The 126,533-nt window shown below is 47.7% G+C and overlaps 5 protein-coding genes and 1 pseudogene across 18 annotated transcripts; 2 read left to right on the forward strand and 4 right to left on the reverse strand.

The window, feature by feature from the left end:
* Window positions 1-1,164: 1,164 nt before the first annotated feature.
* On the forward strand, window positions 1,165-20,619 carry LOC103558257 (zinc finger and SCAN domain-containing protein 1-like). The gene is made up of 8 exons (XM_070632442.1): window positions 1,165-1,288; window positions 2,240-2,332; window positions 11,418-11,506; window positions 16,442-16,550; window positions 17,374-17,516; window positions 18,688-18,740; window positions 19,046-19,137; window positions 19,602-20,619. Exons 1-7 carry the CDS (start codon window positions 1,165-1,167, stop codon window positions 19,110-19,112), a joined length of 678 nt encoding a protein of 225 aa, XP_070488543.1. The 3' UTR covers window positions 19,113-19,137; window positions 19,602-20,619.
* A 2,485-nt stretch (window positions 20,620-23,104) lies between these two features.
* Window positions 23,105-37,567, forward strand: ZNF135 (zinc finger protein 135). 11 transcript variants are annotated; one of them, XM_070558813.1, is made up of 6 exons: window positions 23,544-23,595; window positions 25,247-25,319; window positions 30,711-30,837; window positions 31,145-31,217; window positions 31,552-31,635; window positions 33,812-37,567. In XM_070558813.1, exons 4-6 carry the CDS (start codon window positions 31,145-31,147, stop codon window positions 35,533-35,535), a joined length of 1,881 nt encoding a protein of 626 aa, XP_070414914.1. In that variant the 5' UTR covers window positions 23,544-23,595; window positions 25,247-25,319; window positions 30,711-30,837; the 3' UTR covers window positions 35,536-37,567. The 11 variants fall into 11 exon arrangements, with proteins under 11 accessions (XP_070414917.1, XP_008529376.1, XP_008529377.1 ...); XM_070558816.1 differs by lacking the exons at window positions 23,544-23,595; window positions 31,145-31,217 and adding an exon at window positions 23,105-23,363 and having other exon boundaries at window positions 30,711-30,880; XM_008531154.2 differs by lacking the exons at window positions 23,544-23,595; window positions 31,145-31,217 and adding an exon at window positions 23,105-23,363.
* Window positions 37,568-45,901: 8,334 nt separating this feature from the next.
* On the reverse strand, window positions 45,902-49,319 carry ZSCAN18 (zinc finger and SCAN domain containing 18). Its single transcript, XM_070632443.1, is given in 3 exon segments — window positions 45,902-46,897; window positions 48,124-48,216; window positions 48,955-49,319. Coding segments are annotated over 3 exon segments (1,176 nt in total). The 5' UTR covers window positions 49,175-49,319; the 3' UTR covers window positions 45,902-46,034.
* On the reverse strand, window positions 48,530-58,016 carry LOC103558261 (zinc finger and SCAN domain-containing protein 18-like). The gene is made up of 4 exons (XM_008531160.2): window positions 57,919-58,016; window positions 52,086-52,624; window positions 50,806-50,937; window positions 48,530-49,054 (listed from the first exon to the last, which is right to left on the reverse strand). Exons 2-3 carry the CDS (start codon window positions 52,411-52,413, stop codon window positions 50,813-50,815), a joined length of 453 nt encoding a protein of 150 aa, XP_008529382.2. The 5' UTR covers window positions 52,414-52,624; window positions 57,919-58,016; the 3' UTR covers window positions 48,530-49,054; window positions 50,806-50,812.
* An 8,782-nt stretch (window positions 58,017-66,798) lies between these two features.
* Window positions 66,799-92,355, reverse strand: LOC103558268 (zinc finger protein 329-like; annotated as a pseudogene).
* A 4,946-nt stretch (window positions 92,356-97,301) lies between these two features.
* ZNF329 (zinc finger protein 329) lies at window positions 97,302-115,942 on the reverse strand. 4 transcript variants are annotated; one of them, XR_011522489.1, is made up of 5 exons: window positions 115,865-115,942; window positions 114,162-114,318; window positions 110,649-111,062; window positions 108,561-108,690; window positions 97,302-99,955 (listed from the first exon to the last, which is right to left on the reverse strand). XR_011522489.1 is itself a non-coding variant. In XM_008531161.2 (2 exons), exon 2 carries the CDS (start codon window positions 99,933-99,935, stop codon window positions 98,319-98,321), a length of 1,617 nt encoding a protein of 538 aa, XP_008529383.1. In that variant the 5' UTR covers window positions 99,936-99,955; window positions 108,561-108,694; the 3' UTR covers window positions 97,302-98,318. The 4 variants fall into 4 exon arrangements, 1 of the variants encoding a protein (XP_008529383.1); XR_011522490.1 differs by lacking the exons at window positions 114,162-114,318; window positions 115,865-115,942 and having other exon boundaries at window positions 110,649-111,085; XR_011522491.1 differs by lacking the exons at window positions 114,162-114,318; window positions 115,865-115,942 and having other exon boundaries at window positions 110,442-110,691.
* Between the last annotated feature and the right edge of the window lie 10,591 nt (window positions 115,943-126,533).

Below are 126,533 nucleotides of genomic sequence, written 5' to 3' on the forward strand. Positions count from 1 at the left end.
CCTCCGCTGCCCCAAAGGGCCAGGCCAATTTCAGCTACCGAGAAAATAAACCGGGGGACTCATGTCCTTACAGGTGCCTCATTTATAGGAGAATAATAAGCCCTCAGCATTCTCATTTTATTTTCCCATCTGTGGCTTTTGCACACAGCAAGCACCTGCTTGAATACAATACTCTGGGGACCAGCAGCCAGCGGGAGATGAGACAGAGGCACAGCCCTGACCACCCAGCTAAGTAGCCCCTCCTGCCACTCCCGGGACTTTCTATTTCTGAGCCTGGTTTTATTTTCTCAAGTGTGCTTATACTATGGCAAGCATCTATTTTATTTGTTCACTGGTGTGTGAACCTCGGGCCCCCTGAGGCCAAAGCCTTAGCAGTCCTGCTCACTGATGTACTGCCCACCCTCAGTGCCTAGAACAGCACCTGGTAGGCACTCAATAAACGGTTGTCCAGGGGATGAATGGCACTCAGTCCTAGGCTCCTGGAGGTGGGGTCCCCATCTCCTTTGTTAGGTCCCTACCCACACCCATACCCTCCTGCTTCCCCATCTCAGCACTGGGCAGCTCCAGCCATCCAGAACTCAGTCCCAGAGCTGCGGAGCCTCTTTGAATCACTATCTTACCCCTAATCTGAATTTCAGATAAACAATGAATAGTTTTTTTACTATAAGTACATCCCAGATATACTATTATACTACGTATACTGTATATATGTGTGTGTATATATACTATACTATATAAACTAACACTAAAAAACATTCATTGTCATCGGAAATTCAAATCTAACTGGGCCTCGTATTTTTTATTTGCTAAATCTGGTAATCCTAATTCGGGGGACTTTTATAGTAAACAGACATATTGAAAAAAATTTTTTAACATACTAAATATGAGACACACATAGCAAAAACAAAAACGTTCGTTGTTCAACTGGAATTCTTGCATTTCGTCTGGCAGCCGCCTTGCAAAAGGAGAGTCCAACCACGTCGCTGGGGCCGTCCTGCAGACGCTGCCCGGCCTCCGCTCCATCCCTGCAGGGCTCCCCGGGAGGCGTGCACCGTTGCCACGGCGACCAAATCCCGGTCCCGGATAACTCCCGGCACGACGGGGGCGGGGGAACCTATCCCAGGCGGCTTCCGATTGGTCCACGTGTCCCCGTCCTCCAGGCCAATGGCGGCCGCCTGCGGCGCGCAGGGTTCTGGGAGTTGTAGTCCGTGCGGCGGCGGCCCGGCTGGCTCGCAGCAGAGGCGGCGCTACGACGGAGCGGCTCTTGCAGGAGCTGAGCGCGCGCGCAGTGAGTCGGCCGCAACCTGTGCGGCAGTCCCGTCGCCCGTCCCACGTCCGTCAGCGACTGCCGGCTGGCCGGCCCCGGGAGGAGCCGCGGGCTGGCCGAGGGCGCCAGAGTCGGTGGAGCTGGCCGGGGTCGCGCCTGAGGAAGACGGGCTCGGGCAGGGGCCGCAGCCGAGGCCGGCGGCGGGCCGACCAGAGTCAGGGAGCCGGCGAGGGGTCCCGAGGTCCCCGGGGGTGAGGGAGGCGGGCTGTTCTGGAGCCCCGCGGGGTCCTGAGGCCCTAGGGGGCGGGAGTCGACGTTGGGGAGCTGGACGCCCCTTCCTGCCAAGCCTCGGCCCGGTCGCGTCCCCCTCAGGTTGGGGCAGAGAGCCCCTCAGCCTCCGCTGTCCACCCCACACCCTCTCGGCCCGGCCCAGGACCCGGCCCAGCTCTTCGGGGTCCCCCCAGCCCCTCATCTGTTGTCACTCAGTTACCGAGCATCCAGCCCGGCCGCCCCATCTCCGACACATCCACGTGTTCATTCGAGAATCTGTCATCTGCTGAGTGTCCAGGGTCGGCGCCGGAGCCTCCAGTCCCCCACGCCTTAGCACGTGGGCCTTGGCTGCAGATCCCAGGGCCCACCCCAGCTGAACCCGGCCCCTCCACTTGGCTTTGAGCCCTACAAGTGACAGAGACCCTCCAACATCCGTCCCGGGTATCCCCCAATGTGGATCTCTGGGACCCCAGGACCACCACAGCAACCACCTTGTGGACCTCAGATGCTCCTGTCTACATAGACTTCAGGCTCCCCACATCATCCCAGGACTCCCTCATCAGCCTGGGACCCCCACATTGGCCCAAGACCCCCACGTGAGGATGTCAGCCCCCACACGGACTGCTGACCCTCACCCCTAGGCTTTCAGCCAGGAGCCCACTTGACCTAGTTCCCCCATAAACTCAGTTTCTTCTCACATAGACTCCATCCCAGGACCTGGAGAGTGTGGAGGGGCTACAGTTCTCCATCCTGGACTCTGCCTAGGGCCTGCTTCCCTGAGAACTGGAGAGAAGGGTAAGGTCCAAGACCCCAGAGCAGAGGGACTTCTTGAACCCGTGGAGCTGCAAATGGTGCCTTTTCCCTTTCACAAAAATACATACATATATGGGGGCCACCTGAGGGCCTAGTGGTTAAGTTCATGTGCTCCACTTCAGCGGCCCCGGGATCCCAGGCGTGGACCTACAACACTCATCAAGCCACACTGTGGCAGTGCCACACATACAAAATAGAGCAAGATTGGCAAAGATGTTAGCACAGCCCTCCTGCCACTGTCCACCTGCTTTCTCCCTGATTGTCATCACTTGAACATGAAAAATGCACCAGGGGATCCGGAAGGAACAATCACTTGGAATACCCATCCACGTTTCACTTGCCGTATCATAAGCATTTTCCCATGTCATTAAAACTCCTGCCTGAATATTTTTGTTCTTTTTAAATTTTTTTCCACAATGAGGGTCAAACATGATCACAATACCATTTGGGGGAGACTCAGAAACATGAAGAACATGAAGCACCTGGCTGGCCACCCTTGGGCCTCTTTCCTGGTGACCCTTTCCAGGCCCCTCATTCATCATTTTGCATCCCACTCTCCCCTGCACCTCCTACCATCCAAAGGTCATGTCCATGCTTCCCTTGAGCATATTACGGTGTTACCGTGTATTTTGCACAGTTAAAACTCCACCATGTGATGGAAGAGTAATTGATCCCACCAAGCTGGACTGTTGGGCACTTTTGTTGTGAGTCTTGGTGCCCAAATCTTTCTTGGAGTCTCAGATAAATTCCAGAGTATGCAAACTCCTGGAATGTTCTTTATATACAAGCTGCCACAGTGCTTTCCAGAAAGGTCGTGCCAGTTTGTAGTTTCACCAGCAGATCAGAGTACAATTGTTTTCTGTTTAAAAAAAAAAAATGTCCCTGCTCATTTTTGTTTTTACAACTTTCTACAGTTTCTTTGGTTTAGATATTCACTGTGGGAAGCTTGGGAAATGCTTCAAAGTCTATTTTTTCATTGCCATTCCCATGTTCCCTTCACTTCTGAAGTCTCCCCCATTGCCCCCTGCCCTCCTCACTGCCTCCTCCCCAGCTGACCTGGCAGAAAAGGCAAGAACAGCAGGAGGCTGCCCCTGCACTACCAGTTAGCATATCTGGTTGTTTCCATTTAAAGGAAATTTAAATTTAAAATCCAGTTCCTAATTTCAAGTGCTCAGGAGCCACCTGTGGCTAGGGGCTACCGTGTTGGACAGCACAGATGGAGGATATTTCTGTCCTTGTGGGGAGTTCTGTTGGACAGCGCTGGCCACCCCCTCAGAGCAGGAACTCCTGCTTCCCCAGCTCCTCAGCAAACCATGTGAAGGACTTAATGAAGAAGGCAGATAGACACTCAACTACATAAGGAAATGAGATGTTTCAGGGATGAATAGGGTTGTGAGGATAGCACAGTGAGGATAAGGAGACAACTTGAACCAGAGCATCCAGGAAGCCCTCCCTGCTGTGGTGACATCTGAGCTGGGATGAACATCAGGGGGGAGTTTGGGCAGGACAGCCATGAAGGCTCTGGGATGACCAGTGCCTCAGAAGGAGGTTGGGTTGGAAGAGATAGGGAGGGGTCAGGTCAGTTCCTTGGGGCGCTGGAGGTCAGGATACGTTGGTAGGGAGCCAAGGGAGGTCCTGAGCAGGGAGGGCCACCGTCTGATGTGGCTGCTTTGCGCCTGCCCCTCTCTGCAGGCCCCTGACTGCTGACCGTATCCGCCTGCTGCCACCTACATGTGTCTGGAGCCACTGGGACTGTCCTGGGATCCAGCCCACTCACCCCCTGAGGCCAGATAGATGCTCCCACTGGCCAAAGCCTTTGCTTCCCCCAGGAACCCCCAGACCCAGGCCCCTAGTGAGCAGGACAAGGCCCCCCACCTGGCCAGCCCTGGGGACGCAGAGGCCTGGCGCTTGTGCTTCCAGCAGTTTCAGTACTACATGGCAGGCGGGCCACACCAAGCACTGGGCCAGCTCTGGATGCTGTGCCGACAGTGTCTGCGGCCCAAAGTCCACTCCAAGGAGGAGCTGCTGGAGCTGCTAGTGCTAGAGCAGTTCCTGGGTGCCCCGCCCAGCAAGATGAGGACCTGGGTGCAGTCACAGGCACCCCGCACCTGCAGGGAGGCTGCTAGCCACACAGATGTCTCAGGAGGAAGGTGAGGGGACGGGCCGCTCCTTGAGACGGAGACTGAGTGGATGTGGCAGGGAGCAGGTGCTGGGTCTGGGTTCTGGCTGACTTCTCTGTGGCCCGGCACCCAAGGATCGGCTTCTTTTTCCTTTTAGACTCAGAGTGTCTTATCCACCTAGCACTGCTCCACCCACCCCCTAGCCACTCCTGTCACCATCCCCCTCCTGACCTGCAGTGCCCCAGGCGTAGAGCAAACCCTCTCCCTGCCGGTGTCAGTCCAACGCTCATTATCATTCTGCACACCTGTGTTAATTTTCTTTTACATAAATGTCTTTGTGCTGCGGCCTCTGCTCACTTTTCTTACTTGGTTGATACTTGAAGATCCCTCCATTCTAGTGCGTGTCCATCTGGCCTGTGGCTTTGCATCTGTCTGCTCTCCCTCAGAAGGACACCTGGTCCCTCAGCCCACGCATGGTGCTGTGGACCCTGCTGCCCCAGGTCCTGTCCCAGAATCCTGCAGATCACTGGTCCCTCCCCTGTGCCCTGGCTGTGGGGCGCAGACCCAGTCCCAGAGACCCACTGGATGGTTGTGTAGATCGACACCCAGGGTGTCTGCGGAAGCTCAGCAGACAGAGGGGACTCAGGTAGCTGCGGGGTCTGCAGATGACTCTCTGATCCTGCTTCTCCCTCTCAGCTCCCTTTTCACCTGTAGGGACTCTGTCCTCATGCTGTCTTGCCCCTCTGACCCCATGTCAAGCTTCCATCCTCCCAGGGCATGGTCCCACGGAATGGGCTCTGTCTTTCCTGGTAATGTCAATGAAAGTGCAGGAGTTGGATGCCGGGAGGCCCAAATAAGTAGGTGTGGATGGCAAGAGCCAGCCGCTGCAGGCAGTGTGGGCTGGGAGGACTCCCCTGTTTCCCGCAGAGCTTGGGGGAGGAGTGTCAGTAAGTGTACGGGGGAGGAGTGTCAGTAAGTGTACGGGAGAGGGAAGGGAATGCCAGGTGGATGGCATGGAGGAGCAAAGACCAGGGGGGAGGTGGCCATTTCGTGCGCAGGTGGCACCCCCACTATCTGTTGCCAATGAGTCCATGGGGTCCAAGGTGAGACTTTTTATCCATCGCTCCTGTGGTCATTCGTCCCATGCCACCTGCTGTCTGGTGGGTCGCACCCCAACACTGGAGGAGGTCAGTTCCTCAGGACCCACTTGGGTGCTGTGATCAGGGCGTCTCCAGGCCTGTGGTTCAGAAAAGCCTTGCAGTTCACAGAAAACAGGGTTCCGGGTCTCCCCGCTGCTGCCCTGGGAAGCTGGCTGATGTGCTCGGGAAGGCGCTGCATGTCCTGCTTTGCAGAGGCCAGCGTAGTCCACATTGGCGGGCGTTGAATGGTGTCTCACCCCTGGGCTCCTGTGGCATCAGGAAGACATGCCAGGCAGATAAAGTGGCCCTTGGAACTTGCTGTTCCTGGGGCAGAGGGGCCAAAGGGCATTTGCTTCTGGTCCTTGGGGGACCCGTGCAGCCCGCAGGGCCTCGAGCTCAGGAGAACCCAGGCGGGCTTCAATGCTTCACTATGGCAAAGTTCTCCATCATTTTCAGCAAGGGGCCTGTGTTTGCATTTTGCGCAGGGTGACCTTGCGGTCCTGCGGGCAGTGACGTAGCTGGCGTGGAAGATAGCTGAGCCTGGTATGGCTTCTTCACCCGCTACAGGAACACGTGGAAGTCAGGGACACGGGCAGGTGGCATCTGCACACTGCTGCCTCAAGCTTGGGTTTCATCCCTTGGGAAGGGAGGCTCCTGGAGGGTGTTGAGTGGGAAGGGGTAGGATGAGATAGGCACTGAGGGAAGGGGGCTGTGGAAAGGGTGCCCAATGCCCAGCTAGAATCCAAAGGGATCCTGCTTTCATCTTTCCTGTGGGTGATCCTCTCCCACTGCCTGGTGCAAGGGAGGGGGAACACAGACGGAATATTTCCACTGGAAGTCCCTGACAGCTGGTGATTGGAGAAATAACTGTGAACAGAACAGGCCTCTCCTGTTCAGTCCATAGCATGTACCTCCCTCTGGCTCAGCCAGGAACCTGGATGCCTCGAAGTGTTGTGTCCACTGACTGCGATGCTCTCGGTCACAGAGAAATAACAAAGCAAGAACAAGAGAGCCAGGAGACAGAGAGAAAGAGAGAAAGAGGATCAGGGGTAGCCAGTTCATCACCCAGGCCTGCCTCAGACACCTCTCGGAGAGGCCACCACACAGAACCCCACTCATGTTCTCCGGGGTGCCCACCCCTCTGTGATGTTTATGGGGTTTACCCTTCCCTGCATGTCTGCTGTCTGTCCCGGTTTATGTGAGCTGCGTGAGAGCAAGAGCTTTGCATTTGCCTTCAGGTGGTTCTTGGGCCATGGGCAGTGCCAAACACCAGTGGTTCACAGTGGAGAGTGTACAGCCAGTAGCTGAGGGGGAAAGGGTGGGTAAACAGGAACAGCAGAAGAACCAGCATGTGATGCACATTTGGTGAGCACCAGGCATTGTCAGGTATATCGTATGAGGAAAAGGTCCAACTTCATTCTTCTGCATGTAGATTACCAATTGTCCCAGCACTGTCGTTGGAGACTCTTCTTTCCCCCACTGAATGGTCTTGGCACGCTTGTGGAAAATCAGTTGTCCATAGATGTATGGGCTTAGTTCTGAACTCTCAATTGCATTTCATTCCGTATGTCTATCATTATGCGAGGACTTTAGCTTTGTAGTAAGTTTTGAAGTAAAAAAATATGAGTCCTTCAACTTTGTTCTTTTATTTCAGGATTATTTTGGCTTTCTGGATCCCATGCAATTCCATATGAATTTTGGGATCAACTTTTCCTTTCTGCAAAAAGAGAAGAAAACAAGCTGTTGGGGTTTTGATAGGGATTGCATTGGACCTGTAGGTCACTTTGGGTTGTGTTGTTATCTTAACAACGTTAAATCTTCCAATCTATGAACACAGAATGTCTTTCCATTTATTTAGGTTTTATTTAATTCCTTTCAACAATATTTTCAGTGCACATGTCTTATACCACCCCAGATAAATTTATTCCTCAGTATTTTATTCTTTTTGCTTCTATAAGTGGAATTGATTCTTTTTATTATAAATGGAATTTTCTTAGTTTCCTTTTGGGGTTGTTCATTGCTATTGTATAGAAATACAACAGACGTTTATGTGTTGATATTGGGTCCTGCAACTTTGCTGAATTTGTTTATTAGCTCATGTCATCTGTGAATAGAGAGTTTTTCTTCTTCCTTTCCAATTTGGATGCCTTTTATTTCTTTTTCTTGTCTTATTGCTCTGGCTAGAATTTCCAGTACAATGTTGGATGGAAGTGGTGAAAGTTAACATCCTTGCTTTGTTTCTTTAGAGAGCAAACTTTTAGTCCTTCATGGTTACGATGTTCACTATAGTTTTTTCAATAATTACCCTTATTGTGTTGAGGAAGTTCCCTTTTATTTCTAGTTTACTGAGTGTTTTTATCATGAAAGGGTGTTGGATTATGTCAAATGCTTTTTCTGCGTCAGTTGAGAAGATCATGTGGTCTGTTAACGTGGTGCATTACATAGCTTGATATTCATGTGTTGAACCACGTGACAGTTTGATTGTAGTGTGTCTCAGTGTGGATTTCTTTGAGTTTATTCTGCTTGAAGTTTGCTTAGCTTCTTGAATGTGCAGATTCACGTATTTCATTTATTTTAGGAAGTTTCCAACCATTATTTTTTTCAAATATTTTCTGCCCCTCTTTCTGTCCTCTCCTTCTGGGATTCCCATCATGTATCTGTTAGTATGCTTTTCATTTGTTTGTTTTTTTGTGTTTTTGTGAGGAAGATTGGCCCTGAGCTAACGTCTGTTGCCAATCTTTCTCTTTTTGCTTGAGGGAGATTGTCACTAAGTTAACATCTGTGCCAATCTTCCTCTACTTTATGTGGGATGCCACTACAGTGTGGCTTGACGAGCGGTGCTAGGTCCATGCCCAGGATCCGAACCTGTGAGCCCCAGGCCACTGAAATGGAGCATGCAAACCTAACCACTACACCACTGGCCAGCCCCTGTTGGTATGTTTTATGGTGTCCCATCGGTCCCTTAGGCTCTGTTCACTTTTCTTCCTTTTTCTTTCTGCACCCCAGACTGTATAATTTTAATTGACCTGTCTTCAAGTTTACCAGTCCTTTCCTTTGCCTGCTTAAATCTGCTGTTGAATCACTTTAGTGAATTTTTCATTTTAGTTATTGGACTTATCTGCTCCAGAATTTCTATTTGGTTCTTTTAAATAATTTCTATCTCTTTATTGATATCCTCTATCTGTTGGAGAGCATTGTTCTCCTGATTTCCTTCAGCTCTTTGTTCATGAATTCTGTTTGCTTTTTGAGTATATTTAAGACAGTTGATGTAAAGCCTCACCTAGTAAGACTAACGTCTGAGCTTCCTTATTTTTTCCTGTGATTGAGTCATACTTTCTTGTGTCTTTGCATGCCTCTTAATTTGTTGATGGAAACTGGACATTTTGAATATTTGGTAATATAATGTGGTAACTCTGGAGATCGGGTTCTCTCCCCTCCTCAGGGTTGTTTATGCTGCTTTTTGTGGGTTGTAATTGTTTGTTTTAGTGACTTTTCTAAACCATTTTTGTGAAGACAACATTCTTTGTTGTATATGATCACTAAAGTTTCCGATTCATTAATTTAGTGGTCAGCTAGTGATTTGGCAGAGATTTCCTTAAATGCCTGGAGCCAAAAAAAATAATAATACTCTCCTGGTTTTTGTAGGTTGGCTCTGAGTTGAGGTGCTCCTTCAATGCTTAGCTACGCCATTTACAACTCTGAGCCTTCACTTCCTGCTTATGTGGAGCCTAAGGATCAGTCAGAGATGAAAGCCTACGGTCTTCTCATGTTTCCTACGATGCAACTAGCCCTGGGCATGTGCATGGCCACTAGACCCCCAGTAGACCCCTGTGTATCTCTTTCCCCCAGCCTCTTCCTTCCTGGGCTCTTAGGCCTCTCTGCTGCTGCTCCAGCACTTGTCCCTTGCTTCAGGTGACTGTGGCTAGCATATGCCTGTAAATGCTTTTGACAAATGCTGCCCAGGAGGCCACTCCAGTCCTGAGAGTTCTGAGGGTGCATAACACAGGCAAACCCCTGAACCAACCTTTCAGGGAGTCACCAGCCATGTCAAAACACACAATCACAGTTCTTTAAGAACAAGATATGTGTTGCTCCCTGTGGCTTCAGCAAGCCACACCAGGAACATGGACTGCCATCCCCACAGCCACCATCTAGCTGTAGAATGGGGTTGGTAGGCAGGTAAGCTAAAATGCCACAGCCTTTTCTCGCAGCTTCTTTCTTTCACTCCCCTCGTTGTAAGTTTTGTATTAGATTGAAGTTCCAAAAAAGTGAGCTTGGAAAGTCTTGCCGCTTAGTTGTTGCTTCAGTGGACAGATGGATTTGGGGAGCTCCCTACTCTGCCATTTTTAGTGATGTTGCTCTTGTGTTTTCTTTTTAAAAAATAATAGCATTATTGAAACATAATTCCCATACCATATAATTTACCTATTTAAAATGTACAATTCAGTGGTTCACAGAGTTGTGCAACCATCACTACTCTCTAATCCAAGAACGTTTTCTTCACCCCAGAAGGAAACCTCACACCATCATCAGTCACTCCCCGTTCCCCCTCCCCACCCCACCCCTGGCAACCACTCATCTACTTTCTGTCTTTATGGATTTGCCTATTCTTGACATTTTATAGAAATGGAATCATACAACTCATGACTTTTTGTGCCTGGCTTCTTGCACTTGGCATAAGGTTTTCAGGGTTCATACATGTTGCAACCTGTATCAGTACTTCATTCTTTTTTATGGCTGAATAATATTCCATTGTGTGGCTAGACCACCACAGTTTGTTTATTCATTCATCAGTTGATAGACATTTGGGTTGTTTCCACCTTTGTGCTGTTGTGAATAATGCTGCTGTGAACATTTGTGTGCCAGTATTTGTGTGGACACATGTTTTCATTTGTGTTGGGTCTATACCTAGGAGTAGAATTGCTGGGTCATATGGCAACTTTAGCTTTTTGAAGAACTGCCAAACTGTCTTCCAAAGCAACTATTTGCTTTTTATATGACATATTTTGAGCCTACTAAACTATAGAGAAAGTATTATAATGAATACCCATGTACCTGCCATGCAGCCATTGCAGAGCCCAGCCTCCTGGCTTTGGGCTGTTTTTGAAGAAATAACACACCATGGAGTTCGTTGGGTCCCCAGCGCACATCTCCACTTCCTGTTGCCCCTCCCTGCTCCCCCCGAAGAGGGGAACAAGGTCTTGATTCTTCTTTTCACGTGTGTGTTTCTACTTTTTCCTCTTATTTTGGGTCCATAACAGTATATGGCTCTGTCGCCCATGTCCTAAACCTTCCATAAATGGTGTCCTTCTGTAGCTCTTATTCTGCCCTGGCTTTTCTCCCGCTACATTATGTTTTTTGGTAGATCCTGCTTCAACCATCTTTGCTGCTTGACAGCATTCCACCTCAGGAATATTCCAGCATGCCTTTAGATGCTTCCTGGATGTGGGATGAGGGCTTGGGTCCAGGCTTTCCTTGTTAGTGGGCACTGCAGTGAAGGTCCTTCTGGGTCCCTCAGGGGCGCTCCTGGGCATGGAGTGTTGGGTGAGAAGACCCAGGAGTCACCACAGGCTCATGCCTGAGTCATCATGGGCATAAGCCATGGAGAGTCTGGGGCAAGGGGGTGGGGCTGCATTTAGAAGCTTGTTGGAAGGATGGAAGTGGTGGCCCCTCATTGCTCTTGCCTCGGCCTCACTGGGGGTCTTGAGAGATGCTCCTGGGACATGTTGCCCTCCCTGTGAAGGGTATGTGGGGAGTTGGGGGCTCGGATTGCACAGGTCTCTCTCACCATCCCTTTCTCCCACCCAGTTCTGGTATCTCTCACCCACCACCAGGATGGGAGCATTGGCGAGGAGGAAGATGAGAAGAGCCTGAGGTCCCAAAGAGACCCATCCCAGGTGAGCCCAGGGCCCCTGGTTCCAAGCTCCTGTATTCCCGGAGCATCACAAACACCACTCCTGTGACAGGCTCAAGGACATTCCATCCAACCACTGTGCAAGGCTGTTTCTACACACCTAGGAGGCCTGAGCTCCAGATCTCTCACCCATCCCACAAATCCCAAAACACAGTACAGAATGTGGGTGCCTCTAGAGGCTGAGAAAAGGCCAGGAAACAGAATCTTCCCTGGAGCTTCCAGAAGGAAGGAGCCCTGGCCGACACTATGACTTTAGCCCAGTGACCACAGGACTCCTGGCCTCCAGAGCTGTGAGAGAGAAATTTGTGTTGTTTTCAGCCTCTAAGCTTGTCATAATTTGCCACAGCAGTCACAGGAAACTAACACACACTCCATACACCAAAGAAGCAAGAATAGAGTCATTAAACAGGGTTGCAGCTGGACTTTTGTGGGCCCCAAGTATTTCTGCCCTGTAAACATAATACCAAAAATTGTATTCATGTGGGGCCGGCACCATGGCTGAGTGGTTAATTTCACGCGCTCCACTTCGGCGGCCCAGGGTTTCCCCAGTTTGGATCCTGGGTGTGGACCTAGCACTGCTCATCAGGCCATGCTGAGGCAGCATGCCACATAGCAGAGCCAGAAGGACCTACAACTAGAACATGCAACTATGTACTGGGGGGCTTTGGGGAGAAGAAGAAGAAAGAAAAAAAAAAGATTGGCAACAGATGTTAGCTCAGGTGCCAATCTTTTAAAAAAAATTATGTTCATGAGCCTCCACAAAGTAATATTAAAAGTCATTTTTTATTACCACGTCGGTATAAAGATGAATATATTCCAGGCTGGAATAGTCACTATGTTCATTTTTTTCCATCTGATTTTAAAAGAAATTAAAACATTATCATGAGAAACCCCCTCCTCCAAAAAAAGTTTCACGGGCCCTGGGCACTATGTTTCCAGCGCTTGTTGGAGAAGGTGGCCCTGGGTGGACCACAGGCGCCTGACACACAGCCAGCCGTGTGGATGGGAGCCTCCTCTCCGTCCTGGACTCTCCCCCTACGGAACCACAGACATGCTGGCACACCATCTCCATGTGCTGTAGGGTGGGCCTGGGTGCAAGGATGCTTTCTTTTCCTCTCTTTTTTTTTTTTTTTTACCTGTATCTGTAATATTTTATTTTTAATTTTTTAAATTTTTTCATTTTTATTGAGATATAATTGACATACAACATTATAGTAGTTTCAGGTGTACAACATAATGATTCGATGTTTGTACATATTGTAAAATGATCACCACACTAAGTGTAGTTAACAGCAGTCACCACACATAGTTACAAACTTTTTCTTCTTGTTCTGAGAACTTTTAAGATCTATTCTCTCAGCAACTTTCAAATATACTGTGGGGGCCTGGAATTGGCCACCCCAAGATATGTCTCTTTGGCATGAGGATTATTTGGGGCTGGTTGTTTTTAATAAACTGCAGATGGGAAGGAGGCTCTGAGGAGTGGAACTTGCTTGCCCTTTGTTAGGAGACATTTACATTGTAAAGGAAATCTCCATCTGTAAAGGTGTCTCCCTCTCTGTACCAGGAAGAAGGGGGGGATGACTTTATCTCTAGAAACTCTTAATCAATGCCAAAGGCAAAGACTTAAATCTGCATTTGTTTACTGTACTTGTGTGGTGATCTCCCAAGATTGACTCCCCCTCCACCCCCAACATCCTCCTTTGTCGTTAGCTGAAGATGATATTTAAGGTGGGGGCTCCAGCCATTTTGGCGAGTTGCTTAGCTTGCCTAACATGTATACATGTTATAAAGCTTTGTTTAATTTTCTCCTGTTATTCTGTTTCATGTGAATTTAATTCGTTCTCTGGCCAGAAGAACCCACATTGGGTAGAGGAAATGTCTTCCTCCCCTACAATACCATACAGTATTATTATTATTTCTTTTTTTAAAGATTGGCACCTGAGCTAACAACTGTTGCCAATCTTTTTCTTCTTCTTATTTTTCTCCCCAAAGCCTCCCAGTACATAGTTGTGTATTCTAGTTGTGAGTGTCTCTGGTTGTGCTATGTGGCACGCTGCCTCAGCAGGACCTAATGAGTAGTGCCATGTCCTCGCCCAGGATCCGAACCAGCGAAACCCTGGGCTGCCAAAGCAGAGCACACAAACTTAACCACTCAGTCACGGGGCTGGCCACCAGTATTATTAATTATAGTCACCATGCTGTACATTACAGCCCCAGGACTCATTGATTTTACAGCTGGAAGTTTGTACCTTTTGACCCCCTTCACCCATTTCAGCCCTCCCACCCCCACCCCTGTGCCTCTGGCAACCACCAAGACTTTGTTTTTCAAACATAAACCCAGCACTGTTGCCTCAATAAAACCATTAACAGTAATCCCTCAACAGCAGTAAATAGTTGGTTGGCATTCACATTTCTCCTTTATTCTTGTTTTCTTTTTCTTGGTTGGTTAGACAACACCTCTGGGTCCGCGCCCCACTCACTGTCCCTGGAATGATGAGAGCCCAGGTTGGTGGGATCTGGAAACATTTCTTGCATTTGGAGGTAGAGACAGAGCCCAGGGGCCTTGGTTTCCGTGCTGGCCTAAGTGTGTGTGTCTCCACCCTCAGGCGGCTCTGGATGGCAGCCATGCTTCCAAATCAGGAGGACTAAACACGCCCACCGTGACACACACACACACACACACACAGGGCTTCTCTCTCACTCAGCAACCACCTCCATCCTTAGTCACGTCCTGGCCCTGAGGAGGCCGCACTCGCTCCTGCTGAGGGTCCCTGGCGGGCAGATACCGGGAAGAGGAGCAAAAGGGAGTCCCGTCTGCCTCTGTGTGGCTGACAGCTCTCCTGGTGACTATTAGAGAATTTGGCAGATGTTTTACATTCAAAACTAGTATTTAGCAAGAAACAGAAAACCAATAATCCCACCAAACACACCATCCACGTATTCCTAACTTGAAAGCAGGAGAATCCTGGACCTTAATCTCCTCCCACCACACTCCAGCCCCGGCTGCCTCCTCCATCAATCCTCTCTCCAGAGACCCTTTCATTCCTCCCCACCCACACCCCCACGCCCCACTCCCACCCCCACCGCCTGGGCCCTGGGGTCTCAGTCCTCTGCCCCCAGGCGAGTAGGGTGAGAGCAGCAGAAAGCAGAGAGACCAGCCCAAGACTGGCCTTGCCAACGTGTGCCTGACCTCCTGCTCACCTCTCATTTTTTGTTTGTGCTAACGTACTTTCTTGAATCTTGTCAATTTGTATTGAGCAGTGTTACTGTGTTCTTCCTTTGGTCACAAACCCTGAATTATCCAGTGACCATAGCGGAAGTTTGCGAAACCCTTGTTGGGTGCCTAGCTCTGAGCGTGTTGCGCAGATATGCCCTTTAAGGCCCAGAGAAGGAAAGCTCCTTGCCCAGCGTCACACAGCAAGTGGGGCTGGAGTCTGGATGCAAAGCCAGGCCCGTCTTTCAGATTCTCCCTCATCAGCAGCAAGCTCCGAGGCAGTGGTGACTCCTCTTTGGGTGGGATTTGTGTGCCCCTTGGTGGGATAGGCGATGGGAGTGTTATATGTGATAGGTGGGACCTCAAACCCCACTGCTGCTCATCACCCTCTCAGGGGGCTTCTTCTTAGGGACCGCGCAGCTGCAGGGGACAGTTGAGAGCCCTGGCAGGTGACAGTGACCGGGGTCCTCACCCACGGCCCACGCTCTGCTTAATGCTCTGCTGTCGCTGCCATGAGATAGTCAGTGATTTTCAAACGAGGGTGTATTAGTCAGGTTTCTCCAGGGAAACAGAACCAGTTGGATTTATACAGATATAGAGAGATTTATTATAAGGAATCGGCTCACACAATTATGGAGGCCGAAGTCCTACGTGCGACCCGCTGTCTTCGGGCTGGAGACCCAGGAAAGCTGTGGGGAGTTCCATCGTGCATCTGAAGGTCTGAGCACCAGAGGAGCCAAAAGTGTAGGGCCCAGTCTGCGGCCCAAGGCCCAGGAATCGAGGAGGGGGCTGATGTCCAGGGACAGGAGAGGATGGCTGTCCCAGCCCAAGCAGAGGGAGCAAACTTGCCCTTCCCCTCCCTTTGTGTTCAACCTGGGCCGTGGAGGATTGGGCCACGCCCCTGCCCCCCCACACTGGTGAGGATGATCTTCTTGACTCAGTCTACCGATTCGAATGCTAATCTTCTCCAGAGACACCCTCACAGACACAGATATTAGGTTTTACCAGCGATCTGGGATCCCTTAGCCTGGTCACATTGACACATAAAACTACCCATCACAAAGGGGTCCTGCAGTTCCACTGTGCACGGCGGGGTGCGGGTGGGGGGCCGGCCTTGAATTATGTCGATGGTCCTAGTAACAGCCCTCTGAGAATGTGTATTTGGGTGTTTACATTAAATACAAAATGGAGACCAGACTTGAACATTCCCTGAGCAGACAAAACCGTTAAGCCACATTAGTGAAACTTAATTTAGCTTACTCTGCAAAACAAATGAAACTTAACTTGGGCCACCTCTTGCAAATGCCTCTGATAATCGTAAAAGAAATGTAAGTCATCCTCCTAAAAACAGTATAAGATAATGACTTTGAACCAATCCCTTCGCTGGCTGCCAAACCCGCATTGTAATGACCGCCATCGTAATGTTTGCACCCGCTCCTCATTTGCACCTAACATCAGGCCCTGAGCTTCACATCAGTTTTGGATTTGAAAGCTCCCCGTTCTTGAACTGTTCTTATATGCACAATAAATCCTTCCTAAATACTATGCATTGGTTTGGTGGCTTTAATTTTGCTCCTCCTGGATTTTTGGCAGAGGGCAATGCTGTGCCTCTGCTGTGCTGTGGCACCAGGAGGATAGCTCTGCTCCCAGCCCTGGTGGTACCGGGGCAGCTGCTTAGCAGAACTGTGTTTGCTTTTCCAGGCATTCCAGCTGCTCCCCCCGGAGGCCCAGTGGCTGCAGCCTGCCCGGACCCAGCAGAGTCTCCACACCAGGGTGGGGCCCCAGGCGCCCTGCACCCTCGGCTCCCTCGGTGAGTGTCGGCCCAGTGGAGATCCTGAGGCATGGGAGGGAGCTGGGGCCTGGCTGAGGATTAGGGACCCACCCCATCTGTAGACTTCGCTAATGGAAGGCTTTGGAGGGCTTCAGTGGTGAACCTCACACCTGCCCCGGAAACCTCGCACACTCACTGTGGGGACTGAGATATTGGGGCCATCTGCCACCCCACCCCCCACCCCACTGTGGGGGCCACTGAGACGCTTCCACCCCGCCACCAGGGCCTCAGCCTCCCAGCGTGAAGGGGCTGGCCAAGCTCAAGGGGGACAGACTGAGGGAGCTGGGGCATGGGGTCCTTGCAGCGGCTGGGACCAGGTGAGGAAGAGGGGGGCCCAGGGCTCCTCCTGCCCCCGACCTCACCGGCCCTTTGTCTTTTTTTTTTTTTTTTTAAGATTGGCACCTGAGCTAACAACTGTGAGCTAACTGCCAATCTTTTTTCTGCTTTACCTCCCCAAATCCCCCCTGGTACATAGTTGTATATCTTAGTTGCAAGTCGTGCTAGTTGTGGCATATGGGACGCCGCCTCAACGTGGCCTGACGAGCGGTGCCATGTCCGCGCCCAGGATCGGAACCCTGGGCCGCGGCAGCGGAGCGCGCGAACTTAACCACTCGGCCACGGGGCCGGCCCCCGGCCCTTTGTCTTAAGGAAGGATAGGCTCGAGGGCGCGGAGTCCGTGCTGACTGCGGGCCGCCGGCTGCCTGCCCTTCTCCACCTCCCTGAGTATCGGGAGATGCGGGGGGGGGGGGGGGGGGCTGGGGGCGGGGCATGGCCCCTCCCTAACGCCCCTCTCCCCGACCAGGCGCGCCCGTGCGCCTCGGAAGCCTCGTGTCTGGGACGAGCCTCCCTGCGGACCGGCCAGAGACAGAGCTCCGAGGACCTAGCCACCCCTCCCCGCACAGGCCCAGGACGCTGCCTGGCCCTCGGGGGAGCGGCGACCAGAAGGTGGCGGCCACGCTGCAGAGGGCGGGGCGCTGGGGGAGGCCGGGCGGTGGAGGGAGGCCGGGGGGCCCCGGGGAGGCCGGGGCGCGGGGGAGCCGGGGGCGCGGCCCTTCGAGTGCGCCGCGTGCGGGGCTGCCTTCGCCTGGCTCTCGACCCTCGGGCAGCACGAGCGCGGCCACCGCGGGGAGCGCCCCCCGGTCCCCGCCGCCTCGGGGCCGCCCGCAAGGAGGCCCCGCGGCTCCGAGCGGCCCTTCGCCTGCGGCGAGTGCGGCCGCGCCTTCCCCCGCGCCGCGCCGTGCAGCTCGCCGACCACCGGTGTCCACGCCCGCCCCTGAGCGCGAGGCCGAGGGCGCACGCGGTGCTCCTGGCGACTGCCCGTTCGCCCCCGGCTTCTGCCTTAGTTTCCTTTTATTCGCCTTTCCCCTCCTTCCCCCCCCCCCACCCCGTTTTCCTGGTAAAATACACATAAAATTTGCCATGTGTACCTCTTTGAGGTGCACAATTCGGGGACATTAAGGACGTGCACAGCGTTGTGCAACCATAGCCACTATCTATTCTGGAACATTTTCATCACCCTCAAAATGGGCACCTGGTACCCACTGCCTGCCACTCCCCAGCCCCAGGCACCCAATAATCTGCTTCCTGTCTCCATCGAGTGCAGGCAGGGCTTTTAGGTCTGAGGAGAACTGACCCACACGTTTTGTTTGACTCACAGAATTTTTTTTTTTTTTTTTTTTTGGAGATAGATGCCAATATTTTTTTAAACCATAGATGTCACGTAAAGATCTGGCTTTATGGTCACTCTGGATCTCCCAAGAGCTGGTGGCTGGTGCCCCACCGCACCTGCCTGGATTCAGCTTTTTTTTTTTTAGAGAGGAAGATTGGCCCTGAGCTAACATCTGTTGTCACTCTTCCTCTATTTTGTATGTAGGATGCCACCACAGCATGGCTTGATGAGAGGTGTGTAAGTTCACGCCTGGGATCCGAGCTGGCAAACCCCAGGCCACCAAAGCCGAGCACACAAACTTAACCACTAGGCCACCGCCACCGTAGTGGATTCAGCTTTTCATCTATTCCCAACCCTTCTCGCTGGGCACCACTGGCCCCTGTGCAAACGAAAGCCTTAAAAGTTTTTGTCCTTTTTTTTTTCTTTTGCCTTCACTTGGAAACACAGTGTTGGATTGACTCTGAGCCTAGTAAGCAGAGGCATTCTCGTTTAAATCATCTGTAAGTCACCTTTCAACTGGAAAAGCCTTTGGACTTGCCCACTGCTTCTTCTCGACCCAGCTGCCTCTGGCACCCCCTCGTGGCCTCTGTCCCCTGCCCCCTGGGCTGTGCAATGCTTGCCTTCTCAGACCTCTCTCTAGCTCGACCTCCAGACCTCACTGCTCAGCTCCCTCCCACATGCCCGCTTATCCTTGCAGTTCCCATTGGGAGCTTCTGGCCTCTACCCTAGGCCTTAATCTCTGCTGGGCTCCAGCTCCCCTTCTGCTGCCTTGTCATCCTAGTGATACCAGGCTTCTCCCTTGCAGCTCAGGTGGCAAGGCGAAGTTTTGGCCCGCAGTCCAACCCCTGACCCTTCAGGTACAGCGCACATGATGGAAAGGCTCATCTAAACAACAGGGTATGTGGACAGAAGGCCCATGTCCCCACTTGTTGGGGGCGGGGGGTTCATTCCACGCAGTTTTCATTACAGTCACCGTAAGCCAGAGGCCCATTCATAGGTCTGCTGGTGGAGGAGGACCGCATGAGAGCAGGGGCTGCCAGGGTGGCCGGCAGGCCCCGCAGACCCACCACTGCCAGTCCCTGTGGCCCACGGCCATCCACATGCTCACAGCTCCTGAACCCCTGGATGGGGTTCTCCAAAGATGTCTGCCTGGGCATCCTACCGACCAACTGTCCTCCAGAGACATCTGCCTGGCGTCCCTCTATTCTCCAGTCGAGCTTGTCCAAAGATCTCATCTTCCCCTTGTGCAAAAGAAAACGAACCGCCTCCCCTCAGGGGACCCCCGAGCCTGCCCTGATTTCTTTGCTCCTCTGCACTGTCCCCCAGTCTTCCTCTCCGTTCCTTCTTGTCTTCACCTCTAGACGTCTCAGCTGCCCTGAGCGAACTGTGACTCCAGCTCATTCCCCTCCAGCGCATCCCGGGCCCGCAGTAGGCAGGGTCCCTCGGAAACACAGACATTGAAATGACATCAAGCCCCGCAGACCAGCTCTTGGCGCCCCTTCCTGCTTCAACAGCCTATCCCCACCCAGACCGCCCGGCGCTGGGGTGGAAGAGGCCGCCTCCTGAGTCCGCGCCGCCTCTGCCCACTGCGGTCTCCACCCCGGGCCTCCTCACACCCTCCTCCGCCCAGAACAGTCTGCGCTGCGCCGGAGCCAGCCGCAGCCGCCCTCGGGGGAAGGGGTGGGTGCTGCTGCGCATGAATGAGGAGGTGACTGCCGCCCCTGCCGACGCCCCGTCCAGGGCTGCAGTTACCAGCCAGGGAAGCCGTCCTTGGACCTCCGAGGAGGCGGTGGCCGCGCCATGCAGGCCATCCTCACCGGTCTGTGCCTGGGCTGATGGAGGGGAGGATGTGGCTCAAGGTCCCGGGCCTGGAGAGGCGCTGCTGCGAATCCCGGCAGCTGCTCCGATTCACGGAAACCGCCAAGTTGAGTTCTCCGCCCAGCCTGCCCCGTCCCAAGATGCTGCCCAAGCCGCTGTGGGATAGAGCTGCAGCCCCTTCTCTTCTGCCCACTGCACGCAGCCTTGCCTCGCCCTCTGCCTTCCTCGGCCAGCATCCCCTGCAAGACCCCAGCTACCTCCCAGCGGGACGCTTCCCAGCCCCCTTGTCTGTCCTCCGGCCCGTCACAGAGCAGCTGCTGGGCCCGGTCCTGGGTGCTCCGGAGGACCTGAGCCACGCGGGCCACCCTCCTCCCCAGCCCAGCCAGGGCCTCTGGGGTCGGAGGAGGGCTGGGCACTGCTAGCTTTTGAGGTTCCCGAAATGATTTTTTAAAAAGGAAGAAATGTATCCAAAGGGCTGTATAAACGTTGTAGTGTATTTAATGTATATATCAAAAAAATTAACTTTAAAAATTTTATTTCTTTAAAATTTTTCTCCCCAAAGCGCCAGTACATTGTTGTGTATCCTAGTTGTAGGTCCTTCTATTTCTTCTGTGGGACACTGCCTCAGCATGGCTTGATGAGTGGTGCTAGGTCCATGCCCAGGATCCGAACCCACGAACCCCAGGCCACTGAAGCGGAGTATGTGAACTTAACCACTACACCACCGGGCCAGCCCCCAAATTAACTTTTTTAACAAAAAGGCCACGTAATGCAGTTGTGCTATTCATGATATGATTGTAGAACTCCTTGAAAACTACACTGATTTGTAATGCAGCTGCTCATGGTGGGGTCCTGTCTTGGCCACACGGAGGTGGCCTCTGTGCTTGGAGGACGCTGCACTTGGGCTGAGAAGGGCCCAGCCAGTAGTTACACCATGGTCTGGAGGGGTGAGGACAGTACAGATGTAGCCTTCAGCTCATCTTATTTGACTGGCAGAGTGTTCATTGATTGATTGATTGATTGGAGGAAGATTGGCCCTGAACTAACATCCATGCCAATCTGCCTGTATTTTGTATGTGGGAGGCCAGCACAGCATGGCTTGAGCAGTATGTAGGTCTGCACCCAGGATCCAAACCCACAAACCCTAGGCTGCCAAAGCAGAGCGCAGGAACTTAACCAGTATGCCACCAGGCTGGCCCCTGGCAGAGTGTTTTTAAAACCTTTGAATTCCCTGCAAGCTTTTAAAAGTCAAGAGATTTCAAACACAAATCCAGATCTTTGGCTTCTTTTGAGAAATCCAGACCTGGGACATGGGCTTACCTGTCCACAAGGTACCAGCTGGCTGGAGCCATTAGCTTCTACCCCTTTAGAAAGAGCCCAGCTGGGGGTCATCTCATTCAAGTATTAGAAGGCCAGAGGAAGGTAACAGAGGGAGCTGGGCAGGTGCCGTCAGGACTGGGCTGCAGCCTCCTGGGCGGCACCACCAGCAGCTCACACCCAAGACTCCACCCAGACCTTCTGGGAAAAAGCTTTCATCATGAGTAGTGCGTTCACACCATTTGATCCATTAAAAGGAAACTAGGGAGGAAAGAGCACACATTTTGTTGAAGAAGTTCGAAAAAAAAGTTAACTATTTTGTTGCCTTTGAGTTTGAGGGTGAGGGGACTGATCGTTGCCATTTTGTGTATATTTTAAAGCCTTCTTCCTGCAGCAGAGAGAAGAGCAGGTGGACTTTCAGTACAACAGTCACAAATGTGGGCCCTCCGGCCTTTTGGGTCTGGTACAGGACCCCTTTAAAGAACAGCCAGCAGGCCTGCCTTTGCTCTGTCTACAGTAGCGCGTTCCAACTGTGAGCCATCCATCTGATCGCTTCATAACCACCACGGGTTTGGGACTCGTTTAAGGGAAATTTAAAGTCTTTCACTCACGTGTGAACTAGCCAAACCTTACAAGTGTCTATGTGTGTAAAGAAAATGTAACCAGCTAGGTTTTTTCTTAACATGAGAATTCTTATTATCTTTTCTGCTGTTTTCAGAGTTGGAGTTGTTTCAAAGAAATAATTGTTTCCCCCAAAGAAAAAAATGCCCAAGTCTTGGAACTTTTTCTCAGCTTTAAAGCCAGCACGCAAGCCCTGAGTGGAATCCGCCAGTCCTTTTTTAAAAGGGCAAACGCACACGGCTCAGCCTTGGTTTTCTTAGACTCTTTGTACTCACTGCTCTATGGATGTTCCAGGACATGGGTGAAAGTGAGTCCAGCTCCAGGACACACATTCCAGGTGGTCAATGTCCACACCTCGTGCACTGCTTGCTCTGGAGCGCGGGCCTAGCGCCTGGCAGGCCTCAGTCAACGTTCAGACAACAAATTCAGTCACGGAGGGCACCTCAGTTTTGAATATTATGCTGCTATTCAAATGCACAATTTTGGCAATTACCCAGCAACATGTAAAGTAGTTTTTAAAAGTTAAAAGTGTGGTTTCTTATAAGGCTGTACTGAATCCTGGGAAGTGTCCAAAACTGGGTCAGTGTGGCAGAATGAAAACGGCTCCTGTGTTTGGAATTTTAGTGAATGCTTTTGTTTTAAATTTCTTGGTGTTTTTTGTAAATACGGGTTTGTTTTACAACAATAAAGTTGCAGTATAGTTTTCAAGATGAGAGCAGTGTGAGCTGTTCCAGAGAACTCACCTGGACGCTCACAGCATCCTCCTCACCGGCGCTGCCATGCTCCCACAACCCCAGGCCTCGCGCACCGCGCACTAGCTGTGCTGTCCTCTGTCTGGGAGGCTCTCCCCAGGATCTGCCCACCGCCATGCTCCACATCCTCCTGCACTCATGGGCGCTCTAAATTAGCTCCCCAGTCAGTCACCCGCCTTAACAGCGCGGGGGCGACGTTCGCAAGGCCTCTCAAGCAGCGGTCAGCGAATATTTACGTAAGTGACAAGTACAGGCGTCCACACTCGGACTCCGGTCCTGAATAACGGGGGCAGAGGCACACGGGAACCGCACGTGGCCCTCTGGGAGTTGTAGTTCGGCGCCCTCCGCGCAGGCGCAGTCCGGCCAGCGGCGGACGTGGCCTTCATACTCTCGTTAGACGAGGGAGTGCGGCGTGGGAGGGTTTCGGGGCGACGGGCTGGGATGACGCCGGCGGGATCTAAGGGCCGAGCTCAGATCCGAGCCTAGCAGCCTCGGACCCAGGGGAGGGCGGGGCGAGCACGGAAGCGCGCGCTGCCTTCTGGGAGATGTAGTTCGGCACGCGCAAGCGCAGCCCAGGTTGATGGCGGCCGCAGTCTTTGTGCTGCCAACTAGCAGGTGAGTGAACCTCTGATGGAGCGGGGAAGCTGAGCCAGGCGGGAGGCCGCGAGGCCACGCTCGGATTCCGACCCTTGCCGCTGCGGCTCGAGAGTCCCAGGTAGGGGCGGGGCGAGCCCCTGAATAACCGGAAGGGAGCGCGCGGCCCTCTGGGAGATGTAGTTCGACGCCTGCCTGCGCAGGCGCAGTGCTGGCTTGTGGCGGCCACGGCCTTTGTCCTGCCGTCCTGCGGGTAAGTAGGCTTGGAGCAGCCAGGCCGCGAGAGGCCGAGCGGGTGTGGCATCCGGGGTCTTCCCTGGGACCCCGGCCAGGGTGTGTACCCAGCTGCGCGCATCCGTGTCGAGTCCCCTTTGCTGCTTTAGGCCCGGCCGGGTCGCCTTGGAGGTGGTGGGGGCGGGTCCTAGTGGGCGGGGCTCGGGTTTAGGGGTTCGTAGAGTCTGAGAGGAGGGTTGGGGCGGGTTGGGGTCCTGGCTTTGGCAGAAGGGGTCAGGGTCTCCCGGCTTGGAGGCACAGTCGGAGAAACAACCAGCCAGACTCTTCAGAGACTGGAGCTAGCCTGACCTGCATCCCTCCCCTGCTTTGGTGAGATGTCCAGGGTTTGGAGGGTGGGGAAGGCCGATGCCCCACCACGGAGTCATCTCTGGAGCCTCACCTTCCTGAAGGGGGCTTCTGTCCCTAAAGGATGAAGGTGAGGAAGACCAAAAGCACAAGATTTTAATTCCAGTTCCCTAGGACCCAGAAAACAGACTCATTATATATTAAGCTTTTGTTGAGCACTGACTGCATGTCCGGCATCCAGGCTCCTTCATTAATTCAACAAACACGTATTCAGATGTTCTGGGGGCTAGGGCCTGTCTTATGCCCCAGAGCCTCTGTGGATATCCCAATATTGTGTCCGCTCCCGGAGCCCACAGGTGGGCGGGGAAATGATAAACCCATAAGTGCGTGGGCCCTGTGGCCCAGTGGTTAAGTTTGGGTGCTCCGCTTTGGCGGCCCAGGGTTTCCCTGGTTCGCATCCTGGGCACGAACATGGCACCGCTGGTCAGGCCACGCTGAGGCGGTGTCCCACATAGCACAACCAGAGGCACTCACAACTAGAATATGCAGCTATGTACTGGGGGGATTTGGGGAGAAAAAGCAGCACAAAAAAAAAAGGAAAGAAACCCATAAGCACATCGCTGAACGAGATGACTCCCAGCTGGAAACTGCAGTGAAGACAGCGGGCACAGCACGCCGGGCAGAATTGGGGATTGTGCAGGCCCCGAGACCGGGGGACCCTCCTTCCTTCGGCCTATTCGGTGGTGGGCAGCCTGCCAGGGATGTGCGTGCAGGGTGCTCCGGAGCTGCTACCGGAAGCTCAGGCTTCCCTCCCGCACAGGCGCCTCTCGGGGACGCCGCCCAGCTCCATTTGCCCTTTTCACCCTTCAGTGCCCGTCGTCTTCATGTTGGGTCACCACCCTCTTTTTATGGGAGAGAGAAACTGAGGCACACCAAACCGTGTCCAGGAACCCCAGAACTGTCTGGCTTTCTGTCATAGTCGCAGAAATAGCCCTCACTCTGGCAATCATCTGTGCAGCCACGGTTGTGCCCTTTGCCCCCTGGCTATCAGTTTCCCTCTCTGCAGAATAGGGTGGGAAAGTTTGAGATCATCCTTCAACAGTGCCTGGAATAGCATGTGGAATGGCACTGGGCAGATGCAGGCGCTTGGAAAGTGCCCCACTGAGGTTTCACTGTTGCAAGGTTTGGCGTGGGTGCTGGACTCCAGGCTGCTGGAGCCACAGCTCCTTCTCCTGCCTGCACAGGGGTTCCAGGGCAGGGGGTTCTGGTCACCACAGGTGCCTGCCCAGTCTCTCACTTCCTTTTCTCCCCACAACTTCCTGCAGAGGAGCCGGCTGTTCCTGTAACAGGCCAGAGGAGGAGGGAATGACCGCTGGGCTCCTTGCTGCCGGGGCCCGGGTGAGTATACTGCCACCCTCACACTTGGATCTCTCAGGCCCTGACCTGGGTCCCCACCAGGCTCCTTCTGGCCTTAGGGCCTTTGCCCTAAGTCTGCCCCCTGCCAGGACTGTGCTTTAGCCACTTCCACATCCTCCTCCAGCTCTCACACCTCACCTCTGAGAGGACCTCTCAGATTCCCCCAGCTGCCCCATGCTGCCCTGGCAGACATCGCTCATCCATCCACTGATGTGCCTGGCACTTGCTCCACACAGGGTTCTAGGTCAGTACTCCCAGCTCACTCTTTTTAGCCAGTCACTTGGCAGACAGGTGCTGAGCAACTGCCAGGGACCAGGCACTGCCGCAGGCACTGTGGGTGCGGAAACAGACAGCATGAGCAGAATTCGCCATCCCTGTGGGGCTCCCAGTCCCTATGAGGAAAGTAAATATTCCAAGTGTTGTGCAGGGAAATGAGGCCCAGAAGAGGGTGGGCTTGGGGATCAGGCATTGACCAGCACAGCCCGGGAGGCCTCCCTGAGACCTGCAGGAGGGGAGGGAGTGAGGTCGAGGCACAGAAAGAATGTTCTGGGCAGAGGAAACAGCATGAACAAAGGCCCGGAGGTGGGACCACGCCAGGCGCTTTCCATGAAGGGAAGGCACTTGTAGCAGAAAGACTGAGAGCAAGGCCTCCTAGTCCAGCTGGATGGGGCCGGGGCCTTGGGAAGCAGTTCTGGCCATTCTTGCTACCTGCAAAGGCCAGCACACAGTAGGTGCTCAGTGAATGGCTGGAACGATGAACGTTCCAAACCCTGTGGTCAGTGCTGGACACGTGTCACCCTCTTCAGCCCCCACATTAGCCCCATGAGGTGGGAAGGAGGTGGAAACCAAGGCACAGAGGCACTCATCCCCGAGGCCCTGGCTGGGAGTGGCTGAGCCAGGCCTGAGCTCAGGATGCCCCTGAGCTCAGACCCTCTGGCTATAGGAGGGCCCCGTGCTCAGCACACATCCTGCTGCGTCCTGGCCCTTCCGATTTCTAAATGTCCGAAAGTAAAGTCTAGGAAACAGCCCCCGGGTTCCTGCTGCCGAGACCCCTACCTGCGTCCTCACTCCTGCTCTCTCCCAGCCCCTGTTTGTGCTCAGGCACCAGGGCACAGTGTGAGCGAGCGGCCGACGCCAGCCGACATACCAGCTGAGGCGGCCCCAGCCGACGCCACCGTGACATCTAAGGGGTCCCCTGTTTGTCCAGGAGGAACCAGGTGGGGCACCGAGCTCCCCGCCTGGCCCCCAGGCCTGGAACCCTGTTCCAGCCCCGGGCCTGCTTTTCTCCCTCACTTTTCAGGGAGTTGGCCCAGCCCAGAGGACCCAGGTGGGGATCATGGCGCAGCCCTGTCCTCGGTGGCTGATTTGGGGCAACTTGCTTGACATCCCAGGGTGAACAGTGGGTAGACATGATCCCCAGGGCATGGGGATGTTAAGTGAGCAATCCATGTGTGTCTTCATGCGGTGCCGGCACGGCCCAGGCACCATCTATGTGTTTGCTCTGAGTTTGTTTTTTTAAGGTTCAGAAATTTAAAGTTCTTAATGTTGTGTCAAAAACCTGAAATTTTCTCTGGTGATTTCTAGCTTGATGAGTTGGCTGACTTACTGTTGAAGGCCACACAATACACATAGTGATGTTCTCATTATAAAAATGTCAGGTTGGGGCCCGCTCCATGGCCGAGTGGTTAAGTTCGCATGCTCTGCTGCAGCGGCCCAGGGTTCGGATCCTGGGCACTGACATGGCACCACTCGTCAGAGCACGTTGAGGCAGCGTCCCACATCCCACAACTAGAAGGACCTGCAACTAAGATATACAACTATGTACAGGGGGGGTTTGGGGAGATAAAGCAGGAAAAAAAAAAAAGATTGGCAACAGTTGTTAGCCCAGGTGCCAATCTTTAAAAAAAAAAAAAAGTCAGGCCATTCTTAGAAAGTCTCCAGGCTTCCCTCTAAAGCTGCTCCTGGTGTCACCACCATGCGCCTCATTTCCCCTCTGTTTATGTGCGTTTTTTCTGACAGATGGGAATAGAGCTTTGCTTCATTTTGTGCAGGGGATTCCCACAATTCAGGATTTCTCCGTCTGGAAGGCTGTTCCCAGCTGTGGGTCTCAGTCTACCCTGTCGTGTACTGGGTGGGTTTCTCCTGGAGGGTGAACAGGGCTAGTCTGTCTTCTCCCCTCCCGGTGGCGTCCAGCCTGCCCAGTAGGTGTAAACGATGCACAGGGGAGCCAGGTTCTTGTGGGGAGCAGGGATGGGGAGTGGAATTGCTGGAGAAACAAATGTAGGCATTTAGAAAGAACAGTCAATTGTGACAGTACTTCCTGCCTGTGTCCGCACCCCTCCTCCTCTCTGAAGGGCTGGGGTCTCTGTCCTCCTACTTGCCTTTACTTACTGGTTTGCCAGCTCTTTACAAGGCCACCAATCCTTTTCATTTATGTTGCAAATACTTAATTTGCTCTCATGGGTCCTTTAAGTGGCTTGCAATGACTTTTATCATGCAGAAGTCATGAATTCTGATGGCTCAATGTATTATTTTGCTATTGATTTTGTAACAAATCCCAACAAAGTTAGTAGCTTAAAACTACACATGTTCATTATTTTATAGTTCTTGAGGTCAGAAATCTGAAATGAGTCTCTCTGCACTGGAATCAAGGTGTCAGCAGGGCTGTGTTTCTTCTGGTGGCTCCAGGGGAGGATCCGCTTCCTTGCCTTTTCTAGCATCTAGAGGCCACTCGCGTTGCTGGGCTCCTGTCCCCCTTCCATCTTCAAAGCCAACACTGGCCAGTTGAGTCTTCCTCACATCTCATTACAGTGACACTGACTTTTCTATCTTCTTCTGCCCCTGTGATTATGTTGGGCCACCAGGATATTCCAGGATAATCTCCTTACTTTACGATCAGCTGATTAGCAACCTTAATCCCATCTTGCCATGTAATCCAGGGATTAGGACGTGAATATCTTTAGGGAGACAGTATTCTGCCTGCTACACTCATTTTTCTTCTTTGTGACTTTTAGTGTTCCATGTCTTATCTGTGAGGACTTTCTCTGTCCCAGGGTTATTAAACTAATGGCTTATACTTCTCCAATTTATTTCCTTTTTACTTTCAGCTCTTTAAGATTTCTGAAATTTATTTATATTGTGAGGTAGGGATCAATTGATTTTTTTCCCCTAAATAGACAGCCAGATGACCCAGCTTGCCCACTGATTTGAAATTCCCCCACAACCACACTGACTTGCTACTTATACGTGGGTCTTCATATGCTTAAACTTAATTTATATAGGGAACAGATTCTTAATACAATCGTGCAGAGGCAACCCTTGGACTTGCTGCCTTCTGGCTGTATAACTTTGGGCAAGACACGTAAGCTCCCCCAGCTTCGGTGAAACGGGCTCTCAGCAGCGCGGACCTCTCACAAGGTTGCTGCGGAGATTAAATGGGATGAAGTATTGTTCCAGGGCCTGGCATGGGTGACATGGGAGGTGGTTTTACTGGGTCAGTTTTTAAATCTTCTGTAACTCTTCTAGAATATATTCCAGGATATGGTAGATTTTCCCCTTGTGGCTAAAGTTTTCACCAGTCTGTTATCTGAGCAATCTTCTTCTTCCTAACTAATCTAGGCTCCTTCTTTCCTATATTAGGACTTGGTTTTAAGCTGAGCTGGTTTTTGAGCTCCTCTTTCCCTGCCCACCACATGGGTTTTTGTTATTGTCATTTTCTTGCATATATTTTTATGATTGGTGAAGCTTAGCCCCCTCTAATAATCCTTAGCTGCTGTACCCCAGTGCTTAGCCTATCAGACGTGCTCAGTACACAGCAGCCTGTACCATCTTTACTCCCAGTTGGCCAGACACAGGGGCCACCATCCCCTCCCTGCTGAATCCAGACACAAACCCAGGTGCCAGTGGAGACTGGGCAGGTCATTACAGATGAAGGAGGCACCTCCAGCGTAGGCAGCAGGTAGGAGCTTCCTTCCTTTCCCTGAGGACATGGGCTTCCTCCTGGCTCTGGTCTGCCGCTCATCATTTGATTGCTGTGGTTGGCCTCTGTCTTGTTGATTTGTAGGAGCTTTTTATGCATTAAGGAAAGAAATTAGTGCCCTAGATTCATCACATGTTGTGCATATGTTTTCCAGTTGGCCATCTGTTCTTCAGATTTGTTCATGGTGGTTTGGCAGTGCATGTGTTTTTACTAGTTGAATATCTCAACTCTTTCTTGGAGAGAAATATGGTAATCAGAATTCTAAGATGCCCCCAGATTTCCTGCTCCCCCTCAGTGTGCATGCCCTGCATAGTCCCCGGAACCTGTTAATAGGATGAGATGGCACTCCCTTGACTGTGTCATGTCATGTACACAATTGGCCTGAAGAAAGGGAGGTAGTCCGAGTGGACCTGACCTAATCACATGAGCCCTTTTAAAACAGGTTGGTTTTAAAACAGGTTGCCTGGCTGGTTGCGGGAGAGGAGGTTGGAGATACGCATTCAGCTTGTCAAGAAGAAAGCAGATATCCATGTTATAAGCTGTCATGGAGGGGGCGGCTTCTAGGAGCTCAGAATGACCTCTAACCAACAGCTTGCAGGAAAATGGGGACTGCGTCCTACAGCCTCAAGGAACTGATTTCCGTCAACAAGAATGAGTCAGGGAGCAGTTTTTCCCCAGAGCTTCCAGCCAGGAACACAGTCTGGCTGAGACTTGATTTTGGCCCCATGAGACCCGAGCAGAGGGCTCAGCTGCGCCTTGTTGGAGTTCTGACCTGCAGAACTGAGATGGTAAATGGGTGTTGCTTTAAGACACCAACTCTGGGGTAATTTGTTACGTTATCAATAGATAACTAATAGAGAAGGAGGGGAAACATCTAGGTTTCATCTCATGATTAGAAAGATCATCTATACCCCAGTATTTTTTCTTTAATCGCCTCTTTCACAAGGGCTTTGTGTTATTCATCTTTTGTCTTGGACCCATCAGGATGTTATTTCGGCCACAAGGCTGAGGCAGGGATCCAACCTGACAGTTTTCCAGGTATTCCCTGCCCCCACTGCCACTCCCAGGGACCTCTCAGGCAAGCACAGTTCCTGGTGACCCCAACATGCCCAGGACTGTCCTTCCTTTCATTGTTGACTCCTCAGCAGCATTCCTTATTTCAAGAGACTTTTCTCCAGCCAAATTGCTGGAAGACAGGGTGTGTCCTCTTACATCCTAAGATCTCCCCTTCCTCCAGAGCCCCCAGGCCCCACAGGAAAAACCTGGCCCAAATCACCAGACCCGGGAAAACCCCCTCCCATCCAGCTTGGCCGACATCCCCATTCACCAGCTTCTCCCACCAGCAGCCAGTGCCAGCTTGGCCTGGCTGAGGGCACTTGTGTGTGATGTTTCAGGAGCAAGTGACCTTTGAGGACGTGGTTGTGGACTTCACCCGGGAGGAGTGGGGGCAGCTGGAGCCCGCCCAGAGGACCCTGTACCGCGATGTGATGCTGGAGACCTTTGGGCTCCTGGTCTCCGTGGGTGAGGCCACACCCGTTCCCCTGATGGTCTGCCCCCGGCACAGGTTCTGATTCTCCTGGGGTAAAAGTGGGGGTTGGTCTAGGCCTTAAAAGCGAATATGTGGGGTGTGTCTTGGACTTCAAGGATCCATTTTAGGGAATATCAGTTAGGATGTTTTGGCTGCAAGTTATAGATCCCACCTAAAAATGCCAGAAGCAGAAACTCATGGGGTCAGAGGGATGTCCTGGGCCCGGTGACCGCAGAATCCCAGGGAGGCCTGGTCATCCATGATGCTCTCAAGAGCCCCTCCTTCTGCCTCCATTCACAGATGGCCCCTCTGCAGGTGACAGGACAGCTGCCAGGGTGCCTCTCCTGGGTCCAAGAGCAGCAGAAGAGGCAGGGTCTGTGTCCCGGGGCCCCATAAAAAGTGCCTGGGTTATCTTGTTTGACAACCAGGTCCCCTCCACGCTGGTCATTGTTGCCAGTACTTGGGGGAGGAAGCAGAGCTCTGATTGGCTGGGACTGGGCCACATATCCACCCTGGGGTCAGGGGTGGCGTCAGGGACTCAGAGTGGGGAGAGCAAGTCCCTAAGGAATGTCAGGGGCTGTTACCATAACAGATGTGGCCTCTCAGAACCCCTAGCCCTTGGGTCCTGGGAGACTGAGGGTGGAGTGGGCAGAGGGCTGGAAGGGTCCTGGACAGAAGCACTCACTCCGCGGGTCTCCCCCGAGCAGGACACTGGCTCCCGAAGCTGGACGTCATCTCCCTGCTGGAGCAGGTGACAGAGCCGTGGGCAGTGGACAAGGGCCTTCCCCAAGGTATGTGCCCAGGTGAGGTGAGGGCCTTGAGGCCGAGGAGCCCACCCAGCCCAGGTTCTCCCCGTATCTGCTCTTGGATTCTTCACAGCAAAGTGACTTTCAGTGAACACTCACCACATGCCTATCCTGCTGTGAGTGAGATGAGTGCCTGTTGTCACTGAATTTACATTCTTGGTGTGGGAAAGGGGTGCACAATACTAGCTAAAGTAATAACAGTGAACACAGCACAGATTGTGATGAAGGCTAAGAAAATGAAAGCAGGTGCTAAGGTGGAGACCAGGGTTGCGGGGACCTGAGCAGAGAGACAAGGGCTCGCCTCCCCATGGGATGACATGTGAGGTGAAGCCTGAACCCAAGAACAGTGCTGCCATGAAACCAGCCAGGAGAACAGAATTCCGGGCAGAGGAAACCAAAGTGCAAAGGCCCTGGGGTGGTGCAGCAGTCAGCTCTGGCCATGTAACAAACACTCCAGCCTCAGTGGTTTAGACCAAAGACTCACTTATGACTCATGCATCTGTGGGTTGGTGGATCCCAGCTGGGCTCTGCCCTGTGCCTGTAGGTGGGCCAGGCAGTTCTGCTCTTCATACCTCTTGTCCAGCTCCTGAGACCATAGGCAACTCTGCAGGAAGTGGGGGTCCCAGCACTCTGGCAGGCAGTTGCCCTCTGGCGTCAGGCCCTGACCCTGGTTAAGTGGCGGCCCATTGCCAGGGCCCAAGAAGGATGGTTAGTGTGTGGCAGGGGCTCCTAGGGTCTCCCCAGCCTCAAATAATAACCAGCCCTTACCCAGTATATTGGCTTGCTATTGCTGCTGTGACAAATTACCATAAACTTAGTGGCTTAAAGCAACTCGGCTCAGCTTACGGTCTTAGAGGTCAGAAGTCCATCCTGGGTCTCACTGAGCTCCAGTCACAGTGTCCGCAGGGCAATGCTCCTTCTGGAGAGTCTGGGGAGAGTCCACTTCCTTTCATTTTCCAGCTTCTGGAAGCTGCCCACATCCCTTGACTCATGGCCTTGTCCATCTTCAGAGTCAGCAATGGCTGGTCACATTGTCTCTCATGTGTCACTCTGACCCCCATGCCTCTCTCTCACATTTAGGAACACTTGTAATTATGTTAGACCCAGCCCGCTAATCCAGGGTAATCTCAGATGATTAGCTAATGTCACCTGAGTAGCAACCTTAATTCTTCCTCAGCATGTAAGGTAACAGCATGTTCATAGGATCAGGGATTAGGATGTGGGCATCTTTGGGAGCCACTATTCTGTCAACCACACCTAACTTGACCTATTTTTTCCTTCTTAACTTTTCACTAGATTGGAACATAAATGGGAAAGGCGCCCACATCACTCCCTTAGGCCAATCCAGTGTCAGGGTGCGGGTTGTGGGTCCTGAGGCGTGGCTGTGCAGAGAGGGCTGGGTACCAGGCCACAGAGGCCCTCCTGCCAGGAAGGAGGTAGAGGGAGTGTATTTGTTCGTTCATTCAGCATGTCTGCTGACCTCTCCTGGGGGCTGGGGGTACGATGGTGACCAAGGTGGACAGAAGCCCCCACCCTTGGGGAGCCCCACTTAGTGAGACAGACAAAATAAATCAGATCCAAGTCCTCTGACACCCCACAGGTCATCTATCCATCCTCCTAGTGCTGGGCATCTCAGCTGTTCTCAGGCTAGGGGAGCTGATGGGTTTCTTTAAGTCTGGGTGAAGAGGCACAGCAGTGAGAGGATGCTGAGAAGAACCTGGACCTGAGCAGGGGGAGGGCTGGCTGGGTGGTCCCTCCCCAGGTGGTGGCTTTTCCTCCCATCACCACCTGGCACTGTGGAGGTGGCTTTAGCCCAAGCCTGGCCATCGCCCTGCTCTTCCCAAGCCTGGGGCATCTGTCGACAGTTTCTCCGAATGCTCACTCTCTCCTCAGCACCCTCTCCCCACCTTCATGTTCTCTGCTCCTCTCGCAAACCCTACACCTACCCCCATACAGCTCACCCACCCCTGGTTGTTCCCTGTGCCTGCCCTCCCTCTCCTCTTCTTTCCCTGATGTGCAAAACCATGTTTTTAAATGGTCAAAGCCACTTGTGCCTCGAACCTTTCAAAACCATCAGTTTTATCCTTCCATCTGCCCACCCACCACAAACTCTTCCCCCAGAACAGGGATTAAGGGACATTCTGTTTTTTGTTTCTTTCAGACTTGGAAACTAGACCCCAAACCAAACCGTCAGTTCCAAGACAAGACATCACTGAAGAAGTACCTAACAGTGTCCTGGTAGAAAGGTTCCTGTGGGACAATCTGTGGTGCCCTGAGCAGGGAGATGCCAACGGCCACTGGGAGCGGAGTCACAGGAACCTAGATGCCCGTGTGCTACAGGTGGCCTTCACACTGGAGAAGACACTCATTCAGGAGCAGCAGGTGGGGAATGGGCTTGGGGAAAACAGAGGTCTGGGCCCTGGTCTTGGCATTCAGCCAATGACCCCTGAAAGACGAGGCCCCCACATGTGGGGGACACATGGAAAGAGGGAGAATCTGGACTCCAAGTTAAATTCCCAACAGAAAACCTATGCAAAAGAGAAACCCTACAAATGTCAGGAATGTGGAAAGGCCTTTAGTCACAGCTCAGCACTCATTGAACACCACCGAACACACACAGGAGAGAGACCTTACGAATGTCACGAGTGTGGAAAAGGTTTCCGAAACAGCTCGGCACTGACCAAACACCAGAGAATCCACACTGGCGAGAAACCTTATAAGTGCAGTCAGTGTGGGAGGACCTTCAACCAGATCGCCCCACTGATCCAGCACCAGAGGACTCATACTGGCGAGAAGCCCTACGAGTGCAGTGAATGTGGGAAATCCTTCAGTTTTAGGTCTTCCTTCAGCCAGCACGAGCGGACACACACGGGTGAGAAACCCTATGAGTGCAGTGAATGTGGGAAGGCCTTCCGGCAGAGCATCCACCTCACACAGCACCTGCGAATCCACACTGGGGAGAAGCCCTATCAGTGTGGGGAGTGTGGCAAGGCCTTCAGCCACAGCTCCTCCTTGACCAAACACCAGCGCATCCACACCGGGGAGAAGCCCTATGAGTGCCATGAGTGTGGCAAAGCCTTCACCCAGATCACACCGCTGATTCAGCATCAGAGGACGCACACAGGAGAGAAGCCCTATGAGTGCAATGAGTGTGGGAAAGCCTTCAGCCAGAGCACACTCTTGACGGAGCATCGAAGAATTCACACGGGAGAGAAACCCTATGGGTGCAATGAGTGTGGGAAGACTTTCAGTCATAGCTCGTCACTCAGCCAGCACGAGCGGACGCACACGGGCGAGAAGCCCTATGAGTGCAGTCAGTGCGGGAAGGCCTTCCGGCAGAGCACACACCTCACCCAGCACCAGAGAATCCACACTGGGGAGAAGCCCTATGAGTGTGGCGACTGTGGCAAGGCCTTCAGCCACAGCTCCTCCCTAACTAAGCACCAGCGGATCCACACCGGTGAGAAGCCCTACAAGTGTAACACCTGCAGCAGAGCCTTCAGCCAGCTCGCCCCCCTCATTCAGCATCAGAGGATCCACACAGGAGAAAAGCCCTATGAGTGTACTGAGTGTGGCAGAGCCTTCAGCCAGAGCTCCCTTCTCATAGAGCACCAGAGGATTCACACCAAGGAAAAGCCCTATGGGTGTAATGAATGTGGGAAATCCTTCAGTCACAGCTCATCACTCAGCCAGCACGAAAGGACACACACGGGGGAAAAGCCCTACGAATGTCAGGACTGTGGAAAATCCTTCCGGCAGAGCACCCACCTGACTCAGCACCGGAGGATCCACACGGGAGAGAAACCGTATGAATGCAGGGACTGTGGGAAAGCCTTCACACACAGCTCCTCCCTCACCAAGCACCAGAGAACTCACACTGGGTAGACCCATTCCACGTGTGCAGGGACACAGGAAAGCCTTAAGCCATAGCTCATTCCTTACTAGACTTGACCCGATGATACTCATGAGAAGCAACAGAAACATTTTTATACACAAGCTTTCACAGTCAACATACTCCTCAGACACCCTCAGAGTTCACAGTGAGGGAAATGACGGTGGGGATACTGAGCTCCAGGTCGTCCATCCCTGACTATCAGGTCATCCAAACAGTAGGGACATGTGCAATCAACGTGGGGAAACTTTAGCCATGAGTGCCCATGAATGCTATGTCATTGATCCTACAGAGAGAGAAATGGAGGAAATGTAGTGGATCTGGGGAATTCTGTCCAAGGATTGACCATATTCCAAACCAGAGATTTTCAGAGTGGTGAGAAACCCAACGAATGCCTTTCATATAAAAGAACCAAATGCAGCCAGAATTTATCATTATTGCACGTTACATTCTTAGCAGGGGAGAAGTGCTTATCAACGGTGCAAGCTGACTCTGATAGTCCCTACAAACAGTATGGCAGAGTGCTCCAGACACGAGCACATCCTTATGGAATCAGCATGGATACTCAGCTGTCTCAGTGCAAAGTTTCCTGATTTGTGTGTAAATTGTTTGATCAAGATACATGGCAACCAGTCTCACAGTTTTGAATTCCATGAGACAAGAGTATCCGTGTACTATAAACATTTTAAATTATCTGCGTTATTTTGCAATAAATCAACCTTTATATGCAATGGAATTGAAAAGATTTGTATAGGAAGACTTGAAATGTAAAGCCACTTCTGTGGAGTCTTCTGGATTCTGAGATGGCTTTTGCTGCTCTGCTTGCTATCAGTCTCTCTGCAGGACTCACAGGCATTAAGAACACAGATGTTGCTGTTTCACAAAAAGAGGAAGATTTTTCCCTTTGTTAAGCCACCATCTTATGAGCAATAGCACCTCCACATGGAACCTTATGTTTTGCAAGATTTCTCTCTCTTGAGAAATGTACAAGTTAATCTTCTCTTGAACATTTTTCTTCTCTTGATTCTTCATCCTGGTGTTTAATAAGCTTTTGTTAAAATCTAATTTAACTTAAAGGTCCATAGTATTTCATCGAACTCTGAGTCCACTACCAGCAGTCCCCCGACAACCACTTGCTACCCTCATTAGAACCCATATTTGAAGTGTATTGGCTGGTTTCGGTCACCAACCATCAGTTAGGGTTATATCAATTAGTCTGATTTTCCTAATCACAATGCTGGGATGTAAGTTTCCAGTTAACTTGAAATTTCTCCCTTGGGGGAACCATGTTGCAAATAGTCTTCCAATACTGTTCCTCAGTATGCCTGTGGAATGCCTCCTCTTTTTTGGAATAATTTCAGAGTCATTTAAATGCCACTTAAGAAAATCAGTAAATAGTGCCTTGCAGCTCTCTGCAATAGAAACAGTGCAAGCTGCATCAGTAAACTTAAATACTGTAACAGTCCTATTGAAAAAGGCAAGCAAAAACAGGTGAAGTTAATTCACTACTGGTCTCTATGTATCCCAAATGTTACCATTTTGACATGTTGTCAATATAAAAATCACTGAGACGTTTTCCTTTCTTTCTGTACACTATGTCTTTGAACTCCAGTGTGTATTTCACATTTGCAGCATATCTTAATTCCCTGTAGCCACATCTCAAGTGCTCATTTGCCATGTGTAGCTGGCCAGTGGCTGCACTGAAAGGGAAGCTCAGTAGCCTTGGTCCTTTGATCAGCTGTTCTGTCCTCCCTCTTTTATTGCACATGCCCCGCCCTCCATGCTTCCCCTTGTGTAGCTTCTTGTCCCCAAGGAAAGCAGATGTACTGGGAAGATCAGCTTCTTTAGGTAAATGGCATGACAGGCTCCTCCCCCTAAGTCTAGTGTAGCAAATACGCAATGCTGGTTGTGCATATTTCAGGCTCTCTAGGAATATCATTCTTATCATAGAACATTATGTTTGGAAAAAATGTTAAGACTCTTCTATTGCAATTCTGTTCAGTAAAAATGGAACCCAACCACGCACTCTTGCCATCCTGTGAAAATGCCAGATTGCTGGGAAATGGAGTTGTACAAGCTCCTGCCTGCCCTCTCTGCCCCTCCCCCTCCTTCCCCTGCAATGATAGAAAGAGGAATACAGCAGGCAGTTGGGAGCCATGGAGCACTGCCCACAGTATCGCTTCTGCCCTAAACCAGGAACGAGGTGAAAGTCCCTTCCAGAAGGGTGTCAGGAAAACTGTGGGACGAATGCACTCCTGACTCTCGAGGACCTCACAGACTTGGACAGTTGCTGATAGGTCTTAATTATTGACACTAAAAGATCAACAAGGAAAACTGAAGGGGGTGAACAGAGGTTAAGGTGAAGAATGGGGTAGAGTTCTGAGGCTAGGTCAGAAGAGGCCATGCGGTTTACACCATGCTCACTGGAACACTTATACTTGGAGCCCTGAGACGCCATGTGGGAAGTCCAGCTACCCTGAGGCCGCCCTACTGTGAGGATGCCCAAGCCACACAGGCTCTGCTTAGGGGTTCCAGTCAGCAGTCCCAGTCTCTGAGGCCCCCAGGTTCATCAGGCATGTAAGTGAACAAGTCTTCAGATGACTCCAGACCCTCAGTTTTCAACCTACCTCAGCCTTCAAGTTCCCAGCTGAGGCCTCAAACACGGTGGAGCAGAGACAAACCATCCCTGTTGTGCCCTTTCCAAATTACTGAGCCCCTGAATCTGTGAGCCAAACAAATTGTAGTGCTGTGTTCTGTGAAGTGTTGGGGTGGTTTGTTACACAGCAATAGTAACTCATGCACTCTGGGAGAGAGTCTTTTTTAATACAAATACAGTTGAGTCAGTCCTGCTTCACCCCCTCCAGTGGCTTCCTACCACTCCTCAGATGAAGAGAAAATCCTGACTCCGGCAGAGAAGGTGCTGGAAGATTGGGCATCCACCCACCTTTGGGTCTCAGTCTACCCCAGATCTCTGTGTGCCAGCCACCTAGACCTTACTTGTTTTTCTGAACTAGTGTCTCTCACAGTGGGATCCATGGCTTTTGTCAACAGAAGCACCAGGGTGCTGATTATAAATGCAGATTCCTGGGCCTTGCACCAGAACAAATGAGTCCAAATCTTTGGGGTGGGGATGATGAGGCTGACTCTTGTATCCTCTGTAGCATGAGGGTCCCAGCGCTAAATACAACGTGCCGCCCTTCTCAGGGCCTGTGGAAAGACCCTTTCTGCTGCTCTTAGGAACCACTCCCTCCCTCTGTCAATTGGTTAATGCCCACATATCCTCCCATCTCAGACCCATGAACTCTTCCTCAGGGAACCCTTTCCAAACTTTGTAATACATATGACAGTCATTATTTGTCTGCTTTTTGGCTTAAAGTCTAGCACTCTCAGCACACTCTGAGGGCAGGGAGCACCCTCTCTGACCCCCTTTCTCCCTCCCATGCAGCCGAGTGACTCAGTAAAAGTGACTCCCCATTTACCAGGTCTCCTCCTTGGGTCAAGCTAGTCACGGCAACACCATCTTTCTGGTGAATGACCGGTTCAGGGACCCAGGCTGCAGCCAATCAGAGCAAGGCTGTGGTGTCCAGGGGTGAAACTGTGGCTTATGTAGGTTCAATGAGACAAAGGGGAACGTCTCATTCTTTGCTAAGGAGAGACTCTGTCTTCCTCTGGACATGAACAAGGAAGCATATCTCTAAACTATGAGGGAAACCATCCTGAGGAAAAAGTCAACTCAAAGAAGACAGCAGAGCCGAGTCATCTGGAATTCAAGCAGAGCCCCAGTGGCCCCACCTTGGAGCTCATCTTCTGGTCTTCCTGTTATGGAAAATAAAAAGTATCCTCAAGACATCCACAATTTTGAGTTGGATTTCCAGTGACTGGCAGCCAAGAACATGCACCTTGGGTGGGAGATGCATAGAGAGTGGAGAATTAAGTCACCTCTGGTTTCCCAGTATGTTTCTAATTCTCTCAGGCAGCAACTACTTATTGAGCAACAACTAAAGGCCAGGCACAACTCCAGATGCTGGGATGATACACCAGGCAATAAAACCCATGAAACTTCCTGGCCTCAGGAGCTTACATTTGGGTGGAAGAGATGGAAAATAAAGAGAAATGAATAAGTTATAGGCACATTACACAGTAAGTGTAATGGAGAAGAAATAAAGCAAGGAAGGGAAATACCAAGTCAGCTGGGCTTCTCAGTTACACAAGCCAACGAATTCCCTTTTGGCTTAGCCTCATTGCAAGTAACAGAAAATTCAACCCCAATTAAGGAAACACAACTGATAAATTACCTGCTCCTCGGGGTGCAGTGATAATTAAATGAGCTCATGGAATACCAAAGCATGCTGCAAAGTATAAAGCGAGTGTAAAACACCCATTGTTTGCATCACTCACAAAACCATCATTCCTATTAAATGAGAAAACGAAAGAGACCCTTTTCTGAAGAGCGCCTGTGCATCCGAATACACCCGTATTTTATACTGGCACATAGTATATATTTATATAGCTTACACAGTCACAAATAGAGAAAGAGGTCAAAGCTTCTAGCTGTCTTCAGGAGAGGCCAAGAGCAGACCAGCCACCTACATGCTGTTCCCTCTCACCCACCTCTGAACCCAGCAAGTCAGATTTCTGCTCGGAGGCCTTCCTGCCTTCCCAGGCTGCTCTGCATGCCTCTGCCGCCCACTCACGCCCAAGTCATTTTTGTTTTTGGAGAGCAGGTCTTTAAGGGAAGGCTCTAGACTTTGCTGTCCAAGAGGGATTAATTTATGTATTCTCCCCTTTGAAGGATATTAAGAGCCCAAGCCAGAGTTAAACAAGCGTGAACGGCACAGAAGATGCCTCTGGCCTCATGGCTGTTTCAAGGCAGTGGGCGGGACAGGCACCCAGGTGATCAGAAGGTAAACAAGGTAAACCAGACTAGAGGAGGAGACGGGGGGACGCCAGCGTTATTGGGGAAGCAGCGGGTGTGGGGGGTGGCACCTTAAAGCCAGGGCTTCAGGGCAAGCGTCTCTGAAAAGGCGTAGGAACCGCTAGAGCACAGGCCCCCAGGCAGGAACAGCCGGAGAGACCGCTCCGGTCCCAAGGGCCCTGCCGAGAGGCCGGGAAATCTGAGGCTCATCTGTCCCAGAGCCTCACTCCGGAAGCAGAGCCGCTACCGGAAGCCGGAAGCCGGAAGCCAGAAGCTCCTGCCGCAGGAGCCCCGCCCCGCCCGCACTTCCGGAGGCCGTGCGGCCCGGGACGGGCTCCCTAACAGCTGCCCGCGTCGCGCGCGGCTGTCTCTCGGGAGCCCGGCTCTGCGGAGGTCTCTCTTGGTAGCTCGAGGCTGGGGCCAGGCAGCCGGCCGTGTCACCGGGCCTTCTGGGAACTGTGCTTTCCGTAACCCGCGTTCTCACGGCTGGGAGTCCTGGGCCGTGTGCTCTGAGGTCGGGCTTCATGGACTCGCGTGAAGTTGAAGCAGCTGAAGCTCCGCGGTCCTTCGCTCGCCCGCGCCCCTTCCAAGGCCAGGCACCTGGCTTATCTGAGCAGTTGCGAATTCTTCCTGCAGAGGGACTCCGCAGTCGTGGGAGCTTCAGGCCGTATTAGTCTGGACTGACCCCTGGTTCCACTAGCCCCGTTCTCTGGACTTCCGCAGACTCGGGAAAGACCGAGCCCAGCACTTCCGAGGGCGGTGGATCTCCGCTTCTGCTGTAAATGGAAACCACCTGAGGGTGGGGGGGTGTTAGACCCGAGATTCTCCTTTGGTCGGTCTGAGGCGGTTCCAGAGTCTACACCAAGGCCACGAGTGATTGTGGAGCAGGTGATCTGAAGGCCTCACCTTGAGGAACAGGGGCCAGGATGCGTCAAGCACGAATTGTGCTCAAGCTTCCTGAATTGGCTGCACTGCAGAATCCCACTGCTCTCAACTGTGGCCTGTCCCAGGAGCCTCACAGGGGCGAGGGAGCAGCTTGAGCCTTGACTTTTCCTTGGGCTCAGAAGGCAGAATGGAGGTCCTTTCTCCACGTCAGAAACATACCAGTCCATCTTGTTACGCCAGCTGTCTGAATGAAGAAGGTCCACAATTTCTTCCCACAACTCACTCAGTCGTTCAAATATTCATTCACTTATTCAGGATACTCACCACACACACTTACGATGAGAATGCTAACTTTACGTGCACCAAACATATACATACCAAAATCTTATACCCAGAAAAATGACTGGAAGGATATACATATACTGAGATGTCAAAAGTAAAAGTTCTCGTGAGTTGGGAACCTGGGAGATTTTCCCCCTTCAAGTCTGTGTTTTTCAAGTTTTCCATAATTGGGAGAATTCTTTTCAAAATGGTGAAAAATGAATTTTATTATAAAAGCCCTGTAAATAAAGAATTTTTAATGGAATTCAAAAACAAAAATAAATGTAGCCATAATTCCATGACCCTAATACAACTGTTTTCACCTTTACACTTTGTCTGTTATGGTTTCCCACATCCACCATGCTTTACACAGTTACAATAGAATATTTGTATTCTACTTCTTGAGCCACACCTAGAAATTATTCTCCATGGTGCTACGTAGTCATCTTAATTATCATTAATGCCTTATTATTCCTTTGAATGGCTCTACCGAAACTTAAGGCGAAGTTCCTCTGTAATCGAGAATTTAACTCCATGCAAATGGGAATCTTGTGTATATTTTGGATTTCAGCCTCTCGATATATGTAGATTTCTGCTTTGCTTTCATTAATTCTTTAAGGAAAATCACCATGCCTGAAATTGAAGGCTCAACCACCATCAATGTCATAGTGGTTCTTAATGCAAGTGGGCTGTTTGCCTTCCAAAATAGTTGCACAGGTTGACCCTGATTTACAAAACTATCCTCAACCCAGATAATGATGGTGGGTATTTATTAGTCTGCTTGGTCTGCCATAACAACATACCACAGGCTGAGTGGCTTAAACACAGTTCTGGAGGCTGGACATCCAACATCACTGTGCTGTCAGGGTTGGTTTCTGGCAAGACCTCTCTTCCTGGCTTGTAGATAGCCACCTTCTCTGTCCTTGCATGGCCTCTCCTCTGTGCACTTGCATCGGAAGAGAGCAATCTCTGCTGTCTCTTCCTCTTCATATAAGGACGCCAGTCCTGTGGAATTACAGCCCACGCTTGTAACTTCATTTAACATTAATTACCTCCCTAAAGGCCCTATCTCCAAATACAGTCACAATGGGGGTTAGGGCTTCAATGTGTGGATAGGGAGTAGGAGGTAATGACACACAATTCAGTGCACAAACAGGGTATTTAAGCATCTGCTTCCCATTGAACTTCATCCCCATCTTGCCAGGTTTCCACTTGTGTGACTTACCTTTCCCTACCCCTCTGAACACAGCTATCCTCGGAACCAGCCTGAGTGAACCAGCCATACATTCCACCCATTCTTAGTGCCAGCTCACCTGGGGCTCTCTCTTGCCCTCCAGACATCTCACGTCCTTTTGAGTCCTGGCACAATACCCCTGTATTGGTCTGTGCCTTTCCAGTCCTCCCAACTCCACTGGAAAGACCTGGGCCACCTTTTTGGGCTCCCCATTTGCTGCATCTTTCTCAATGGTCCATGTCCCTGCACCTTTGGGTGGGAGTTGAAACCCTCAGCACAGACCCAGTGCCCCTAATGCCTGAGCCAACCCAGCTTCCCCTGAGATCAACAAGTGGGAACATCTGGCTATATTTTTGTCCCTGTAAAATAAATCATCCATTTGTGTGATTTACCATGTCTTGGTGGCAGAAGGGGAACAGCAAACAAATCCTGAAATCTCTTCAGATTTGTTTCTTGTAGTGGTTTGAGAAAAGCACCTCTGAAACTATTTTAGAGGTATTTTTAGGATCCAGCAAATTAATGTTGATTTTGGGGTACCAGGATTCTCACTATTGAAGAAGGGACATAAAAAATATGAGGAGCCACAGATTGGAACTGGAGGTGTTGCTGTACACATATGTGTATATGCACACATATACTTTTGTGCGTACCTATATGTGTTTATATTTGTGCCTATGTCTCTTAGTTCAGCAGAAGACACCCTAGTAGCAATGAGCACACCTGGCACTCAGATTTGGTCTCTAATACCACCCTCCACCTAAAGGAACCAGTTCTTTGGAACTGGAGAAATGGCCGATTTCAGGGTAGAAACAAAATGACTTTGGAACATCTCATTATACTAAAAAGAAAGGAAGTGTTCAAAAAATGATGAAGGCATGTCATGGGGATGCAGGAACCTTCCTGAAGGCTCCGATGGGCCTCATCTGGTACAACTTGAGAACCAAAATAACCAAGGACACAATAAGCTATAATCCATTGAAAAGACAGGAACCCCTGAGTCCATTCTGGTAATAAAGACAAATAAAAGGAGATAAGGGAGGGTGCTGGTTTGCAGCAGAATGCCCAGGGCCAGCTGGTAAACATGGAGCGGGGGCTGGTGTTGGATAATCACTTTGCAACCACGTGGTAAAGACTGATTCAAGCATCCTCAATGGAGGCTAAACCTAGGGGGGCATTTTGGTGAGGAGCAGGATATTTAAAGTGTCTCCCTACAGACTGCTTATTAGTTAAAAGGGGGAAAATTATAACTATATGGTGGAGAAGTTAGGCAAGACTTTGGGTGAGCAAAGAAATCGTCACCAGCAGTAGGAACGTGGACTTGCTGTACCCCGAGATGTGTGTTGTGGGGGGATGCACAAACCACAGGCAAGCAGGGTGAAACATTAATGACAGGCAGGTCTGGGTGAAGGGTGTGCAGGTGATCTGTGTATTATTTTTGTGCCTTTTCTATAAGTTTGAAATTATTTTCAAATAAAAACCTTAAAAATGTAACAAAAAAGGCACAAGCATCTAGCTGTGCACTAAATGAGACATCAGATGGGAAACTGAAGAGATGGAGTGCTGGCCTTTATAATAATGAACGACTCACAAGTGGCCCTGAAAGCTGAGTGGCATGCATCCCAGGGGTAACCTCTGTGGCAGCAGGAGAGGTGAACTCATGCAATAGGTTGGGAACAAGAGTTGAGAGGGCAAGTATAGTTTTTTGGTTTTTCTTTTATCATCAGAGCTACAGCCAGCTTAGGGTTGGGAGATTGACAGGCAAGAGGGGAACTGAGCTCAGTGACTGTGGCAGAGACAGGCACCCAGGGAAACAGCTCGTGCCCCTTGCAAGTGACTGGGGCCATGAGATCATTTCTCTCCAAGGACATGTGCATGGAAGTGATATGTGTCATCTCCCGGCTGAGCAAGTGTGGCCTCCTCTATATGCTCCAAGGGTCCAGCGGGGAGCAGAGCTTCAACAGGGATGAAGCCTGGATCCTGAATCACCATGTGAAGCAGAGCTCCTCTCCCACGAACATACATGCAGCAGCAAGAACCACAAGACTACAATGTGACGGAAGAAATACTTCTTTTGTTAAGCCCCTGTGATTTGGGAATCATTACAACAGACACCATGCTCAAACACAGTGACAGAAGGAGGCACCAGTTTCTGTATCTATAGGAAGCAGTTAAGTTTATGCTCAGGCAACAGAAACAATGCTGTAATCCGAATTCAATGCAAAAATCAAAAGATCACCTTATGTAGCCCAAGGAGTTACGTTACCCTTACTCAGACAGACAGAACTCATCAACCTTTATTAGCGTTTTCAACCTGTTTTGATCATGACCTCCCCCTACTCAGTAAAAATAGATTTTACGTTGTGACCAGTTTTTATATTTAGATATATGGCTGAAAAGTTTCGCAAAACAGTATTTACCTTTACTACATGATGAATTTTGAGCTGTTTTATTCTACTCTATTGCTTTGTAATGCCGGTAGCCACCCACCAATTTGATTTAACAACTCACTAATGGGCTGAGATGCACAGTGTGAAAACACTGCATTACTAGGCTCCAAGCATTTCCATGATCTTTGTAAGTCACTCCACCCACATAAAAACATGTGAGTTCAACCGGGACACAGTTTGCTATCGAGGATTCAGAAGTGAACTTGACATCGCGTATTTATGAAAAGGCCAAAACAGCTGGCAAGATTTCTGCTTGAACAACAGCGCTGGGGAGCTCAAACAGGAGGAAGGGAGACAAGGCTGACTTCAAGGACGAGCTGGCAGATCACACACCTTAAGGCAACTCTACACTTTGAACACTGACAAATGTTCCAAAGTGTGGGTGGTGATAAAATGGCTCCAGAAGAAAGAGTCTTCTTGCACATCTGATGGCTTGTGCTCACTTGCGAGCATCTGCACGGGTGTGTTTTCAAGGAGGTGAGGGCTTCCCACGGGCCCTTCCTGGGTTCTAAGTGCTTTAGCCACATGAGCTTATCTAGAAAACAAGCACACTTGTGTGCACACAGACACTGCAGGAAGCCACGCATGGGTTCTGAAGAAGCCAGAAACACTGCTCAGGACTCCCAGGCAAGCAGAGCTGTCCTGCTCTGGGGACACTTAGAGCAAAGCGGCTCCTCTCTGTGCCTCAGACTACAGAGGGAAAACATCACCTTCTGTGCACTCCGGGAGCCCGCCAATCCTCCCACCGGCACAGGATCCATGGGTGGCAGGGTGGGTGCCCAGGGCCCTCTCCAACACATAGCTTTTCTCCTTCTCGTGGGTTTTCTGGTGCTGAGCCAGGGCCAGGCTGAAGTGGAAGGTTCTCCAGCAGTCCTGGCATGTGTAGAGCTTCCTGCCACTGTGGCTCCTGAGATGATCGATGAAATGTGAGATCCACATAAAGGTCTCCCCGCGCTAGCTGCCCATGTAGGGCTTCCCTCGGGATGCCCCAGGCTCGTCGGCTGCAGGGCAGCTCGCAGCAGAGGTCCCCCAAGCCTGCCAGGCCAGGGACCCTGTGCTGCAGCCAGCTGCAGCAGGCTCCTTCTTCACCTTGCACTGCTGGTGGTGGCTCGTGCTGGAGACACACTTGGGGCCCTGGTCACCCACATCCTCCGGGTAGGGCCTCTTTCTTCCATGGCCTTGGTGTGGGGTGGCTGGCATTACGGGCACAGTAAGGCTCTCCCCAGCTGTGCCCCTGTCCTGGGCGGGGTCCCGGATGACGGACTGCCTGTGGGCCATGGTGATAGGGCCTGGGTCCCCCTCCTGAGGATCCAGAGCCTTCTGCAGCTGTTCTTCCTCCTCCCGGGCAGTGCCCGTCAAGGGGCACACAAAACTTTCCTCACAAGCCTCTCTATCAGCTTCTTGTACGTGGAGCCTTCCTCGCACACACTCTCTGTTTTCCTGCCACCTCCTGTTGCCTGAAACAAGGTTATAATGTGAGCAGTTCCAACACCCAGGCTCAGAGAAGGAACTGCCACGTGAGGAGAACTGACAAAAGGCACAGGTCCGAGATCAACCGTGAGAATGGGCAGGGATGGCAAGCCCGAGTGAGAGGTGGGTGAGGAGACAAGAAGCACTTTACATGCACATCATTGACCAGTTCTCTCGACAAACCCAGGGGCAATGCACTAAAGTGAGACCACACAACTGCTAAGTGCAGTGATGTTGGTCACACTGGTCTCAGAAGACCACTGCCTGTCCCCAGTCTGCTTTCCCTTTCTCAACAGTCCCAGAGCTCACAGCTGCCTGGAAGAAAGACCATCACTCCCAGCCTGCCTTGCAGCTAAAGTGGCCATGTGACTAAGTTCCAGCCAATGGGACATAAGCACAAAAGCAAGGAGGGCAGAGGGGCCTCCTTCCTGCTGCTGTGCATGTGAGAGAGAGCTGGAGCAGCCATCTCGTACCCTGAGGTGACACTGGCAGTGGAGCCATGAGATGGGGGTAGCATCGGTCCATCACCAGGAAGGGCCAAATAATCCTCGTATGGTAAACTAACGTGTACACTGGTGGCCCCCAATGAAGCATATCTCCCTGGATTCATGCTTTTGGGTAGTCCCCTTCCCCCCACACGCGTGTACACACACATGTACACACACATACTGGCTTGGCCACGTAACCTACCACGGTCTGTGGGACATGAGCATGCATGGTGCATGCAAAGGCTTAATAAGCACCCACCGGATGGTGCTTACCCTCCGGAATACTCCTTCCTAGAACCCAGCAGCCACACTGTGAGGAAGCCCAAGCATCCACTTGGAGAGACAACATGAAGGAGAACCAGGTCGACGGCCTCAGTTGAGCTCCAAGTCAAGAGCCAGCGTCAACTGCCAGTCTGTGAGGCTTCCTAGGACCTTCTAGCTCTAGTCAAGCCTGGCAGATGACCATAGCTGTGTGCATCGTCCAGCAGCCATCAAATGGAGCATAACGGCCACCCAGGTGACCCCAATCAATCCACAGAATCACAATAACTAATATTGCCATTGTTTAAGTGCCTAAGTTTTGGGGTGGTTTGTTTCTCAGCAAGAGACCATTAACATAGCTGGATTCCTGCCTCCTGCTCTGATACTTGGGGAGTGGGCGTGGCGAGAGTGTGGGACAGGAGGTGGGACAACAATGAGTGAGGTCAAAGTTGAGGTCTTTGCTGAGGCCAGTGGTGCTGTGAGGGGCCTCCATTGGCCTCTGAAAGAAAGGCCCCCCCTCTACCCTGGCCCCCAACCATCACTCTCTGACTCAAGCTCACCTGGGAAGCTGCCTTCGGGTGGTTCTCCGTCAGCCAACCGAAGTTCCTCTGTCTCCAGCTTGCAGGCAGCATCAGGCTAGGCAAGCTGATACCCTGAGCGGGGTCAAAATAACAGAAAAACTAAAAGAGACACTGAAAACAGAATGGAAAGCAGCTGATGACAGGCCTCAAGCCCCACAGGCTGGCCAAGACCAGGACTGCAGCTTTGGTCCTTTTGTCTACACCAGGACACCTGCCAAAGCTGACTCCCCATCAGCGCCCTGCAGGGCTGGGGGTTCTGAGAACATGGCAAACGGATGAAGAAGAGGGTCTGTGGGGCAAGACTGAAAGGGTCAATGGGCAGGCGGGGAGTGGGGGGAATTCAAGGAAAAGCAAAGTTACAAAATAACATAAAATTAAAGCTATAAAGAGTTCACGAATCTGTATTGGGGCCTCCATACAAAGGACGGTTTCTGGGGAAAAGATGTCCACACAAGAAGGCCGGAGACCCTGTCTCTGCACCAACAAGGATGGGGAAGTCAACACTTTGGGGTCAGGATTTCTTTCTAGATTCAGAAGCTTCAGGTCCTGAAGGCAGGAGCTGCAAGCACAAAGCCCAGGGCCCTCGCAGGACTCAAACATGGAGACCAGGAACTGTGGGGACCAGGGTGGGGACGTTGGCCAATGAATTCAAGGTCAAAGTCAAATACGTTTAAAACACATTCAAGTTGAAGTACATTTAAAACACTGTGGTATCCTAACCAAAGCCCCAAGTAGAGTCAGGATGCCCCAGGCCAGCAGTTTTGGAATAGGATGGAGGACGGAGTAGAGGCCGCGGGAGGAGTGTCTCGCCCCACAAGAGCAGTTTCCGTTAGGTCTCCAGGTTCTCCTCTGCTGCGTCCAGGTGCCCCCACTCCTCCAGGTACAGAGGCACCTCTGGAAACTTCAGCTTCTGAAATAGCAGCACAGCCCCAGCTGAGGCTTCCCATCCAGAGAGAGGGTGGACCCTCGGTCCCACAACCACAGCAAGAATACTGGGGGCAGCACTGTCCTTGGGGCTCCTACCCACCATTTTGCAGGTTCTGCATGGGGACCCCAGGTTTCCCTGGACCCTGCCCCCAGGTTAACACGAGAGCAGGGTTTCTTGGCATTGGCATTGTGGACACTCTTTGTGCTGGAGCCTGTGGTGAGCACTGCAGGATGATTTCCAGTATCCGGGCCTCTTCCCTCTAGATGCCAGGAGCACTCCCCACCCCAAAGTACTGGCAACAGAAGGGGGACAAATTGCGCTCTAGTTGAGAACCACTGCTGTAGAGGTCCCCAAAGTCTCCTCCATCCCTCCACACTGCCTGGGGCTCCGGCTGGCACCCAGGGGATCACAGGACCCAGACAGCTAAGCTCACTTCCCTCAAGAGAGACAGACAGACAGATACCCCAGACAAAGGCTATGAAGGAGATAAAGTGGGAGGCCCTGTGGTGACACTGCCATGGGGCCCAGAAGGTCCAGGGGATGTGTCTCTGAAGAGGGAAGACAGCCTACAAGGCCCCGAGGGCAGCACAGCCTCAGTGCAGAAGCACAAGGAGCACGGGAGTGGGGAGGGGCTGCCACATGGGGTGGCAGGCAGAGTCCTGACTGGTGGGAGGTGGAACTTAAGGGCAGCAGATCAGCAGGAAGAGAGAGGAGGAGGGCTGTGGCTGGCAGGGCTGTGCGGGAGGGGAGGGCCGGTGCATTAGATGTGGCCAGAGGGAGGGGCTGGGAGTCACCACAAACTGGGCTTGGGGAGAGCTCACAGTAAGGAGCCACCAGGCCTGCACTCCAGGTCCCTCCCTTTGAGCGCACAGACCTCCCATACCCCGACCCTGGCCCACACCCTGGGCCAGGCTCATCACTGGGTTTCCCAGGGAGGCCGTGGCCTCGGGTGCCCAGCCCTGGAACCTGGGGCCACTCCCACTCCTCATCCCCTGGCCAGGCCCCAGCCCATTGTCCTCCCTGGGCAGTTGGCGGCATATTAACAATGTGGGGAGCGAGAGGTCTGATACACCAGGGAGGGTGCAACAGACTCTGGCCCTCAGGGCCAGGACTAGAGAGCCCTGGGCAAGGCGCCCCACCCCCACCTCTGGCTCTGCCCTTGTGGGCTTGGCCTCTTTGGTCTCCTCCCCTATGCTGCCCTGTTTCTGGAGCGGGACAGGCTGGGGAGAAGGGAAGGCAAAGTTGAGACTTGTGCTCCATGGCTGGGCACCCCCAAACCGGTCAGGGAGACCCCAATGCCTCCCCTGCACAGGCCCTAGGCAGAGCGAAGAGTTCTCAGACTCAGCAGCAGGGAGGCCCAGCATGCGCATATCACAGCAGGTCCCAGGGCCCCATGGACCCCGTATCTGTCCTTGTCCTTGACTGACAAAGCAGAGGAGGCGAAGAAGAAAGCAAAGGAAGCTCAAGCTCAGGGGCGGCCCAGAAACTCAAACTAAAGCCACAAAGAAGGGAACACTTTGCTACCCACTGCAATGGTGGAAATCTCAAAAGCAACAACGCCCAGTGCTGGTGGGATGTGGGGAAACAAGCGCCCAGGCACACTGGCACCGTGTGCGCTATAAAACTTCTGGAAAACTGTGAGAACATACCCTTTGTCCGCTGACCCTGAGGAACCCCCCATACACACACCAACAAAGCTCCCACACCCAGGCCCAAGCCTGAGGACGCCTTACCTCAGCCTCATGGGAAGAGGCAGAAACCACAACGGCCATAAATGCCAACTCCAGCACAAGGAGGGCTGTGAACCACCGGCCATGAAGGCAATGAAGAGATGGCACTGGACATCCAGCCGCCACCGGAGGGGCCTGGGTGGGTGAGGGGACAGCAGGTGTTCAGGCACAAGCACATCACCCCCAAGCAGACCGGCCACAAACCGTCCGCACAGGCCACGGGTGACAGGCCTGTGCACGCATGTGAGAGGAGTGTGCACGCGTGCGAGAGGCACAGAAAGACACCAAGGGACAGGTGCCAGGGCGCACCCTTTGATTTCATTTCAGAGTGGGGAGATTATTACTTTTTTCTTTGTTATCTCAATACTTTCCACTGTTTGAGATAAACATGATCTCTGAAAACTTATTTAATTTAAAATAATACTTTTCACATTCATCAGAGCTTAAGTAAAAAGCCAGATCTACATCTACAGAATTCCAGGCTCCAGAGCCTCCCTCTGGCTCCCCTGACACCTGCACACGTCTCCCTCCTGCCCTCTCCCACTCACAGACCCGGGCAAGGGCTGGCTGGCACTCACCGGTCTTGGGGGACACCTGGGCCTCACTGGCTTCTGGGTCTTTGCTGGCTCTCGCCAGCCCGCCTGGCAATGGCAGATGGCAAAGGTGCAGCATGCTTCCCACACACACCCTGCTCGAGGCTGTGGATGACCCCCCGGGAGAACTCAACAGCATCCCTGGTCACACCTGAGCCAAGAGTGAGCCCAAGAGGGAGAGACACTGCCAACCATCACAGTAAACCACCGGGGGGCAGACGTGGACACAGGCTTCTGTCCCTGAGCCCTCAGCTCCATGACCCCATCATCACCAGATTCACAGACCCCACCCTCAGACACGGTGGGACTCTGTCCACCCAGCCTCAGTGCTCCCCTTGGTCCTATACTGAGGGAGGGGCAGAAATGTACCCAGAACATTTACTCAATGTTTAAGGGGCTGGTTCCTCCTGCTTCCTTATATCTGGAAGGCAGATGTGAGGGTAAGAGCCCAAGCAGCCTTCCTGGCCCATGAGGCAACCCTGTGGGTAATGACACCAGGCAGGGTGGAGGTCAGATCCTCACCAGCTCAGGGCTGCTCTCCTCTGTGACTCTTACATGTTGGGGAACCAACTCTCCCAGGCAAGCCACTGGCTGGGGTTTGGGCTCTAGGCCATCTATCTCAATCCTTCCAGGGCCAGCCCCCTCCCTGTTTCCTCTAAGGCATGTTCTCCTTCAGGTTGGCGGCCTCACCTGGCTCCTCCAGGGCCTTGGTGAGGTCCTCCACCAGGGATACCGCCTTCTTACAACTCTCATGATGCTGCACCTCCACCGAGAGTAGGACTTTGTAGGCAAGGATGCTCAGGAATTGCTCCAGCACCAGCAGCTCCAGCATCTGCTCCTGGGAGTGTACCTCGGGCCGCAGCCACTGGTGGCACAGCTCGTAGAGCTGAGCCAGGGCCCAGTGGGTCCCAGCTGCCTCCTGGTAGACAAAGGTCCAGAAGGGCAGGCAGGACAACTTGAGGTCAGCAGGGGCCCTCCTGGGGATGGTCTCCTCCTGCTGGTCCCCAGCTGCCACCATGGCATGGGCAGTTCTGCGAGTGCTGGGGAGTTCCTGGGGGTGGCAAACGCCTTCTCCAAAGGCAGCATCTTTCCCAGCCTGCACTGGGAAATGTGACTGTGCTCGCCAGAGACGGGGCGCCTGTCGTGAAGGGCGAGTTCATGGAACTGCGGCTCCATGGGAGAGACAGCAGGAATGACAGGATCCTCTGGGATACGAGCCAGAGTCCAGCCTGCGGAGGACAGACAAAGAGGTGCCCACATGGTGAGAACCACACCAAAGGAGAACCAGCAGGAGACTCGGAGTTCATGGGCCCCACACCCACCACCCCGAGTCCACCCAGAACTGCTTCCAAGCAATCCGCTTGTTACATATCAGTAGAGTTTTGTGCTTGTGTAGATAAAAATTAACATAAAAAGTGGGAGACAGCAACTCATTTTGTAAGACTGGTATCACCGAGATCAGAAAATAAAATCAGTCACAGATAGGAGAAAGAAAAATTACAGGACAGTCTCACTTACAAAGGTGTAAATATCTTAAAACATTGGTAAACTCATTCCAACGATGTATGTTATATACGTGATGCATGTAACATCACACCAGATGTGGGCTTACCCCAGAAACAAGAGGTTTGTTTAACACTAAAAAACATCTTATGAGGGGCCAGCCCCGTGGCCGAGTGGTTAAGTTCGCGCACTCTGCTTTTGCGGCCCAGGATTTCGCTAGTTCGGATCCTGGGTGCGGACATGGCACCAATCGTCAGGTCACGCTGAGGTGGCGTCCCACATAGAACAACCAGAGGCACTCACACAACTAGAATATACAACTATGTACTGTGGGGGGCGGAGAGGAGGAGGAGAAGGAGGAAGAGGAGGAGGAAGAGGAGGAAGAGGAGGAGGGGGAAGAGGGGGAGGAGGGGGAGGAAGGGGAGGAGGGGGAGGAGGGGGAGGAGGGGGAGGAGGAAGATTGGCAACAGATGTTAGCTCAGGTGCCAATCTTTGGGGGAAAAAAAACTTATGAGGACTTCAGTTTCCAATACCATGGCAGGGCGAGGTGTCCGGATTGCTCCTCCTATTAGAAGAACTGAAAATCTGAAATAGGTCAGTGGACAGCCTGCACCTGTTTCTGGAAACAGCAGAGGCCTGCAGACCTGGACTGACCCACCCACAGAGGCAGGTGGGAGGTGTAAGAAGTAGACCAGAAGTGGGGTACAATGAGGGGGTAGACCGTCGTGAGTGGAGGTTCAGGTCCTGGCAGCCCTCTCCCCACCCCCAGCTGATCCTGATGTGCAGCTGCATCGTTCAAGAGAAGCCGGTTTCGGGATGTTTAGGGGAAATTATCGATTGTAACTGTTGACAAACACTGAGTATGTTAAACAACAGAACCCAGCAGGCAGTAGTGGGCCAGGCCTCCAGCCGCTGGCCATGAACACACAGGGACATGAACTCTGACTCCTCCCAGACCCTGCCAGGTCTGCTCCTCCACTGGGAGGGAGCCGGCCCAGACAAAAGCCACGGAAAACCCAGTGGGAATGCTCCCCTTGGCTGTGCCACAGAAACGAACCACGTTTTCTTCCCAACACACCCCTGAGGAATTCAAGAACATTGTGTGTGAGCACAGCTGCAGTGGGAACACTTTCTCAGCAACCCCTGCTCACAAAGCCGACTCCACAAGTGAGCGAGGTGGAACCGGGCATCGCCGACTCCTCCCAGTAACGCAGGGGAGCTCTGAGCATCACCGCCAGGGCAGGGGGCGAGGACCTCACAGCCCTGGGGGTGTGCGATTCCATTCCTATTTCTGTGAAATGTCCAGAACAGGCAAATCCGCAGTCAGGACCACGATCAGCGGTTGCCAGGAGGTGGAACAGAGTGGGGAGGAGAGTCACTGCTTAGGGGCACACTCTTTGGAGTGATAAAAACATTCTCAAATTGACTGTGGTGATGGTTGTACAACTCTGTGAATATACAAAAAATCACTGAATTCTACACTTTAAACAGGTGAACTTTATGTAAATCATATCTCAATAAAGCTGTTAAAACAAAAGAAGAAAAGAGGTCGGCCCCATGGCCGAGTGGTTAAGTTCATGTGCTCCACTTCAGTGGCCCAGGGTTTTGAGGGTTCGGATCCTGGGTGCAGACCTAGAACCACTCATCAAGCCAAGCTGAGGTGGCTTCCCACACAGCACAACCAGAAGGACCTACAACTAGAATATACAACTACATTCTGGGGGGCTTTGGGGAGGAGAAGAGGAGAAAAAAAAAAAGAAAAAAGTTGGCAGAGACTCAACTGTCGACTGCTCCCCTCTCCCCCTGGGGCCGCAGAAGACACTCCACATGAGGCTCCCTTTCCCTCCAGGAAAAAGGAGCTCTGCCACCATCATTATCACCACCAGCCCCCAACTCCCCTCACGCCCTCCTGCAGGTCACTCTCTTCTTACCTCCTACAGGGAGACCTTCCCTGCACCACCTGGTGCCCCCTCCCCTGCCTTTACTTGCCTCCTGCCTGCCTCCCCCCTGGAACGTGAACCCCAGGGGAGCAGGGGTTACTCACAGGCCAGTCCCTGGGCAGCATCTGTTGACACATAAGCGACTTTTAATGGTGCCAGTTCTATGTTAGAGGCACGCTGGCTGTGCCTGGTTTTCTTTGGCTATTACAGACCCTCACATCCCTGTATGTGGGGTCAGGCTGGTGATATATTTGGAAGGTAAATGGAGAAGTGGGACACCTAGGCCACTGAGCACACGCAGTAACCCAGCAGCCCCCAGGAGGCAACTTCAACCCCGCCACTGGCTTCAGCAGTGCCCCCTGGATGCCCCTTCCTCACGCCCTGCACTGGGGACCTTCAGACCACAGAATGTGCTCATTGCACTGCCAGTGTGCCCTCAGGATTTATTCATCTCTGTGGGTGAACCACCCACTTTTCCGTGGCATTTTCCTTACAGCTCCCTTTCTGTTACGTGGTTAGAGCGCTCTCTGTCTGGCTCTGTCGTGCTGGTGTCCCCGTCTGTGGCTTGCCTTTTCACTTCATGCTCTCCTGTGGCCACACATAGGGTTCTAATGTTTCTAACTGCCAAATCTACTTTTTTGAAAAAATAGATTTCTGACTTCAGAAACTTGATTAGAAAGAGCTTCCTTCCTGACCTCAGGCTTAGAAACACATTCTCGCATTCATTCTGCTAAAGCAGAGGTGGGAACGCAAAGGGACAGATAGAAAATATTTTAGGCTCTTAAGGCCAGTCATTCTCCGTCATGACTATCAGCTCCACCTTGTGGTGGGAAAGCAGCCAGGGACACTTGCACTCCACCGGCCTGGCTGTGTCCCTGTACAGCTTCATTACAAAACAGGCTGCCGGCCGGCCTGCAGGTCAGTTTGCTGACCCATGTTCCAGACTAATTTTTTTAACCAATTCTCTGCCTTTGACTCATCTAGAGCCACGCATGTCAGCAGGAGGACTGCCAGCTTCAGCCACTGGCACAGCTGCATTTCTCCCTATAGGCACGGGACACACAGCGCCCTACGCGGCACACGGGCAGATCTGTGGGCATGTCATTTCGATTTTCTTAGGATACCACGAGCATGTTCAGCCTGCACGGAACCCATCTCTACAAAGGTAACTGTGAACTCGCTAACGTGTGTTCATGGGGCTCATTGTCCACCAGAGCCTCACAATGCTGGTCCCAGCCCAGTCACCCTGCTGCAATGATTTCTGGGGGACCACAAGGACCCTTTCCTGTCCCCAGCTTGCTTGAGGCCATGCAGCACTGCCCAAGCTCCTCCTGGCTTGGTCACCAGGCAAGCCCCCTACCCCATCTTGGGGCCACCCAGGATTTGCCTCAGATGGGGAAAGGATTTTCCTGGAGCTGAGGCTGTAGCTGATCCCATGGGCCTCTCTCCTAGTCCTGGGCTGTAGAGGAAGCCCTCGTGGCTGAGTGGGCGGCTGAGCTGAAAGGTCCCCAAGCCTGGTGGGCCTCCTGCAGGCAAAGCCCCTTCACACTGGGCTGAGCAGAGCTCAAGCTTGGCTCCCAACTCCTCAGCTCTACCTCCAGGCCCTGCCCACTCCCCACGGACCCCCACATTCCCACCTCAAAGACAGGATATTCACAGGCTGTCCTGGCCTCACCCAAGGATCACCTACTCATTATAAAGGGGGAAAGGTGTCTTTAGAATGAAAGAACGTGGAGCAAAGGATCATCCTTAACATTTCAGCTGCCTTCTCTGGTCACCGCCAAGAAAGTAAACTCTGGATCCATACAGGACAGACAGACCCAAGCAAGAGATGTCCTGCACAACTGGTCTAGACCCCAAAAGCCTAAAGGTCAGGAATTCAAAGAAAGTCACAGACCTAAGGAGCATGCAGAGAAACAGCGACAACAGCAACATGAGGCCCGAGGCCCGGAGCAGAAAAGGAAACTTCTGCCGAAAAGAAACTTCTACAAGACGTCGTTGGAGTGACTGGGAGGATGGAGCACTAAACCCCGGTATGGAAGAGAGGATGGCGGGGACTGTGCAGCCTGGCCTCCAAGCACTCAGCCAAGGTACACGTCTGTATACGAGAGGAGAATGGGGAGAGAGGAGGGGAAGCGAGGATGTGGAGGAACGAACACGGAGAGGGGAAGAGGAGCAGGGGACACAAAACTTAGCCAGCACCAACAGGTGTGCAGACGTTCCACGCCCTCTCCCTAGAACTTTTCCATACATTCCAGACTTTTCTAAAGAACATCCTCAGTGGTCCCCACTCCCCTTGCCAGCGCCTCCGCCGGCAGCACCAGGGAGACCCGTTCTTGTCTTTCTCCCCGGGGTCCCTTGCCCACCAAGGGGTCCTAGAGCGGCGGGGGGTGGGGGGATGGGGGGGGAAGAACGACCACCGCCAGCCGAACCCGCCCCCAGGTGACGGGACAAGCGGGGCGTCCCGAGGGCCTCACCCTGGCCACACCCCAGGCGGCTTAGAACGGCCCTTGCTCCGCCACTCAGGGACCTCAGCCTCAGGCCCCGCCCCGGACCCACAACGCGGGCCCGTACAGACGCTCCTCGGGTCCCCTCCCCTCAGTCTGCGGCAGGGTGCGCCCAGCCCGTTCGCCCACCAGGCCTCAGCCCCGCCCCCCCCGCACACCCCTCCTCCGGGAGCCCCCAGCCCCTCCCCCCACGGGGTCTCAGCCCGGCCCCCAGCCCCTCCCCAACCCAGGGCCTCAGCCCCGCCCCCTCCCAGGCATACACCTCCTCCGGGAGCCCCCCAGCCCCTCCCCAACCCAGGGGCTCAGCCCCGCTCCCTCCCCGGCACACGCCCCCCCCCCCACCCCCGGGGCCCCAGCCCCGCCCTCACCTGCGGCCTCAGCACCGCCCCCACGCAGCACACCCCACTTGGGGGGCCCGAGCCCTCCCCCAGCCGGGCCTCAGCCCCGCCCCCTTCCCCCGCCCCCCACAGGACACCGCAGAACGCGGCTGCGCGGCTCATGCAGGCCGCACCGCAACGGCCCACCCAGGAAGAGCAGGTCGCGGCTCCGCGGCAGCCCGCGAGACACCCTCACCTGCGCAGCTACCCCAGGCTAGTTCGAGCCTACGGGAGCTCGGCGCGACGGCAGACAGCCAGACTGCGCGTGCGCGTCGGGCCCGCGCCGCGGACTATGACTCCCGGCATGCAGCGGGCGGTCCCCGCGCACGGGGGCGAGCGACATCACAATGGCAGTGTGGCTAGCCAGTCAGAGGCGGAGCTGCTCTCGATCACCACCCTTGCGTCTGCATCACTTTCGATGCCATGGCAACGGCGTAAACAGGCGGAGAAAAAAATAGTGCCCTGAGAACCAGAGAGCAGAGACCGGGAGAGACAGAGACATAGAGACAGGGAGATCCAGAGATGGAGACGCATACACGGCCGGAGACCCAGACACAGGGCCAAAGACAGACAGAAATGGGTAACTCAGAGCTGGAAGACGGAGAGAGACCTGAGATGAGAAGACTCTGAGATGCAGACAGAGACGGCGGGCAGCGGGGAGGCGACAGAGGTGGAGAGACCCGAGCCCGAGAAACAGAGGTGTGGACACCCAGAGACACCGATCGCTGAAAGAGGAGATGGGTTCTCGAATCCAGGGAGCGGACAGCGTGCGAAGGCTGGCCGCGCCGGGGCTTCAGGAGGCAACGGGGTGAGTGACGCGCTCAGGAGCCCAGAATAGATGTCGCCGCTCCAGCAGACAGGACAAACAGGACAAGGGCTAGGACGCTGCTTCCCATTCCAGAATGGTCTAGACAGCAGAGCTTATGAGGCTGTCATTTTGTGTGAACTGACTTTTTTAAATGTTTATCTGAACAATTTATTTATTTTATTTACATCCAACACACATTTGGGGGTATTCAGTTCTATGAATTTTAACTTATATAACCACCAACGCAATCAGAACAAAGAACAGATCCACTGCACAAAAAACTCCCTCCTGCTGCCCCTCTCCCCACCCATAAATCTTGTAACCACTGATCTGTCCCCCATGGCTGTAGTTTTGCATTTTGTTTTTTGTAGTTTTGTAGTTTTCCAGAATGTCATATAAACGGAACCATAAAGTACATGGCCTATTGAGATTGGTTTTTTTCACTGAACATGATTCCTTTGAGATCCATTCAAGTTGTGTGTATCAATAACTCATTCCTTTTTATTGCTAAGGAGTATTCAATGGTATGGACATAACACAGCATGTTCAACCTTCATCCACTGAAGACATTTGGGCTGTTTCAGTATTTGCCTATGTGGGGACCTGGAAATGGCCACCCCAAGATATGTCTCTTTGGCATCAGGATTATTTGAGGCTGATTGCTTTTGATAAACTGGGACAGGGAAGGAGGCTCTGAGGAATGGAACTTGCCCTTCCTTAGGACGCATTTACATTTGTAAGGTAAATCTCTATCTGTAAAAACTGCCTCCCTCTCTGTACCAGGAAGAAGAAAGGAGATGACCTTCTCTCTAAAAACTCTTAATCAATACCAAAGGCAACGACTTAAAATCTGCATTTTATTGTGCTAGTCTGGTAACCTCCTGTAACTGACTTCCCTCCCCCTCCCAACGTTGGCATTTCTTAAGGATTAAGCATCTTTCCTTAGGCTAGGAACTGATTGCTGCACTCACCTGTGACCGCCCAGCTCCAGCCCAGCTCCGGACATAGACTTGCCTCCGGCTACGCCCACCGAGATAGCAGACCATTACCTGCTGTGTCCATCAAGCACTGTGCCAACAGGGCAATCTTGTGACTATTGTGGGAGGGACATTTCAGTCACATGTGAAACACCCCGTTTGGGGGTATATAACCACTATGTGCACCCCACTTCTTCGGTGCCCTTTCTTCCGGAAGAAAGGCCCCGGGCCATGGTTCCTCCTAAAGCTTTGTTTAATTTTCTCTTGCTATTCTGTCTCATGTGAATTTAATTCGTTCTCCGGCCAGACGAACCCCCATTTGGGACGAGGAAATATCTTCCTCCCCTACACCTATTACAAATAAAGCCCCTGTAAACATTCACAGACAGGTTTTTGTGGGCACCCTCGTAAGTCTTCATTTCTCTGGGGTAAATGCCCAAGAGTGCAGCTGCTGGGTTATAGGGTAAACACACATTTAGTGCTCTAAGAAAGTGCAGTACTCTTTTCCAGAGTAGTTATACCATTTTACATTTCCGCCAGCAATATATGTGTGAACCAATTTCTCCACACCCTGACCAGCATTTGGTGGTGTTTTTTATTTTAGCCCTTCTGATAGATGTATGTAGTATCTCACTGTGCTTTTAATTTGCATTTCCCTAATGGTTAATAATGTTGAGCATATTTTCATGTTTGCCATCTGTATACCCTCTACCGCAAAATGTCTGTCCATGTCTTTTGGCCATATTCTAGTTTTTTACAAAAAACTTTTGAGTTTTGAGAGATCTTTATGTATTCTAGATGTCAGTCTTTTGTCAGTTACATGGTTTGCAAATGTTGTCTCCCAGTCTGTAGCTTGTCTTTTTATTCCCTTAGTAGGGCCTTTAGCAGAGCAAAGAATTTTAATTTAGATGATGTGCAGTTTATCAATTTTTCCTTTTATAGATCATGCTTTTTGTGTCAAGTTTAAAAACTCTTTGCTTAGCCCTAAGTCCCGAGGACTTTCTCCTATATTTTTTCTAAAAGTTTTTTTTTTTAAAGATTGGCACCTGAGCTAACAACTGTTGCCAATCTTTTTTTTTTTGTCTGCTTTATCTCCCCAACCCCCTCTGTACATAGTTGTATATCCTAGTTGCAGGTCCTTCTAGTTGTGGGATGTGGGACGCCGCCTCAACATGGCCTGACGAGCGATGCCATGTTCTCGCCCAGGATCCAGACCCTGGGCCGCCGCAGCAGAGTGCGCGAACTTAACCACTGGGCCACGGAGCCGGCCCCTCTAAAAGTTTTATAGTTTTACTTTTTACATTTGTCAATCATCAATTTTGAGTTAATTTCTGTATAAGATGTGAGGTTTCTGTTAAGGTTAATTTTTTCCCTATGGATGTTGGGCATCTTTTTTCTGACAGTAAATGTGTAGTTTTTTCCAGCACCAACCAGTTCTGCAACCCAACTGGGTATCCAATAATTCAATTATGAGACCACCAGAATTAGCGCAGACTCCACAGGTCAAGGGCTCAGTCCCACAAGACTTGCTCCACTTCAGATGCCAGCCATAGGCTACACACATTTCTGCTCGGTCAACTACAAATTTGCTGGTTCCCACAAAACACCCTGCCTTCAGGTTAGAGATCTCAGAAAAACACTTTACTTATGTTTACCCATTTAGCATAAAACAGCCAAATGGAAGAGATACATAGGCCAAGGTTTGGGAGGGGGCGGTGTGACTGAGCTCCGATGCCACCTCTAGGCAGGCCTCCTCTCAGCACATGGGCATCCACCAGCCCAGAAGCTCTCTGGATCTCCTTGTCCACGAGTTCTTATACCCAATCTCCGGGCCCTCCTGCCTCCCAGGAGGTCAGAGTGTGGGGCTGAAAGTTCCTGCCTTCCTTTTGATGACCACTCCCCACCCCGAAGCTATCTAGGGGCTCCACCCAAAGTCACCTTATTAGTATAAAATCAGGTGTGGTCAAAAGGGGCTCCTCATGAATAACAAGACCCTGCCATCACTCAGGAAATTCCAAGGACTTTAAGAGCTTTGTGCCAGAAATGAGGAACAAAGACCAAATATGTCTTTTTATACCACAGAGGTCCAACTGCTCCAACACCCTTTGTTGAAAAGGCTATCCTTCCTCCACTGAATAGCTTCCACACATTTGTCAAAGCCACATTCTTGATTACTGTAGCTAAATAGTAAGCCTTAACATCAGTTATTCCTCCCATTTTCCCCGCTTTTTCAAAAATTGAACGTTTTTTTCTATCCTAAGTCTACTGCTTTCCCATATAAATTTTAGAATAAGCCTGTCTTTGTCTACAAAAGATCCTGCTGGGAGTTTGATGAAAATTGCATTTTGTACACTTTTTGTGTTTTTCCTTGCCAAATGGCATTGGCTAGGACTTCCAGTGTGATTTCAACAGCAGTGAGGAGAGCAGTCATCTTCATCTGTTTCCTAAGCATCAGGGGGAGACCAGTCTTTCACCATTAACTATGATGTTGGCTACAGGTTATTGGTATATGCCCTTTTCAGATTAAGAAAGTTTTTTATTCCTAGTTTACTGTTATTATTATGAAGGATAATGAATTTTGTCAAGTGCTCTGTCTGCATCTATTTATAAGATACTGTACTTTCTGTTCTTTAGTGTGTTATTATGACAGATTACATTGACTAGTTTTCAAATATTGAACCAGCCTTGCATTTCCAGGATAAACCCCTTGGTCATACTGCATTATTATTTTTACATATTGCAGGATTTGATCTGCTGATATCTTATTGAAAATGTCTATGTTCATAATGATGCCAATTTGTATTCTTCTTGTCACTGCCTGGTTTTGGTATCCGGTTAAAAAAATCATCCTTATAAGATGAGGTGGGATGTATTTCCTCCTCTTCTATTTTCTGGAAGTGTAGAACTGGCATCATTTCTTCCTTAAATGGTGGGCAGAATTCACCAATGAAACTATCTGGGGCTGAAGTTCATTTTGAAAAGAGTAAAATTCCTCAGTAGATATTAGGCCTATTCAGTTTATTTCTTGGAGAATGAGTTTTAATAGTTTGTCTTTCAAGGAATTGGGCCATTTTACATAAATTATTCAATTTATGGGCAAGGAGTTGTTTATTATATATTCTAGTTATCCTTTCAATGTCTGTGAGATCTGTAGTGATATCTCCTTTTTTCATTCCTGATATTAGTAATTTATATCTTTTCCCTTTTTTCTTGGTCCCACCAGCTAGAGGTTTATCCATTTTATTAATCTTTTCAAAATAAAGCCTTTGGTTTCACTGACTTTTTTCCTTTTATTCTGTTTTCATTTTCATTGTGTGAAATGAAAAGTATGTACAAGTATTTGGAAATGCTGGATAACTGGAAGTAAATGCCAGGAAAACTGATGGGAAGAGTAGGATGTGGTTACCTCTGGTGAGCAGTGGTAGGGAGCGGGGAGGAAGAAGAAGGGGAGCTGCCATTTTTCCTTACACACTTTTAGCATCATGTGACTTTTTATACCAGATGCATGTTAGTTACACTTTAACAAAAATTAAACACACACGCACACACACAGACATATTGAAAGGTAGAGTGCAAAAGTTATTTTATTTAAAAATTAATGCAACCCCCCCAAACCTCATATGTATGTATACACTTGTATAAAAATATTAACAGCAGCAATTCTATAACATTCATATAGCACTTACACAGCAGTGCTAGGCACTGTTTTAAGGACTTTACATATATTAACTGATTTAATCCTTACAGCAACCTTATGAGGTAATATTATCATCCTCCTTTATTAGATGAGAAAACTGGGGCTGGCCTGGTGGTGCAGCAGTTAAGTGCGCACATTCCACTTCAGCAGCCCAGGGTTCGCTGGTTTGGATCCCAGGTACAGACATGGCACCGCTTGGCAAGCCATGCTGTGGTAGGTGTCCCATGTATAAAGTAGAGGAAGATGGGCATGGATGTTAGCTCAGGGCCAGTCTTCCTCAGCAAAAAGGGGAGGATTGGCAGCAGTTAGCTCAGGGCTAATCTTCCTCCAAAAAAAAAAAAAAAAAAAAGAGAGAGAAAATTGTCCAAGGCCCTACAACTATGAAGTGGCAGAGAGAGGATATGAGCCCAGCTGTCTGGCCCCCAAGTCCTGCTCCTGACCTCTGCACTGCAGGGCCTCTGTATGAAGGTATAAATGTATGTAACTACGTAGAGGAAATTAGGAAAAAGTCCATAGGGACTAGTAGCACCATTTAACTAAGGCAAGGACATAAGGGTAAAGGCAGAATATAATTCTTTTATTCTATGTACTTCCATATAGCTAAATAAATTCACATGTGACTTGTGTTATAAGGAGACCTTGTACATACCATAAAGCCACTGTTACAAGTACAGCTATCTGACATAGCAACAGAGAAACATAACAATTGGACAGAGTCCAGAAAAAGATTAAAATATACATTAGAATGTGGGATTCTGATAAAAGACGGAATTTCACTCCATTAGGAAAAAAACTGTTCAAAAAAATGGTGTTGGGACAAATGACTATCCAAGTGGGAAAAAAAGTTGGACCTCAACACTTCCCTATTTATATCAAAATTAATTCCAGATAGACTTAAGATTTAAATGTAAAGAATGAAACCATAACAAAGACTTACAGAAAACAGGAACACTTTGAAAGTCTTTGTATAGGTTTTTGTTTTTGCTTTAATTCACGAGATATTTTAATCCAAACACTGCAGTTTTCCATTTTCCAGGGTCCATTTATACAGAAGTGTCAAGGAGCTGGCTAAGTCTAATTGGTTGAGAATCTGTTCTGTGGGTCTCACCTTTTGTCCAGTGAGCAAAGTGAAGTTATAAAGATGAAAGAGAGAAGAGGTTATGATGATCCCAGCTCCAGTCTGTGTGAGTAATTTAATCCTCATTCCCAGGTTGGCAGAACCTGGCAGAACACTATAAAGGATATTTCCTGCTGAGAGAATGGCTGCTGTCTTGTTTAGGCATCCACACGCCCCAGCTGCCATCACCCACACCCTGGAGATTCCAGCCCCCTTGCCCTCTAGTCTTCTCCCAGCTAGCTCCTTCAACTCTGCCCCGCTCAGGACACCTCCAACCAATCACATACATCAGTTTGGGAAGCAATGCCATCTATGAACTACTGGAGATAGGTTCTCGGAGTCTAGAGAGGCTTGGGAAGGCCGCTGGTGTCCCTTCTCTTCCATCCTCTGAGTCAGAGGGAATAACACCAATATCATCATCATTAACAGCAACTACAACAAAATAATCAACAATAACAAAAACATCATTACTAACAAAAGCAGCAGTAATAATAGGAGGAGCAATAATAGCAACAACAGGGGTGGGAGCAGAAGCAGCTCATACACACAGAAGCCTCTTATGTCCCTGGCACTCTACATACATCGCTTCACTTATCCTAATGAGGTAGGCCTTATCCACATTTTTAAGTGAGGAACTAAAGCACAGAGAGGCTCAATAATTCACCTAAGGTCGCACAGCTGTTGAGATGTAAACCCATAAGAAACCCAAGTTTGACTAAAGATGTAGTCCTAACCGTGGACGCTAACACTCATGTGGTCCTGGTCCAATGTTTGCATGTAATTTCATACAATTTTTCTTTAGTTGGGGTTGTGTTTCCTGCATAGGCCTTCTGAGCAGCCAAGGACTTACCACTTAAATTAGCATCTACTGACTGTTAGACACAGTGTTGTCTTTTATAAATAAAAGGCCCAAAGTGTAGCCATGCATATACACATCCACACAATACTGAAGGTAAAGATATTTCAATATATAAGCTAGAATAGAAGCCCCCTGAGGGCAGAATGTTTTCCCTGTTTAACCAGCTTGTTAAGAGCCCATGCACACTTCTGTGTTTTACCTCCCTCCACAATGAGAATTTCCCAATCTTGCAATAAAATAAAATAATTACAGCTGATAGAGGCTACAAGAAAGAAATCAGACAACACTCGATATCTAGCAACAGCCTTTTCCTTGAAAGTTCTAGTCTCTCCTCAAATGCATGAATCTCACTAATCATTCAATTCCTCCTTCTGATATTACTATTTTATCAAATGTAAGACACAACTGATGATAACGTGCACATTTGATGTGCTACTAAGAGGAGAAAAGGCTGCCAATTAAAGTACGGCATGCCGCTGATTAACCTCATTTCTGAGATGTTAAAATATGAAAAGAACATGTATATCAGAATAAATTAAATACAGTGAGTCCTCGGGATTCTGGACTAACTCCCAGGCACACACTTTTCCTAGAAATGTGTTGAAACCCTGACTGTGGATCTGTAATGAGACAAATGTCCTATAGGAGGGTTCCCTCCAGAACTGTTTCTCTGATGCACTCGAGTTGTATTGCTCAATGAAGCAGACGCTGGACGTGCAGTTACAAAGAATCTGGAATGTAGTGAGTATTGAATGTTTATATGACAGTATTGGGGATACAGCTGGTAAAATAAAATGTTATTGACATGAATTCCATCTGTTTCTTTTTACTTTTTCTTGTGGCCACTAAAAAATTTGAAATTATATGTGTGGTACACATTATTTCTCTATCAGACACACTACTCTGGAAGATCAGATCTCCACCTGGAAGCTTCCTCACATGGGTATGTGTCTGCTGTAATGAGTTTTCTTATCACAGTAAGGTTAGTGACAACGTAGGACATTTTTCCAAATTATCACTCTATACTGGCCATTCAAAAATTCACTTTTTCACCAGGAGTTACAGCAAGAGTTCTTACTGAAACCTCAAACTCATCACATTAACCAAATCTCCTGATGCAAAGAAAGGCAAGAGTTCCAGTTTAAATGCTTTCCACATTCATTCCATCCCTCAGTTCTGATTTACAAACCACATGTGTGTCACATAATATCAGAAAGAAATGCCATTAGAAGTCAGTCTCCCCCTGACACGCTGGTCCCCTCTCTCAACCCTGTCACCATCTTTCAAAAGATTCCATTGTGATGTGTTACAGTCTCATGTCTAGTAAAGGTTAAACAATTCCTGAAGGTCTTAATATCTTTGTCCAGTTTCTAGAGTTTCTTTCCAGTAAGTTCAGCAACATGGCAGAAGAATTCTCCCAATTTCTTTTTTCTTTTTTTTTTTTCAAAGATTGGCACCTGGGCTAACAACTGTTGCCAATCTTTTTTTTTCTGCTTTATTTCCCCAACCCCCACCTGTACACAGTTGTATATCTTAGTTGCAGGTCCTTCTAGTTGTGGGATATCCCAATTTCTTATATGGACAAAATGTCAAAAGTTTCTGTTCCAAGGAGTAAAGGATGAATTGCATTATTTTCAAAGAGATGCTCTTTAATATGAAGACTCTGACAGTGAGTAAGTAAAGAGAATCAGACAGAGCCATCGTCACATTCACTGAGTCCCCACAGATGTGTCTCCAGTGTGGCAACTCTGGTGTCTGCTAAGAGCACGGTGGCTCTGGAAACCCTTCCCACATGGGACACTCTCATGCAGGGTCTCTTGAGCGTGGGTCTTCTGGTGCTTGGTCAGACAGGAGCTGTCCCTGAAAGCTTTGCCACACTGACTATACTCATAGGGCTTCTCACCAGTATGAGTCCTCTAGTGCCAGATGAGGCCAGTGATGTTCCTGAAAAGTTTCTGACACTGGTCACAGCCACAGGGCTTCTCACCAGTGTGAATTCTCTGGTGCCTGATGAGGTAAGACCTCTCAATGAAAGTTTCCCCACATTCCTTATGCTTGTAGGGTTTCTCTCCAGAATGGATTTTTTGATGCATGATGAGGTCACCGTTGTGGTTGAGGATTTTCCACAATCCACACACTTACAGGGTTTCTCTCCGGTGTGAATTCTTCCACATTTAATTAGGTATGAGCCATCGGTGAAGGCCTTTCCACATTTCGTACATACACAGGGCTTCTCTCCTGTGTGAATTCTCAGATGGACAATAAGGTGGGAGACATCAGGGAAGGATTTTTCACAATCATTACATTTGAATGGCTTTTCTCCAGTATGAGTTCTGTGATGCAAAACAAAGGAAGAGTGGTGGCTGAAGGACTTCCCACGCCGGTCACATTCATAGGGCCTCTCTCCCGTGTGGGTCCTCTCGTGCTTGATAAAGGCAGAGCCGGCACTGAAGGCTTTCCCACACTTACGGCATTTATAGGGCTTCTCTCCTGTATGGATTCTCTGATGCACAAGCAGGTTGTAGTTCTTGGAGAAGGATTTTCCACACTAGCTACAGGTATACAGTTTCGAGTCTCCAGTGTGAGTCCTCTGGTGCCCAAGGAAGTGAGATTTCCGTCTGAAGGATTGCCCACATTCCCAGCAGTCATAGCATTCATCGCCAGAGTTATTTCTCTTCTGCTCACCAGGACATGCACCCTAATCACACACCTCCTCACAGCCCTCCCCTTTATGTGGCTGCTTCTCTCTGACAGTTCTGCCCTATCCACTAATGGGTGCAGAATCACTGTAGGAACCACCACCTTCAGTACTTCTGGAGGGCTAATCTCCTGTTAGAGCTCCACCAAGGTGGCCAAGCTGACCAGCCTGGCCGATGGCTGCTCTACGGTCATCATTTTCATCAAGCATGTGACCTTCACAGCTTTCCCAACAATTACATATGTAACCAGAATGCTTAACATCTGCATCATGTTCACAGAAAGCTTTTGTTGTGGGACCTTTCTGAGATGGAGGAAGAACTGAGCAGAGACTCAAGCTTTCTCCATAATCACAATGACCAAGCCTCTCTCCAGATCCTCTGTGTTCTCCTGGGTGAATGCCATGTGCCTCAAACACTTCTCTGGGTTTTTATGGAGCATTTCTACCTGGTCCTCACATGCCCAGGTTTCTCCTAATGTATACACAGGAATCATCCCTCCAGAATCTTTCCAATTTCATGAAATTGGATGGTTTTTCCCCAACAACATCCTGAGTTGATGCTTCCATTTTGACTTGTTTCCCAGGCTAGGGGGGAAAAGGGAGAAAATATTTGAATCCTAAGATTTTGAAAAAAATTATTAAAATGATGGCATTTAAATGTTAAAATTGGCCAGGCATATTTCTACGAAAACTGATTTTATGTGCACCCTGTGACAGCAATTCCATTCGTAGGTGTACAGCCAAGAGAGATGTGTTCATGCGTTCACAGCAACAATTTGGTCCATAACAACCTGACACTGGACACTACCCAAATGTCCAAGAACTGGGCAGTGGATGAATAAATTGTGGTTTATTCACATGATGGAATACCACATATCAAAAGTGAATAAACTGCAAGTACACAAAATAACACAGGTGAATCTTTCAAGCATAACGTTGAATGAAAGAAGTCAAACCCAAAGTGCAAACTATGTTTACTTTGTGAAAATTCTGAGCTGTGCACTTGTGTATATTTTTCAGCATGTATATTACATTTCCATGGTAAGTTTTAAAAAACCATACCCCCAAATAAGAAATTAGTCAGGTGTATGTGAATTTTGTTTAGATAGGAACCTGCAGGGAGGAGAGAGACTATGAAGATGATGAAGAATGGAGCCATTTATAGAGAATAAAAATAGCTTTAGAGATTTTTTAATCTTAACAGAGGAAGAACATCTACCAAAGAGGGTGGCCTACCAGAAGGGGAAAGGGACTTTTAGTGAGAAACCTCCCCTCCCCGCTCCCTGAAGCAGTGAGTGAGCAGCATCCTGGCCCTCCCCACCATATGTCGGGAACACCAAGGCCATTTATTATGACTCCACGTGCTGCCATGTGCTCAGTTTCCCATCTGTCCCACCCACTGGCACCCAACAACCCCACATGCAGCTCAGTTTTTAATGGACTGAACATGCAGCTCGCCAACCCCCAGATCCACGCACAGACCTCAGCTGATACAGGCTTCACTGGGAGAGCGTGTAAGGCGTGAGACACAGTGCAGTTGGGCGGCCTCACGATCCGAGTTGGACCCTGGCTTCACTGCCTTGTGACAGTATTGGAGGCAGCCCCGTCACACACCACAGGTTCTCTATGACCACAGCTGTTACCGCACTCTCAAATGGGTGAACGGATTCACAGCTCCTGGAGAACATCTCACTCTCGACACCCATCCCCTCTCTCCCAGTTCTCTCTCAGGACTCCTGGCTGGTCCACATCTACATGCAGCACAACAGACAGCCATCTCTACTCCAGACCCTCCAGTCCTCACACTCACAGCCCTTATCAGGAGTCACAATCTCTCCACACCTGCCCATAAACCCATGTCCTCTTCTCACACCACAGCAGGGTCTACATCCATGACCCCAAGCTCACTCTGACCTCTGGGCTTCTTCTGCACTCCCCAGTCTTCCACTCAGGCCAAGGATGCCCAACTCCAGGGTACAATGAATCTCAGGCTGTGGAGCCTGAACTCCAAATGAGGTACTGCTTAGTTTTTTATTTTAATTGAAATTTTTATTGAAATAATTGTAGAGTCTCATGCATTTGTACAAAAGAATACAGAATGATGCCTTGTACACTTAGTCTACTTTCTCCTAATGGTGTCATTTTGCAAAATGACAGTAAAATATCACAACCAGGATTCTGACTTCCATACGACCCCCTAATCCTATCATACTGCCCCAATCGTAGCTGTGTTCATTTGTCTGTGTGTGCACTATGTTCTACACGCCTAGACATACATTAAGTTTTATCATCTATGGAGGCTCTTGTACGCACACCAGTCAACACCACGAGCGTCTCTACCACGCATGCCCTTTTACAAACACATCCACCGCCCACCCCTGCCCAGGATAACGATTCTAATGACTCCTTTGTCTCCTGAGGATCCTGATTCCTCCCAAGTGAAAATGACTTTAATAAAAGGGATTATGGGAGGACAGACACCATACTCTGGAAACTGTGGAACCCTCCCTCTCTGATGATCATGCCTGCCCCACCAGGCTCCTCCTAATGCTTCCATCTCTCATTCACCTTCCACGTTTTTTTCCTTTCTCTGTAATCAGCCCAGAGAGCAGAGGCTCTGCACCTCACCAAATACCTCTCTATGCTTCAGGGTGACTTCATTATTCTCTTATTTATGAAAAACAAAAGGTCTTCTTTTCTGAAGGAACCACGGTTCCTGACAGATGTGCTGCTTTCCACCATGTTTTGTTGCCACGTTAATTCTTAAACACCAGGTCATCACTTTAACGAAGAGGCAACCCAGCTACGACAGTAACTGCCCTTGGGCAGCCATGCTCCTCTTGGGAGACCAATCACCTCTTATAAGTCTCTGGTTTTGCATTTCCAAAATCAGACACTATATTCAGAGAAACAAACATTTCAAGATGTCTTGACCCCTTATCTACCTAATTCTATATTGGCAAAATGTCAACAATATAAATATGTTTTAGAGATTGTTCATAAGAAAGGTGGGAAGATTGTGGAGATTTTACAAGGGCCTCACTATGCAGAAGTGTCCATCCCCCTCAGAGGAAAGGTAGCTCCTACCGCCAGAAACTCCCGCACCACACCCCAACAGAGTATTTCCTCTACTCCATGCTGACATTGCTGGTTCCAGGAACAAACCACAGCCACTTCATTTTCTCAGAACATCGCCACCAGTGGTTTTAGCTTTCCTGCCTAGAGACTCTGCTAAAAGCCACAGAAGAGAAACTGGGTCTTCTAAAAGGGCAGTCTCAGAGCCTCTGTGGAAATGAGTAAACCAGGTACTACTTTTTTTTTTTTTTGGAATAAAATATAATTTATTTTAAGGACCCAGAGGAGCATCATAGAATGAAATTGTTTAAAAAAAATTACAATGGCCTTAAGAAAATGGCAAGTTGACATGTTCTATCTCTCTCTCTTCCTCCCTCTATCCTTTTTCCACCTCAAACTTCATCACTTTCAAATATTTTATCTTCTTCATCTTTCTCTCCAGACTAGTTTCTGTGTTCATTCACCCACATTTTTTTTTGAGTTAATGATAGGTTACAATCTTGTGAAATTTCAGTTGTACATTAATGTTTGTCATTCGTGTTGTAGGTGCACCACTTCACCCTTTGTGCCCACCCCCCCACCCAACCTTTCCCCTGGTATCCACTAAACTGTTCTCTTAGCCCACATTTTTAAATTCCTCATGAGTGGAGTCATACACAGATTATCCTTCTCTAGCTGGCTTATTTCACTTAACATAATTCCCTCAAGGTCCATCCATGTTATTGCAAATGGAATGATTTTGTTCTGTTTTGCAGCTGAGTAGTATTCCATTGAATATATGTATCACATCTTCTTTATCCATTCATCTGTTGATGGGCACTTAGGTTGCTTCCATGTCTTGGCTATTGTAAATAATGCTGCAATGAACATTGGGGTACATAAGACTTTTGGGATTGCAGACTTCAAGCTCTTTGGGTAAACACCCAGTAGTGGGATGGCTGGATCGTATGGTAGTTCTATTTTTAATTTTTTGAGGAATCTCCATACTGTTTTCCATAGTGGCTGCACCACTTTGCATTCCCACCAGCAGTGTATGAGGGTTCCTTTTTCTCCACAACCTCTCCAACATTTGTTACTATTAGTTTTAGAGATTTTTGTTATTCTAATGGGTGTAAGGTGATATCTTAGTGTAGTTTTGATTTGCGTTTCCCTGATGATCAGCGATGATGAGCATCTTTTCATGTGCCTATTGGCCATCCATATATCTTCTTTGGAGAAATGTCTCTTCATGTCTCCAGCCCATTTTTTGATTGGGTTGTTTGATTTTTTGTTGTTGAATTGTGAGAGTTCTTTATATATTATGGATATTAAGCCTCTGTCAGATATATGACTTGCAAATATTTTTTCCCACTTAGTGGGTTGTTTTTTGTTTCAATCCTGTTTTCATTTGCCTTGAAGAAGCTCTTTAGTCTGATGAAGTCCCATTTGTTTATTCTTTCTATTGTTTCCCTTGTCTGAGAAGACATGGTGTCTGAAAAGATCCTTTTAATACTGATGTCAAAGAATGTACTGCCTACATTTTCTTCTAGAAGCCTTATGGTTTCAGGTCTCACCTTTAGGTCTTTGATCCATTTTGAGTTTATTTTGGTGAATGGTGAAAAAGAATGGTCAATTTTCATTCTTTTACATGTGGCTTTCCAGTTTTCCCAGCACCATTTGTTGAAAAGACTTTCTTTTCTCCATTGTATGCCCTCAGCTCCTTTGTCGAAGATAAGCTGTCCATAGATGTGTGGTTTTATTTCTGGGCTTTCAATTCTGTTCCATTGATCTGTGCACCTGTTTTTGTACCAGTACCATGCTGTTTTGATTACTGTAGCTTTGTAGTATGTTTTGAAGTCAGGGATTGTGATGCCTCCCATTTTGTTCTTTTTTCTCAAGATTGCTTTAGAAATTTGGGGTCTTTTGTTGCCCCGTATGAATTTTAGGATTCTTTGTTCTAATTCTGTGAAGAATGTCATTGAGATTCTGATTGGGATGGTGTTGAATCTGTAGATTGCTTTAGGTAGAACGGACATTTTAAATATATTTATTCTTCCAATCCACGTACACAGAATGTCTTTCCATCTCCTTATGTCGTCATCCATTTCTTTCAGAAAAGCCTTGTAATTTTCATTATATAGGTCCTTCACTTCCTTAGTTAAATTTACTCCGAGGTATTTTATTCTTTTTGTTGCGATTGTGAATGGTATTGTGTTCTTGAGTTCTTTTTCTGTTAGTTCGTTATTAGAATATAGAAATGCTACTGATTTATGCAAATTGATTTTGTACCCTGCAACTTTGCTGTAGTTGTTGATTACTTCTAAGAGTTTTCCAATGGATTTTTTGGGGTTTTCTATATATAAGATCATGTCATCTGCAAACAGTGAGAGTTTCACTTCTTCCCTCCCTATTTGGATTCCTTTTATTCCTTTATCTTGCCAGATTGCTCTGGCCAGGACCTCCAGTACTATGTTAAATAAGAGTGGTGATAGAGGGCATCCTTGTGTCGTTCCTGTTCTCAGGGGGATGGCGTTCAGTTTTTGCCCATTGAATATGATGTTGGCTATGGGTTTGTCGTATATGGCCTTTATTATGTTGAGGTAGTTTCCTTCTATGCCCATTTTGTTCAGAGTTTTTATCATAAATGGCTGTTGGATATTATCAAATGCCTTCTCTGCATCTATTGAGATGATCATGTCGTTTTTATTCCTCAGTTTGTTGATGTGGTGTATCACGTTGATTCATTTGCGGATGTTGAACCATCCCTGTGTCCCTGGTCTGAATCCCACCTGATCATGATGTATGATCCTTTTGATGAATTGCTGAATTCTGGTTGCCAAAATTTTGTTTAGAATTTTTGCATCTATGTTCATCAGTGATATTGGCCTGCAGTTCTCTTTTTTCATGGTGTCCTTGTCAGGCTTTGGTATCAGCGTGATGTTGGCCTCGTAGAATGTGTTAGGAAGGGTTCCATCTTCCCTAATTTTTTGGAATAGCTTGAAAAGGATAGGTATTAAATCCTCTCTGAAAGTTTGGTAGAATTCCCCAGGAAAGCCATCTGGTCCTGGGGTTTTATTCTGTGGGATGCTTTTGATGGCTGTTTCAATCTCTTTCCTTGTGATTGGTCTGTTCAAATTGTCTGCCTCTTCTTGAGTGAGCTTTGGGAGATTGTAGGAGTCCAAGAATTTATCCATTTCCTCTAGGTTATCCATTTTGCTGGCATATAGTTTTTCGTAGTATTCTCTTATAATCCATTGTATTTCTGCAGAGTCTGTTGTGATTTCTCCTCTTTCATTTCTGATTTTGTTTATTTGAGCTTTCTCCCTTTTTTTCTTTGTAAGTCTGGCTAGGGGTTTGTCAATTTTATTTATCTTCTCAAAAAACCAGCTCTTTGTTTTGTTGATCCTTTCTACTGCCTTTTTCGTTTCAATAGTATTTATTTCTGCTCTGATTTTTATTATTTCTCTCCTTCTGCTGACTTTGGGCTTTATTTGTTCTTTTTTCTCTAGTTCAGTTAGGTGTAGTTTAAGATTGCTTATTTGGGATTTTTCTTGTTTGTTAAGATGTGCCTGTATTGTGATTAATTTTCCTCTTAATACAGCTTTTGCTGTATCCCATATGAGTTGGTATGGCATGTTATCATTTTCATTTGTTTCCAGGTATTTTTGTATTTCTTCTTTGATTTCTTCAATGATCCATTGCTTGTTCAGTAGTGTGTTGTTTAGTCTCCACATCTTTGTGCCATTCTCAGCTTTTTTCTTGTAATTAATTTCTAGCCTTATAGCATTATGATTGGAGAAGATGCTTGTTATTATTTCAATTTCTTTAAAATTTGTAGAGGCTTGCCTTGTTTCCCAACATATGGTCTATCCTTGAGAATGTTCCATGTGCACTTGAGAAGAATGTGTATTCAGCTGTTTTAGGGTGAAGTGATCTATATATGTCTATTAAGTCCAATTGTTTTAGTTTTTCATTTAGCTCCACTATTTCCTTGTTGATTTTCTGTCTGGATGATCTGTCCAGTGATGTGAGTGGGGTGTTGAGGTCCCCTACTATTATTGTGTTGTTTTTAACATCATCCTTTAGGTCTGTTAATAGTTGCTTTATGAATCTTGGTGCTCCTGTGTTGGGTGCATAGATATTTATAAGCATTACTTCTTCTTGATGAAGTGTCCCTTTGATCATTATATATTGTCCCTCTGTGTCTCTCTTTACCTGTCTTATTTTGAAATCCACTTTGTCTGATATAAGAATTGCAACACCTGCCTTTTTTTGCTTGCTATTAGCTTGAAGTATTGTCCTCCACCCCTTCACTCTGAGCCTGTGTTTGTCCTTGGGGCTGAGGTGTGTTTCCTGGAGGTAACAAATTGTTGGATCTTGTTCTTTAATCCATTTTGCCACTCTGTGTCTTTTTATTGGAGACTTAAATCCGTTTACATTGAGAGCAATTATTGATGCATGTGGACTTAATGCTGTCAATCTGTCACTCATTATCTTGTTTTCCTGCGTTTCTTTTCCTGTTTGCTTTAGCCTACCCATTTAATACTGTAATTTCTTATGCTGGGTTTCTTAGATTTTTCCTTATTTATGTTTTGTGACTCTCTTGGTTTTTACTTTAGTGGCTACCCTGATGTTTGTATTTAGAATCTCGTGTATAATATAGTCTATTCTCTGGTGGTCTCTTACTTACTTGGCCTATACTGATTTAGACCCTTTGCTCTTCCCCTCCTAAATGATTATTTTCATTTCTTACTCCAACTCGTGTTATGAATTTGTAGTTAGAGTGATAAGATCGTCCTTGCTTTGGTAGTTTCCTTACCTTTACCCTAATGCTATCGTTGAATATTTGCTATCCTGTTCTGGTTCTATCCATTGGTCTCCCTAGTCTGTGGTTTGTCACCCCTTTCTCCCTTCTTTCTTTTTTCAGGTATGCGAGCCTTCTTGAGGATTTCTTGTAGTGGAGGGCTTTTAGTTACAAATTCCCTTAACTTTTGTTTGTCTGGAAAAGATTTAATTTCTCCCTCATATCTGAAGGAAATTCTTGCTGGATAGAGTATTCTTGGCTGAAGATTTTTATCTTTTAAAGCTTTGAATATGTCACTCCATTCTCTCCTAGCTTGTAAGGTTTCTGTAGAGAAGTCCACTGAAAGTCTGATAGGAGCTCCTTTGTAGGTTATTCTCTTCTTTTTTCTTGCTTCCCTGAGTATTCTTTCTTTATCTTTCCTTCTTGCCATTTGTACTATTATGTGCCTTGCAGTAGATCTTTTTACATTGACAAATCTAGGAGATCTGAAAGCTTCCTCTACACACATTTCTCCATCAATCCCTAGATTTGGGAAGTTCTCCTCAATAATTTCATTAAGCACACTTTCTGCTCCATTTTCCTTTTCCACGTTCTCGGGAATTCCTATGATCCTTAAGTTCTTACTCCTCATTGAAACCACTATCTCTCGGAGATTTTCGTCATTTTTTAAAATTCTTATTTCTCTTTCTTCCTCTGTCTGGAACCATTCAGCCTGTCTGTCTTCAATTATGTTAATTTGCTCTTCTATGGTGTCTACACGGGCATTCAGGTAATCCGTATTCTGTTTTATCTGGTCCATTGTGTTTTTCATCTCAAGTAATTCTGTTTGATTCTTCTTTATAATTTCAATCTCTTTTGTGAAGTAACTCCAGAACTCATTGGCTTGTTTCTCTTTCTACCTCATTGAGTTTTTTGATTATAGGTGCTCTGAACTCATTATCACTTAGTTTACCTAATTCCAAGTCCTCAGGACTTAACTCTATGTTTTTATTGTTTTCCTTCTGGTCTGGGGCTTTTATAAATTGCTGCATGGTAGAGGAGTGGTTTTTTCACATGGTGGTAGAATTCGGTTGCAGTTATAGCCTGTCACCACTAGATGGGGGTCGAGAGCCGCATTCTGAGCTCTCTGCCTTCGGGCAAGATGGCTGCACCCAGCACGCTTTGCCGGGAGGGAGGGGCTGCTTTTCTCGCCTGCCGATATGGATTCGGATCAGTTCTGTTCTCTGGTCTCCCAAGGCCCTGGGTTTATGGGGTCCCCACGCACGGAAGCTCTCCCCCATCAGCGGGTCTCCACTGAACCAGCGGCAGGACTCCTGGATGATCCCCCAGTCGTGCAGCCTCTCCCCCGCTCCTTCCCAGACCCCCGCAGCAGGGATCGCAGACTCTAGGGGAGGGAGCGACATTCTCTCCTACCCGTTCCAGCGCCTCCGAGGCCGTCAGCAAGGTCTGTGTTCTCCGCCTTCTTGGTATTGTAGGTCTCTAAAGTGTTGGCATTAGATTTATTCTCTGAAATTCAGTTTTTCCAATTCTTTGTTGTATCTTGGAGGGGAGAGAATCCCGGGTCAGCTCACCCTGCCATTTTGCTCTGCCCCCAGGTACTTCTAATTACAGATACTTCATGGGTATGGGATTGCCAGTGGACATGCCCTGGACAACTGTCCTACTGAACTGAGGGAGTCACGATCTCAAGCATTACTTTTAGTCCCAAAGCAAATGACGACTTTATAAAAGTGGACTGCTGCACCAATAGCCAGTGAAATAAGAACTAATTAAGACTGAACAAATTGGTGGAGGAATTCTCATGGTGGTTATTTCTTTGGAATATTTGGTATTATTTCTACTATTTCATATTTTGAGGGCTATATGATCTATTTCCAACCATTAGCGTAGTAAAACATTGTTTGAATGGTTTCTCATTCTCATTGACTCCTCAGAATTCAGGATTAACCACTTCCCTTGAGCCACTGTATTTATAAAAGCAATGTGGTTATTTGCAGAGGTTCTAAAAGAATTTGCCCTCATTTTTTTTTCAATTTTATTTTTCCTTTTTCCCCCCATAGCCCCCCAGTACATAGCTGTATATTTTAGTTGTGGGTCCTTCTAGTTGTGGCATGTGGGACACCACCTCAGCATGGCCTGATGAGCAGTGCCATGTCCGCGCCCGGGATCCAAACAGGGGAAACCCTGGGCTGCTGAAGCAGAGCACACGAACTTAACCACTTGGCCACAGGGCTGGCCCCGGCCCTCATTTTTAACAGCATATAGCTTGACAAATCAAGCACATATCTGAAGTGTCACATTTGAGAATAAATCCTGCCATGTGACAAGGCCACTGTGTGGCATGCCTACCATGAAAGAACCAAGGTTAGACTTCCTCTGTGGCAGCAACTACAAGAAGCTCACAGGGAACTGTCTGGAATCTATTCCACAGCTTACAGCTTCGTAGAAAGAAAGGAAGCTCCTCCTGGCAAGCTAGGAAAATGAGGAGATTTGGGGAGTTCAAGGCAAGAGGAGTCAGCCCGAATGTCTAGGTAGTGCAGATGCACTCCAGGAGATCAGCTTCTTGGGTCTGGGTTTCTACACTCAGTATGAAAAAGCCAGCCAGAGTGATAATGACAGGAACCTCTGGTGTGACAGAGGCTAGTGAACACACGGTCTAGATCCTTGCTGTCCTCTAGGCTGTTGGGAGTCACTGAAGAGTCAGAGGCCCCACAGCCAACGTGGGGTCTACTTTGGTACTAACTCCCTTTGAGAAAAGCCGGGAACACACTCTAAGAAACAAGATGATCGAGAAGAACTAGCAATTGTGTGAAGAGCAAAGCTGCTGGCCTCTATACATACCTGCACATCATATGTGACTCTGTTTTCAGAGGCTTCAGAAAAGGATCTAGCCATATTTCCGACATCCCCTCATCAAGGGGACCCTTGATCTCCAACTGTCTCCAAGATGCTTCTTCGATGTCTGGTGATGCCTTGCTCTCCATATGTCCAAACAAGAGTTTTCTCCTCCTCTCCTCCTGCCTCTGCACCTCACTCTCCCAAACCAGCACAATACACTAGGCTCGTGTTATAATGCTGACTGCACCTCTCCCATCCACATGGCTCCCCTGAACCCAGGTCTGCACAGTGCACTGCCTACCCCTCGCTAACTCTCAGCTCTGCCAGGCACCACACACTGAAGAAATCAAAAGCTGGATGCCTGAGTCCCACACTGCCAGTACCCACCCAACCTGCTGCTCTTCCCTGAGGCTTTCCCCTCCCAGCAAACGGCTACTCCATTTTCCCAGTGGAGCAGGCCAGAAACCTGGACGATATCCTGCACTTTGCTCCTTTCTCAAAAGTCACTTCTAATGTGTCAGTCTTGACCTTGAATACATCCAGAATCTCACCACTTCACACCTCCTCCACCACTGCCACTGTGGTCCAAGCTACAGTCATTCATTTTTTTTACTGTAAATTGAGGTATAACTTAGATAGAATAAATCCATAGTGAGCAGTTCACTGAGTCTTTAGATGTGTCTCCATGAGTTTTCATATGTGTAGACAGCTGGGCAACCAGAGATCATGACATAAAGCATCCCCGATCTCCCAGTAGGTAACCACTGCTCTGCCCTCATGGCCAGAGACTGCCTTGTTTAGCCCTGAACTGCATGTGGGCAGGATCACAACACAAAGAAGGAAAATTACAGGCCAATATTGCTGATGAACATAGATGCAAAAATCCTCAACAAAATATTGGCAAACCCAATACATCAATACATTAAAAAGATCATACACCATGATCAAGTGGGATTCATACCAGGGACATAAGGATGGTTCAACATCTGCAAATCAGTCAATGTGATACACCACATTAACAAAATGAGGAAAAAAAACAACCACACGATAATCGCCATAGATGCAGAGAAAGAATTTGACAAGATCCAACATCTGTTCATGATAAAAACTCTCAATAAAATGAATATAGGGGCCGGCCCAGTGACACAGAGGTTAAGTGTGCACATTCTGCTTCAGTGGCCCAGGGTTCACTGGTTCGGATCCAGGGTGCAGACATGGCACCGCTTGGCAAGCCATAATGGCTTCCCATGGACATCGCACATATAAAGTCAAGGAAGATGGGCACAGATGTTACCTCAGGGCCAGTCTTCCTCAGCAAAAAGAGGAGGATTGGCAACAGTTAGCTCAGGGCTAATCTTGCTCAAAAGAAAAAAAAATGAATATAGAAGGAAAGTACCTCAACATAATAAAGGCCATATATGACAAACCCACTGCCAACATCATACTCAATGGGGAAAAACTGAAAGCCGTCCCTCTGATAACAGGAACAAGACAAGGGTGCCCACTCACATTCTTATTCAACATAGTACTGGAGGTTTTGGCGAGACCAATTAAGCTAGGAAAAGAAATAAAAGGTATCCAAAATAGGCACTGAAGAAGTGAAACTCTGGCACTGAAAAAGTGAAACTCTCGCTGTTTGGAGACAACATGATCTTATGTATAGAAAATCCTAGGGGCCGGCCCCATGGCTGAGTGGTTAAGTTTGCATGCTCCACTTTGGCAGCCCAGGGTTTCACAGGTTTGGATCCTGGGCACGCACATGGCACTGCTCATCAGGCCATGCTGAAGCGGCGTCCCACATAGCACAACTAGAGGAACTTACAACTAGAATATACAACTATGTAGTGGGGGGCTTTGGGGAGAAGAAGAAAAAAAAACAAGATTGGCAACAGATGTTAGCTCAGGTGTCAATCTTTAAAAAGAAAAAAGAAAAAAAAGAATCCATCGGAAAACTAAGAAATGATCAACAACTACAGCAGAGTTGCAGGATACAAAGTCAACTTACAAAAATCAGTAGCATTTCTATACTCTAATAACGAACCAACAGAACAAGAACGCAAGAATACAATCCCAATTACAATCGCAACAAAAAGAATAAAATATCTAGGAATAAATTTAACCAAGGAGGTGAAAGACCTATACCAGGAAAACTATAGGACATTACTGAAAGAAATTGAGAATGACCTAAAGAAATGGAAAGATATTCCATGTACATGGATTGGAAGAATAAACATAGTTAAAATGTCCATTCTACCTAAAGCAATCTACAGATTCAACACAATCCCAATCAGAATCCCAATGATATTCTTCACTGAAATAGAACAAAGAATCCTAAAATTCATATGGGGCAACAAAAGACCCCAAATAGCCAAAGCAATCCTGAGAAACAAGAACAAAGCCGGTGGCATAGCAATCCCTGACTTCAAAACATATTACAAAGCTATAGTAATCAAAACAGCATGGTACTGGTATAAAAACAGACAAACAGATCAACGAAACAGAATTAAAAGCCCAGAAAATAAAACCACACATCTACAGACAGCTAATCTTCGACAAAGGTGCCAAGAACATACAATGGAGAAAGGAAAGCCTCTTCAATAAATGGTGCTCGGAAAACTGGACAGCCACATGCAAAAGAGTGAAAGTAGACCATTATCTTTCTCCATACACAAAAATAGACTCAAAATGGATCAAAGACTTGGAAGGTAAGACCAGAAACCATAAAACTTTGGGAAGAAAACATATCACTCTTTGATATCAGTCTTAAAAGGATCTTTACAAATACAATGTCCACTCAGATAAGGGAAACAAAAGAAAAAATAAACAAGTGGGACTTCATCTGACTAAAGAGCTTCTGGAAGTCAAAGGAAACCAAGATCAAAATGAAAAAACAACCCACCAACTGGGAGAAAATACTTGCAAATCATATATCCACTAAGGGGTTAATCTCCATAATATAGAAAGAACTAACAGAACTGAACAACAAAAAAATAAACAACCCAATCAAAAATTGGGCAGAGGATATGAACAGACATTTTTTGAAAGAAGATATACAGATGACTAATAGGCACATGAAAAGATATTCGACATCACTAATCATCAGGGAGATACAAATCAAAACTACACTTAGATATCATCTTACATCCATTAGAATGGCTATAATCACCAGGACAAAAAATAATAAATGTTGGAGAGGTTTGGAGTAAAGGGAACCCTCATCCACTGCTGGTGGGAATGCAAACTGGTGCAGCCACTGTGGAAAACAGAATAGAGATTTCTCAAAAAATTAAAAATAGAATTGCCATATGACCCAGTTATCCCACCACTGGGTATTTATCCAAAGAACTTGAAATCAACAACACAAAGAGTCTTATGCACCCCTATGTTCATTGCAGCATTATTCACAATAGCCAAGACATGGAAGCAACCCAAGTGCCCAGTGACTGGTGGCTGGATAAAGAAGATGTGGTGTATATATACAATGGACTACTACTCAGCCATAAAAAAGACATAATTGTCCCATTTGCAGCCACATGGATGGACCATGAGGGCATCATGTTAAGTGAAATAAACCAGACAAAGACAAACACCATACAATTTCACTCATATGTGGAGTATAAACAAACTTACGGACAAAGAGAACAATTTAGTGGTTACCAGGGGGAAAGGGAGGAGGATGGGCATAAGGGGTACAGGGGCACATTTATATGGTGTTTGACAAATACTAATGTACAACTGAAAATCCACACTGTTATAAACTATTTAGACCACAATAAAAAATTCAAAACAAAAAACAACTCACAGCTAACATCATACTCAATGGTGGAAGATCAAAAGCTTTTCCTCTAAGATCACAAATAAGACAAAAGAAGATGTCCACTTTCACCATTTCTATTCAACACAGTGTTGGAAGTTCTAGCCAGAGCTATTTGGCAAGAAAAAGAAATAAAAGGCATCGAAATTAGAAAGGAAGAGGTAAAATTATCTCTATTTGTAGATGACATGATCTTCCACATAGAAAACACTAAAGATTACACACACCAAAAAAAAAAAAAAAAACTGGTAGAATTTAAAAATTCAGCAAAGTTGCAAAATACATAATCAACACACAAAAATCAGTTGCTTTTTTATACTAACAATGAACAATCTGAAAAGGAAATTAAGAAAACTGCCTTTAGAATAGCATCAAAAAGAATAAAATATTTAGGAACTTAGTAATTAACCAAGAAGGCAAAAGACTTATACACTCAAAACTACAAAACACTGCTGAAAGAAATTAAAGAAGACACAAGTAAGTGGAAAGATATCCTGTTTTCATGGTGGAAGACTTAACATTGTTAAGATGTCAACAATAACCCAAAGCTATCTAGAGCCAATGCAATCCCTATAAAGAAACCCAGTGATGTTTTACATAAAGAGAAAAATCCATCTTAAAATTCATATGGAATCTCAAGGAACCCCAAATAACCAAAACAATGCTGAAATAGAAGAACAAAGTTGGAGATTTCTCACTTCCTGATTTCAAAATCAGGAATTTTTATTACAAAGCTAGAGTAATGAAAACAATGTGGTACTGGCATAAAGACAGGCATACAGACCAAAAGAACAGAAAAGAGAGCTCAGAAATAAACCCTCCCATATATGGTTAAATGATTTTCAACAAGGGTGCCAAGACCATTCAACGGAAAAGGGCAGTCTTTTCAACAAATAGTGTTGGGGAAACTGGATATATATACGAAAAAATAAAGTGGACCCTTACCTTACACTATATTTAAAAATTAACTCAAAATGGATCAGGGCTTAAATGTAAAAATTAAAACTATAAAACTTGTAGAAAAAAAAGACCACTGGAGAAAATCGTTGGTACCCAAGACTAGGCAAAGAGTTCTTAGACTTGACACCAAAAGCATGATCCATAAAAGGAAAAACTAATAACTTGGATCTCCTCAAAATTAAAACCTTTGCTCTGTGGGGCTGGCCCCATGGCTGAGTGGTTAACTTCGCACGCTCTGCTGCAGGCAGCCCAGTGTTTCATTGGTTCAAATCCTGGGCAAGGACATGGTACTGCTCATCAAACCACACTGAGGTGGTGTCCCACATGCCACAACTAGAAGGACCCACAACTAAGAATATACAACTATGTACCGGGGGGGCTTTGGGGAGAAAAAAGGAAAAAGTAAAATCTTAAAAAAAAAAAAAAAAACCTTTGCTCTGCAAAAGATCCTGTTCAGAGAATGAAAAACAAATCACAGACTGGTAGAAGATATTTGCAAATCACATACCTGACAAAGGACTTGCTGGTTCCATCTAGAATATATAAAGAACTCTCAAAACTCAATATTTAAAAATAAAAAGTCCAATTAGAAAATGGGCAAAAGACATACACAGACATTTCATGGTGGAAAGGGAGATGGCAAATAAGCACAAGAAAAGATGATCAACATCATCAGCCACTAGAGAAATGCAAATTAAAACCCCAATGAGATATCACTGCATACCTATCAGAATGGCTAAAACATAGTAATAACACCAAATGTTAGCGAGAATTTATAGAAACTTAATCACTCATACACTGGTGGTGGGAATGTAAAATGGGCAGATGCTCTGGAAAGCAGTTTGGCAGTTTCTTATAAAACTAAAAATGAACCTACCATATAATCCAGTAATTGCACTCTTGGGCATATATCCCAGAGAAATGAAGATTCACACAAAAATCAGTATATTAATAATAAGCAAAAACTGGAAACTAGCCTACCATCCTTCAACAGGTAAATGATTAAAGAAACTGTGAGACCGCCATACCATGAAATACCACTCAGCATTAAAAAGGAAGGAACTACTGATACGGAAATAATGCTGAGCGAAAAAAGCCAATCTTAAAAACATACATACTTCATGACTCCATTTATACATTTGCTAAAGAAGAATCATAGAGAAGGAGAATGGACCAGTGGCTGCCAGGGTCAGGGACAGAGGGCTGCGAGCAGGGGTGGCTACAAAGGCGGAGCATGAGGGAGTCTTGCAGTGAGGTAGAGTCAAGTATCTTGATTGTGGTGGTTACAACAAGCTACACAGCCCAAAATGGCCAGAGCTACAATGCACTCAAATGAGTATGTGTACGTACAAGTGAAATTTGAACAAGCTCTGGACAGTATAATGTCAATGTCCTGGTTTGACACTGTCCTACAGTTGTGCGAGATGTTAACAAGGGGAGACGCTAGTGAAAGGTGCACAGGATCTCTCTGTACATTTCTTCACACTTCTCTGTAAATCTATAATTATTTCAAAATAAAACAAGATTAAAGAAAACAAAACAAAATCATGGGACATGACTCAAAAATAACAGCGATAAAAGGCATGAGGGACAACTTGGGAAATTTGAATAGAGATGGGTTATCAGATGATAATAGGAGATTATCACTAGTTTTCTAGGGGTGATTATAGTATTACGGTTGTACAGAAGAATGTTTTTATTCTTAGAATAAATGTCCTGAAATATTTTGGGGTGAATGTCATACCTGTACTTACTTCCAAATGGTTACCACATAAAGAAGTATACATTTATGTACACATAAGTAAATATACATGCATACATACATAAATATATTCATACACATAAATATACACTCACATATTCATATACAGAAATCAACTCATACAGCACACATGAACGTGTATGCACACCTATATACAGATATACACACATACATATACATCCACATACATATACACAAATATGTATAAATACACATATGTACATGCATATATACACACATAATGTATATCATAAACACATAATACCTGTCATATATTGAATACATATAAATCTAAGTGGTGGGTAATGGGTATTCATTACCCATTTTTTCAACTTTCCTGTTAATGTTTTCAACTTTCCTGTTAATGTTTTAGAAACCTGTCAAAACAGAAAGTAGGCAGGAAAAACATTAATGCTTCTAGGGAGAGGTACTACATCAAAGACCAGAATTCATTAACAGCTAGGTGAGAATGAATTTATAATAGTTTTCTCAAAAAGTGTTCAAGAGGTGGTTATAGGTATTCTAGGGGGAAAAACATGAACCTAGCTGGGAGCTGTAAGAAAACCATGGAACGCTCCCACTGGGAAAATGCTGACTTGTAAAATCCTTTCTGCACAATAGGTGTTTTTTTTGCTGAAGAAGTTTCGTCCTGAACATCTGTTGCCAATCTTCCTCTTTTTGCTTGAGGAAGATTCGCCCTAAGCTAACATCTGTGCCACTCTTCCTCTATTTTGTATGTGTGTTGCCATCACAGCATGGCCACTGATGAGTAGTGTACGTCCACGCCGAGGAACTGAGCCCAGGCCACCAAAGTGGAGCATGCCGAATCTAACATCTAGGCCATGGGGCCGGCCCCTGCACAGTAGGTTTCGATGCAGAAAAAAACAAGAAAGCCAGGGCTGTTTGCCTCGAAGAACTGGGGTGGAGGAAGAACTGGGGTCGAGCTGGGGCAAAGCTGTCCAAACCACCCAGTTTCCCTGGCCTTCTTGCAGCTGGCAACTGACTCCAGTTGAAAGCTATTTATTTAATTTCTTTGCTACATGAGCTCAAAATGCTTCAGAAAAGTTGCCGGTAAATGGAAGTAGGGCAAACAGAATTCCATTTTAGATTCGACAGGGGAGCATCCTATTTAAATAAAACTGGTATCAAATTCCATTTCAATATTTTACTATTAAAAGTGTCACTATACAAGCCAGCCCTGTGGCATAGCAGTTAAGTTCAGTGTGCTCTGCTTCGGCGGCCCAGGTTCATGGGTTTGGATCCCAGGCACAGACCTACATCACTCGTCAGCCATGCTGTGGCGGCAACCCACATATAAAGTGGAGGAAGACTGGCACAGATGTTGGCACATGGTGAATCTTTCTCAAGCCAAAGAAAAGAAAGAGGAGGATTGGCAACAGATGTTAGCTCAGGGCTATTCTTCCTTAGCAAAAAAGAAAAAAAAAAGAAAAAAATCACTATACACATTCATAGAAAACTTGGAAAACATAAAAGTATAAAGAAAATTAAGTCTTGGGTGCATTTATTTCCTGTTATCTTCCCAGAGAATCATTTTGACATAGTTGGAGTCAAACTGTATATACAATTTTGGGTCCTCTTTTTGTTTTTCCCCCATTAACAGTATATTATGGGTAGTTTCTACATCATTAACATGTCTTTATTAGCATAAAAAGTGGCATGGTCTCTTTGGAGAACAATTTTGGGTTGAAATCAAAATTTAAAACACAAAGCAATGCAGTGGATCAACACTGGCATTCTTTTTACAATGATGTAAATTAAAATTCAAAACTAACATAAGAGGACCTCTCACTTAGTAAGTGTTGTTTCATCAAACTTTTGCTCCAGTTACATATGTATGTGAGTTGTGACATTTTGTGTTTCTTCCAATGCTTGGCTCACAAAAGTTTGAAAACCAGGAGGCTGGAGACACCAAACCATTACTCATTTTACAAGGACACATGCTGCCGAGACCAGCTAGGCAGCCAGCCGAAGGGGTGGACGGAATTAATAGACAGAACACAATCTATATTATTTCAATGGGACAGGGGACCATCAGCCTGAAGGACTGAGGTGAGGTCCCTCGTATCGCCACATATTTATTTGCGGGTAAAGAATCACAAGCATGTACAATAGTAGGAACTCATGCCTGCAGGGACACGCAAGCCAAAGCCCAAAGGTTCTATTCTTCAGCCCCCCGAAGCACACCAACCCTAGCCAAGGCCGTTCCCTTGGGGAGTATCTTAAGAACAATCAGCAAGGTATGCAGGCGGAGTTCCTAAGCCCCTTGCCTTCATGCCCGATAACATACTCCCCTCCTGCCTTGGATTCCAAAGCACAAGCAATCTGGTACAAGCATTATGAGAGTCAGCAGATCACATATCTCCCAGTCACCCATTTGGAATTTATTTTTCCTAGGCTTAAAGCCTAGCAAGAATGCTGCTACAATCTCCTGCAGCAGACATATGCTCAAGATGCCCCTATAGCACTACTGGGAATGTTTAAAAACTGCAAACTTCCAAGATATACATCAACGGGGGGGTCGGGTAGGGGGACAAATAAATCGTGGCATCTTCAAAAGGTGGAATACTACACAGCAGTGAAAAATTAGGTGTGGAAAGCTCCATCTTGTACTGAAAGGTTGGTGAGAGAAGCACATTGCACAGGTCGACACATCAAGCATGTCAATTCCAAAAACACACAGTTTGCCAGAGGCATTAAAAAAGGGAAAACTCTAACAACAGCCTGGGGACAAGAGAGAAGAGTTTGCTGGATGAATCACACACCCCCTCTGTAATCTTGTCTCTTGTACAAGGGCCAGCTCCCTCCTGTGGTCACATGGGTATGGTAGTTTTTCATTCACTCAGCAAATGTTTACTGAACACCTACTGTGTGCCAAGCCCTGTTCTAGGCAGGGATGACTCAGGACCGGGTGAGACAGCTGAAGATACCCCACTGGTGAAGCCGGCATTCTAGTGGGGAAGACCCAGACAAAGAACAAAATGCTAAGGCTGTCACTATCAAACACTCCCAAACAAACTCAGGAGGCACACAGACCTGGGCCAGTTTTTGAGTTAGGGCTGGCGTCCCTGACTGTCCCAGTCTCTACCCACTGTCTACAACTCAGAAACCAAGCAGATTCAGGGAACACACTGCCCAAGGAAGGGGCAGGGCTCTGATTTCACTCTGAAGAAAGCTCCTTGTCACCCCAACCCAGCAGCCCCAGTTCTAGGGCTCTCGAGGATTCTGGCTGTTACTGAGCCAGGGGAGCCACGAAGGACTGCAGAGAGGGGACAGGATCTGACACAGGACCCATCAGGCTCCCACTGGCTACCAACAGGGAACAGACGGTGGGGGCAGCAGCGAGGAAGTGCCTCTTACAGGGAGAAGGGGGTAGTGAAGTGACTGAACTCTGGAAACGGGTACACGCTTGGCATTTTCGGGCAGAGATGACGATGGGGTTGGAGAAAGAGAAACATGAAGGTGAACGTTGAGGACTGTGGGCGGAAGAAAGGGCTACCAGGGGGCACCCACGGCCTGTGGTTAAGTTCCCAGGCTCCACTTCGCCCGCCCAGGGTTGAGGCGAGTCCCACATAGCAGAGCCAGAAAGACCTACAGCTAGAATATACAACTATGTACTAGGGTGCTTTGGGGAGAAGGAAACCAAAAAATATCTGCAACAGATGTCAGCTCAGGTGCCAATCTAAAAATGAAAAAAGGAGGAGGAGCCGCCATTTACAGACACAGGAAGGACTGAGTTTAAGGGAGACCAGAGGCCCAGCTGAGGACCCCAAAGTCTGAGATGTTGCCCCCGGGGGGCAGCTTCAGGGCATCCAGGGGTGGGGGACTGGGAGAAGCCTGGGAAGGAGAGTTCCCAGAGGGCAGGAGAAGAAGGAAACATTCCAGGCGCCCCAAACGCGCAGGGGGGATCGGTCTTTGGAGGAGGAAGACCAGAAGAGGGAACAGCATCCTGGGGGCGGGGGAGGGGGACACAGGAAACAGAACGGAGTGCGCAGGCCAGGAGGTCGTGAGGATGGAGGGAGGCGCGCGAGGCGGGATGCGCCCTCGGGCGCCGGCGGCGGAGGGAGCACGGAGGCGAGGAGCGTCGCGCCCACGCGGGGAGGGGTAGGGATGGGGGCCACATCCTGCCAGGACAGAGCGCGCCCCGCGGACAGGGGTCCTCACTCTGGCCCGCCCAGGACCCCAGCGGCGCCCACCCCGTCAGCCCCCTGCCCCCACAGCCAGGCCCAGGCCTTGGCTCCGCGACCTGGGGGCCAAAACCGAAGCGGAGAAGCCGCCAGGCAGAACTCACACTTCCCGCCACCGGAGAGGCCACGTCGGCGCGCCGCCCGCTGTGCGCATGTGCGTGCGCTGGATTCCCGGAGGAGCCTTCTCCGGGGGCGGGGGCGGGGGGCGGGAGAGGGGAAGGGGAGAGGGGGAGGAGAGGGGGGAGGGAAGAGAGGGAGGGGGAAGGGGAAGGGGAGAAGGGGAAAGGGAGAGGGGAGGGGAAGAGGCGAGGGGGAGGGGGAAGGGGAGGGGGGAAGGGGCGGGCGTCGCGGGGACGTTCACTAGAGGGCCTGCTGAAGTCATTTGCCAGCTTCTCCTCTGTGTTTGTTTTGTTTTTCAAAGATTGGCATCTGAGCTAATAACTGTTACCAATCCTTTTTTTTTTTCTGCTTTTTCTCCCGAAATCCCCCCAGTACATAGTTGCAGATTCTAGTTGTGTGTCCTTCTAGTTGTGGCATGTGGGATGCCACCTCAGCATGGTCTGATGAGCAGCACCATGTCCACACCCAGGATCCAAACCAGCGAAACCCTGGGCCACCAAAGCGGAGCAGCAAATGCAATCACTCAACAACGGGGAGACCCCTGCGTTTGTTTTTGAGATGCTGAGATCTTTATGTATTCTGCGTAACAGTCCTTTGTTGGGTCTGTGAGCAACAATTAACTTCTCCCACTCTGTCACTTGTCTTTTCATTTACATAATACTGCTTTCTAATGAACACAAGTTGTTAATTTTAATGTAGCCAAATTTATCAATCTTCCTTGATTTGGTTAAGAAATGTTTGCCTATACCAAGATCACAAAGATATTCTGTATTTTTCTCTGAACTCTATCTTTTTGCCTTTCACAGTAGAGCTGCAGTCCTCAGGAAGTGATTTTTGTGTACGGCAGGGGTCATCGCACTATGGGCCGCAGGTCAAAACTCAGCACTTGCTTTCGTAGCGTCCGAGAGCTAAGGATGGATTTTACATTTTTGAATGGTTGAAAAAAATCAAAAGAATAGCATTTCATGACGTGAAAATTATATGAAATTCAAATTTCAGAGTCCATAAATAAAATTTTATTGGACTACAACCATGTCCATTTGCTTACAAAATGTCTACAGCCGCTTTCACACTACAACAGTCGAGTTGAGTAGTTTTAGCAAAGACCATACAGTGTGCAAAGCCTAAAAATATTTATTATTGTGCACTTTACAGAAAAGTTTTTTGACTCCTAATATATAGTGTGGGATATGGATTTTAACTATTTTAAAATGTTTACAAAAGCATGAGATATTACTTGATACCCCCGAGGATGGCTGTAATAAAAAAGACGATAACAAATGTTGGTAAGAATGCACAGAAATCAGAATACTTACACGTTGTTGGTGGGAACATAAGATGGTACCACTGTTGTGGACAAGTCTGGCAACCCTCAAATTCTTAACCTCAATGTTAAAGAGTTACCATGTAGCCCAGCAATTCCACTCCAAGGTATCTACTCAAGAGTATTTATTTATTTACTTTTAAAAGATTGGCACCTGAACTAACAACTGTTGCCAATCTTTTTTTTTTCTTCCCAAAGCCCCCCAGTACATAGTTGTATATTCTAGTTGTGAGTGCCTCTGGTCATGCTACGTGAGACGCCTCCTCAGCATGGCCTGACAAGTGGTGCCATGTCCACGCCCAGGATGCAAACTGGTGAAACCCTGGGCTGCTGAAGCGGAGCGTGAGAACTCAACCACTCGGCCACAGGGCTGGCCCCTAGTCAAGAGTATTTAAAGCATATATCCACACTAAAACTTGTACATGAACGATCGTAGCAGCATTATTCATAATAGTCAAAAAGTGGAAACAACCCAAATGTCCTTCGATTGATGAATGGATAAACACAACGTGGTTTAGCCATACGATGAAATAACAAAGAATGAAGTCCTGACACATGCTACAACATGGATGAACCTTGACAACATTATGCTAATCAAAATAAGCTAGTCACAAAGGACCACATATTGTATGATTCCATTTACATAAAATGTCCAGGCTAGTCAAATCCGTTGAGACAGAAAGTAGGTTTACAGTTGCCAGGGGCTGTGGGAAGGAGGAAATGAGGATGACTGCCAATTGGTATTTGGTTTCTTTTGGGTGGTAATGAAATGTACTGGAATTAAAGAATGGTGATGACTGCACAACCTTGTGAAAATATTAAAAACAACTGAATTGCACATACACAAAAAATTTTTTAACTTAAAAATTGTTCAGTCTACTTTAGGAGAAATGACCACTTATTCAGTTTAATTCCTTTGGGCACTTGAAGCCTAGACATCCATATACTGATGTATTTGTTATTTTCTTCTCCTGGGACTTGGTTACACATACTCTCAGCCTGATCATCTTTTGGGGTCTTAAGTGTTGCCCTTGTAAATGTGGATTTGTTATTTGGTGAAGGCAGCCTTGCACCTCTCACCCACCGCTTCTCCAGGGAAGCCACTTCTCCCACTGTTGCCCAAGAAGGGATTCTACCTACGGCCCTATTGCCCCTCGCTGGTATTCGACACGGTGGCGGGAGTCTCTCCTCCCTAATCCCATTCTCTCTTGGTCCATAACATTGCCCACCCCTGGCTTCCTCCTCCCTCCTTGGCCATTTCTTCTTCTTCTGGCTTCCTCCTTTCCCTGTTTTTCCTGTGGTCACTTGCTTCTTGGGTCTCCATCCTGAGTGTTCGCCTCACATTATCTGAAGTCGACAAGGCTCCGTCTGCCTTGTCTGCTCCCTTCCCCTCCCACATCAGCATATGCTGTTCCCTGTGTGGGACAGTGTCCCCTCCCCACCCCTTGGTTACTCTCTTGTCCTTTCGCAGCTCTCTGCTCTGTTAGGTTCTTTTCCCTATTACGGTTCACACTGATGTTTTCATGATTGTTTGATAAATGCCCATCTTACCCTCTGGCTGGATAGCTCCATGAGGCTGAACACACTGTCTGCCATGCTCCTAATCAGACTCTATAGGGGACCAACATGCAGACATCTGAGATCCTTATCAAATGTTCGTTGATTGAATTAATGAACTGGAGGATGTTTTCCAAGGTATTAATAATGATTGCTGGTGACAGGTGAGATTCTGGATGCGATTTCTTAATTTCCTATTTTTCTGTATATTTCTTTTCTTTCAGTGAGCAAGGATTACTTTAGAAACAGAAAATAAAGATAATCACCCAAGGTGTGGCTGCTCACTGTTCACTCATGGTTCACCTCCATCTAACTCTTTTATTTATTTACTTATTTTTGAGGAAGATTAGCCCTGAGCTATCTACCGCCAATCCTCCTCTTTTTGCTGAGGAAGATTGGCCCTGAGCTAACATCCATGCCCATCTTCCTCTACTTTATATGTGGGATGCCTACCACAGCATGGCTTGATGAGCGGTGCGTAGGTCTGCACCTGGGATCGAAACCGGCAATCCCTGGGCTGCCAAAGTGGAACGTGCAAAGTTAACCACTGTGCCACGAGGCTGGCCCCATCCATCTAACTCTTCTAGTTCAATGAATGTTTACTGAGCACCTGCTGTAATATCCAAGGATATTAGATATCCTTAGATATATTCTGTATCCAGGGATACAGAAGAAAACACAAGCTGTTTACAGTCCAGCAGGGGAGATAAACAAGTACAATACACCACGTGTCAATCAGACAGTGGTCATTGCCTCCGCAAGACATAAAGCAGAGAACGAGGATGGGGAGCATGTGTGCTGGGCAGGGACACTTGCAATTCTAAATAAGAGAAGTCAGGGAAGGCCTCACTGAGAAGGTGATGTGTCATGAACTGCAGGAAGTGAGCCCAAAGGTATTGAGGGAACAGGATCTCCACAAAGGGAACAGCGACTGCAGAGGCTCTGAGATGAGAACACATCTGGTATGTTTCAGGAACAGCAGGGAGGCCACTGAGCCTGGAACAGAGTGACAGAGGGGGAGGTAGGAGAAGATGGGGCTGGGGAGGTGACAGGGGCTATCGAGTAAAACATTCTTGCCAGGCTGAAAAATTATGAAGACAGACAACTGAGATAACCTGTATTATGGCTGAAAATACTTGCTGCCTCTCCCCCAGGGAGGGTTACACATCCCTGCCCCGTGACTTCAGGCTTGGTCATGGGCTGGCTCTGGCAGTGAGAGGTGAGTGGAAGTGTGGGGTGGCACTTCTGAGAAGCGTTCAGAGCCTCTGCGTGGATCCACCCGTCCTCCTTTCCCTCTGCTGAGGCCAGCAATACCCCAGGTAGAGAGGCTGCTCCAACAGCCTGGGCCCTGGGGGTGAAAGCAAATGGAGTAGGCGGCAGCAGAGCTGCAACACACATGGCTTTGGTGTTGTGAGGGTCCAGGTTCCTGCTGCCATTCGTTACTGCAGCATAACTTACCTGAAGGTGACTGATAGAAGTATGCCACCAGAATTACTGCCTGTTGAGAGCTTAAAATTACTTTCGCAGCCTCTATCCACCTATCAAAATGACCAAAATAAAAATAAAGTTGACCTTCAAGTGCTGGCAAGGATGCAGAGCAACAGGAAGTCTCCTTTGTTGCTGGTGGGGAAGCAAAATTGTATGACCACTTTGTAAAACTTTGTGGTTTCTTACAAAGTTCAACATAGACTTACCATATGACCCAGAAATCACACTCCTGGGTGTTCCCCCAAGAAAAATGAAAACCTACATACTGTTATGGACTGAATGTTTGTGCCCTCAAATTCACGTTGAACTCCTAACTCCCAGTGTGCTCGTATTTGAAGGTGAGGCCTTTGGGAGCTGACTAGATCTGAGGGTGGAGCCCTTGTGAATGGGATTGGTGCCCTTTTATAAAAGAGATTCCAGAGAGCTCTCTCGTCCATCCACCACGTGAGGACACAGCAAGATGGCCATTTATGCACCAGGAAGCGGCTCTCACCAGACACAAATCTGCCAGCACCTTGATCTTGCACTTCCCAGCCTCCAGAACTGGGAGAAGTAAATGTCTGTTGTTTAAGCCACCCCATCTGTGGTATTTTGTTATAGCAGCCTGAATGGATTAAGACACACGGAAAATATTGAACTTTATCTGAGATCAACGTTCCTGGAGAAATTCTCTCACCCTTCTGTGTTCCCAGAACAGCTAACCATGCAAAAGACCACCTTGTTCTAACATGATCTGAGATCAGACCCAGGTAGAGAGGGGCTCTACTCTTCCTCAATTACTCCATCCTTCCTCGTGTGTCCCCTAAGAGTCATGGACAACTCCCTCCTTTTTCTCCCTCTATAAAACACCAGGCCCACTTTCTTTTCTTTGAGATGTTATGCATTAATGAATGCAAAGATGGATGTGAATTAAGAGGAACTAGGAACGTGGTGGCAACAGTTAGGAATATCCCAACTGTCCATATTGGATGAGAGAACATGTCTGGAACTTCCACACACATTCTTAGGCTCTGGACTTCTCTTAGGATGCTGAAAGCTGCCTTCCCCTCGGCTAACCAACGGGGTGGGAGGTGGGCATAGAGATAAGGCGCATCTCTTCCTTAGCTTTTCTGAGACTTCTTTTCACTAATGGCTGTTGGTTAATAGACTTAACTCTAGTCTAGTTCTAGAATTCAGGGTTGTGTAGACACCCAAAGGGCACCTGGCTGAGCACACTGTGCCTACTCTCAAAGTAGACAGAGACCACCAGAGGTTCTTTTTTTTTTTTAACATTTAAAAAAAAATTTTTGGTGAGGAAGATTGGCCCTGAGCTAACATCTGTGCCAATATTCCTCTATTTTGTATGTGGGACACCATCACAGCATGGCTTGACGAGCAGTGTGTAAGTCCGTACCCAGGATCTAAACTGGTGACCCATGGGACACCAAAGCGGAGCATGCAAACTTAACCACTACACCACCAGGCCGGCCCAGTCCTTTGTTCTTTCAAGCTGGGTTTAATAACTTGCAAGGCAAGGGAACACACACTGAGCACTTCACTGAGCAGGAGCAGGGAAGGTTAAAGATCTAAAAGAACTAAAAAGGTAGCTGTTGTAACAAATTACCAAAAACTTTGTGTCCTAAAACTGCACACGTTTATCCTCTTACAGTTCTGGAGGGCTTTAGACCAAAATCACTTTCACTGGGCTAACAATCATGGTGTTGGCAGGGCTGATTCCTTCCAGAGTCTCTAAGGGGGAATGTCTCCTTGCCTCTTCTAGCTTCTAGAAGCTGCCCCCATTTCTTGGCTTGTGGCACCTCTGAATCTTGAAAATGCATCAGTCTAACTTCTGGTTCCATCATCACATTGATACTGGCCCTGCTACGAGTTTCCCCACATTAAATCCAGCATATATGGGGTTAAAACAAAAGCACTCATTCCCTGCTTACTCCCTGGCTTCCTGGCTCCAGAATCCACTGTCCTCCATGGAGACAGACACAGCCAAGGACAAGCACCTGGATTTGTTATCTCCCCCTCCTCCTCCCCGCCAAGCCACATGCTGGTGGGAAAGCTGCTGACCAGCAAGGTCACAGGCTCCCTCTTCTCTGCAAGTCATCTCAAGGCCAAAGACAGGCTGGTGGGAAAGCTCCGACCAACAAGGCCATATGCTCCCCCTCCCCTACTTAAAACTCCAAATAAAAACCCTCCCTTTTAGCTTTTCGGGGAGTTTGGGATTTCAACGTTAGCTGCCCTTTCTTTTTGCTCAGCACTGTGCAATAATAAAGTCCTACTTTCTTCCACTACACTGTCAGAGATTGGCTTGCTTTGCCATGGGTGAGTGAACTCACATCATCAGGTTCAATATCAATCTCTTCTTCTCTGACTCTGACCCTCCTGCTTCCCTCTTATAAGGACCCTTGGGATGACACTGGAGCCACCAGATAACACAGGATAAGCTCCCCATCTCGAGATCTTTAACTTAACTACTCCTTTGAAGTCCCTCTGCCATATAAAGTAACAATCAAAGGTTCCAGGGATTAGGATGTAGACGTATTTGGGAGGCCATCATTCAGACTACCAAGGGAGTTCCTGATTGTCGTATTAGTGAAGTATTGCAACCCAGCCAGTGAGAGGACAGAGGAGGGCCTGGGTCTGGACATGAAAGGTTAAAACCAACCGGCCGTAAGTCAGGCAGCGATGCACAAGGTCTCTGATGGTCCATCAGCCTCTCCCAGCTTCAGCTGTCAGCCCTGGTGTAGATGAAGCTCAGCACCCAGTTTTAGCCAGGGCTGCTGCAAGTGGAGAGGTTTCCTTTTGCACTGCCCCAAGGGGACCTTCTTCCTCCTCTGCATGAAAACAAGGTGTGGACTGGCAGTGGCCCTGCTCGAGTCTCAGGCAGGAGCAGGCCAAGAGAATGCAGGGTGGACCAGAAGAGAGAGGGAAAGGGCAGGCGAAAATCTTCTTTAACACTTGTGTTAATTTTCTATTGTTGCTGTAATAAATTACCACTATCTAGCACCTTAACACAAATGTATTATCTCGTAGCTCAGCAGCCTTCACTCAGACTCCTTCCCCACAGGAGCAAGTCAAAACTCCAAGGGGAGCCACCCCAGGGTTTTGAGGCCATGTTAACCAGCTTACACGGTTCACTTGGGCAGCACTGCGCTGCCTCAGGAGGGTCATCCCCAGGTCATCCCAGACCTCTCTGTAGCCTCCTACTCCCCCTTCCCTGAGACCCACCCTCTCCTCCACACTAACACTCCCTCATAATCCAAATCCCAAAGAAGGAAACTATTTTTACACCCTGTGCTGTGGGGTGCCCTGATTCCAGAGAAGCTCCTGCCTGGATGCCCCTCATCCATGCTTACAGCTGCCCCGTGACCCTGGTCTAGCCCCTTCCAGTAAAAAAGGTCCAAGAAACCCAAAATTCACCTCCTTTTGGCCTCACTTTTTTATTCCTTATTAAATTACTATAGCAACAATGTATGATTTGTAATAGAGAAAAAAAATCACTCACATTTGCAGTCCCCTAATAAAACCATAAGTTTATTTCTCCATGATCAACTTTCAGTCTACATCTATATGTGCACATATCTTTACATAGCTGTAATAACAGCAAATCTTCTATGTTCTGCCTTTTTTTGTCACCTGCCCTATTACAAGCATTTCCAATATGGCAACAAAACCTTTACATTTATGGTTCAGGATGGCTACATGGAACAAATCAGAAGTGTCCTAAATGAACAACAATGGGAGTGATAATGTAAACATAACAACTCAGTATGTTTTCCTTTCAACAACTAGAGCAATGCCATCACATTCTCAGCAGCAGACCTTTCCGTCCTAGTACAAGACTGCTTCAGTCTTTTCTTAAGAGGGATGATGTCACTGTTCATTCACAAGCAACTTCCTCCTGAAGCTCTGCCTCCCAAAAGGAGTCCTCAGCATCTGGCAGGACTGTAACATGGAAATACGTTCAAACAGCAAAATCTCACTATCATTCTGTGGTTGCTGTGGGGTGGAGTGTCATGTGGGGTCTCTCACCAGGATGTCTTTACTGATACAGAAAAGACAGTAAGAGCTGCTGCTGGAAGCTTCTCTCACTGATTCCACTTGATTCTAGTAAGAGCCTGCTTTTGCACGATAAGGCAGACTCATTATTAAAGAATTCCTCATCCTGATTACTCACTGAACACACTCACAGGTTCTGTCCAGTTAAGCATTCTGATGCAGGAGTGGGTAGGTATCCCCAGGGAAGTATATTCTTGACATTCACAGGCTTTATTCCAGTGTGTGCACTATCACATTTGGGACAGGCTGAAGCCATTTCCGTATTTATCACCATCCTATATTCTCTCCAGGACTTCCCTAATGTATAGACTTAATAGTACAGCTAAGGAACATCTCACATTCATCAGTTCATTGGAGAGCTTAAAGAATTCTTTTCTATTGACATGAAAAAGTCACCCCTGAAGACATTCCTCCTTCACAGAATTTTTGAGAGCAAGTCAGGAGATGAGGGTGGCCCACATTCATTATGCTTCCATGGGTTGCTCTCCAGGGTGTGCTCTTTGATGTCGGAGGAGGGAGGAGCCCCTTCTGAACGATTTCCCACACTGAGGACACTGGCTGGGACCCTCCCTGCTATGGAGTCTCTGATGTACTGCCAGGTGAGAGTTCTGCTTGAAAGACTTTCCACATTCTGGACATTGGTATGGGGTCTCCTTAGTGTGGATTCTCTGGTGCTTGGTCAGACAGGAGCTGTCCCTGAAAGCTTTTCCACACTGATTACACTCATAGGGCTTCTCACCAGTATGAGTCCTCTGGTGCCGGATGAGGCCGGCAATGTTCCTGAAAAGTTTCTGACACTGGTCACAGCCATAGGGCTTCTCGCCAGTGTGAATTCTCTGGTGCCTGATGAGGTAAGCGCTCTCGATGAAAGTTTTCCCACACTCTTTACATTCGTAGGGTTTCTCCCCAGAATGGATTTTCTGATGCACAATCAGGTGAGAGTTACGGTTGAAGGATTTCCCGCACTCCACACATTCAAAGGGCTTCTCTCCAGTGTGAGTCCTCTCGTGCTGGGTGAGATAAGAGCCATCCCGGAAAGCCTTTCCGCATTTGCTACATTCATAGGGCTTCTCCCCAGTATGGATTCTCAGATGCACAGTGAGGTGGGAGATGTCGGTGAAAGGTTTCCCACACTCATTACATCTATAAGGTTTTTCCCCTGTATGAGTCCTTTGATGCAAAATCAAGGATGAATTTCGGTTGAAGGTTTTTCCACAGTCTAGACATTCATAAGGCTTCTCCCCAGTGTGAATTCTCTGGTGTTGTGTCAGAGCTGACCCATCACTGAAGGCTTTCCCACATTTACTGCATTTATAGGGCTTCTCTCCTGTATGGATTCTCTGATGCACAATTAGGTTGTAGTTCTTGGAGAAGGATTTTCCACACTCGTTACAGGTATAAGGTCTCTCTCCAGTGTGAGTTCGGTGATGTAAGACAAGAGAGGAGTTCCGTTTGAAGCACTTGCCACATTCAGTGCACTTGTATAGTTTCTCTCCAGGGTGACTCCTCCTGTTTTCATTCAGAGATGAACTCAGCGTAAAGATGTCTCCAAAGACCTTACCTTCATACAGCTTCTTCCCTCTTTTCATTACTTTTTGTTCACCAAGAGGGGTAAAATGGTTGAAAGATTTAACACTTTCAGGGTATTTATAAGGTTTCTCTCTTATTTGACTTCTTCCAAATTGACTAATGTCCACGGAATGGTTGAAGGCTTTTCCACAGGCATCATTGTCACCAGTTCTCTTAGCTATATAACTTTTCTGACAACTGTGTAAAGCTGGGTCACAAACAAAACTCTTAACATCTGAGTCAGGTATATGGAAACCATTTGTTGCAGGAACTCTCTGAGAAGGTGGAACATCTGAGCTTGTACTCAAATGCTCCCCAAATCCAGGATATTCACAAATTGCTTCCTGAGCCCCTAGTTTCTCCTGACTTGAAGTTGATTGCCTCACATGTCCGTCCTGGTTCCTGCAGTCCCAATTGTCACCTAGAATGGAGAAACAGGAACCCTCTCTCGTAAATCCTTCCATTTCCATGCCACAGGATTGTTCTTCCTCAGGAATTTTCTGAGCTGTCATCTTCAATCTCGTGTCCCAGGCTGAAAAGTAAAGAATGAAAAATACAGACTTAAGTACATGAAGCTATACCTGGAAGAGGAATGAAAAAGGATGCAGGCCAGGCATGTGGGTGTCATTTCTACTTGCTTTCATTTTCAAATTCACATCTGTACAAGGGGGAGATAAAGTGAGAGCCAAGAGATGGAGCCAAGAACAGGTTCAAAGACAGCCACATGGCATTTTCATCCTCCCAGAGAACAGGCAGGAAGAATGGTACTGGGGGCAAATATCACCAAAAGGATTAGCCTGAGACGTGGGAGACCTGAGACCAGTGTCAGTGCTCACACTGGAACACCATCTGAGCCACTGCGTGCTCAGCCACTGTGTGCTTGACCCATTGCTCATACCAACAATCAGTACACATTTTCAAAGGCTTAACTTCACAATGTGCTTACAACAGCACTGAAGGAGTTCTCACACCAGCTTTGTGGTCAGAGTTCTGCCTTCATGGAAGGGATGCAGCACAGGCTCAGTAACTTGAAAGTTCTAGATATACTGATGACCACCTTACAGAGTTATTATGAGAATTAGATCACATCTGAGGCTGGCTCTGAGCTGGGGAATGGACAGAGTTCTGTAACTGGTTGCCAGTGTCTTCACCATTATCAATCTTCCTCTAACCACCTTCCCACCCCTTTGACTTCATGATATCAAGAAAACTAGCTCTCCATATTATTTTCAGGTAAAATGAAATTAGATCCTTACCTCAGAAAAAATATTTTTTAAAAATTCCAGATAGATACTTTATCCCATAAAACCTCAACATAAAACCAAAGTTTAAATTATGTAGGATACCTCCACGAATGGGGCAGTCCTTGATCAACAAGGCTTAACAAGCAAAAACCATACAGACAAAGACTAACAACTTTGATATCAACATTAAAAACTTCCATACAACTAAAGACACAATAAGAGTCAAAACACAAGTGGCAGCTGGAGAGAAAATATTATAAAACATAAAAGAGACAGAGACAAAGGAATAATGGCTGAGATCTATAAAGAATTCTTATAGAACAGCACAAAAAAGAAAAAAATGGGGAGCCAGCCCTGATGGTCTAGTGGTTAAAGTTCGGTGCACACTGCTTCAGTGGCCCAGGTCCACTTCCCGGTCATGGAACCAGACCACCTGTCTGTCAGTAGCCATGCTGTGGCAGCAGCTCACACAGAAGAACTAGAACGACTTACAACTGGGGCTTTGGGGAGGGAAAAAAAAAGAAAAAAATGACTGAAAGACACAAAGAGGCACTTCACACAAAGAAAATAGAAATGTCCGGAAAACATGAATATCTGCTCATTCTCATTATCGTTCAGGCAATTACAAACTACAAGTTTAAGAACACAAAATATGCCATTTCATATTTTCATAAAAATAAAATGAGATATGACAATATAAAAATTGGGTAGGTCACGCAGGAAGACAGTTGGCAAGCATGTAAGGTGGTCAGTCCACTCTGCAGAGTAACTTGGCAGCAGCCATCAAAACATAAAATGGGGACATTCCACCACCCAGCAATTCCACTTGTAGGCATCTCAGATTCAGAAAGCATGAGTCACAAGCACAGACAGACAGCAATCTATACCTAAGGAGATGGTCTCATAGGCCAGCAGGGAGCAGACAGGCCACTGGTGAAGGAATGAAAAGCATGGTGATGGCCACGTGATAGCAAAAACAGAAACCTGAAGGTAATGGAAGGTGACTTTCAAAATGCTGAGGGAAAAACTGTCAGATACACTCTCGTTCAAGAGTGACAGCAAGATAAAGACAGCTTCAGAAAAGCAAAAGCAGAGTTTATCTCCAAGGACGCTAGCTAAAAGAATTAGAAAAGGTTGTTCTGGGAAAAATCCAGAAATGAAGCATGTGTATTTAAATCAAATCCAGCAGTGACCATATAAAATGCAGCAATGACAATGACAGGGGGTTAACAACAGGATGGACTAAAAACTAGAAGGCAGTGGCCTGTGAGATGGGAAGGGGCAAAAAAATTAAGTGTCCTGACATCCCTATATTGTTCATGATTCATGTCAGACCTGGTCAAGTCAAGAATCAAAGCACAAAAATCACGTAAAACTTTCAAACCCACAGAGTAGTAGTTTCCAATCAGGGATGGTTTTACCCTCAAAGGACCCTTGGCAATGTCTGGAGATGTTTTTCGTTGTCATGTCTGGGGGGCAGATGCTACTGGCATCTAGAGGGTAGAGGCCAGGGATGCTGCTAGACACCCCTCAATACACAGGACAGCCCCTCACAACATAGAATAATCCAGCCCCAAATGTCAATAGTGCTGAGATGGAAAAATTTCATTATAGAAGGGAAGAATAACAAAGAAAAGAAAACTAGATCAACCCAGAAGACAGTGGTAAGGGGGGAAAGCACAGAATGGACAGGTTAATAGAAAGTATGAAATAGGATGTCACCAATAACAATAAGTGTAAATGGCCTTGATGGGCCAGATAAAGACACTGTGTCAAATGGCATTAAAAATGAGTTTGTGACAGACACACCTAAAGCAAAAGGACACGGAAGACAAAAGCGAAAGTTTGGAACAGACAAACACTAACCAAACAAACATTTTATGGCTCTTTGCTAACCAACGATAAACTTCAAGTACCATAACAGGTCGATAAAACAATGGCAAAGATGTCTACATTAACAGCATACCCCAAAACACAGAGCAATGTCAGCCAGGACTGCAAGTCAAAATCAGCAAATCCAACCATCCTGGGAGGTTTTAATGAACCTCTTTGAGAAACGGAAATTCAGGGGCCAGCCTGGTGGTGTAGCAGTTCGCATGTTCGCTTCGGCAGCCCATGGTTCGCCGGTTTGGATCACCCGGTGCAGACATGGCACCGCTTGGCAAGCCATGCTGTGGTAGGCATCCCACATATAAAGCAGAGGAAGATGGGCATGGATGTTAGCTCAAGGCCAGTCTTCCTCAGCAAAAAGAGGAGGATTGGCAGGAGATGTTAGCTCAGGGCTAATCTTCCTCAAAAAAAAAGAAAAGAAAAAACAAAAACAAAACAAACAAACAAAAATGAAATGGAAATTCAGAACTAAACACAGTTAAGCAGGAGAGAACGTAATTAGCCAGCATGACCACATAGCTGGATGGAGAGCCACATACCAACACTAAGAGCCAAATGCTTTCCAAGCACAAGTAGAGCATTTGCTAACACTGGTCATAAACCAGGGCAAAGAACAAGTTCAACAAAGGCCAGACCACAGCACAACACAGACCACAGCCTCTGGACTATAAGTGTCGTTAAAGTCAAAAACTGGGAACAGAAAGAAAATCAAATACAAGAAAAACAATAAGTAAAACTATTTATCTGGAAAAATGAAAATCTATCTCTCAGTAATTCACAGATCAAAGAGAAATCTTGACAGAAATTAGAAAACACCTAGAACTGAACAATGATGGAAGTGGTACATCTGAAAATGTAACAAATGAGGATGCAGCTAACATAGCTCTTGGTGGAAGATGCTGGTCTTTAATGCTCATATTAAAAAAAGAAGAGTGAAAGTTAGTGAGCTCACTGTTCAACTTAAGACTTATGGGAAAGAACCATGGAGTAAGCCAACAGGAGCTAGAAGCAAGGTGGTAATAAAGGTAAGAGCAAAAGTCACATAAACTGAAAACAAACAGCCATGAAGATGAAAAACACCAAAAGTCTGTTTTTTAAAAAGACTAATGACACAGACATACTTTTGGCAAGAGTGATCATAAAAAAAGAGCAAGGCACACACAAGTGCTATTAATCATGAAAAGAGGATTTAACAAAGAAACAGTAAAAAGTTACCAAAATGGCAACGTTGGATTTATCTTAGGAATGCAAGGACTGCAAAACATTAGAACATCTATTGATACAATTCCTTATATTTTCAGATAAAAGTAAAAGACAGCCCCCTACACTCTATCTCAATAAATTCAGACAGTAATCTGAGGAAATCCCAGACTCATGATTAAAACACTCTCAGATTAAAGTAGCACACCCTTTTACTCTATGTCAATAAATTCAGAAAGCACTTTAAGGAAAGCTCCAACTCATGACGAAAATCCTTAACAACTAAGAACACAGGGAATTAAGGTAAACATCACAGATAATGAGGAAACATCAGAATTGTTCACTTTGAAGCCAAGACCAAGACCCCAGATGCCTGCTAAGTCCACAGCATTCAGTAGTCATGGGAGGGGCCAGCTGGTCAGGACCATGCCCTGGGTTGTCACTCCTGGACACTCCTAGTGAAAAACCCTCTTGAAGCTGCCCTGTCACCATACCACGTTTCCCATAGTGGGCCTTCTGAATAGACTGGGGCCTGCGTGGCCTGCGGTTGTCCTGTGAAAACGAGAGTTGGAGAGCACATCCCTACAGGTCTGTAGGAGAAGGATGCATGTGTGCACTTAAGAGAAATGAGATAAGTCAGACATATACAGGATGATACCATTAGGGAAATTTCTTAGACACCAAATATTCTGGAAGCAAAAATATTAAAATGTCCTGGCAAGACATCTACCAAACCTGTGATCGTGACTATCCTGGGGGTATGGAGAGGATCGGACCTCAAGGAGGAAAGAGAATGTCCATTTTACCAATAACAGATACTTTCTTTATTGAAATAAGACTTAGACACCACTAAGAAAGTGAAAAGATAACCCACCAAATGGGAGAAAATATTTAGACAGCATACATCTGATAAAAGACTTGTATATAGAAGATTAAAAAAACTCTTACAACTCAATAATAAGACAATCCAAATTTTAAAAATAGGTAAAGGATCTGAATAGACATTTCTCCAAAGAAGATATACAGATGGCCCATAAGCACATGAAAAGATGATGAACATCATTAGTCATTTAGGGAAATGCTAAAAACCACACGAGATACCATTCACACCCAACAGTGTGACCACTATCAAAAAACAGATAATAACAAGTGTGAGGATGTCGAGAAACTGGAGCCCTCACACACTGTCAGTGGGGACGTAAAATGGGTGCAGCTGCTTTGGAAAACAGTCTAACAGTTTCTCAAAAAGTTAAACATAGAGTTATATGACCCAGCAATTCCACTCCCAGGTATCTACTCAAGAAAAATGCAAACATATGTCTACACACAGACTTGTCCATGAATTATGAGTTCATAGCAGCACTATTCATAATAAACAAAAAGCAAAAACAACCTAAATAAATGTCCTTCAACTGACGAATGGATAAACAAAATGTGGAAATGCACACAATGGAATATTCTTCACCATAAGAAGGAATGAAGGACTGATACATGCCTCAACAACATAGATGAACCTCAAAAACATTATGCTCAGGGGCCAGCCCTGTGGCATAGTAGTTAAGTTTGGCATGCTCTGCTTTGGCAGCCTGGGGTTCATGGGTTCAGATCCCAGGCACAGACTTACACCACTCACCAGCCATGCTGTGGCGTTGACCCACATACAAAATAGAGGAAGACTGGCACAGATGTGAGCTCAGGGACAATGTTTCTCAAGCAAAAAGAGGAAGACTGGCAACAGATGTTAGATCAGGGGTAATCTTCCTCAGCAAAAACAAAAAAAACACATTATGCTTAGTGAAAGAACTCAGACACAAAAGACTACATAGTGTACGATCTCACTTACATGAAATATCCAGAACAGCAATTCCATACAGAATGAAAGTCGATTTGTGGTTGCCAGGGGTTTGGAGAAGGGGGAATGGGGAATGACTGCTAATGTGTACAGGTTTCTTCTTGGGCCGATAAAAATATTTTGGAATTACCTCGTAGTGATGGTTGCACAACTCTGTGAATACACTAAAAACCAGATTGTGCACTTTGAATGGATGAATCATATGGTATATAAATTATATCTCAATAAAACTGTAATAAGTAAATTTCCACCTTCAAGAACTATGCCAGTGATGCTAAGCAGAGACACACAGACATGTCCGCTTAAGGGGAGAAGTCTGCCTCAGCCTTAACTGCAGCTCTTGACCTTGGCAGTACTTGCCCTGTGGGCACCTGGAAATCTGTGAGGCTTTAGGTTGTCACAGAGATGGAGGCAGGGGAGCTGCTGGCATCTTGGGTGGGGATGCAGATTTGCTAGTGTGCCTGGGACTGCCCCACTTGATGCCTGACCAGCCTGTGGATCAAAGTCCCTGCAGGTATCCAGCTGGGGTACTTGAGAACAGAACAAGAATATGTTACAAGACATTAGGAAAAAGGTGCCTTCATTGAGGAGGAGGAGGCTGAAAGGAAATCCAGATATCGCTCCGCCTTCAGGAACTCATTCCCTACTCTTCATCTCTCTCCTTGACAAAAACTGGCTATCCCAACTATACTCTCAGTCGATGAGGACTGAGTGCCATAGTGAGGTTACTGCAAAAAGAACACATGGTCACCAGTATATAGGGGGACAGTAGGACAGACAGGCTTTGGGGAAATAGCATTACATTAGGGCATTTAATGCAGGAATCGCACTGAATTTCATTAATTAAGGTTGTTTTAAAAATGTCTCATATTATTGCCCTCATACATATTTGTATATTACTATTTTTAGCAATACCATGATACAAAATTATGCTGTAAAAAATTCATCTCGATACTGTTCATTTATTTTGGGGGTTTCCTGTTTTTCCCCTACTCTTCATCTGACCCTGTCCTCAAATGTCCACCACTCCACTTCTCTGAAGCCCCATGTTTACTAATTTTCCCCAGCCTGTCCTTCTCTTCCCCATGGTCATCGAAGAAGGTGGTCTCCACGGCTTGCTACACACTGAATGCTGCCCCAGCACCTGCTGGGACTTCAGGTCTGGAGAACAGTTTTCTGTGATAAATTGTCCTGATGCTGTTGCAGTCATAACACAGGGGGTGAATGATCCTTAGCATGTGGATAAGACCCAGCTCATCCAGACAGCCTGGGTTGCTTAACTGCCTAAGTACTTAGAACCTGCCTCCAACAAGGTACCGTCTTTCTTCTTTTCCTACTGAATACACCTGGTCTGGGTCCACTTCCGCAACACTCACTGTTCCAGCAGCATCCACCCACACCTCATCTCATTCAATTTCACTGAAGACTATGAATTCTGACTGTCTCATTTCTCTTAATCCAAACTTACAGTCTCTAGCACTGGGCTGCTTCCTACATCTTCTAGGGTAGCTGTGCCCAAGCACTTAAATATAGAAATATATGTATTTTTTAATATAAATGCCTTTCCTCTTATTGATTCTTTACATGCACATAGGACTTTAGAATTTTTTTAATTATACGGATATTTAACACTATCCATAAAATTCCTTTCAGGATGGTAAAAGGCACATTGCAAAATATTGATCATAAAGAGTGAGCATTACACAAAAATTAACTCAAAATGGATCAAAGGCCTAAATATAAGTGCTAAAACTATAAAATTCTTAAAAGAAAAACATAGGCATAAATCTTCAGAAACTTGGATACAACATCAAAAGCACAAGTCATGAAAAAAATAGATAAATCGGACTAATCAAAATTAAAACTTCTGTGCTTCAAAGAACATCACTAAGAAAGTGAAAAGACAACCCACAGAATAGGATAAAATATTTGCAAATCATGTATCTGATAAGGCACTGGTATCCAGAATAAATAAATAACTCTTATAACTCAAGAACAAAAAGATCATTAACCCATTTAATAAATGGGCAAAGGATCTGCATAGGCAGTTCTCCAAAGAAGATATACAAACGGGCCAATAAGCACAATAAAAAGATGCTCAACATCATTAACCATCAAGGAAATGCAAATCAAAACCACAGTGAGACACCACTTCACACATACTAGGATGGCTGTAATCAGTTCCACTCCAAGGTAGTTATCCAAGAGAAAGGAAAACATACGTCCACACACACACACACACACACACACACACACACACACACACACAAAATAACTTGTACAAGAATGTTTATTAAAGTATCATTCTTAATATCCAAAAAGTGGAAGTAACTCAAATGTCCATTAAGTGATGAATGGATACACAAAACGCAGTATATCCCTACAATGGAGAATTACCATACAATATTCCATATAATGGAACTTATGGAATATCACCCACAAAAACTAACGCACTGATACTTACTACAATGTAGATGAACCTTGAAAACATCATGCTGAGTGAAAGAAGCCAAAATAAAGGACTACATACCCACATAGCCATTTATATGAAATTTCTAGAACAGGGAAACGCATAAAGACAGAAAGTAGATTTGTGATTGCCTAGGGCTGGGAGGAATGAAGACGATGGGGAGTAATTGCTAATGGCACAGGTTTTCTTTTTTGAGATGACGAAAATATCCTAAAATTGATATTGGTGATGGATGCACAACCTAATGAATGTACTAAAAACCACTGAATTGTATACCTTAAGAGGGTGAATTATATATATGTGAATTACATCTCAATAAAGCTGTTTGAAAAAAACAAGCAGATCTTGAGTTTGTCAGAGTCAGAACCACTGGTCTAGACCCCAACTGGCACATTTCTGGTACCTTAAGACTTCATGAGAGAAGTAACAGTTTTATGCGGATGTGCCAAGCTTGTGTAGAATTCTATTCCGAGGCACTCACCTCTGATGGGCTTAATCCCCAGTCTCTATGACCCTTCAGAGGGATCTCCTTAGGCTGGATGCCCGGATGTTGACATCAATGGTTGCAAGACCTCAGCTGTTCGACTCCATGGGTATGGTTCCCGCCATATCTGTGGACCACACATGACGTTTACTTTACTTGTTCAAACAATGCATTCTTTAATAAATTATTTGCCACCAACATTAGCCCTGTCCTGAGAAAGTAACCCACCTAACTACCAGTTGTGATAGAGTCTGACTCCATTTCTGACGACTGACTGTGTTCAAGCCCCCACTACCACCACCTACTGCCCGTTCTCCTTCCACCCCACATCTAGACAAGCTAAGGAGAAGCCTGAGCACTTTCTCCTTGCTGTTGGCAGGAAGTTCAAACCATGCAGCCCCAACAAATGCAAGGCTACCCTGCTCCTAGGTCCTCTCTCTAATTACAATAAAAGCCCAGTCACTCTCCTTTTCCTGCTCTCTCAGGCTATTTTTGGATCACCTTGGGAAGCCTGCCCTGCTCTCCCAAGACAGTCTCATTATGTGAGTAATAAACCTTTTATCCTCTTGGTGTGTGTGTGTGTAAAACATAAAGAGAGAGAGAGAGGGAGAGGGAGAGAGAGAGAGAGAGAGGGAGTGTGTGTGTGTGTGTGTGTGTGTGTGTGTGTGTGTGTGTGCATGTGCGCATGTGTTTGAGGCAGGGAAAAAAGAAAGGTAAAGCTAATGTGGCAAAGTGTTAACTTGAGAACCTGGATGGATTTACAAGTGTTCAATGAACTATTCCTGTGACTTCTCCATAGATGTGAAACTTTTCAAAATAAAAAGTTGGGGTGGGGGAGCGGGCCTGGTGGTGTGGTGGTTAAGTTCACCACTCTGCTTCGGTGGCTTAGGGTTCAGGTTCCCATACCAGGCACAGACCTAGCGCACTCATTAAGCCACGTTGTGGCTGCATCCCATATAAAATAGAGGAAGACTGGCACATGCTAGCTCAGCAACAATCTTCCTCACAAAAAAAGAAGGTTGGGTGGGAATGGAAAGAAAGGACCTCAGGTTGGAGGCAAGTTATTTGCTGTGAGGGGAAAAAAGAAACAAAGGCTTGGTACTCAAAAACATATTTTTACAAGTCCAAGTCTCTAACAACCAAATTTTTTAAATTGGCAAAGGATAAGGGATCTTTCAGAGGTGACGGTAATTTTCATAAAGGTTTGGGTTGCATTTGTCAAAACTCATCCAGAGATGCAATGAAGTTCTGCGCATTTCACTGTACGTCAATTTTGCCTCAAAAACTTAAAAAGCAATACTGAGCTCTGATGTTAAGCATAGTGAGGTGTTTGAGGGGGAAGCGCTGTGATATCCGAAACCTACTTTCAACGTATCTCAAAAAAGATTAATGGATGGCTAAAAGGACGAACAGAGGAAAATATGCGGACACAGCAAGGACAGCACACGTTAACCGGTCGGTATAAGGTCGCACAACTTTTCCCTATGAAAACTTTCACCATAAACTACGGGAGGAGAGGAGCTAAGGAAATGGACCACTAAGCCAAAGAGGAAAGCGAAACGGCCGCTGAGCAGGAGGAAAACGCGGCCTTCGCTGGGACTGCAGCAAGACCCGGGTCTGCAGATACCAAGGGAGAAAAGAACAGGTGCTCTGACACTTGCGGGGCGCGGCGGGAAACGGCACCGGCCGCGGGCGCGACGAGGCCACCTGGGCCCGAGACCCAGCGACGCCCACATCGGCCCTCCCACACCCGGCGGTCGCCGCAGCCGCCAGGACACGACGCGGCCAGCCGCCAAACGGCCCCTGTGGAACGACGGGCTGGGTCCGAGCGCAGAACGCCTCAGCGATGTGAAGAAAGGGTCAGGGGGGCGTCCTCACCCGCCAGAAGAGGGGTCCACACCCGCCGCCGGGAGTCCTCACCCGCGAAGGCCCCTCCGAGCCGGACGCGCCCACTGACCGCGCGAAACACGCCGAAAGATGCAGCGCTCATGCCCCACCAGGACCCGGCGGACCCCCCAACACACACACATCGCCCTGTGGGGGAAACCGAGGCACCGAAAGGCCGACGGGCGCGGCGGGACTCACCTCAGGGGGGCAGGCGGCGGCGGCGGCCATGTTCGGGGCGGGTGCGCATGCGCGCGCCAGGACCCGGATGTGCGCGTCTCCGGAGGCCCCGCGGCCCCACCCCGAAGCGCACGGTGTGGAGGGCGTTCCCGACCTTTCACCTCTGCTCACGGCTGCACCCCGGGTCTAGTCCTCTCATCCTGGGGCGGGGTCTGCTGGGGGTTCCGACTCTCGTCCGCTGGACTCTTCCCCTCCAGTCCGGGTGGCTTTCAGCCCAGCCTGCGGCTTCCGCCGGGCGGCGCGCTGGTCAGCCGGGGGTGCGAGCGGAGAGATGCCCTTCCCCCCGGTTATTCACTTATTCGGTTATTTATTGATATCCATATGGACTCGCGGATATTTACTTTCTCCCATGGCTTTAATCCGATGCCATTATTACTGTAGAGCATTATTTTTATTTACTGCAGTGGTGCCAAAATAATTCTAAATCATAATTCATAATTTTTTTAGAAAAATATATTAAAATTCAGATAAGGACCCCTCATTATTCTCTGACAGTATAATTACTTAGAAATCGAAACAAGCTATGCATTTTTGAAATAATACGACAGTTAAGGATTTTAGATAGACAACAATACAAATCAATGTATGTGTTATGGAAAAATCAGTAATAAGCAGTTAGAAAATGTGCTTTGAAAAAAAGAAATGTTCTCAATTTTATGTATGTGTGTATAAAAGAAAATAATTCCAATAACAAATAATTCGGATACATACAAAAATAATAAATACCCATACTCCCACCATCCAGCATTAAAGTTGGGGGTGGATAGTGGGACCCCCAGAGAAGCCCAGGTAGGCTCCGAGGCCCAGGGTACTAAACGGGGAAGTGAAGGGTGAAGAGATGATTCTCAAAGAATCTCCCTCAATATATTTTTTAATGATAAAGAGGAAACCAGTAATTATACAGTGGAGAAACTTGGCAGGCACCACCTTAACCGTCACCTTTGTGGAATTCTAGCCAAAAGTGCACCACTCAATCTAATCATGAAAAACACCAGACAAATCCGAACTGAGAGACATTCTACAAAATAACTGAGCAGTATTCTGCAAAAGTGTCAAGGTCATGAAAGACGGGAAGACTGAGGAACTGTCACAGATTGGAGGAGACTAAGGAGACACGATAATAAATGCAATGTGGGATCCTGGAACAAAGACATTAGGGGAAAAATATAAAATGCAAATAAAGTCTGTAGTTTACTCATTAACACTGAACCGATGGTAATTTCCTAATTTTAATAAAGATATCATTGTTACATAAAACGTTAAGATTAGGGAAAGCTAGTGAAAGGTATACAGGAACTCTAGTACTTTTGCAACTTTTCTGTTAAGACTAAATTATTTCTAAAATAAAAATTCAGGAAGAAAGCTCTAGTCCTGTATGTACTCATATGAAAACAAGTTCACCATATAGCAAGCAAAAATTATACTACGGCCCAGCCCCACGGCCTAGTGCTTAAGTTCGGCACACTCCTCTTTGGTGGCCGGGGTTCAGTTCCTAGGAGCAGACACACACCACTTATCAGTGACCATGCTGTGGCAGCAAACCGCATACAAAATAGAGGAAGATTGGTACAGATATTAGCTCAGGGCAAATCTTCTTCAGCATAAATATATATATATATTAAACAGTATTGGGATTCACTTTTTGTAAAAAGAGTATAGGAAAAGAATTGGGGGGCCAGAAATGTTGTTTATGATGTGGCAAATCACAAATTAGTGAAGTTGGTTGATAATGTTGTTCAAGTCTTCTATAACTTTATTGATTGTCTACTTGTTCTACTAATTATAGAGAGGAATGTTAATGTCTCCAACTATAATTATGGATCTAGTTCTCTTTTATTTCTACCAGTTTTGCTCCATTTATTTTGGAGCTCTAGTGTTAGGTACTTACATATTTAGGATTATGTCTTCTTGATGAATTGGACTTTTTATCACTGTGTAATGTCCTTCCTTATCCCTGGTGATTTTCTCTGCTCTGAAGTCTGCTATGTTTGATAATAACATAGCCGTTCCAGCTTTCCTTTGATTAGTGTTTGCCATGTATATTTTTTCACACTTTTATCTTTAAACTACCTGTATCATTGTATTTAAGCTGAGATTCTTGTAGATACCATACAGTTGGGTCTTATTTTTGTTTTTTATCCAATGTGACAATTTCTTTTTTTTAATTGGTGTGTTTAGATCATTCACTTTAATGTAATTATTGATAAGGTTGAATTTATGCTTACCATTTTATTGTTTCCTGTTTGTCTCTTCTGATTTTTGTTCCTGTTTCCCCTTTGCTACCTTCTCTGAATTATTTGAATATTTCATAGCCTTCCACCTTAGTTTATCTATGAGCATTTTAGCTATATATCTTTGTATTATTTTTAATGCTTCCTCTAGTGATTATGATATATGTATTTAACATATATGTATTTAACTTTTCATAGTCTACTTAGAGTTAATATTTTACACTTCAAGTAAAATATAGACGCCTTACAATCACATACAGCCCTTTACCCATATGTATTATATCTATGGACATTGAAAAACCCTCAGGCAATGTTATAATTTTTGCTTTCAACATTCGTGCATATTTTAATGAGAAAGAGAGTTGTTGTGTTTACCCACAGTTACTATTTCTGTTGCTCTTCCTTCATTCCTGAAATTCCAGTGATCCTTCTGCTATCATTTCCCTTCAGCCTGAAGAACTTCCTCTGGAATCTTTATAGAGCAGGTTATGCTGGTGATGAATTCTCTTACTTTTTCTTCATCTGTGAATGCCTTTCTTTTTTCTTTTTTTTTTGAGGAAAATTATCCCTGAGCTAAGTGCTGCCAATCCTCCTCTTTTTGCAGAGAAAGACTGGCCCTGAGCTAACATGCGTGCCCATCTTCCTCTACTTTACATGTGGGATGCCTACCACAGCATGGCGTGCCAAGCAGTGCCATGTCCGCACCCTGGATCTGAACCAGCAAACCTCAGGCCGCCCAGAAGCGGAACATGCGAACTTGACTGCTGCGCCACCAGGCTGGGCCCCTGTGAATGCCTTTCTTTTGCTTCATTCCTGAAGGATATTTTTGCTAGATATGGAACTTTCATTTGACTTGTTTCTTTTCTTTCAGCACTTTAAAGATGTTTTCTCACTCTCTTGTAGCTTCTGTGGTTTCTAACTTGAAATCCACTATCACTTGAATTATTGTTCCCTTATATAAAATGTTTCTTTTTCCTTTTCCTGGTTGCTTTCAATAATTTTTTGTTTTTTCCTGGTGGGAAGCTGGGGGTGGTTCTTAGCAGACTATGATTTGTCTGGGCATGGTTTTCTGTTGAGGACGACTGAGCTTCCTGATTTTGTAAATTAATGTCTTTTACCAAATTGGGAGACTTTGTAGCCATTATTTCTTCAAGTATTTTTTTCTACACAAATCTCTTTCTCCTCTCCTGATGCTTTCATGGCACAAATTTTAGAGCTTTTGGTATTGTCCCATAGGACTTACCTCAGTTTATACATGGAATTTGAGGATCCTCTTCTTTAGCTCTTTCCTCACCAGGATTTCCCCCACATTTTTTGGCAGCCAGCAGCTTTTTTCCCTAATTTCTCTGGCCAAAAAAATGAGTTTCTTTCAGAATTCAGTTCTGTGCCACTGGAGCCACCTTTGGGGTGTAGCAGTGAGAGAAAAACAAAGCAAAAAATTAACTGAGATTTTCCCCACAGTCTTCGGACAACAGCAGTCCATTTTCCTGGATTCTCTAGCCAGAGAGACAGGTTTCTCTCAAAGTTTTAGCCCCTTGTGCTATTGTGCAATTCCACGCAACGGGGTATGCCTTCCAGGAAAAGTGGTGGGTGAAAAGAGCAAGAAAAGAATAGGATTCCGTGAAACTGTTTGTTCAACTAAGGCTTCTTTTTCTGGTCCTCTGACTAGAAATAGGGGGTTTTCTGGAGTTTTGCTGTCTGTGCCTATGGTACAGTGCCAGAATTTCACCTGCTCTTATGTGAAAACTCAGAGAAAAATCAGGGAGGAAAAAAACACAAAGGACACCTCTATTACACACAGATAACTATTCAAGTTTTGGCTTCAGTTCCCAATCTGCCTGCTATTGTTTACTTTTCAGAGTCCGTAAGTAGCTGGTTTTATATTCTATCTGGAGATTTCAGTTGTAGTGAGAGGGAAAGATAGGCTGTAATTAGCTTACACCAGCTGGACCAGCACCAGAAACTGTATGAAACTTCAGAAAAGACAAAACCATAATGACAGAAAGCAGATCAGGGTTGAAAGGGTCTTGAGTGGGAGCAGTGAGTCAACTACAAAAGGCCACAGGAAACTTTAGGGTGATGGAAGTGTTCTCTATCTTGGATATGTTGCTGGTTATAGAACTGTATACATTTGTCAAAACACATTTACCTGTTTGCTTAAAATGGGTGCATTTTATTATTCATAAATTATACCTCAATAATGCTATTTTTTTAAAAAAAACCGATGACATACCACTTCGCACCTACCAGAACGGCTAAAATTGAAAGGATTCATACCACCTTTGTATTGGCAAGAATGTAGAGCAAGTGGAACTCTCACATACTACTTGTAGGAGAACAAAGTAGAGTAAGCACTTTGGAAAACTGTTTGGCAGCATTTACTGAAGCTCAACAACAGGACGACCTGTCACCCAGCGATTCCACTCGTAGGCACAGTCCCAACCAGAAATGCATATCAAGATGCCCCTACAGCTGTGTACAGGGGAGCTACTCCCGGAGGGAAGAATCAGGATTCCAAGGAGCCTTCTTGCGGTCAGGGCAGGGTTTCGTGAGCGGGGTCACTGGAGTCCGCCTTTTCTTGTGAGACCCCTGTCCCTGCCCACCACTGGACATCGCGAAGGACGTGGGTTCAGAACTCGCCCCTTAGCCTGGATCCCGAGGAGTTTCTGGAGCTGAGCTGGCTCCTGAGAGTGGACAGGACTTGGGCCATTCCTTGGGGCGGGTGCGCAGTGCGTGGGAAGAGAGGCCTGCACAGAAAGAGAGCCAGAGGGCGGCAGCCACCGACCGGCGGAGTCTTGCGAGGACGTGCGGTCGGCCCGGAAGCGAGTGCCCGCCCAAAAGCCGGGGCCTGGGGGACCACCTCCACTCACTGCCAGCCGCCCACGCCCCGCCACGGCTCTCCCGGCTGCACCGCCGCCGCCGCCCTGGCCGAACGCTCCGGCGCACCTTCATCACCCAGCAGCCGGGCCCGCACCCTGCTCTTCGCGGCTCCCACCCGCAATGGCAGACGCCCGCCGCGCCACTGTGCATGCGCATCCGCTCCGGGCTTCCCTGCGCAGGCGTACTCCCCGCCGCCTACATCTCCCAGAAGGCCTCGCGGCGCGGGGGCTCCAGCGCCTCCCGCGGGTGGCGTTAGCCGCGGCGGCGGCGCCCTCTGTCGGCGACAAGGGGCGATGACAGCGGGTCCCGGACGTGAGGGTCTTTTGAGGTGCTCAGGGGGATCCCGGGGCCCCCCGGCTTGAAGTGACCCCACAGGCGAAAGGGAGAGCCACTGCGGTGTTCAGACTCGAGCAAAGGCCGCCAGGAGCCTGACGCGCGTGCGGTTCTCGCCGGGACTCGCGCCCTCCGGCTGCCCGCGGAGTCCGACGCGGCCGGCAGGGGGCGGCAGGTGACTGCGGGGGTCTCTCCCCGGCCGCCGCGCGCTTGGGCTGCCTGGGTGCTCTTGCCTGGGTCTGCTTCTAATACAATAAATATCAGCGGCTCAGAGAGAGTTTCTAGGAACTGCGGGGTCATTCCCTCAGCCGAAGGGGCGTGCACGCAGAAAAGTACTGCGTTTGTTGGATTTACTGTTCCTCAACATTCTATGAAGAACATTTTCAAATGTTCAGAAAACTTAGAATTGTGTGAATGCCCGTGCACCCAGGCCCCGGGTTAGACGATTAACATCTGACGATGTGCTTTATCGCTATCCATAACTGGGATTATTTTTATGACAACTTAAAAGGATTAACAGCCACCACGGACTCAGACACAGCTTCTGCCTCAGATTGGCATAGATGCCTTCTACCTCCGGAACTCAAGTCAGAGGACTTCGACTCTGAAACTCGCCTTTATCCTTTGACAATCGGGGCAATTAGAGGCTGTGTGAGGACTGCATCTGCTCACACCCCTGCCCCCTGCACGCAGTAAACCCTCCTCGCAAATTCGCATTTGTTAGACTGCCAAGGCTCTTTTAGGGAGAACTGCTACCAGTGGAACGCCTAAACGCTAGGAGAAGGGTAAGAATATTTTGTGTAGTTTTAGTCACAGGTTATGAAATTTCCCTTCCTACATGTGCCACCTGCAGTGTGGAGGTCACCGCCACCCAGGCTCGCCAGCAGGGACCCTCATTCTTTAAGCCTGTCATATCTCTCTTGCTTCCTGTTGCTGTGATAAGCTGCCATAAACCCAGTAGCTTAAAACAATGTGCGTTTATTGTCTCAGTTCCTGGCAGGAGTCTGGCACAGCTTCCCCGGGGCCTGTCTGAGGCTCTCCAAAGGCCACCGTCAAGGGGTCAGTGAGCTACATTCTCATCCATAGACTCACCTGGGGAAGAATCTGCTTCCAAGTTCGCTTGGGTTGTGACTGAATACTTTTCCTTGCAGCTGCAGAGCGCACAGCAGCTTGCTCCTTTCAAGTCAGCAGGACAGAGTCTCTATCAGAGCCCTCTTTTAAAGGCTTCTGACTAAGTGAGCCCTACCCAGAATAATCTCCCTCTTGATTTGGTTAAAGTCAACTGATTTGGGGACTTAAATTACATCTTCACAATCCTATCATCTTTGCCATACGACCTAATCATCGTGTGACACCAGGAAGCAGAAATCATGAGTGCCTTCTTGGAATTCTGCCTACCACAATGTCCAGTCCAGAAAGTGAAGTGCATCATTAATTTAACTTGCATGTCCTCAATAACCAGCGAGTTTGCACAATTCCTGAATGTCTTTTCACCAGCTACCAAATCTGTTTTGGAGCTAGTCACTTCATATTGTCTGTCCATTTCTATGCTGGAGTCTGTTTATCTCATAAATGCGTTTGAATTTTTACGTACCAGCACCCCTGCCTCCTTTTCCTCTGATTTTCCTGACTGCCTGGCTTCAAGTGTTGCAGTTTGAGGTCAGCACACGCTGAGATGGAGTTGGAAGTTCTCAAGGTTTATTGGGGAATAACACTGGTAAAAGAAAGAAAAAGAACAAAAAGGGGGAGAAAGCAGGCCTGGGCAGGAGGTACTGTCAGACGACACTGCTGCCCAGAGATAAGCCCAGAGTAAAGAATGCCCTTTAGAGGAGTCTCCTGTTGGGTGCACACATCCAGGCCCTTGGACAGTGGCCTGGCTTGCTTAGTGGCCAGAAGCTGCTAGGAAAGGAGCATAAGTCTGGCACCTGAAGGAGCCCACAGCTAACAGCAGTCCCTCCTTGAAGGGGAACCTGGGCAGCAACCAGACCCTGTCTCTCCTTGGCACCTTCTCTCTGTCGTTACATGTGTTGCTCTTAAAGAATAACATCCTTCACTCAGGTTACAAAGCCACGCTAGTCAGAGCCCTGCCCCCAGCTCCATCAGCCTTGGTGTGTGGCCTCTGATCTTCTTCAGTGCCTAGACTTCTCCATCAGGCACAGAAGGCATAGTGTCCAGGGCCCACAATACTTTTTGTGTGTGTGTGTGTGTGTGTGTGTGTGTGTGTGTGAGAGACACATTTTTTTTTTTTTAAGATTTTAGTTTTTCCTTTTTCTCCCCAAAGCCCCCTGGTACATAGTTGTATATTCTTCCTTGTGGGTCCTTCTAGTTGTGGCATGTGGAACGCTGCCTCAGCATGGTTTGATGAGCAGTGCCATGTCCGCGCCCAGGATTTGAACCAACGAAACACTGGGCCACCTGCAGCAGAGCATGCGAACTTAACCACTCGGGCACGGGGGCGGCCCCCTTTTTTTTTTCCCCCACAATACTTTTAAGCGTCCACAAAAATGTATCATTTCCTTTAAAATTAGATGAGAAAAGGTGCTGGCCCAGTGGCGCAGTGGTTAAGTTCACGTGTTCTGATTCAGTGGCCCAGGGTTGGCTGGTTTGGATCCCAGGTGTGGACCTATGAACGACTTGCCAGGCCATGCTGTGGCAGGCATCCCACATAAGGTAGAGGAAGATGGGCATGGATGTTAGCTCAGGGCCAGTCTTCCTCAGCAAAAAGAGGAGGATTGGTGGCAGATGTTAGCTTAGGGCTAATCTTCCTAAAAAAAAAAAAAAAAAAAGAAGAGAAAAATGAATATAAACCTATCTGGATTATATTTATCTTCATAGCAATGTAGTCATAAAATAGAAAATTTTTATATTTTTTGATGGAGGAAAGAGCCCATGAAGGCCACAGTGCCTCAGTCTTGGGAAAGGAAGTCGAACTCTACCCGCTTTACCCCTCCTCACACCAGGTCCCCACCAGAATTGGACTCCTCTGCCTCGAGCCCTCTCCTTCTACCCCTTCTTCTAGTCAGCACCTCATTTTCTTCGGATTTTCTATTGCTGATGACCCCCAAGTGTACAATACCAGCCCAGACTCATCCCTGAACTCCGGACTCAAACAGTCTGGAGTTCTCCACCTGATACTTCACCATACTCCACCTGAAGGTCACAAGCATCTTACATGCCCCAAACCGAATGCCGGCACCACCCTCAGCCCCAGCTCCTCCCCCAGCCTTGCCTGTCTTGGTCACCAGTGTTTCTGTTCTTCCCCTGGTGCAGGTCGACACCGCGCCACTGTCTGGACTCTCCTAATTCAGATCCTACCTGTGATTGGGCAGCAGGTCTGCCAGTGTCATGCTCAGACCTGCCCAGAAGGCAGCCTACTCCTCCTGCCTGCCTGGCTGCCGGCACCTCTTATAGTGATTGCTTCACCAACTTCCCTGCTTCTATCCCTGTCCCCAAGTCTATTTCCCCACAGAGTTCCTATGGCACCTCCCGCCTTTGCTCAGAATTTTCAAGGGCTCCCAGCTCCCTCAGGTAAAAGTCCACACTACAACCAAAGAGGTGCCAAAGTCTGCACTAGCATCCTGCAAGGCCTGGCCAGGTCAGCCCTGCTGCCTTTCTGAGCTCACTGTCTACTCCCTTCCCTCTGCCTCACTCAGCTCCAGTCACACTGGTCCTCTCCCTGGTGCTCAAATATGCAATATACTCCCACCTCAGGGCTTTTGTACATGCTGTTCCCTCTTGCCTAGAACACTGTTCCCCCAGATATCTGCCCAGCTCATTCCTTCACCCTCATACCTGGCACATACTAGGTGCTTAATGCATATTCACTGACTGAAAATCAGTCAATTGAATTGTTGGTCGCAATTTTCCACTGCCCTCCCTGAAAGAGGACTACAGGTCCCTGCATGTTGCTAGTGACTTACAAGGCCTACCCATGAGAGTGGGAAGGAGGCACATATTTGTGATATGTATGTGTATATATCTATGCATGTGACACACACGTTTATATTTGTTTATATATTTATTCATAAATATATATTTAAAGAATAATGGAAGAATAAACCAAAAACTAATGCAAAATGACTTATCCACAGGTGGTAGAGGAACCAGGATGGAAAGGACAGGGGTGGGAGGGGAGCTTCTCCAAGCATACGTTGTTCCCTAATTTGACTTTGGCACCATATAATTGGCTTACAGAATTTAAATTTTTAAAAGACCTTATCAGTGAGAAATACAGTTTAATCTTCTTAAATTAACGTTCTTCATTAAAATTCATTTTTAATTGTTTAGTGAAAAGAGAAAGGTGGGGGGCCGGCCCCATGGCCAAGTGGTTGGGTTCGCGCTCCACTTCTGTAGCCCAGGGTTTCACTGGTTCGGATCCTGGGCACGGACATGGCACCGCTCATCAGGCTGTGCTGAGGCGGCATCCCACATGCCACGACTGGAAGGACCCACAACTAAAAATACACAACTATGTACTGGTGATATCGACCCTGATATCCGTTTCCCCACACTAAACCCAGCATATATGGGGTTAAAACCAAAACACTCATTCCCTGCTTACTCTCTGGCTTCCTGCCTCCAGAATCCGCTATCCTCCATGGAGACAGACACTGTTAAGGACAAGCACCTGGACTATCTCCTCCCCACAAAGAGATACAGTCTGGTGGGAAAGCTTCTGACCAGCAAGGTCATGAGCTCCCTCCTCTCTGCAAGTGTCTCAAGGCCAAAGACAGGCTGGTGGGAAAGCTCCGACCAGCAAGGCCATATGCTCCCCCTCCCCTACCTAAAGCCCCAAATAAAAACCCTTCCTTTTAGCTTTTCGGGGAGTTTGGGATTTGAGCGTTAGCTGCCCTCTCTCCTTGCTCAGCGCTGTGCAAAAAAAATAAAATTCCTACTTTCTTCCACCACACCCGGTGTCAGAGATTGGCTTGCTGTGCAATGGGTGAGCGAACTCACTTCAGGTTCGGTAACACTGGGGGGCTTTGGGAGAAAAAGGAAAAATAAAATCTTTAAACAAAGGAGAAAGGTGGAAGGAAATTACCCAAGGGCCTCTCTCAGGATGGCCTTCGGGGACTCTCCCTGTCCTCCTTGCAGTGTCTGCCTCTTCTGCAACGCCCCCTACTCCCAGTGCCTCACCCTCAGGGCCACCGGGCACATGGCCCTGACAGTGCAGTGTAACTCACTGCTCTGGCTCATGGGTGCGGATGTGGACTCCTGACCTCGGTTGGGCCATTTGTACCCCCCACACACACCCCCACCATGCTGTAGTCAGGAGCATAGGATCTGGCAGATAGACAAGCCCGGCCCATTGTGAGCCATCCTCACAAAGATGGAAGCACAGGCAGCTGCAGGCCAGAAGCTATCTTTGTTGTTGCAAAGCTCTTCAGTGCTTCCTTGGATCCCAGAACAAATTCCCCTTCTTTCCTCAGTGACTTACAGTAACTTACCATCAGTGACAACTGAACGAGTGTATTTGAAGCACAATCTCTGTGAACATTTTAGAGTATTTTCTTTCACTTGTTTTCTTCTCCTTGAGCTTTTTGCTTTTTTTTTTTTTTTTTTGCCCCGGTTAAGATCATACCATGTAGAATTTTTCTTGTTATCACATAATATTATATCAAGATTAAAAACAATGACCATTCCTGTGTTGTCCGTAAGCCAAGGGGAAAAGTTCTTGTTTACGTTGCTACTGGGAATACATATTGGTCAGTTGTAACCACAATAAGATTGTGCAACAAACTGCCCCCAGAATTCAGTAGCTTAAAACAATAATCATTTATTCTGGCTCATATGTCTGTAGGTCACCTGGAGGTCTGCTGATCTAGGCAGGACTTTGCTGAGGTGGCCATCAGGTTCTAGTGAGGAGCAGATCTGCTCCCCTTATCTCCACCCATCTTAGACCAGTGAGTTAGCCAGGTCACATTCTTGTCATGGCGATGGCAGAAGCGCAAAAAGGTGAGTCTGGCCACATTAGCACAGTCCCAGCCTCTACTCACGTCACAACTGCTAACATCCTATTTGCCAAAGCAAGTCTCATGTCTTAGTCCAAAATTGAGGGGCAGGGAGATTTGGTGTGTATTAGTTATCCACTTCTGTGTAAGAAATTACCCCAAAACATAGTGGCTTAAAATAAGGCTAGCAAACTTTTTCTGTAAAGGGCCAAATAAATATTTTAGCTTTGGTAGGCCATACGGTCTCTGTTGCATCTACACTCTGCTTCTGTAACACAAAAACAGCCACAGACAATAGGTAATGAATGGGCATCGTTGTGTTCCCATAAAACTCTATGGACACTGAAATTTGAATTTCATATAATTTTCACATCATAAAATACAATTCTTCTTTTGATTTTTTTTTTTTAACCATTTAAAAATATAAAACTAGGGGCCAGACTGGTGATGTAGTGGTTAAGTTCGCATGCTCCACTTTGATGGCCCCAGGTTCGGATCCCAGGCATGGACCTACACACCGCTCATCAAGCCATGCTGTGTAGGCATCCCACATACAAGATAAGGACGATTTGCACAGATGTTAGCTCAGGGCCAATCTTCCTCAACAAAACAATAAATACATAAATAAAATAAAAATGTAAGACTAGGGGCCTGGCCCTGTGGCCTAATGGTTAAGTTTGGTGCACTCCACTTCAGCGGCCCACGTTTAGTTCCTGGGAGCAGACCTACACCACTCATTGGCAACCATGCTGTGGCAGCAACCCACATACGAAATAGAGGAAGACTGGCACAAATGTTAGCCCAAGGGGAATCTTCCTCAGCAAACAAACAAAAAAGGTAAAACTATTCTGTTTCTGAGCCATCTGCCCCACACGCCCAAAAAAGGCAGCAGACTGGATTAGGCCTGGAAGCTGTAGTTTTCTGACTCCTAGTTTAAAACAACAGACATCTGATATCCTCACAGTTTCTGTAAGTCAAGAGCTTGGGAGCAGCTTTATTGGATGGTTCTACCTCAGAATCTTTCATGAGGTTGTGTTCAAGGTATGAGCCGGGCCTATGGTCATATGAAGACTTAACTGTGATAGAGGACACATTTACATGTTTCTTTATGTGGTTGTTGGCAAGAGGCCTCAGTTCCTCAGTACTTGAGCCTCTCCACATGGCTAATTGAGTGTCCTCATAACAGGGCAGCTGTCTTCCTCCAGTGCGAAGAGAGAGAGAAACAACCAAGACTAAAGCCACAATGTCTTTCATAATCTGCTCTTGGACATGTTCTGTGAGTCACACAGACCAACCCTGGCACAGTGTGGGAGGTGGGAAACACAGGAGAGCGTGAATTCTGGTGGGATCACTAGAGGCATCTTGGAGGCTGCCTACCACACCTCCATCCATTCCTTTTCCTTTTACTTGAGCTGTTGTGAAACCTGGGCTGTGGGACTGTAAAGTTTCTGATGGCCTGGGTTTTGCTGATCCCCCCGTCATGGTGCAATTCAGGATGCTTTTCTGTCATCTGCGCTTCCTGAAGTTTGCAGGCCTGGATTCGTACTTGCAGAGTCATTCCTGCCTTGGTATTTTTAGTTACATTGCACTCATGACCTGATATCTCCACTCTGTATCTCCTCCATGAAAGATTCCTTGAGGGCTGCAGGCTGCAAGTGTCCCTCAGTTGAATCTTCCTTGAGGACTGTAGGTTACATGCATCTCTTATGCCTCTCAGTTGAACACTCAAGTAATTCAGTAAGGGGAAAAGTTGAAGTCCCATGGCTGCCAATGAGCCAGGTCACATGCTGGAGGGACTGGAGTTCAAGATGACTGGGATTAGAGTGTCCTGAAGATACGATGTTACTGGGGTATAGGAAGTGTGCATCACAGAGCAAAGACTAAAGAGAGCAGATTAAGACTGCTTCAGTAATCCAAGTATGAGGTAATTGAGTCCAGACGCATCCCCCACAGTTATTTTTAACACCATACCCTCTGTTCATTTACCAACGCCACTCAGCTCCTCTCCATGGCAGGCAGCTGTTGTGCCAGAAGCTACATATTCTCTGGAAGATCTTCACATGTACAAGTCATCATCACATTCATGATGAACAAGGAGCTATGAGGCAGCAAAGGGGAAGGTACTCTAGATCATATTGCCTGTATGAGTTTCCTGTGGGTGCTGTAACAAATTACCACAAACTTAGTGACTTAAAACAACACACATTTATTATCTTACAGTTCCGGAGGTCAGAGGTTTAAAATGGGTTACTGTTACTCCTCAAGGCTCTAGGGGAGAATCCATTTCCTTGCCTTTTCCACCTTCTAGAGGCCATTCTCATTGCTTGGTTCGTGACCCTATATTACTCCCACCTCTGATTCCATCATCAAAACTCCTTCTCTGATTCTGACTCTTCTGCATTCCTCTTCCACGTTTTTGTCGTTTTTTTTTTTTTTTGAGGAAGATTAGCCCTGAGCTAACATCCGCTGCCAATCCTGCCCCACCCCATATGTGGGACGCCCACCACAGCAAGGCCTGCCAAGCGGTGCCATGTCTGCCCCCGGGATCCGAACTGGCAAACCCCGGGGTGCCAAAGGGGAACGTGTGCACCTAACCACTGCGCCACCAGGCCGGCCCCTCCTCTTCCACTTTTAAGGACCTTTGTGATTATACCAGGCCCACCCGATAATCCACAATAATCTGTCCATCTCAGGCTCCTTAACTTAATTACATACGTAAAGTCCCTTTTGCCATATGAGGTAATATATTCTCAGGTTCTGGGAATTAGTATGTGGACATGATTGGGGGACTATTACTGAGCCCACTAAACAGTCCATGAAGCCCTCTCTGAAGAGATCAACTTGAATCTGGCCTCTAGAGTATTATGAAGGAGCCAGTACATGATGGGCTGGGGAAGAGCATTTTGGCCAAAGGAAGCTCTAGCAAAGGCTCTGAGGTGGAAAGATTTCAGTGCAATCAAGAAACTGATGGCAGGTGGTGAGGCCAGAATGGATGGGTGAGAGGAGAGAGCAGAAAGGAGAGGGGCAGGAGCAATGAGGCTCAGAGGCACAGGCCTTATGGGCCCTCATTAGGAGTTTGGGCTTCATTCTGAAAACGATGGGAAGCCACCAGAGGTGGGGTCACTCTGGAGAGTGACGTGGTCTGATTTACATCATTACATGGTCACTGCCTGCCATGTGGGAAAGATCTTCAGCAGACGTGTGGTCTGGAAATTTAGAAGCTGGAGGTTAGTGATCTCAACTTGGAAGTCAACTACATGTGAAGTGGTGAGGGATGCAAGTGACCTCAAACAGTCATTCAACAAACAGTGATGGCTGTCCCACACCAGGTGCTGGGACTAAAGGGATAAACACACAGACGTGGTATCTGCCTGTCTGTAGTCATCAGCATAGAAGAGTTGGATCTTCTACAGAAAATTACAAATCAGAGCAGCAGGGCACCACTGGTTGAGTTTGAGCAGGAAATGGCATGATCTGGTTTCTATTTCTGAAAGGCTGCTCTGGATGTGTTTGGACAGGGCTATGAACAGAAGACGAGATGACAGTGAAAGCACTACTGTGGTAGTTCAACTGAGAAGGGCAGTGATGGTGCAGGATGGGCAATGGAAACAGAAAGGGGGCCAATGGAAGGTATTTAAGGTGGACTCAAAATTTGGTGATTGATTCAAGGAGGTAGAGGGGTCCTTGGCCCCTGGCCATCTACCGGTAGGGAAAAGGTGGGGTAAGAGCCGATGTGGATGTAGGACTCAAGTTCAGTTTTGACAGGTTATGGGTGCAGAAGTAGAGATGCCTAGCAGACAAATGAATGTGTCCAATGCTCAGGAAAGAATCTGGGATAAGCTACAGAACTGGGATTCATCAACATTGAGATAGTATTTGAATCCCGGGGAATGAAAGAGATCACACTGGCAAGAGAAAGAAGAGAGCTCAGGATCAGTGCCCAAAGAACTGGAGTCTAGAAGAGCATCTGGAAAAGGAGAGTGAGGAGTGAACCAGAGCAGAGATGACCTAGTGTCCCATCAGCTGCCTCAAAGGACTGGGCTCATCTCTGCTCACAACTCGTCCCCTCCTTGCAAGGCAGATTTGAAAACAAATCCACATGCTTCAGATGTGCTTCTTCACTTGATCTCACTATTTCCTCTCCAGGAGTTTTTCTCTGAACACTTAAAATTATCTGTTGTTTTCTTCCAGGTTGAGGAAGTAGAATCAAAAGCAAGGAGTTAACCAGAAAGCAGGGCACTTCGCTTAGAACCATATGCGGTCCTGAAAACACAAAGATTCACAAGGCATGGACTATATCTCTCCACATTTGGCAGAGACCAGGAATATGAAACCCACTTGAAGCAGCAGCAGGAGAACCTGGAGAGACAAGTGGAACATATGGCCCTGAGAAAACACTGACCCAGGACAGAGACTGCAAGAATGATGAATTTGGGGGAAGTTAATTAGAA

This window comes from Equus przewalskii, chromosome 9, assembly GCF_037783145.1.
Source record: "Equus przewalskii isolate Varuska chromosome 9, EquPr2, whole genome shotgun sequence".
NCBI lineage: Eukaryota > Metazoa > Chordata > Mammalia > Perissodactyla > Equidae > Equus > Equus przewalskii.

Excerpts from the sequence above, each read along its gene's own strand:
- LOC103558261 (XM_008531160.2), bottom strand. The coding sequence starts at position 52,413 with ATGGTGGCAGCTGGGGACCAGCAGGAGGAGACCATCCCCAGGAGGGCC. Across the intron at positions 50,938-52,085 it reads CAAGGCCCTGGAGGAGCCAG|GCCCCTCCGGTGGCGGCTGG; the intron begins GTGAGGCCGCCA and ends TCACCCACCCAG.
- ZNF135 (XM_008531154.2), top strand. The coding sequence starts at position 23,329 with ATGGCGGCCGCAGTCTTTGTGCTGCCAACTAGCAG. Across the intron at positions 25,320-30,710 it reads TCCTTGCTGCCGGGGCCCGG|GAGCAAGTGACCTTTGAGGA; the intron begins GTGAGTATACTG and ends GTGATGTTTCAG. Across the intron at positions 31,636-33,811 it reads GGACAAGGGCCTTCCCCAAG|ACTTGGAAACTAGACCCCAA; the intron begins GTATGTGCCCAG and ends TGTTTCTTTCAG.
- ZNF329 (XM_008531161.2), bottom strand. The coding sequence starts at position 99,935 with ATGACAGCTCAGAAAATTCCTGAGGAAGAACAATCCTGTGGCATGGAA.
- LOC103558257 (XM_070632442.1), top strand. The coding sequence starts at position 1,165 with ATGGCGGCCGCCTGCGGCGCGCAGGGTTCTGGGAGTTGTAGTCCGTGC. Across the intron at positions 11,507-16,441 it reads CCCAAAGAGACCCATCCCAG|GCATTCCAGCTGCTCCCCCC; the intron begins GTGAGCCCAGGG and ends TTGCTTTTCCAG. Across the intron at positions 17,517-18,687 it reads GGGGGAGCGGCGACCAGAAG|TGTTGGATTGACTCTGAGCC; the intron begins GTGGCGGCCACG and ends TTGGAAACACAG.